We start from the raw sequence: 144,179 nt of genomic DNA on the forward strand, positions 1-144,179 counted from the left end.
AATTAAAACTAAAGTATAGTTAGTCGACAAAATTATAGTTTGAGTTTTTGTAAAGCGAAAAAAGTTGTCAATAAAATACATTAAACAATAATCTTCTTAATTTAGCTATCACTATAATATTTTGTTAAACATGAAATTACTAGATTCTATAATCTGGTCACAAGTATCCGTTTGCGTGTAATCGCCAGAATGAATGTTAAACGTTTATTAAATGGAAATAATTAAATTTAAATTTGTGTGTATTGTGGCATGACGTCAGTTCTTTTGCTCCGTTTAAAAACCCGTAATGGCAAATCTGCATTGCCTTGTCTACAATGCATTCCCCAGACTTTATATTCTGGTTACAAACTAAACTTAAAACACTAATCAATTTCAGGGTTTAATTTTTTTTAATATAAATTTTGTAAATGTAAGCACTTGAAGGAAATAATTAAAGACGTAAGTTTAGAGCAGGGGTCGGCAAACTGCGGCCCGCGGGCCAATTTCGGCCCGCGAACGGTAAATCTGCGGCCCGCGAGCATGTTATTTTTTTGAATGGAATGCGGCCCGCGAAAGAATATTTTGTGGCCCGCGAGTATGTAAATGTGGCCCGCTGAGCAAAATTATATTTTTTAGTTAAAATTTTTTCGGTAATTCGACTTAATTTGATTAGTTTAATTTTAAGTCTCTCTATAACATTTTAAAATAATTTCAAGTAATTACTGCTTTAGTTTAAAAATGTGAAAAAGACAGATTAGCGTTCTAACAGGATATGTTTCTCAGTTTCGTAATTACTTCTATTTTACAACAGCAAGTAATTATCTGAAAAAATTGTGTCAAGAGTGCTGAGATTTAATAAGTAGGTTATATAATACTTATTTATTAAGTAAAATAAATGCAAATATTTTCCATTTTGTACAAAAGTAATGCACAGTAATTAACTAAGTGTAATTTCTTTATAGCTTAGATATTCTTTTTCAATATTTTTATACCTCAGTTTCTTTTATAAGTTTTTTATTTGTAAATGTTATATTTTAGTGTGAATACATTTAAAATAACATAGTAATAAGAAATAAGGTTCATTTGATTTTAATTTTTTTAAGTTTTCTATGCACACCAACTTAAAAAAATGCTCATATTTTAAACCACTTTTTATTTAATACTTAAATTAGTTTAAGTTTAGTTTATGCATTTTTTTATAACATTGTTATTTATACATGTCATATTTAAATTTGAACAGACATATTTAAAACAATATATATGACATAAGTTAATATAGTTTTTGTTAGGTATACATTCCATTTTTCAAACATTGTTTTTTTCAAGCTAAGTTAACTTTTATGCCTCGCATAACAATACACACAATTGCTGTTTTTTTAAGCTACCTATTCAATATAAACTAGATTTAGGCATGGTAAATTTACAAAGTTTGTATATTGTTAATCAATATAGTTCAAATTCTAGCAAATAAACAACTAAACATTGCCACACACTCAGACTATCACTATTTGAAGACTTCAAATCTCAGGCCAACTAAGCCATTTTTGAATTTTTTGGCTAGAATTGCTTTTTGTATACAAAAATATCAGGAATGTTTTTCTTGACTCAGGCTGGCTTTTTTGCTTGAAAGAGTGGCAAATTAAACTTATAATGTATGTTTTGCTCAATCCACAGTGTTAGTTTGAGTTTTAATATATGTTAAATTTTAAGTCTTGCAGCTGATATAATTCAAAATATTATTTATATTATTGTGTACACTAAAGAATGAACAATCAGTGTTGCCAAAAAAGTTGAACCCCGGAAAAGCTTTGAATTTGTGAATTTACGTTTAAAAGTTCTAGAAAAAACTTGAATTTGAGAATTTTTGAAAAAACCTGGAATTTCAAACAATTTTTACATTAAAAGTAATGAACTTTCGATTTGACTCAAAAAAAATTACCAAATAAATTTTTTTTTATCAAAAAATATATTATAGTAACTTAACAGTATTTTTTAAAATTGATATATGTTTTAAGACATTTTTTTAAACTTTATAATAAAAATAAATGAAGGAATTGTACTTCCAAAAACTCCGTATTGGTACATTGCGCCTTTACTTGAAAAATTTCACCGATTGTTGTGCTTCGCGTTGGAACTAAACCAAGAAATTCTACTAAAGTGTCAAAGTTAGTAAAAACATCTTTAATAAAAGTTCTCAGATGAGCATTAGTTTCTCTATCAGTGCTCTCATGTTAACAGTTTGATTAAAGTCCTAATTTGATTTATGCGACTTTATAACCTTAATGCATTTCCTAAACACGACTTCATAATGTCATTAATGAAATAAACAAAATTTTTTATAAAAGTTTTTAATTTTAAACGATGTCTCATTTTAGGTAATAAATTTAGCTACTTTATTACTTGCCTTAACAACTTTTTCTGATTATTCTGTAGTTACTGAAGATAATAATGTGCTTTGTCGGAAATGACTTTGGTGATTTTTTTTTATTGTTTCTCGCAATAACTCCTAACTAACGCTTTTTTTATTCTTGTAGCTCGTCTTATGTTTTACAATTAATATTTTTAAATGCAATATTCTTATTGCAAATAAATAATTACTATCAGGTTGAATAAAAAAAAAATTCTACTTTGCTAGTGACTTAATAAAATTTTATACTTTTGTTAAACTTGTTTAAGAAACTCAATTGTCCATTCCAGCTGACTTATATATTTTTGGCATGTAATTTATTTAGTGTTAATAACCTTTGTTATTTCTTTATGTAGTAAACTTTATATTAACTGGATTGCTACACAAACAGGCTATTTTAAAAGCTTGAAAACTCAGGTGTGTGTGAAGCTTTTATTTCAAACACTTTAAATAAATCTTCCAATTCTCAGAATAGTTTTTATGACTGTTCTGTAGTTTACTAATTGAATTTTTTTCATGTTTTCTTACACTTTGTTTACTTTTTGAAAATGGTGGTATTTTAACTAGGTATTTAAGCTTGATTAACAACTATTTATAAGCTTTTTCAAATTTTAATAAATTTAAGCTGGTTTGATACATCTCAGACATTTTTGCTTTTTAGTGGCAACCATGTAAAAGTCATATTACTAATAAAACATTTTTTAAAGTATTAGAGAATTAATTATTTTAAATCATTTGTTTAAGCTTTCTGGAATACAAACAGGTATTAATTTTATTATGTTAACTAATTACTAAATTTCTTAATGAGTGTAAATTATTTAACTTGCAAAAACTTTTTTCGAAGTAAATATTCTTAGAACTATAAAAAAGTGTTGATGATATAACAAATGTATAAAAGTAACCCATAAATTGTCTTTAAAGTTAGGTTTTTATAGAGAGTTAGGTTGTAAGTAAAATTAAAAAAGTATTAGGTTCAAATTATTAAGTGCTTATGAAAGTAAATATTTTATTAACAATATAAGTACATATTTATAAAAGTATATTAGTCAATGTAAATCATAATCTAATAAATATTAATTTGAATAGGCATTCTATGTATAGCTAAAAGTCATTTTAAATAATAAGTTGAATTAAAGTAAAATTTTTCTCTAGTGTGACTAAAACTAAAACCATAAGATTATTCAAATGTGACTAAAACTAAAACTGCGGCCCGCGAAGACTTTTGAAACTTGAAATTTGGCCCGCGACCACCAACTGCCTGCCGACCCCTGGTTTAGAGTAAAAAAATAAACGTCTATATCCTCAAACTTTTTTTATATATTAAATCTTAATTCAAACAAAATATAATTTTAGAATGATGAAAAGTTTTTTATATGAATTGTATTATCTTTAAATATTACAGCATTACAAAAACAGTAAACATTCTGCATCAACTTGTTACAAACATTTTTTGAGATAGTTTAAACAACAAAAACGCACCTTTATTTTTAACATTATATTTGTAGTTCTCTATGTTGTACTTGTTTTTGTTTAGTTCGTTGAACATTTTTGTTTATAGACATTAATTGAAATTAGTACAAAATTTTTCTTGGCATTTGTTTACAGTTCAAAAGTGCAAACTTTATAAAGATATAAATACGTTAAGAAATTCACTTAATAAAAATAAAATAATTTAGCTTAAATTAAATCAGAAATTTCTTCATTATCATATAAACTTTTTCATTCATTATAAATTTCCTAGTGAATGAATTTGATCACAAATTTTTTATTCAAAACTTTCGTTTGTATTTTCGGTTGGTATTGTACTAAAAAAAATTCGTTACATACTTGTTCATTGAAATGGTTATAAATTGTTTACATTAAATACTCTGCTAAAAACATTTAATTGGCTGTATTATAAAATAAACAAAAACAACAATTTGTGCTCAAACGAAACGACGTCAAAATATAAAAACTACTTCAATTTTTGATATTTAGTTTTCAGATTAGTTTTAACCATCGTACTTATTTGCGTGAATTTACGTTGTTCTGCAATTTAAAAAAAAAATATAGTTTTTTACAGTATTATTTGCGAGTTAATGTACGGCAAGGTTTTAATATTTTAAACATTTCTTTATAACAATCATATAATTGCACAAAATAATAAAACTAAACAAAGCAAAAAAGTGAGACTTTATTATAAATAATCATACTTTATAAATATTACAATTTATAATAATTTTGTAACCTTTTTAAACTAATTTGAGATCGTCATTTGTATACTTTTAATTAAATATTTGGGTCTGATCACATTTTATTTAAAACTATAAAACAAAAATGTCACATTTGTTTATAAAAATTTTTTCTGTATACTTTATAGGAAAAGCATCATTATTAGATATGTTATTTTAGTTTTATTAATATCAAAAGTGCATGAGTTTGTATTTCTTGATGTGTATTTAAAATTTATATTCTTGTTTTACTAGCCAGCTACGAATTTGTACATATACAATTTTATTTATATATTATTTAGCTAAATGCTGTAATTGGTTTTTTTAATGTTTAAATTTTTGCAGTTTTCTACGTTTCCTGATTACAAATTTTTCAAAAACTGTTTACTAGTACTAATGATAATATTTATTTTGCTTTACTTTTTTTGAAATTTTTTAATTAGCTTTTACAAGTTTATAACTGTTATAAACATTTAAGCGAGAAACTTAGACATCTATTTCAAATATTAATGTTTAAACTATTTAAAAAATTGTAGTTTTATTTTTAAAAAGAACACAATAATAAAAAAACTGAAGATTGCCACAAATAGAAGAAAAGTTTTAGTATATTATTTGTTATTAAAAAATAATAAATTGTTCATTTGATTGTGTGTGATTTTGGTTTTAAAATCGACATTAACTGAATTTATTTTTAAAATATAGGAATCATATTATAGCACATTTAAAGTAAAATAATTAATTTAAATAATTTTACTAACTTTGTAATTAATTAATAAATGACGTCATGTAAAGTATCACCATAAACTTAAAATATTGTTTTTTGTATAAACAGAGTCAACTTTAAAAATATTTGGTTTTAGCAAAAATTATCATATTTTTAACCATATATTCTATTCTGGTAACATTTATTTAAAATTCAAGTTAAAATACAAACATTCCTATTGTTACTTTTTAATATTTAAAATACTTGAATTATATTTCTTTTACTTAAACATTATAGAACGTAAACTAGTCTTTATTTTGAAAGATACATATTTAACATATAAAGTTTTAGTTTTATAAGTATATGATTTTAGTTTCTAACAAATTAATTGACAGCTTTTACTATTACTGATGATTAATAAGCTGATGTTGTTTTGGTAAAATACTTTAAAAGAAAAGTTTTAAACTAACTAACAATGAATTAAAAGTTAGAACTATAAACATTTGATATACAATTCTTTTTTTTTTTGTCTAATTTGAAATAAAAATTTAAAAATACATTTAGCAAGTGTACATCGTACATAACTATAACTACGTTTTACTAGATTATGAATACTTAAGAATAAGTTTCATTCTGCTTAAAATATTACAACTCCAGCCTACTTGAGTCAATTTTAAAATTCGTCAACCGAAAAATTTATTGAATAATTGTATAAATCTAATATACAAAGAAAATGTAATATTGACGCAAGATAGTTTCAACACAAACACTGCTATTCAATTTTTTATAAAAGCGTTTATCACACATTTTTAAAAGAAAACAGTTTATAGCCATAAAAAGAATATGGTAGAACATGTGACAGCTAATAATTTAACAATTAAATTAATGTTTTTTATATTAATTAGCTTACTTTAAAGTTTTATTTATACTCTATCCTAATAATAATAAAAATAACTTTTAGTAAGTTTGTTTATAACATTTTATTATACTAAATTTATCCACAGTACATGTTTCAGAGTATTTTATTTAGACAAATAATTTTAAAACTAGTTATTATATAGTACTAGGAAAGTAATGTTTTACTCATCATTCTAAAAGTTATACGCCGTTTTTATTAGTAGTTTTTTAGAAATCTTGTTTGAGGTAGCTTATTAGGTTTATATATCTTTAAAGAAAGTTTTTTCAAAAATGTTTAGGAAACTTTTATCTAAACAAAAACTATTTATTAACGGGCTAAAATTACAAGTTGAACTAGTTACTATAGAAAATATATTTTTTTAAAATTTAGTGTCAGTAAGTTACTTATTACATTTTCAACAAGATTATCAAACTAACTTAAAATTAAATGTTAAACATAAACAAACCTCATCACATCTTAATATCATAATTTATTATAATATCATATTGTTATTGTTTTACTCTTATGACATGAATGCATAACTAAGTTTTAAGTTTCTCACATAATTCAATCAGCTAAAATGTTATTTTTTAATAAACAATTGTGTGTACTAGTTATTTTCTTTGAACCATTATCAGAAATATAATTTGCTCATATTCAACTACATTTAATAACGATATAGTTTAACTTTAGTTTTAAAAAAACGCATTGCGTTAGCTGAGCTGGCAATTTTTTTCATTACTAAGAAATTTATAAAAAAAAGTTGTTAAAAAAGTTTACGAAAAAAGTTAAATGATAAACGTTTTTTAAACAATATTGAAAGAGAATCTTACATAATGTTAGAAAAAATTATAAAACTGATTATAATACTTATGATAACATACCTTATAAAATTTAAGTTTAATTAAGTTTAACAAACTACTGAAACAAAATTGATTTAATATTGATATTTGATATTGATTTAAGTTTTCGTATTTTTTGTAGATAACTCTTAATCTTTGTTTTCTAATACGTAACAATAGTTATTTTGCATAGTCATTTTATATTTAAATTAAACTTTATAAACTTTAAAGATTTTCTTTGTTTCGCTTACCTAAAAATTCAAAGAGAGACAAATAAATATAAGTAAAATAATATTTTTTTTATTGTTAAAATTGTAGCTATAAACTAAAAAAAAATTTAAACTTTTAACAGTTTGAAACTTTTAAATTAGTTTATGATACACCGATCTCATGGAATTTTTATTAAAAACCCTAAATTGATGAATTGACATATAAAGTGAGGATTTTTGTGCAATCGCCTGCAAAATATATTTCATTTTTAACTAGTTTCTCCGAACTGTTGAATCTAAAAAATAAAACACTTATTTAAAAAAAAACGATTATGTTTTGAGTTAAAAAAAATGTGTATATTTCAAAAACTAAAATAAAGTATTTCTTATAGATGCTACTAGTTTTACAAACTTACTTTATGCATTATAAAACACTAATGTTTCTATCATAAAACTCATCTCTTTCTTAGGTTGGGAACGTGTCAAAAATGCACGAAGAGACAGTTTTAAACAAAAGGACATGTTTGCTCGAAAGCATTTTTGTACAAAGACACTTTTGCACCAAGAGTTAATTTGCACCAAAGGTTAATTTGCACAAAATAAGAAAAAAAAAATTAAAGCTAGAAAAAAAAATAAAAATAAAAATTAATAAAAAAGAAAAGTTACCGAGTGAGGATTAGGGAAAACATTTGTATTAAAGAAAATAAACAAAAATAACTGATAAAAAGTAGTGCAAATAAGTACCTTAAATTGTAAAAGTTTAAACGCAAATTTTATTATTGTAAAATTTTACATAATTATGCGTATATCAGTAAGAATTGGTCTAAATTAAACAACAAAGTATTTGTAACAAGTTTAAAGAGTTTGTATATTTTAATAAATTTTAAGAATAACACACTTCAACTGACAATTCAAGATTCACTGTTTTCAGAAAGTAACATAAGTGTGTTAACAGCCAAGGCCCGTCAAATTATTGGTAACTTTTACCATTGTTCTAAAGTTTGCGAGAAACTAAAAAAATCAGGTCACTTTAGGTTCATCAGTATTAATGTAAAATGCCTTGTTACTTGCGCGAAATATTTAAACAAAATTAGAATAATGATTTTAAACGTAGTAGAATAAACTGACTGACGTCATTACTAAACTACTACGAGTTTTAAATTTAATGATTTGTATTTATTAAAGTGTTCGACAGATATGTCTGGCCATTGACAGAAGAGATATTTGTAACCAGATTATCGAATCTGGTGTTTAAAAAATAAATATGAATATATTCAGAAAAAAAAAATTAAATAAGTTTATAGTTTTGTATTTCTAGTAATAAATATAAACACCTTATTAATTCTTTTACAATTGATTGAAAATTGATTTGATTATTAAATATGGCAAATTAAATGTAAACAAAATTATTTTTATGATGTCAATTTTAAAGAGTTAATTTTTTTATTAATTATTTTGTTTTTGACTTTTCTTTTAAGAATATATTTTCTGTTGATTGATTTCATTGATAAATACCCACAGTTTTTAAATTTTACAAACTCTATAAACTACATCATTAAAGTATTTTTTTTAATTTACTTCTATAAGTACTTTTACCAAGATTATAGAATCAGGCAACATAAATGGAAAATCTGATGTAGTGCTAAAAATAATTCAAAAAGTATTAACAATAATTTAACAAACTAGTATGTTAATTTTTAGTACCCGTTAATACTTACTCGTTATATACTTTGTTTTTGAACTTTCTTACAAATCTCTAATAAAATTAACTTCACAGTTTAATTTATAACAAAAAATGTAAAATTTTTTGTTTTTCTTAATATAAGTTATCATTATTTTTTACTGTTTACTACTTATAGAAATAGAAATAATTTATTTCCCTAGTAATCACCGTTAAATTTATGACATTCACTAAGATGTTTATAAAAAACACTGTTTTTGTTAATAAGTTTATAAAACTTAATTAAAGTTCAGTTTTATAAAAAAATTAAAGGAAAACTTTTTTTTTTTGATAATCCTTAAATAGTAAAAAATCATCTTTTGTAATTATACAAATTTAAAACTTCACTACTTAATTCGATTACCAAGTAAGTTGAACGTGGTTTAACTACCTATTTAAACTAAGAAAACATGTTAGTAAATAATTACAAGTGAATTTTAAGACTGACTGATCGTTTTAAAAGGAGTTATAAATTGTTTAAAGTATTTCTAATTAAGTTCAACGAAAACAGTTCTATAATAATTTTTAAGGAATAATATTAATTGCCTGCAGTTAACTGCTTTGATAATTTTTAATTTATTTTAATTAAAAAAGATAGATCTAACTTTAATGACAAACTAAAATTTAAAAAATTGTGATAAAACACACCTGTTAATAAAGTGTAAACGCTATGTTTTGTGTAAGTATTTTAGCTTTTTTAGTGTAACTAAATTTTGTTAGTCTAATTATTTTTTAAGTTTTAATGTAAAAATAAAACATTTATATTTATTCTCATGATTAAAAGTAATTATTTTTAAATTATTTTATAAAAAAAACTTCTTTTTGTTATCTGTTCATTCAAATAATAGTCTTATAAAAAAAACTTATTGATGTCTGATACAATACAAACAAGTTTAATTTTTTAAAACTTACAAATATTTGTATGTTTTTACAAATATTTATACTCAGATTAGTAAAACTAGATATTTTAAATTAGACAAATTTTTTACATGATGACTTACTTAGCAAGTTTTATGTCTATAATTTTAAATATTTTTTTTTGCTTAACTAGTTATCAAGCAATAAGATTCTATGCTAAGTCTTTAAGTAACTTGTGTTGACAGATAGTATTATACAATGCAAAATTTAATTAAGTTTATTTACAATAAAATTTCACGCTTATTATATATAGCATGGTTTAAGTGAGGATTTATTAATTTAAAACTAAAATAGTTTTTACAGTAATTTGAATTGGTCGCGAATTTGGTTATTAAAACGTTAAACAACGTAAGTTTTTAAGAAATATTTTATTTTTTCTGCTTGTACTTCATATACTATGTTTTATTACTCTTAGTATCAAGCTTAAAATTTTATATTTTTACTTTATTTTAAGAACGATAAGTAAACAAAAAATCTTTTGAAAATGACGATCCCATTAGTCTTAACTCTTTACTTAGTAATCATTGCATCATGAATATAATTACATCTAATACAATAAGTATTTACCAAGTTTTTTAGTTTCATTGAAAATTGACTTTGAACAATAAAACCATTTAATTTTAAACAAATTTTATTTATAAAATTATTAAAGGTTAAAGTTTGTTGTAAAGCTATTTTAGTTCAATTTTTATCATCACTTTTTTATACGAGTATATTTCACTTATATTTTAAAACAAAAGTAAATAAAAAATATTTTCATAGCATAAGCTTTAAACATTTTTAGTATTTTGTCTATAATTACAATAAATGGTTCAATTTTAAACTTTAAAAACTATCCATAGTTTACTTACTAACATTATTCACAATAAAACTGATGATGAGCCCTAATAAGGACCAAAACTGGTCGTAGGTTGTCTCGAATGCTGTTGTTGATGGTTGTGTTGTAAAGTTCATATTTATTATAACTGAATACTGGTTAATACATAAAAAATTACTGACAAGTATTGTAATCATAAGACAAAGTTAAAGACATTTACTAAACCTTTAAATAAGGTTCGTAAGTAAAATATAAAACTTGATTAAAACTTGACGTAGTCAATAACTTAGTTTAGTTTACTAAAATATGTATTGTTTTACTTTTTTAATAATCCAATAAAGTTTTTAATAACCTTTGAATAACACTCCTTTATTTGGTTAGCAAGTATGTGAAAGTTCTCACTTCTATGCAGATGTTTATAAACTTAATAAAATATTTAGTTAACTTTAACAAGTTGATTATAGCGCTAATTGAACTTAATCTTAAAATAAATTCTAATATAATGTATGTAACTTAAGTAATTTTGACTAAAATTTTTTGGTACTTTAATATTTTGTTTTTAAGGCAGAACATTTGTTTTCATATACCTCACTTTAGTGAATTTCTAAAATAACTCGGAAAAAAAAAAGTTAGTTCGAACTTAATAACAAACATTAATTTTTTAACAACATACTTAAATTTCAAAAACCATTAAAACTGATTCCTTATGTGTTTAAATCTTTAGCTAATCTTCAAAATTTTTTAAAATCTAAACAACCAATAGTAAAATACGATAAAGTGAACTTTTGTTGATTGAGTTGTAATTAAACACTATAAAATATACTTAATTTTTAAATAAAAAATTTGTATTAAAATAAATTTATTGTCCATAATTTTAAGATAAACTACATTTATTTTTCTCAACGTTGTTGATATAATTAAGTTATATATAAAGTAAAGTAAGCTTAGTGATTTAATTATAAATCACACACAAATCTTATTTATACATAATGAATTCTAAATACTATAATGTTTAAAAGTCAATTTCTCGAAGACCACAAATAAAAAAATGTTTACCCAATTATAGAATCTGTTAATTTAAATTTGACTAAAAGTACTACTATATTAGCTAACCTAGCTGATTTATTGTCTACATTTCCTTTTAAACTTTTTTCTTCGCTTCTAAAATGTTCAGGCAATAGTTTCGTATAAAAGATACTTTGTAAAATTTTAAAATTTAACTTTTCAATAACAACATCAGTTTAGTTAACAAAGTATTTGTTTTAAAGAACTTAGTTAAACAACTACCAAATGTTGTTTCAATCATTAAAAACGTTCAAATTAGTGTATCCTGTAAATTTGCGGCTGATTTAATTAAACTGACGTCGGATATTAACAAATGAAGTACAGCTTGCTAAACTTCAATAAATTAAAAAGTCAACTATGATATTCTACTTAAATTAACTTAAGAAAAGTTTGAAACCAGATCGATTGGTAATACTATGTAGAAACAAAATTGAGCAAAGTAAAATATTTAAAAAAAGGAAGTTTTCAAAAGTTAAATACTTTGATTTTAAAATTTATAATTAAGGTCGATACTTTCTAAATTTAGTATTTTGTATTCTTCTGATACATATAGCTTTGTAATTTTGTTAAATACTTAGTAGTAAGTAAATTTTTAAACAAGCAATTGTATTTCTTGTATCATCAAAGTTGAGAACTTTAATTTCTTTTTGTTCTAGTTTAACAAGAAACATGCTAAGTAAACAAATACTTAAAAAAATTATAGTAACTTGCTAATGTTTTAATAATAAATTAATAAAGCTTTAAATTTAGTTGTCGAATTCAGTCCTACTAATGTTTAAAAACATTATAAAAAATCGCTATATTAGTCTTGTAATAGTTAAAGTTTTTCTGTGACACTTCTATACGTGTCTAAAAATATTAAGGTATGCACTATGCAATTTTTGTAAGGTTCGTACCTTATTGATGTCTTTATTGTTGTTTTCGGTTTTAGCTAGTGTCACATATCTTGATAATACCAGTTATATACAAATAAATCAATAACTAACTAAAGTACAACAATTAAACAACTGTACCTTTAGAACTATCAAAATTTAATATTATAAATTCATAAGAAACAAAACAAAAAAAAGTTCAGATAATATGTAACTGGATATATTTAGACTATAAAAACTGTATAAAACTTAATTATATAAATAAAAATAACTTTGTTTAATTAGTACTATGTTAACTATAACATCTTTTTTTTATATTTCTATATAAAGAAAGATCTATAAATCTAAGGACAGAAAACTAGTGCTTGGATCGGATTAGTGTTATAATTTCTATGTTCATTTTATGGGATTATATCTAAACAAAATTTTTATTTTACTTACTGCTTAATTATTTCAACTAGGAGATCACAAGAACAATGGATTAAAGTAAAAATACTATTTTCACCCAAAAGTACTTGTAATTAACACTTGTTCCAATTATAGCTCGATTGAGTAACTTTTGTAACGATAGTTTTATTAACTGATTTTCTAAAAAAGTAATTTTTTAAACTATTTTATATGAATAGATGTACAAAAAATAGTTCGGCTTTTTATATACTTCATAATTTAATAAGTGTTATTTATTTTAGTAATTTTAACAAAAATAAGATGGTAGTTGTGTGTTTTGAAACTTTGCAAATGAAAAGTATTTTATTTTAAGATCGCATTAAAACAACGTAAAATGGTTTATAATAGAAATTTTTTAATCAGAAATAAAATAATGTATACAAAGTTTTTTTTTAAGTTACATTAATTTACAACTAGAAAATATAAAATTTTAAATATTGCTATTTCGAGTTAGTTTACTATATTTACCATTTACTTCCTCTTATGACAACATGTGAATATTAATCATAACATTACATATAAAATACTTCTTGTTGTTTGGTTTGTATACACTTTTAATTAAGAATAAGTTTTCAGAACTTTTTCTTATGATTTGATTGTTAAACCTTATAACAACCTTTTTAATTTGCAAAACGTTAATTTACATACAAACAATTTTCTTGCATCAACTTTATAAAACAATAGTAAATATAAAATGAATGTCTGTTAGTATCTTAAAAAAGTACGTCATTTAAATACTTAGTTTTAATTAATTGATTTATTGTTAAATATTTTCAAATTTAAAGTACCTTGGGTTTCATAAACATTTTAAATTTATATAAAGGAAGAAACAATCGTTATTTATTGAATAAATTTCATTAAAAAACATTTATGTTGTTCATATTTTTCAATATATATTTATTTTAATTTTGTTATTAAGTTTTATGATGGTGCTATATTTGAGTAAAATAAGATTACTTTTTGAACATTCCAAAGTTATAGTTGAATATCAAAATCTAAAACATTCCTGTTTAATTGTACGTTTTTTTTGAATATTAGTAAATTAAAATTTTAGTTAAAATTGTAGTAAATCATTTTATTATAAAAATTGTCAAAAAACTTACATATTGTTTTTTCTTAAAAATATTAAGACATACAATTTTTTTATGCTTCTAAACACTTTATAAATATAGAACATTTTAAAAATAAAAACAACTCTATTTTTAAATTTTCGATTTTTTTTATGCAAATAGCAAAAGATTCTACTTATTATTTTCATCTCGAATGTTAACTACCTTATTCGAAAAAAATAGATATACACTGTTCTTATTAAAAACTTCTTAAAACATTCAATTGTTATTTATTTTTATAAAACGTGGAAATGTTCAAGACTTGTTGGTAAAAGTTGTCACGTCAAATCATTATGAACTAAATTAATTGTTTTAATCTTGGAGCCCAATTATAAAGAAAATAAAAGAAATTTTCAGCAACTTTGGTTTATTTTTTAATAATATTTTTACAACTTTATAGTTTTATTTTGACTTTAAGTCTTTTTTAGTTTATTTAAAGCATACTTTTTCAATACATTTATTATATACTTATTTATTACTTATATATAACTTTCAACTGGATAAGTTTTGTTATTAAAATAATAAAGTTAAATTTTCTCCTGATGGGGCCAAATCTTTAAAACTTACACATCAGAACTAAATTTAACTTTATTGTTTTAGTAATTATATATTTAAAACACAAATATGTAGATTAGTTTGAAACCAACTTTTATAATAAGTGTTTATGTTGAAAAATTTTGCATGTTTCTTAATTTTTCTAAACTTAAACTAATTAATAAGATCAAACACCATTAAAATTGCATTTGATATTATTTGAAAAAAAACTAAGTTATTCTTAAAAGTCATATAAAGCCTTCTTTGAATAACTTATGTTTTGATGACTGAAAGAAAAACATAACTATATTTAACCTGAAGTATCTTTAGATACAAAAAGATAGCTTTTTTTAGCTTTATTCTTTAGAATTCGGCTTCAAGGTTTAAACAGTTAATTTAGTTTATAATAAGCTGACGTCACAACTTTTTTCCCACAACTCTTGACCGTTTCTACGTTTTATATAAATAAATGACAATCGAAAGCATTATGAGGATTATAATCAAATAGTTTATATCCAGGTTATCGAATCTGGCAGTTAACAAACAAGATAAAAACATTAAGTAGAATCTTTTGCTGTTTGCAAAAACAAAGAATCGGAAATTACAAATTAAACGCTGTTTTAATTTTTTAAATGTTATATATTTATAAAGTGTTTAGAAGCAAAAAAAAATTGTATGACTTTAAATGTTTTAGAAAAAAGTAAATATAGGTTTTTTGACATTTTTTATGATAAAATGATTTTGACAGTCATATCTTAAATTTACTAATGTTAAAAAAATCGCACTGTGTCAAAAGAGGAAATAAATGGTAAATATAGCAAACTAACTCGAATTAGCAGTATTTAGAAATTTTATATTTTCTAGTTCTAAGTTAATGTAATTCAGTTTAAACTTTATATACATTCTTTTATTTTTGATTAAAAAATCAATACTATAAACAATTTTACGTTATTTTAATGCGATCTTAAAATAAAGTGTTTTTCTTATCAAAATTTCAATACACACAGCTATTATCTCATTTTTGTAAAAAGTACTAAAATTAAGAACACTTATTAAATTATGTATTAAACAACGAGCCAAAATATTTTTTTTTACATAATACAAAATATAAAATAATTTAAAATTTTCATTTTTTAGAAAATCAGTTCATAAAACTACGGTTATAAAAATTACTAAAATGAGCTCTAAAGAGTTAATTTATTTAGATGTTTTTGAACCTATACCATAAATTGTTTATCTTTTATTGCAATATTAAATATATTGATAAGTTGTTTTTGTAAAAAAAATTAAAATAAATCATTTATTTCAGTATGTAAAAACACTATACATAACTTTAAACGATTAAAAAATATAGGAAATCAAAGTCGATTATTAAAATTCATCAAAGAATTTTGAAACGAAATTTTGAGTAAAATGTAATTTTAAGGTAATTATGTTCAAAAACATTTTGTTGTTAGTGTTTTAATTCTAGTTTGCAAAGTAAAGTATGGATATGGTTTTAAACTATTAAAATAAAACAATGTTTAATTTATCACCAAATAGGTGAGTAACCAACTTAATATATTTCAATTTGAAAACATATATCAAGTTTTAAATGTATAACAAATGTGTTTTTAATATAAAAACTAGTGATCTACCGAATCCAAAAACTTTGGATTCGGTCCAATCCGAATCTTATTTTTAAATTAGTATTGGGCCTCATATTTGAACAATTGGAATCCGAAAGATTTAAGATGCTTGGTATGTAAATACAATACTTATGTAATTAATTACAATACATTATGTAATTACAATACATTATTACTTATTTCGTGAATAAAAATTGATTTTTTTTAATGTGTTAATAATTGCACTTTTATTTTAGAACAATTTACTTTAAAAGCAAACATAAAGCTAAATGTTCTGCTGAAAAATTAAATCAAGCTACATACAAAAAAACTTATTAACAATATTTTGATGGTCATGCGAGCAACATTAACAATAAAGTTGTAGTTTTTATGCGAAATAGTGAATTATAGGTTTTAATAAATGCCTAAAGCAGAAAACAAATCACATAAAAAGTTAAAAAATTTAACGTTTAACTTAAAAGTTAGTTTTTTATGTGACAATATACGATTTAGAACTTAAATTTTTGCAAGTTTTTATATTTATAAAACAAAGTGCTATTGAAGAATATGCAGCCGTAATAAATTAAAGTATATTACTAACTGTAGTAAAGACCTAAAAACCTAAAGAAAATACAGTTGTTATAAAAATATTTTAAAATCTATTAAGGATTAGACTAAAACAAAAACAAAACACGACAGAAAATAGCGAAAATACTGTTATGTTTTATTTTTAAGATTTTCTTCTGTTTGGTTTATTAAGATTTTAAGCTAACACCATAGAAAAAAATAAACGTAAATTAGCATTTCATAATGGTTAACAATAATATACTCAAACCATAACTTTTTATTTTTTAGTCTAGCATGAGAAAAGATTGTTGTTTTGTTTTAAATATGCAATTTAAATAGGTTAATATTAAAAATAAAGTTACATTTTTTATTTTAAATTTATATTAATAAAATGATTTAATTAAATACAATCCAAACGGTAACATGAAACTTACAGTTAGTTAAGTTTAATAAAAAAAATACGCTGATCTTGTTATTTTATAAATTTATACATTTTGAAAATTTTGTTACAAAAACGTTTTAAAGCTTATCAGAAAAGTTTGTTTAATTATTAGTGTTTGCAACTTAGAAAAGATAGAATTTTATAAATCAGACAAGAACATAACACTAACCAAGAAAAGCGAAATAACTAAAAATACATTTTTAGCAAAAATATAATTAACTTAATATTAAATCAAAGTAAAATTAAGCCGCCAACACAAACATTTTAAAAACATTTTTCTAGTACAATTTAAACTATATTTTAGTACAATCTTTCGAAGCTTTTCAAAATGCATTCTTAGACTAGCAAGACCAGCGTATTTTTTTTAAATTTAACTTACTGTAGTATAACCTTCATCGTTAACATGTCATAATAATTATAAAAATTTGAAATTCTAAATTTATGTTTAACATTGTAAATAAACTTTAGCTTACTGATGACTATATTAGGTTATTTATCTCATATACGAAACGGTCGTATAGGCTATTGTTTTTTATATAATCAAATAAATGTTTTTACTGTATATACATATATAAATATATATATATATATATATATATATATTTATATAAAATTAAAATACACAAAATAAAATTTTGCTTGGGACAGCTGTTTCTGCGTTTAATACGCGTCTTCAGCCAAGTTTTATTCAATGAAAAGCAAACTTGTAAGTACAGCAATAAAATTATACAAAATTAGGTATTACGTAATAATAGATAGTTGATTTTAGACAAATTATTTACATAGTCTTTAGATAAATTGTTTACGATAATGTATGCAGCCAGTTTGTAATTCGTTTCTTTTGTTTAGAGATTCTGATTTGTTAACTTTTAAATTTTCGATTTTTTCCGCATTACACAATTTACATCCGTTTTTTAAACTTTATTTATTTTTCGTTTTTGTTAATATTTCCCACTGAATTTTAAAATTAACTTCGTTATGTTTTAGTTTCCAAATGTACTGCGATAAAGTTGTCGTATTTTTATGTTTTTCGTGTTTGAAGCTGTACTTGTGCTTTGTGTAGCGATTCTTGAACAATAGTCCAGTCGAGCCAACCTAAAACTTGGTCTGGTTTTCAGTTATGACTGTAGCTTTATATATAAAATTTTCCATTAAGCAACTTCCATTTACCGGGCATTCTTGTTTTTTGCAGTCACACTTTCGCCTCTCTTTGTCCTGCGTGTCTAACATCTTTCGATTGTGTGCCATTATAAGTTGTTTCATGTTTGGCATGCAGGAGTAGGACACTTTTAGTGTCTTCCTGTTAAAAACTTTACAATATGGATGGTTTTCAGTAAAGTTGTTGTCCACAATCTCTAGGAAGCGCTTCCCAACCCGTGTTGCCACTCTTTTGCAGAATGGAGCGTTGAAATATAGAATATTTCTTCTCCTTCTTTTCTTGTTCTTACCCTTCTCGCTTTTGTGGTTATAGGCTAACTCGTGATCGTACCCACTTTCTCTTATAGCTTCCTGGTATTGTTGGGTTGTTTCCTTAAAAATGCTTTGACTGCTAGAAATCTTCTGGAGGCGGTTATTCACTGCCACCGGTATGTGTTTTAACACATGCTCTGGATAGTTTTACTTGCTATTCACATAAACCAGGTTTAGGGTTGAAACTAGTGTTTAATTAAACATATGTTTAAAAATAATAAAACAAATTATACAGTAATCTTCCTTTATTGTACCAACATATGTTTCTGTGTGTTAATGAATTAACACACTTTAATTGAGTTTTGTAAAATAATAATTACTGTAATGAAAGAATAGAAGTTAAAGTAGGTGTATACATTTGTATATTAAAAAAAAATAATTTCTACATATTTTACTTAATGTTAAATTCGACTGCTATAAAGCTATATAATTTTTGTAATTATTAAGTCTAAATGAAGTAAAGTAAACTAAAAAACATAATAAAACAAAAAATCATAGCATAAACATACCACTTACTTTAATTGAAAATATAAATCTATATTTAAAATCTATGTTTAGATCTATATTTAAGTATAATTAAATCTATATTTTGAAAAGTTATATTTCCAAACAAAGGCGTTTTTAAGTTGTTTAGGCGGGTTTTGAATTACAAAAATTTTTAGAATTAGTTTTATTAATTTTAGCATATTTTGTTAAAGAACTAATAGCGCTGTATACATTTAAAAAGTAGGTCGAAGAATTATTTTTGATTCAGTAAAATTGTCAAAAATTATCTTTTTAATCTTTACTTTATATAAGTAATTAAAATAAAGCTTTGACTTAAACTTTATTTAAATTTATTATTTTTTAAGGTTAAGCATTAATAAAGTTTTACAAATGAATAACATTTGCATGAGTCAATAAAAGTAACATACTAGTGTTTTTTGTAACAAAAAACATACATAAGTTAGAAAAATATTAATAAAATTTAGTCACAAATTCTACGACTTCTAAAATTTAAAAAAAAGTATAACAATTATTTCTTAGAGTAGGTCCATACAACTTAACTTTTAAATTTTACAAAATTTGCAATCTAGTGTTTGTTTTTTGTTACTTATTACGTCACTTGAACCTTTACTTTTCATAACTTTTATGTCAAAACAATTGCACATACAGTGTAAGTTTACCAATAAGATATTATTATTAATGTACTTTTGTTGTCTTTATGGGTAGCTGTCAAATTTGCATGAGCGTACAAGATTGCACGAAGGAACAAGAATGCACGAGTGCTGAAAGTTGCACGAAGACAGTTTTGCACGAGGGAATAATTGCACTTTTTTTTTTTATTAAATTTATTCATTTATTTTAATTTTTTTACATTTTTTTTTACTATCACGGTTACCCATAACGCTTACCCTCGGTCGGTAGCTTTTTTTGTTTTTTAATTAAGTTATTTTAATTAATTTTTATTAGTTATTTTGTTTTTCTATTTTTCTATCACTGTTAACCATAACCCTTACCCTCGGTCAGTAATATTTTTTTGTTGTTTATTTTAATATTTTTCCGTGATTTTTTACTCTAGTGAAAAAACTTAAATCGTACAAATTTAGCTCCGTTAAATTTTTTCTCGTGCAAATTTGTCTTCGTGCAATTTAAACCCGTTTTAGTCTAAAAAGCTATGATAACAATTTATTTTCATAATAACTAACTAATTTATTGTTAATTTTGCAAGACTTTTACTTTTATTTGCTTATTGACTAATTAAAAAAAAACTATGAGAATGAATCTAATATTCAAGTTAAAACCATCAAACTTTAGTAAACAGAAAAGCCCAGAAAAATACAACTTGTAACCTATCTTATATTTATTTCTTAAATTTATATCAAGTAGTGAGCTGAGCAGTTTTACATTAAAAAATATTAACTAGCAATATAAATCTAAAAGTTAGTTTAATAGACAAATATTTGTGCGAAATAATTAAGAAATAAAAAAAAACAAACAACAGCAAAATTACAATTGCGTGATTTTTATACAATAAAAACATTAAACGTCATTTGCATACATAATACAAAATAAAGCTTCCATTGACGTAATATATAATAAAAAACAAACGTTAGTTAGCAAAATTATTAAATAAACATACATTTGTAATTTCAACTGAATATATAACTATAATAACTTTTTTAATAACATTAAAACAGTGTTAAATTTGTCAATCTACCAATTGTATCGCATAAACTTACTGTTGTACAATCAATTATATGTTTGTTAAAATATTTTCATTTTCATCATCTTTATTTAACTTATTCCTTAGAAAAATTTTAAGTATATAGAGTCTTTTACTTAATAACGAACTAATAATTTATTTCAATAAATTTCCTAAGTAGTTACTGATTTTTACAGTCTTTGTTAAAAAAAACAAAACTAGTCAAAGCCCTAAAATTTTAATTGCAACTCAATTGTTATAAGCATTTCTTTGGATATTTTTTATCAACAAGAACTCAACTATAGTTGAGAAGTCTTACAAAACAAGAAAAAATTCAAAATTAACTTTATTGAAATCACATTTAAAACTCTATTTTTTGCGTTTAAAATAATCCAGTAGTGTATTTAATTTTTGTCTTTCAAACTATGAAAACTCAAATGGTTGTATTAAAATTTGTATTTTTTTTAGAATTTTTTATTAGTTTGTTACATAGTAAATTTAAACAGAACGTAATTTTGAAATCTTAAAACAGATTATTAAAAAATACTTTACATTTTGTTTTATTGATGTTAGAATACATTGTTATATTTTAATAATTTAAGCAGAAACATATTAAGTAAATTATCCATGACGTAAGAATTTTTATAAATTGCACTGTATTAATTAAGAATTGTTCATTTATTAAGTAAAATATTTCATTTCAAAAGCGTTAACTAGTTTTTTTTTTTTCAATTATGTATCAAGTTTGAAAATTTGATCGAAATAACAAACTAAAACTATAACTAATTTTTCATCGAAATAAAATAATCAGTTATAAGAGGCTGATTATTGTTTTTAAATATTTGTTACAACCTTATAACCTTTAAACTTGAATATAAAGTTTATAAACTTTCAGAAACTATCTATCAAAAATGTTGCTAACGTAATTTGATTGAAATCATACATATTTTCAAATATAAAAATTCTAGAGAATAGTAAAATAGTTTTAAAATGTATAAACTAAGTTTTACTTTTATTTAATTTTTATGTTATAAACATAGTTTAAGACGTCGGATCTTAATTAATAATAAAAAGGAAAAATTAGATTTAAGTTAAACTATATTAATGTGATAAGTTTTAAAAAACATACTTTAGGATTGAAACTAATGTTTAAAAAAACGTATATTTAAAAACAATAAAACAAATTATACAGTAATATTCTTTTATTGTACCAATATATGTTTCTGTGTGTTAATGAATTAACACACTTCAACTGGGTTTTGTGAAAAAAAATTACTATAATGAAATAATAGAAGTTAAAGTAGGTATATACATTTGTATATTAAAAAAAATAATTTCTACATATTTTACTTAATGTTAGATTTGACTGCTATAAAACTATGTAATTTTTGAAGTTGTTAAGTCTAAATTAAGTAAAGTAAACTAAAATACACAATATAACAACAAATCATAGTATGAACAAACCACTTACTTTGATGAAAAAATTTAAATCTATATTTAAAATCTATATTTAGATCTATACTTAAATATAATTAAGTCTTTATTTTGAACAGTTGAATTTCCAGACAAAGGCATTTTTAAATTGTTTAGGTGGTTTTGAATAATATAAATTTTTAGAATCAGTTTTATCAATTCAAGCATATTTTGTTAAAGTATTAATAGCGCTGTATACATTTAAAAAGTAGGTCTAAAAATTAATTTTGATTCAGTATAATTATCAAAAATTATGTTTTTAATCTTTACTTAACATAAGTAATTAATATAAAAGTTTTGATTTTAACTTTATTTAATTTTATTATTTTTTAAAGTTAAGCATAAATAAAGTTTTACAATTGAATAACATTTGCATTAGTCAATAAAAGTAACACACTAATGTTTTTTGTGAAAAAAAATTACCAAACATAAGTTAGAAAAATATCAATAAAATTTAGTCGCTAATTCTACGACTTCTAAAAGTTAAAAAAAAAGTATAACAAATAATTCTTAGAAATATTTCCATACAACTTAACGTTTTCCTTATACAAAATTTGCAATCTAGTTTTTGTTTTTTGTTACTTATTACGTAACTTGAATCTTTATTTTTCATAATTTTTATGTCAAAACACTTGCACAAACAGTGTAAATTTTCCAATAAGATCTTTTTATTAATGTACTTTTGTTGTCTTTATGGGTAGCTGTCAAATTTGCATGAGCGTACAAGAATGCACAAGTGCTGAAAGTTGCACGTAGACAGTTTTGCATGAAGGGATAAAATTGCACATTTTATTTTTTAATTTTATTTATTTATCTTATTTTTTGAGTTTTTTTTTACTATCACGGTTACCCATAACGCTTACCCTCGGTTGGTCGCTTTTTTTGTTTTTTGATTAATTTTTTTTTATCAATTTTATTAGTTAATTTATTTTTATAATTTTCTATCACTGTTAACCCTAACCCTTACCATCGGTCAGTAATTTTTTTTTATCAAATTACATTTTATTTTTCTTATCTGTTACTGTTTATTTCATTTTTTTCATGGTTTTTTACTTTCGTGAAAAAACTTAAATCGTGCAAATTTGGCTCCGTTTAATTTTTTCTCGTGCAATTTTGTTTTCATGCAATTTAGACCCGTTTTCGTCAAAAAAGCTATGATAACAATTTATTTTCATAATAAATAACTAATTTTTTTTTGTTCATTTTGCAAGACTTTTACTTTTAGTTGCTTATTGATTGATTAAAAAAAAACTATGACAGTTGAAAATTTTATTGAATTGAAAACCATCAAATTTTAGTAAAGAGAAAAGCCCAGAAAAATACGACTTATAACCTATCTTATATTTATTTCTTAAATTTTTATCAAGTAGTGAGCATCTTTACATTAAAATCTATTAACTAGCAATATAAATCTAAAAGTTAGTTTAACAGACAAAAAATTGTGAGAAATAATAAAGAAATAAAATATAACTTACACTAATACAAACAGCAGCAAAATAATAATTGCGTAGATTTTTATACAAAAAAAACATTAAACGTCATTTCCATACATAATACAAAGGAAAGCTTCCAGTGACGTAATATATAATAAAAACAAACGTTAGCTAGCAAAATTATTGAATAAACGTACATTTGTAATTTCAATTGAATATATAACTATAATAATTTTTTTAATAACATTAAAATTGTGTTAAAATTGTCAATCTACCAATTGTATCGCATAAATTAAATGTTGTACAATCAATTATATGTTTGTTAAATTATTTTCAATTTTACTCATGACACATAAATATTCAGGGGTTAGCCTTTTTAGAACATTTCTAACTAACTCTACAAATAGTATCTTTATTTGGGCAATTATTACAGTATATTGTTTATTGACGACAAATAAAAGTGCTCAAAATGTATTGCCCTAAGACCTAGTGCACAAAAACCCTTTCGGTTATCGAGTCGCACACGACTTGGATACCTTTTAACGTCTTGTCCAGGACCATGTATAAATAATTTGTTATAAAACTAAAGAGTTTTTCTTTACTTAGCTGAAACTTTTAACAATTAATACTTATTAAGAATAAACTAAACTTGTAGAAAATAAATATAAAAGATAATTCAAAAAAAGGTAGCTATCTAGAAAGGTAATTTTTTAAGTATTATAAAAACTAATAATTGTCTTTAATTTATTTTTGCAACTTTTAAATAAATACCTTATTTTTGGAATATTTTATATTAAGTGATCTTTTATATGACGTAATACAAAAAAAAAACAAATCAACAGCGAAGCTCATTAGCAAAAGTAATTATAAAACTAAGTTATGAAATGGACGCTGTTCTGAAAATTTGACGCTGTAGCAGTACAACTAAATTAATTAGTATCATTTTTTCTTTGTTTTAAGTTTTATTTCAAATAACTTTAAGTTTAAAGCTTTTTACGATTACTATTGTTGTTTTTTTTTTTGATTATACATCTACCTTAGAAATTTAAACTAAAAGTTTCTTATTACTTTTAAATAAGTAAAATATTTCTATAGAAAAATAAACAAGACTTAGCAGTTGAATAAACTAATAAAAGCTAATATTTTCAGTAAATAAAGTATTGACTAATTTTTAAGCTAGAGTTTTAAAAGAATTAGGTTTTAGAACGCTATTTCTTGTAAAACTATAATTTAATTGTATTACTAAATATAAAATCTTAATCTATTTGATGTAGTTTTGATTTTTTTGTTTTTTACTTAAACTTGATTAATATCCGGTTTATCTTATTTAATAAAATGCTTTAAAATATAATATTTTATAAAAAAATAACAAAGTAAGTACTTAGACTATTAATATAATAAAAAGTTTGATGTGAAAAAGTAGTTTAACTTAATTTAATTTAAACTTATATAACGTAACTATCTAGTGATTTTTTGAGTGACGTTATAGAAAATATCTCAAATTATTTATACTAAATTTGTTAAACTTATTAATACAAACCTGATTTTTTTGACAAAATTATATTTGACTGTATTTTAAGCGGTTAAAATATGGCTAATAACAGCCAAAATATATATTTTGTTAATTTTAGTCTCTAAAATGCATGTTTTTCATTTTTTATCAATTTATCTTCTTTACTAGTGTTGATTATCAGGCTAAAATTCTAAAACTAAGTTCAAAGTACTTTAAAAATTTTAAGTTAGTTGTTTGAAGAAATATCTGATGATAATAAAAATAAAAACTTTTAAGTCCTACGTTAACTAATTATACAAAGTTTGTTTATTATTTTTCAATAAACTAAGTAAATTTAATTGACAAATATTTAACTTTTAAAGTTATTGACCAAATTTCAAAAACAAAACTCATGTTCTGGTCAAGACATTTAAAGGTATCCATGGTGTAAAAAACGATAACCGATAGGTTCTTCGTGCACCAAGTCTTACTAACTGGCAAAATGTTTTGAGCGTTTTGTTCAATAAACTCTAATAATAAACTACAACTATTTTATTCATTGTTGTTTTTAAATATTAGATTGTTTGGTTTTAATTATTGTGACTAATATTTTAAAATTGTAATTCAAGTAAAATAAAACTCTTCTAACTTTTTGTGATATTAATTTACTTGGTATTTCTCAACATATTGTAAAATCGTAACAAAAAAGTTTCAGAAGAAAGATGTTATGAAACGCAAATAAGCTTACAGTCTTATTTGTATTAAGTTGTCTTACAAGAAATTTGTTTACATTCAAAACAGTATTTGGACTTTATTGATAAGAACTGAGATTTTTCGATTTACATAAACCTTACATATTTGTTTTTTTTTAATTCAATAATGACTAGTCTAGGATTGTACAGCTTACTTCTTCATTAAGTTAATACTTTGGATCAAAGCAACAAGCTATATATTTTATTTTTAATAATTCAATTTAAAAACTCTTAATAACTCGAGTTTTTACAACATTTAGTTTGATAACTAATGGCAGAAAAAACTTTTAGATGTTATTATGTATACGGCTATCATTAAAAAAAAATTTACTCAGTAGGTTTGAACATTTATTTGTTTCATGGAATAAAACTTTTAAAAACAGTATAATAATACTTATTTCTATCGCTTAAAACAGTTATAAATAAACTAGAAAACACTAAAAGCAAAAAAAAATATCACTTGCCTAATGTAATCAATGTGTAATTTGAATTAGATTCTTTTTATTTTCTTACAATTTAAAGTAGTTTAAAATGTTTTGTCATGATTGTTTTTAGCAAGTAGTTATTCTTAACTACTTACACACTTAGTCATCAAAAAATGGCATAAGAAATATAATGATTTAGTTTTTGTTTAAAATTTTAAAATTCTTTTACACTTGTAATAAACAAATTGCTCATAACTTTGAAAAGAAAAAGAAAGGTTAACTTCAATTTTAAGAAATCTAATGAATTGTATATATTAGTCTTGTTAAATATATACTTGATAATGATTATGTCTCTTCATTTTAAGTTACTGATTAAATTTTAAAATTTTTCGATAAAACAGTAAATTATATATTTTAAATAATAAATAATATAACATATTTATATTGAAATCAATAAAACTTGTCAAAAATCTGTTGTCGTATTCTAAGTGTTAATTAAGATATTAATTTATACTCCTCTATTTAAACTTTATTTATCATACTTTTAAAATCTAAAAATCTCTATCATTACATATACCTAAAAAATATGGTTCTGTAAATATAAATTTGTTTAGTCAACATTACTGAGGCAAATAAACAAGTAAAAAGTTTACAACGAAAAGATTAGTTTACTCAATTTTATTCAAATTTATAAAATAATAGTTACTTCTTTTGAGCGACGACACACAAGCTAATAGCAAGTTGTTTATACAATTTTTTTCTAAATATAAAAATATGTTCTTAACTACTAAATAAATCTGTAATTGGGAACTTTATAAGCTGTAAAAGTACGGCTAAGAAGAACAAAAAAATATTTCATGAAGTTATATGTCTTTTTTTTTTGACTGACATTAAAAATTAGCTAAAAGTTTAAAGCAAAGTTCTAAGTAGCTATAAAATAAAGTATAAACAGAAAAAGCTGATAATAAATTCAAAATATAAAAACTTTAAATTCTAAACTCGTCAAGTCGTTCTTATGCAGCTATTATTTGTGACAAAAAAAAAATTAAAATTAAAATTAAAAAGTTTTAAAACTAATACTGAAATAAATACAAAGAATTTTTGTAAAGTACTTAAACAAAACAACAAACCCATCCCCCATTTAATACTATAAATATTTTTCTAAAAGTTAGAATATGCTTTGATTTAAATTTTGAAAATTTTAAGTCGTAATTAACAGCCTATAAAGAAGTTCTAATTAATAAAATATTAATTTCACTGCTCTAAAATTTAAAAAATATGTACCTGACAGTTCGTTTTATTTTATATTATTTCAATTTTATGAAAAAAAATGTTAGTTGTTTTATTTAAGTTAATTTAATAATAAATAAAAAAAGATAAATCAAACATTAAATCAATTTCATAACATTTCAATACAAAAAAAATGTGTGCACACTTACTTTAAAAATAACAAAAGAGTATATTTATCTACAACATCGTTTCTGGTAAAAATTGTTCTAATTTTTTCTTATTCTAAATAGCTTTATATTCTAGATTAGTTAGCTTTAGTTTTAAATATTTTATTTCTTTTGGTAAAATTAGTCATAGTTCGGCTATTTCTAGTTAACTAACTTATTTTTAAAATAATTTACTTTCCATTAAGTTTTATTTTAATTAAGTTTTTATTTTAGATGAACCTTTATGTAAGATGACTTATTATGAAAGGTTTGCAATAATTAAATTATAAAATAGGGTTAAAATATTAAAATTAGCTTTATGTAAATGAATTTATAGTCGCTAGAACAAATTATTTAAAACTAGTTTATATGATATTTTTATAACACTTGTAACTTTTCTCTTGAATTTTATAAATTATTATAAATGCGAAACTGTAACTAAGTAAAATTATAGTGTTTAATAATTATTATGAACTATGGGAGCTAACAATTTTTCGCAACTTAAAATTTTTGAGTAGAAAATTATATATAAATGTTAACTACCTATTTATTTAAATTACTTCGTCAAGTATTAACAACGTTTTAATTACATTTGATAACTTTACAAATTTTATTATTTATTTTAACATATTGTGTATATACTAATAGTAATATTTTAAAAAAGAAATTTTACTTAAATTACGTCTAGTTCTTTTCGTGTGGTCAAATTTGTTATTTATTTGATGAAAGTGATTTTAATCAACTTATGTAAAATCTTTTTTTTTACAAAACTTGTTATCAGGTACAAACATAGCATAGATCAGTTTTATTTATTTTAATATTTTCTTGTAGTGAGTTTAATAACTTTCTAATTAAAGTTTAATTAAATTTCTTTTAGTTTTATATCATCGTAGTAAAACTTAAGTTGTTTTCATATTTTAATAAAAAGTTTTATTATTCTGTATTATATACATAAACATACAAACCAACTTAAACAAGCTAATTAAACAAACGAAGTTCAAAAGTCAACTGAAAACACTTACAAACTAAACACAATAAAAAAAAAGATGTAAAATTTATACAAACATAAAAAAATTCATCAGAACTTTACGTACTATTCATTACAGTATTTCATGAAAGATATGCCAGTCAAATCTTTTAGATCATTAACCTTCTTTTCTGTCCAATGGTTAGTCTGGACTTCATAAGTATACATAGATGTATATCTACAATCTAAGTATAAGTAAATATTTTCATTTATCAAGAAAATAGTGCTACCTATACATACAGCTTGGTATTTAGATAAAAAAACAGAATTATACTTGGGTAACTTTAATTCTATTAATGTAAATTTTCTAGAAAAACTCTCAAATACTTCACAGCTGGAAATATATTGTCCACCAATAACAAACAACTTATTACCCATGCTCACCGAAGCATGGTATCGTCTTTCTTCAATCGTATCAGGTAAATAAGTCCATTTATTTTCATAATAATCATATGCTTCTACTGATTTCGTAACACCTCCAGATATAACAATTTTTCCTTCAAAAACTGTACAAGCTGGATTGTATCTTCTCTGTTTCATTTTAGCCAATGGACTCAATTCGTTTGTTTCAAAATCATATATAAAACATTTACTATCATCCTTTAAAACGTAAATATTTTGCTTGAAAGTGGAAACTGAACAAGAAATAAAAATTTTACTTGAATGCGGCTTCCATGACCAAGTTTTTGATTTGTAACAAAACTTTCTAACACAATAGTTATACCCAACATCTTGCGAGTATCCGCCAAAAACATATAAATCTAAGTTAATAACAGCAGTTTTACAATCACAAAATTCCTTTGGCATTGAAGCATAGTATTCACATTTAAGTTCACAACCATATAGCTTATAAACACTGTTTATCATTTTCTTAGAATCAGCATTAAATCCTCCACAACCTAAAACACTGAAATCATCTTGGTTGCAATATCTATTTTTATACAAAACTTTTGGTGGAAAATCATAACTTTTTCTCTCTTGCACTATTATTAGCTTTGAATTTGACAAAAACGAATCCATCTAGCTTTATAAATAGATAATCGATCTACAAAAACAAATATTCATTGACAAAACACTTGATTAACTCATATAAAATAAACAAATGATTTTTTTTATTAAAACACTATAAAGTATTTCTTTTAACCATAGCAAACATATAAGTTAATCATTTTAGAACCACTAAAAGTTATTATAATATAAATTATTTTATTATACAAAAAAAATTACCATTTTTTTGTGTTGTTAATATGATAAGTTTTAGTAAAATATTGCTAACAGTTATTGAAAATATTTAAATAAAACTACTTGACATAGAATATTTTCTGTACTAAATAAATATACTAGATTGAACAGTAAATATTATTTTATAAATACCTAAAGCCATTTAATTAAGAAGCAAAACTTTATTTATCGCACTGAATGCCGCAGACACTTAATAAATAATTGCTTTATCATTTGTTAAGGTGTTTTATGTTAAAGTGATGATGGCCGAAATAAATACTGACTAAAACTGATCAAACGAGCGCAGACTACAATCTCACAACAGGCTGACAATGTCTGAGACGTTGGGCTGTGATCGATTTAGCTGTGTCATTTTTTCAACTTTACCCACAAACGATCGCTTCAGTACCTCGTACTTAAGCCCGCTTGTTTAAGATCACAATAGCGGTTTCTCGCGACTATTCCTGCCTGATGAGTCCTAATAAGGACGAAACCGGTCGTAGGATTGTCTCGGATGCTGTTGTTGTTGATCTTGCGGTAAAGTTCATTGTTTGGTAAAGTGTTTTAGTAAGTTTTAATCTTTATCAAATGTATAAAATTTCAAAAAAAGAAGCCTCGTTTCTAAGTTTTACTTGGTATTTTTTAAAGTACAGAAAAAGTCAGCTATAACTAGTTTATAGCCTTAGCCTCATTAACAATATACACACATTTTATAAGCACATAATATGAAAATATTTGAAAATTTCTTACTTTGTGGGTTTTACCTAAAATAGATAAAGATTTGACATTACTGTATAATTTTGTTTTATAATTTTCATGTTATTAATAAGTGTTTTAGGCATTCTATCGAAACTATATGTTATCAGCCTTTATAAAATGCTTAAAACGTATAGAAAATAAAAAGTTCAATATAAAACAAAACTTACTTATCTAACATCTCTTAAAACATAAAACTTACTTAAATTATCTTAGTTAAATTTTGTTTACATTTAGTTAATATATCGTAAGTAGACATTAACAACATCTTTATAAGAAACGTTATGCTTATTGATTTTTAGATGTAATTCAGGCAGTACGACTATAAAAGGACTTTTTAATTTTGTATGTATTAACATTTGTTTCTAATTATTTTATATCTAAAATTCTCTATTTACTAGCTTTGATTTGTTTGAAATATTTGGTCAGTTTATTAAGCTTTACTCTTTTATATTACTATTTAACCAAGGTTTTTTTATATTCAATACCAATTTTATCCCTATAGTACAATTAGACATGGTGTAAAAGCTTTGTAAAACACTACTTAAAATGCATTAGGTTTTTAAATAAGTAAAAGTTTATAGACTTTTTAGTTTTAATAATTCAAACAAATAACTAAAAGCTAAAGCAGGGTCAATAGAAATATTAATTCTGAAAAATAAATACTTTATAAACATTGTTTATTTAAACTTTAAATATCATGCTTAAGGAAGTTTTGTTTACCAAATTAACTGAAATTGGCACAACTTTACAAAATTACTTTAATAGTCAATGGGACATTTAGAAAAACATATTTACTAAAAATACTGAAATTTATCCAAATTTTAATCGGCATGTTTAAGTTTTGAAAGTCGAATAGTTTTTGTGCTTTGTTTTATATTTTGTAATAAAATATTAAACATTTGGGTACATTTTAAAGTTTTTTAACAAAATTTTAGCTAAAAAATGCTATTTCTAACCAAAAAGCAGTTTTGTATAAAGAACTTTGAGTTAGTTTATTTATTGATTTTAGTCTTAAAAAGACAAAGTTTTAGTTATATGACTATCAAAAAATGTCGCTTACTGAAGAAAACTAGCTTATATTAAATTAGTATATTTTACACCCATATAAATCATACTTGGAACTGATTGATACTTAAAGCTATTCTATACTACTCATAAAAACAAGAGCATGACAATTATTGGTTAATTTTTATATATAAAAACACACATTATAACAACAATAAAAACATAATCATACTTTAGAAAACATTTTAAAAGGAGTCAAAACCTTTATGTATGTTATAATTTTAAGAAGTGTAGTTTTAATGATGGTTGTTTATTTTAACTTAAAACTTAATTGTTATGTAAGTTTTGTTAACTAATTAAACTAACATTAGCAAAACTATAACTAACACTCTGATTTATTTACTAAACGTGGTATTAAGATAGTCAGTATCAGTTTTTATACATTTAAACAAATAATATATTACTTACTAACTATTACTTAACTAGGAAAAAACAAGAACAATAAATAATAAGGTCGATTACTAGCTTCTACTGATGTATTAAATAAAAATTACAAAATAGATATTGTAAAACTTTTATATTTTAGAATAGTTCAAATCAGTTAGTTAGTATTTTAAGCCGGTTTAACAAGCTGGTATAGTTAAACTTATTAACAAGGTACCAAATTAGTTAACTTACTTTTATGTGAATTTTGACCAAGTTTTTTACTTAAAAAATTACCTGTCGAAACGTGTTTGCATAATTGTTGTAATATTAAAAGTACTTATAAAACGTTGAATTCAAGTAACGACTTTTATTTAGTTAATAACAATGATTTTTATAATACTTTTTTAAGCTTTGAATATAAATAGTTGCAGTTTAAATTAAGTCTGAATATTTTTAGGCAGTACAAGCAAAATGACAATCAATTTTATTAAAATAAATTACACTGTCTCTGTTTTAGTTTAAGAATTCTGGGTAAAAATAGCTATAACTGAACTATTAGTAAAAGTATATTTAGATGATGTTATTTAGAAAAATTGAAAAGTTTATAACTTTTAAGTATTGAATATCAAAGTTAAACAATACATTATAAATAGAATACTTTTCGACAAAATGATTATTAAAATATTAGTAAAGCGGAAAATTAAACATTTATTAAACATAATATACAATAAACTTATTAAAGTAGGTCTAGTAAAAACATCATTTAAGTTAAACTATACTCATAAAACATGACAAAAAACAAAAGCGAGTTGTTTTCTTTTTGTATTTACGGTAAATATTCAACACACCCTAGTAAAGTTTTTGCAACTAATTTTTCTAACTTAATAAATTGTTTAATAGTTTTAAGTGTCTTTTTTATTTACTTTTATAATTTAGAAGCAAACTATCAAGCATTTTCTGTTATGAATAATAATAATAATAAGTAATAGAAAATCATACTACTTAAAAACAACAATTACACTATCAAATTATAAAATAAATTTTTTTGATAAACAATACTTTTAACTAAATAAAATATCAATAAACTGTTTAAACTAACTAACAGACGATAGTTAAGCTATGTGATATATGTATTTTAGTTTATCCATATTTACGGTAATAAGTACTTGTATTAAAAAGTTTCCATAACTTCTATGAGTAAAAAAAATAAAATATAAAAAAGTAAAACTTCCATTTAAATAGCAGTCAGAATAGAGATAGTTATATTTTTACTTAAGCAGGTATCTTAGATTAGTCAATAAAAGTTAATAAGATAAATAGAACAGTTTAATTCAGTTATTATCGATAATTTGTAAAATTACAAAATTAAAATAAGATACAGTTTTTTCAGACATTAATAAAAAAAAATTTGTAATATTTACACTTTTACGATTAATACTTATTGACGTCAACAGATAACCCAAAAACTTGAATATCTTTTTTTGTTCTAAATAATATATTTATTAATACACTTAGCCTCTATTCTGGATAACATTTTGTAACCAGTTTTTAAATCTGATGATAAATCATTAAAACTAATTTTTACTAAACATTTATTTTAAGCAAAACTTTTTTCAATTTTTATTAACTTTATAATTTCAAAACTAATGGAAACAAAAGTCTTTGTCTGTACACTTTTGTTTAACCTTTTTTTTTTAATTTTTTATTTTAAAATTGAATTAAAAAAATATATTTTTATTTATAAAAATTTATTTCAGTAATTTTTGTTTTCTTCAAAACCTTATTTTCTTCTTTTAGGTAAAAATTAGTTTAATGTTTATTAATTGTTCAAAATATTTTATTACAACCAGACATGAGTTATATAATGTTTAGTTTAATAAACTTTATTGTATACAATATATTGTTTAAATATGCAATAAGCAATGTCTATATTAAACTGCTTTAGTAGAAATTAGTTAATGTTTATAGCTAGCGTTTAAAACGAGATCAAATAAACACAATCAATAACAGTTTTTGTTGCTGTTAATGTTTTAAATTTCATTACTATTTCTAACAACAATGAAATTGACACTACATTTTCAATAAAACTAAATGGTGTCTAGTTCGGTTTTTAAAACGTTTAAACCATTTAACATAATAACATTGAACTTTAACATTGAATATTTTGCTTTTAAGTTGTTCTTTGTTTATTGCCTTTATAACTTTGTGTTTAATGTGGTTCAAATTTATACGAACTTGCACTGAGGTCATATAACTTGAGCTAGAAGTTTAATTATTAAAAAAAAAAGTAAATTAATTTTAATTTAGTAAATCTAGCCAGTTCAATAAAAGAGTATTCTATAACTAGTTTGAAAAAATAGTAAATTTGACAAAAAATATCAGTAAGTTTAATTATGAGTCAGGTTAGACTAGTGATAATGAAACAGCTCTCTGAAGTTCCCACAATTCTTTAGTTGAAAGTTTTTTTATAATAAGTAAGATAAATTTTACCATATAATATGCTTAATTTCCAACTCTTTTACATTCAATTATCTCTTTTTTATGTTTTGAGTAAAAAAAGAAATGTATTTTAGTTATATAAGGAAAAGTTTAAGTATGTATAAATAGTTAGGTTTATTATTGTTTAACTTATTTTGATTAAAAAATTACAACAGTCATAGTTTAAATTAAAAATTCTAGCTTTAATCCACAAGCTCTTGAATTTAAGATATGCTACAATTACAACTCCTATTTATATTTTTAGCAGTAAATAATAAAAGAGTTTTTAATAAGTTAAAAGAACTAGTAGTTTAATAAATTACTATTTACAAACTTTCAAGATTTTATGTTTTTGAAAATAAAGTATTTTTCCTTGTATTTTATTTCAGTCGTTTATTTTAGTATCTGTTTATTAATATTATATTAAATCTTTTAAATTGTATCACTTGTAAAAACAAACTGTGTTTATTTAAAATCCTATGAAAAAAAAGTATACTTCATTAAAGTGTCGTAAAATTAATTGTTTTAGCTAATTTGATAATAAAATTTAAGAGTGTAAATATAGTTTAAATCAATAAAACTTATACATTTTAGTAACTAAAAACAACTAATTTATATAAAATGTTTTATCACTATTGATAACAAATAGTTTACTACATATTACTTTTTTGTTTTGTTGACACCATGAAAAAATGTACCACAACACATAATACATTTAAAACTTCACCATAATTTTTTTTACGTAAACTTCTAATTATTTAGTTAAGCCTTTTGAGTTTTCAGACATTAACACAAAAATGTAATCGAAAAATTTACAACTTTTAAACAACTCAGTGAACATACTTTTGGATTTAATTAAATCTTACTAAAAAAATAATAAGTTGTCATTTGTTCAGTAACTATAACAAACATTAGTTTAAAAAACTATCTTGTTTTGCTACAAACTTTAGGAAAAATTAACATTTGAATTTAGTCTTTTGCAAATAAATATTTAAAAATGTCATGGTTATATAAAACTCTTATTACAAGATAGATTTTAAAATTGCCTACTTTTGTAGTTATTTTTATTATTTTCAAGCTATACTAAAACGAAATTTGTTTCATTATAGTTAAACGATATCAAACCTAATGAGTTTTCTTAGATTTCTGTTCATTAAATTGGTTAGTGTTTGTTTCAAGTTATCTTTTAATTTTTTTTATTAGACAACTTAACATAAAATATCAATGAATATTTTACCTGGTGTCAGAAAATATATTGAAAACAATTTTTTTAAAATCTTTAAATCTCCGAAAAATGTATGGATGTAAAAATTACCTACTAAGTGATAAAAATATCCTAAGTATAAGTATATTAGCAATGAATGTAAAACTTTTAACAGTATACAAGTTACGTCAAAAACAACTAATTTAGTTTTAAAGTTTTAAATAATCTGAAGTTTTATTCACTACTTTATAATTTTGATGTAACTTGCGAAGCGTAGAAATAGTATTTGTTTTACATATTCAGCGCAAAACATTAATTTCATATTCAGCGCAAAAAAAAGCATTATACAACATTTGTTCATTATGTTTATGTGAATTCCCGGTTGCGATTATCTGTTACAAATAATTCCAACTTTTTTTATAACAATATTTTTCATAATATTTTTTTAATAAAAATAGTAAACTAAAAAACTGTAGAAAATGTAAAATGACGTCAACAATTAGACAATTATTTTATACTACCGAAAACATAAATGAATATAATGTTATCTTTTATTAGAAATTTTTTTTTAATGGTAGAAAATCATTTTATTTTAAAACACCTAAAGAAGTTGATCGTTTTTCAGTCTAAGGGAGTTTCAGCTCTAAACTTTTAAGAAAAAGCCATAAAAATTTTTACGATAAACTGACATCATTTAACGTTTCCGAAAAGTCTTTACAAGGTGCATAAATTAAAAAAAAGATTGTGAATTTGGTTTACCACTTTATTTAACTTAATTTAAAATTTGTACTCACATTTTAGCCTACAAAATAGAAAATACATGCATGAAATACCTGTCGAGTAATTTTACTACATTTTACTATTAGTTTGCATAACCATCTTTTTTCAAAACAAATCAAAAATATGTTTAAGCCTTATATAAAGACATTAGAAACCAATAACGAGTTTAAAGAGTAGATGATTCAAAGACTAAAGAAAAAACAGTTTTTATATTATTTTAAAACTTTTTTAGTTAAAATTTTACATTATAATTATTTACCTTGTTAGATTTGACTATGTTTGAGCGTTTAGCAGAGATTTTTTAAAGAGTTTTTAAAACTAATTAAAACAAATTTTAAACTTTGAAATAGCTTATATTAAGTTAAACAGCAGTGATATAAAACTAAATGTTTACTAAAAGTTTTGGAAAGGTTTTAAAAACAAAATAGAGTTGTTATAAAAAAAATAGAGTTTTTAATAAAAATAAAAATTAAATTAGTGCATATTAATTTTATAACTCATTTTAATGAAAATTAAGTTAGAAAAACGATAACAATGTTTAAATCATTAAAAATACTCAAAATTAATTTTTTTAAAATTATTTAATGATAGTAATAGTACATAATTTAACTTAGTTTAATATTACTGCACTTCTGGAATGGATCAAAATTGCACCAAAACAAATTGCACATAGGGACTAATTTTGCACGAATTACAATATTATAAGAAGGCCGAATTTACACGAGAGTAAAAAACAAACAGAACAAAAAAAACATAAATAAATGTAATATAAACAAAAAAACAAACTGATAAGAAAAACAAAATGAAAAATAGTTACTGACCGAGGGTAAGGGTTGGGGGGTAACAGTGATAGTAAAAAAGAATAACAACCTGAAAAATAATACTAAAAAACAAGAAAAATTAATAAATAACGATAAATTAATTAATTTAAAAGCTACCGATCGAGAGTAAGGTTAGGGCTAATAGTAATAGTGAAATAAATAATTAAACTACAAAAAAATATACAACAAAAAAATAAATAAACGAAAATTCAACCCGTGGAAAGTATCTTCCTGAAAAAGTGTCTTCGTGTAATTTAGTCTGATCGTGCAAACTTGACAGCTACCCGCATTTTTCATTTGTACTTCTAAACTAGGATTTTCTAGGCCAAATGGCCACCATTTCAGAAATGTTGAGGATGAAATCTGCAAAGGGGCCAAATAGAGGGAAGTAACTAATAATGAGCATTAGTGCAGCCATAATGTCAGTAATTTAAACTTAAACTATATGTAAAATATTCTTGTGTGAATAATAAATTTAAAAACATTAAATAAAGCGCTCTAAAAGTTTATTTTTAAAAACTTAAAATTTTTACTGTGACCGCAATTAATTTTAATACTTAATTATCTTTTTGTTAAGTGCTGCTCATACTATTGTCAAAGTTTACAAAAAAGGAGTTTTATTTAAAAATAATAATAAAGTCAAACCGTAAAGAGCTCGAGTCGACTGGCAAAAAAAATTTAACGATTTCACAGTTTTGAAGAAATAGTCAAAATGTTTTGATAACAATAACACAATTGTTTTATGAGAACATTTTGTTTTTTAACAACTATCAACTGTGTATGAAATGATTTAAGTTGTTTTAGTAATTAAATGTGCTAATTTGACCTTTCAAAGTTCTATAAGCTTATATGATAATGTGTAATCAGAATTCTTTTTAATTTTCTTATTACTAAATTAAATTGAGAAACTATTTAAAATATACCAGTTCGTTGAACCGGTTACAAATAAGTATTTCAGAGCGAATAATATTGTTACTTTAATACGTAAAAAAGTATAGTGATTTAGAATAATAGAGTTTGTGTTTACTCTTAAATGATGAATGAACTTACTTTCATTTTGAATAAATAAAATGATTCCAAAAACTAAAAACAAGTTGAAAAACGTTTAACAAAAAATGTTATTGTAAATTCTATTTTAACTATTAGTAATGATATCAATCTTAGTTAGTTTTAGAAAATTAAATGCACCAAAACTTAGTTTAAATAAGTAAATAAAAAAATTATTTTAAACAAATAAGCTCTATAGATTATATTATTTTTTTTTAGATATTGTTAAGTTTTAACCTGCGGTGTTTGTAAGATTTTATACATTTGCTTTAATATGATTGGTCAAGAAAAATAAGTAGTAAGTATGACCTAAGTAGCAGAAAATATTTTGCTTAACCTGTTTATATTGGTAAGTGACTTCTGTGTAACATAAACACTTGACCAAAGTTTTTCTATAATATTTTAATACACATTCGGAATACATAGGATGAAATCAACTTTAAATTTTATAAAGCTTTTGGTGTTAGAAAAAAGGAAATAAAAAGAAGATTAGGGTATTTTAATTGTTAGATTTCAGAATTCACATAGTATCAGTTGTAATTGTTAACTAAATTAAAATTAAATGGAGTTATTTATTAATTTTTTTTAAATTGAGAAACTTGGGTTCAATAAGTATTGTACAATGACATAAAGTTAACACAAAATATGAAGAGAATTTTATATATTTAAAAAAAAAATATTGAATTTATTTTATTTGTGCACGGATTTAAAAAACCAATTAAAATCTTTGGACTAAACAGTATTTTCTCTCTTGGTTCTTAACTACCAGATTACGTTTATATTGTATTCTTAATTTCGATATAGTCATCAATAATATTTATCCGAATCATGAAACTAACACTTAATGGGAATTTTAATTACGTCAGTCTATCTAAATAGTATTATACGAATAGCAATGAGCCTTAAGTATTTTACCATGCAATAAAAAAGTAAAATAATTAATTAAAACCTCTTTTTTGTAAAACCATTCTAATAATTAATAATAACAAATTAGTAATTTCTGAATATAGTTATATTTTATTCTAACTTTCTGCTATACTTTATGCCAATAAGTAAAAAAAAAAAAATTACTTATTTGAGATACATTAATGTTTTTTTGAAAGTAATAAATACATCTTAATTGTTATTGTTTGTATTTACTTAGTCTAAATTTCTCACAATTTTATTTGTACATAAAATGATTATTCAATAACCTTTTATCCTATGAAAACGCTAAAACATTAAACTGTTTAAACTATTTGTAAAAAAGGTAGACGAAAAAAGTTCTAAAAATAAAATAACTCCGTGTAAACAAAATAAACAAAAAAAATTGTTTGAATAAAACTATTAAAGTATGTATATAATACTAATACTGAAAAATTTTAAATAAAAACGTACTAAAACTATAGTAAAAAATCGTACTTACGTCATTAATTTTAAATTACGAATGGTATCAGATTGATTTTGAATTTATAAAAACGTGCTTTGTTTATGTTTAAGTGTACCAATATCATTTTTATTTTAACTAGTTGAACTAGTAGTTTAATATATATGAGTTCAATAAAAAGTTAGTCATGAATAATATTTCATTTATTTCATGTTAATTATTAACCACTATTTGATAGTGATAAACAAACAATGAAATATTTTTATTGTTTTAAAATTCCTTTAGTCTTCATAAGCTTAAAGTAAAAGTTTTATTGTTTATAAACATAAAAACAATTGTGTAATTCTGATAAAACAAATTACTAAAACATGTTTATCTAGGTGCCTATTAGTTAGGCAATTATTTAGTTTTTTACTCAAAAAATTGACTATTTGGCAAAAATCACAAACAAACCATGTTTAAAATATTAGATATTTTGAAAAAGCATTTGTCTAAGCAAATTTTTATTATCTAAAAACTATCCAAGTTCAAACTGAATAGGACCTAAAAAAGTACAGCTTGAAAGTTTCAAGTTTTAAATACTTTTACATGTAGTATTTATCACAAAAACATGTTATGCACAACTTTCGACAATTTAAAAAATATTGTTAACATAGACACTTATTGATTTAATGTAATTATTTTCACTTTTTGTAATTTTTCATACTTAACACATTTATTTAAACATCCAAATAAACATGGTATTTTTAATCTAAAAAATGTTATAATATCTTTTATTTAGGTAAAAACCATAATGTTTGCTTCAAAACTGCAATGTTCGCATTAAAGCTCAATTTTTACATGAGCTCAAGATCCGTTTTAATTAGTGTTTACTGTAACCTATACAAATAAAATAAAAAGTATTTATAATTGTTATACTAAAAAAATTATTGACATAAATGTTGAAGCTGTTGTGCTTTCTTTTTATAGAAATGACATATCTATTTATAATGCTTCCATTTAAAAGTGTACTGGAAAAATGTGATGAGAAAAAAATTGGTCCATTTTGTTTTATAGTGTCAATAAACAGTTTCCAGATTCAAATAAGTGGTTGCAAATAAGATTAACGACTAATTATGAAAGATTTTGTTTAATACAAGTTGTAATGTATCGATAAATATTTAGTTACATTATTACGTCACTTTTACACTTAAATATTTTTGTTACTTTGTTTAAATCGTTTTTACGAAGATATGATTAAAAAATATGTCTAAGATTCAAATTTCCGTATAATAATTGACAAACGTCACTGTAAGAATTATAAAGTTGTATTTGCTAAGTTTCAGAACAACTTAAACTCTCGGAAATTAGATACAATATTTATACATGATCGAATAATTATTAAACTAAATTATTTGAAACTGATCGAAGAATTACTAAATTACAAGTTATATTTAAGGCTGAGGTCGTTGTGTTTGATTACAAACTGTTGTTAACAATTCATGCTTGTAACGTACTACTTCAATAATTTTTTTAGCAGTATTTTATAAGTTATATTAGTAATTTTAAAGTTGAATGTTGTTGGAATTTAGTGAACGACAAGTATTATGTTAAACATTTATAATTGTCCAAACTATGTCTCTCGATCAACAAGCTATTAATTACAACTGATTTCAAATTTAGTATTAGTCAGTTATTTGCTACGTTTATTACCAGTTTATCAAACTGGCTAAAAATTGAATTTGTTAATAATGTTTGTAACTTTATTTCTCGTCACAATTAAATATTAAAATGTACGTATAAGGTTTATCGTTTTACTCATATGACGTATATATGAAATAACTTTTATGTTTCTCATTTAATGCAATCACCTTAAATGTTTTTTAATGAAGGTTTTTATGTGTTGATTATTTTGTTTAAACAGTTTTTTAACTACAGTTTGCTTATATTTAACTACATTTTAGTAACATTATAGTTTAAATTTAGTTTAAAAGAAAGCTAGTCGTTAGCAGAGCTTTATTTTCATTTCTAAAGCATGTACAAAAAAAATATCTATTGAAAAAGTATATCAAAAAAAGTTACATAGTAAACGTAATAAATACTATTTAAAGAAAATTTTAAATATTCTAAAATGAATAAAACTAATAAATAGTAATAAAATTTTCAAACTGACTTGATACACTAGTAATAGTATAACCTTAATTAAAATTAAGTTTAATTAAGTTTAATGAATTACTGAAATAATTTCAGGTAATGATTATCTAAAGTCATTTGTTTATTTTTCTTCTTAAAACAGATGACGACTTAATCTTTGTTTACTGAAACATAACAATAGTTATAATTCTCAGTAATCTTAAATTTTAATATAACATTTTTAAGTTTAAAGGTTTTCTTCGTTTTGCTTTCCTATGAGTTCAATGAAAGTCAAAAACTTTTTTTTGGTAAAAACTTCTCTAAAATTTTTAAAATAGTTCTAAACTTAAAAGAGTTTTAATTTATGATATACCGACGTCATAATTTTTTTTAATAAATTGTATACTGCTGAACTTATATATAGAGAAAGGTGTAATAGATAATCGTCTGTAAAGTATAGATTTTATTTTCAAACTATTTTTTAAACGAACTCGTGAATCTAAAAATATACTTTGATCAGAAAAAGCGACTACCTCTTAACTTATAAGTAAAACTAAAACTACCTCTCAACTTTAAAAACTAAAACTTAGTATCTCTTATAGATGCTACTAGTTTTACAAACTTATTTTATGCATTACAAAACACTAACTTTTATGTCGTAAAACTCAAGACCGGGTCAAATATGAACGAAAATACATGTACGCACGCAGACATTTTGCACAAAAACACTTTTGCACGAGGGGTCATTTTTGCATGCAAGTAAAAATTAGTTAATAGACAAAGTATGAAATAAAACAAAAAAAAAAACAAAAAGATAAATTATTGAAAAAGAAAAAGAAAAAATAAGTTACCGAGCAAGGGTTAGAGGAAATAGTAACAGTAAAAAATAAAGGATAAAAAATAACTAATGAAAATTATTAAAAAAAAAAAGCTAGTTAATAGAAAAACAAAAAACGAAGAAAAAAATTACTGACTTAGAGTATGGTTTAGGGAAAGAGTGATAGTAAAACTGACATAATTAAAAAAAAAATTCTTATTATGTGCAAAAGTGATCCATCGTTCAAAAGTATTTTTTTGGTAAAAGTGACACCTCTTGCAAAATTGACGCCATGCAAAAGTTTTCTCGCAAAAAAATATGTTTTCGTGCAAAAGTTTCCCTTTGTTGATATTTGGCATCTACCCCTTAAGTTAGCTCTAATTCTAAAAACTAATTTCTAAGTTCATTTAAGCAGTGCTCAACCCTAATTTAAATTTATTTTTAGATTAACTTAATGAGTAACAAGACCTATCCGTTTTTTGGCAACTACATAAGTTTTATTTTAGTCAATAACCAAACGCAAAAATCTATAAAAAAAATAAAGTAGTTTTCTAGTCGCCATTTTTATTAAATCTCGATGGAGTAAAAAAAATTTTGCCTATAAACTTATACTAAAACTATTATATTGTCTTCGGATTACTTTGTTTTTAACTAAGTCTTTTGTCTAGTTTTTATAATTTTTTTTTACTATGATAATAAACTATAGTAAAGCAGTTAAAAAAGACTAAAATTAATAATAAACTTGTAAATTATACTACATTGTATTGTTTAAATATTACAAAATTTTAGGCTTTTACTAATCCTTTATTTTTATAACAAATTTTAAGTAGAAGCAACGGCAAAAACAAAAATAACTTATTTTAAATTTTATTTTGTCTTAACTTAATTAAGACTATACATGAAAAGCTTGTTTTTTTAAAAAAAATATAGTTACAGTTGTATTTTGACTTTTTTAAATACTCCGTTTAATTTGACAACTTCCTATCTAAATATCAAAAATGTTTTATAGTTTACAAAAAACAAACAAAAAAAAAGTTTACAATAAGATTAAGAAACGATTTTTTTTTTAAACTTTATTGATTAAAAAGTTTTAACTTAATTATCAAAAGTTTGAAAAGAGAAACTATCTACAGTACAGTATAATGTTGTACTTACGTAATTAAGTTTCAATTACAAGCAGTATCTTTTAAAACCTAAATATATATTCTTGAATCATTAGAAAAAAATAAATCGCTATATTTATGTTTTTAGAGAACTTATATTTTGATACAACTATCGTAAGAACAAAAAGTTTGTTTTAAATAAGTGAATATTTTTTTTCCTAGTACTAATAATGAATTTTGTCCTAAAAGCATTTTTTATTACTTAGCAAAATAAGTTGTGTATAAAAAAAAGTTTAACTTTATTATTTGTTATAAACTTAATTTCCAACAGAACTATAAATAATTAACTGAGCTACTAAAATTTGATAAGTTTTTACATTTTGAATAATGTACAAATAAACAGGTAACAAAACGTTGTATAGCAAAGGCAGCTGAAAATATATTCATATAAACCGTTTGTAAATTGACGACTGCAAGTTCTTCGGTTGTGACTGACTGATGAGTCCTAATAAGGACGAAATCGGTCCGAGTCTACCGAAGGCTTATGGTCTAATGATCAAATAAATCGGTATGATAAACCTTGTTAACTTGATCCTGTCTAACAGCAGATAAAAGTCCAGGCTTCGGCTTTATAGACTTTTGCCGATGTTTTTGTTGATTATAAACTAACAGATATCAATTTTCCACAACTTAAATATATCAACACTGCTAAAAACATAGATCAAAATAAAAAGTACTTCAAACGAAAAAGTTTTCACTAACTGTTAAATATAAGCACGCACATTGTTTTATTTAAATTTTTTTAATTTGATTTATTTTCAAAATTACTTTGATGACCTAACAAAATGTTTCAACTGTCATTAAAGCTATCAAAATTGTAAAAACAAAACGCACTAAGTTGAGTTTTTTGTTTTAAAACAGTTTAGATAAATTGGTTACTTAAAAATTTAAACCATTGTAATCTTGGTTTAAAAAATAAAACTTACATTATGTAAATTATCTATTTTTTTATAAGCTGTTCTGAATTCTAAGGAAATTTCCTAAACTTGTTAAACTTAATTAAACTTAATAAACTATATTTTTAAATTTTTATTTTTTAATTATAAATAAGGTAACGGTTTGGTTTTGTACAAGCGTCACTGTTGCACGAGGTTAGGACGAGGATTAATTTTGGGTTCGGGGTTAAAATTAAGGTCAAAATTTTCAAAGCGACGAAAAGTGTCTTCATGCAAAAATGACCGGTCGTGCAAAAGTTATAAATTCTATAGTAACTATTTAATGAAGTAACATATGATTTTTTGATGTGTGATAAAATATTTTGCTTAAGTTTATGTAGATATATATTTATATTTCTGTTTTTTTTTTTTGACTAATCATTTAAATTATGAATAGAATGTTGTATAATGTATTACACTTTTTCTTATATTCTTAAGAAAAGATTGTAATTATTCAAATAGAATTTTTAAATAGTTGAATTGTTTGTTGTAGTACATGTTTCATACCCATGTAACAAAAATAATCTAATTAAACACTTAACCAATTAAAATATTTATAGCATTAAATTCTTTGGATAGTGAATAGTAATTACATATAAGTTTAAATTGTGGCTTCAAAAAAAGGAATTAGGTAAAAAATATAAAAAACATTAGATACTAAATAAGTATGTGTTTTAATAATACTAGTTGTATCACATTTTGAGAACAATTGTTTTAATGAAAGGTTTGAATTCACTAAAGTTTCGATGAAATAGACAACCAAAACTTTTGATTGTTGTTAACTGTTAAGCTTTTGAGTATTTATCAATTAAAACTTTAAGTTGTATACAGGTTGTCCATTAGGGTGTATCTGTTGCCTCGACATTGGAATTTCTCAAATTTTAATCTTTAGACTTTGGGAAATCACATAAATAGAAAGCAAAAAAAAATAGCTTCCTAGCTTTAAGCCTGTTGGTGCGAATTACTTTTGAAAATTTTGCTTTATACCTATATATTGTATAGGGAACGGGTCTAAATTGCACGAAGACGAAAATGCACGAGGTTACTAAATTGCACGAGGCGACTAAATTAAAGAGAAGAAAATTGCACGAATACAAAAATGCACGAGGCTACTAAATTGCACGAGTGTACAAAATTGCACTAAGCCAAAATTGCACGAGTGCACAAAATTACACGTAGACGATTTTGCACGAGTTGCATTTTTGCACGTTGGTAAAAAAATAAAGAAAAAATTTAAATTGAACACTAAAAAATATATTATTTGAAAAAAAATTTACTGACTGAGGGTAAGGGTTAGGGGAAATAGTGACAGTAAAAATAAAAAATAGCTAATAAAATTATAATAAAAAAAATTAAAAAAGTTATTTAAAATTAAAGAGCTAACGACCGAGGGTAAGTGTTAGGGGTAAGATTGATAGTAAAAATAAAAAATAGCTAATAAAAACTATTTAAACAAATAACTAAAAAAAAAATTAATTAAAAAAAAAGCTACCGACCGAGGGTAAGGGGTAACAGTGATAGTAAAAAAATAAATAAAATAAAAACAATAATTTTAAAAAAAAGAAAAAAAAACTTGAGGGTTAGAGTTAGGGTTTACAGTGATAGTAAAAAAAATAAAAATAACAAAAAAAATATTATGTTTGTGATCTTTTTTGACTAATTTATCAAATATTTTAGTAAGTGGGCTGGATTTACCAGGAAATATCCTTCGCAGACCGCAGAAATTTAAAAAGTTGTAATTTTAAGTTGAAATATAAAACTATAACAGGTTATTTTGATAATAAGCACAAATGTTTACTAAATATAAAACTAGGAGTACATTTCAAAGGTTTTGGTGTTGAAATTTATTGGATTTGTACATTTTGTTTTTCAAAGTAAAAGTTACATTGCAGGATTTATGTTGGTAGAATGTACGTTGCCCACCACTATTTAAGCAAATACTACGAACACAAAATTAATATGATTTTTTATGTAATCTTGATTAACTTTGTATACAACTTTTTTCTAATAAAAAATTAACATAAGCTTTTGCATACTTTAGCACAAAACGTGGCCAGCAGATAAAAAGGTTAGAATAAGAAATATTGCAGTATTTCAAACTGTTATATCCAAATAAAAAAAATGTAAAATTGACAAAGAAAAGTTTAAACATTTTCCAAAAACTTTTAAATTATTAATTTCAGGAACTTATAAATGTTAAATCTAAATTGGTTAAACCAGCCAACAAGATTATACTTCAGAGCAGGATTTCCTTTAGTGTCTAAAATTCCTTTGGGGCCAAGACAGAAATTTAGGGGCCATTAGGTCATAATTTAGAAACTCCCATGAGGTCATGATGTACTGGAGTTGATGATGAAGAGCAAAAAAAAGGTCGTAGGTGCTCTTAATGGTAGTTTTTGAGTGATCTTGTTGAAGGCGGCCATTGCTTTTTCATATTCTTTAAAGGGAGGAAAAAGTTTGGGAAACTCTGCTTTACAGTAATAAACTTAAAACACTTTAAAAAGATTAAAGCCTAAATCTTAGTAAAAATTAAGTTCTTCGGATACTTTGTTAAAAGCTATATATATATACATAGACACTGTCAATAAATAATGAATTTTCAATAACTAAACCCAAATGTTAATTGCATTTAAGAGCATCTAATAAATAAGTCTTATAGTAACTCTGTTTTAAGATGAGATTTAAAATAAGTAATATAAAAATGATATACACCAAAATTTTTGAAGCAATTTAATTAAATTGAGCTAAGAAACAAAAAACTAATTACCATTGAAACTATTACGCAATAATTAGTGTAAAAGACCATAAAATATCAGAAAAAAAAATTAATTTAAAAAAATAATCTATTCAGATCAAAAAATTTTCAATTATTAATTTTATTTGTTTTTCACTTCTTTTTTAATTCAACTTTAAATTGAGGTACTACTATTAATAAAAATAAACAAAATAAATTTGTTCTATATAATAAACAACGATCATTGTAACCAGAAAACAATCAAATGAATAAAAAGGTATTATTTTAACAACATCAAAATACTTAAACATTAAAAACTATATGTATGTATAGATTCGAAAAATAAATTTTACCTAAAAAGATGTTAATGGCAGACAGTCTACAGTACAATACACTGATTGTGACGTAATAAAACAGTATGCAATTTTCGGGTAAAAATAAAAAGATTAAAATTTAATAAATGTTTTCTAGAAAATGATATTGTTTGAGTTGTTAGCATTAAAGTTGTTAAAGCTGTTTAAAAAAGTGTTTTGTGGGGATTTTTACAATCTTTGGTTTATAACTAACTATAAAATTTTATATACATTTTATTTTAAATATATACTTTAAATTGTTTAAAATTTAAATATATAAAATTTAAAACAACAAGCTTTATTGTTACTATATACAAAAATTATCTAGTTATTTTTGCATAGAAAGTTTTTTTTTTCAAATTTCCAAAGTCCTTCTTACAAAATGGTAAACCTAATTTAACAAAAACCATAGTAAATTCTTGTGTGTAAAATTTCAAAACTTTTACAAATTCACGTTGTCAAGAGTTTGGACGTGAAAGCAATATAGACAATAAAATAATCAATTTATCTAAAATAGTCGAAAAAAAATATTTAAAAGCACCATTATTGTTGTAAGATCACTTAACAAAATATTAGTATTTAGCTAAGTCTGTTAGTAATAATTTAGCAAAGTTTTTTAATAACAGGCTCTTAACATGCAAAAGTATATACTTATTAAGCATAAATTCATTCGAAAACTTAAACTAATTTTTAATACTCTTAAACAACAAGCCTTAAATTGAAAAAACATCAATTAATAAATACAAAAAGACATTTAGGCCTGTAGAGTAGTTAATTAAAAGTCTTATAGTTTTTACTACTAAACTTAAACTTTCCTATTCAAATACGAATTATTTGCAAAAAAACCAAATGAACCATAAGACTATTCCAATTAATATTTTCTAAACCCTCATAAGTTAACTTCAAGGCTTTTATAGTTGCGAAAAAAAGGTACTTGACAATTCAAATATTTCACAAAACTATTTAAATTAAATAATTCTCGCTCAACACATCAAATTTTCAAAAAATCTTTAAAAATTATATATAAATTCTACCTAATATTTCAGATAACTGTTGTTTGATGAAACAAAAACAATCCTTGTAAAACATTCTTTTTTTTACCTATACTAAGTACCCGAATCGAAACCTATATAAAATCACAAACAAAACAAAATGTCTTTTTTTTTTTATTCGTCGTGACCCTTGTTCAACAAATTCCTCTTGAACAGCTCGTACACGGACCAGCTCAGAGCGGTGGCGGGGGACTGGTACAACACCCTGGCCAGAGCGCCACGGAAGAACGTCTTCAGCCCGTTGACCTTGTACACGGTGGCCACGGCGTTGGGAAGTCCCCTGACCAGAGAATCCTGGTGCTGGGTGTTGAGCAGGGTTTTGCACACGTCCAGCGGGCATGTCACGAATGATGCTACTCCGCCTGTGAAAAAAAAAAAAAAGAAACTGAAAACATAATAATATTAAAGCTATAATTAGTATATCAATTGTTTTTAGTTGGGGATTTTCTGTAAATATATTGTGAAGTCTTAAAGCTTTTTAAACTGCTATACATATTTTACATGTAATACAAAAGTAGTATAGTAAATAGTGTATGTAGTAGCTAAAAAAAACTAAGGTTTAATTTATACATTGTTCTCTTGGACGATTCAAGAACTCAATTCTTATACGTTTTAACTTATTTTTAATTATTTTTCAAAATGTGAAATGTTTGAAGTAGGTTTTTAATTTTTTAATTTTGGAAATTGTTATTAAAAACTATATACGAACAAGTTATGCAATAAATAAAACTAACATATAAAAAAAACATATAAACCATAAACTGTTAATATATATACTTAACGAAAAATACAATAAATTGTATAGTTAACTGAAGTAAGATGGCTAAATGGCTGAAGTTAGAGACAATCTTTTTTGTCTTTATGAAACATATGTTCCAGCATTTTTTAAATCGTCATTTCATTAAATTATATATATATATACTTAACAAAAAATTAATAAATTGTACAATTAATCAATACACCTAAATAAGTACTTACCTGCAAGCATCCCGCTGACCATGTGCGTTTTAGGATCGTATTTGCGAGTCGGATTGAGTTTTTCTTGAGCTTTTTCGTATACCACGAAGTGAATCATCTGTTAAATGATATTATATGGTTAGATCTCACAATAAAGCTTTTTACTTAACATTACTGTTTGATTATTTAAAAAGACATTGTTTTTGAAAATATTTATTTAGACAAAAAATTGTCAAAGTTTTCTAACAACAACTACAAGTGAAAAAACTCTAAAAAACTCTCTGCTACAATATTTATCCTTATTTGTATTTTTGACTTAGGTAAAACTGCGAATAGTAGTTCAAACACAATTTTAAAGCAACTAATAATTTAAACACACAGTTTTAATGTACAACATCATCATCGACCTGTTAGCGTACTAAGTAGCTTATGACTCAGAATAATACACAACCTTACAACCTTTTAACCTAAACATAAGTGTATAAAACATACATAACTCAAGATTCAAAACTATTGTGAAATTTAGCATATGTACATAAATATAATTCAGTAAATTTATCAACTTGGAATTGTGGTATGGAATTTAAGAGAAAAATTTATTTACACCAATATATTTTAGTAAAAACAACAGAAACCAACTTGGAAAGGAGCATTCATAAGGTACTGTGTGGTGAAAGATCTGTAGAAGCTCCTGACTCCTTCTTTTTTGTACATGTTCTTGATACACTCAGTGCAAGACTTGTACTTTGAGTTGTGCATTTGCATGCGTTGCTTGATTGCTGTTAAAAATAATATTACTTAAATATATTGAATGTTTTTACAAGTTCTTGATATTTACTTACTTTAAATTTACTTAAATTGTTTGATTGCTGATGAAATTGTTTAATTGAATATATTCTTTATGCATTTTATAAGTTGTTTAATTTATTAAATATATTTCAGTTATTTTAATACATGTTCTGAATACACTATAAAAATGCTACTTCATAACGTTTTCAAATTCTAGTGAAGTATATTAATTAGTTTAAGGCAAATATACTTTTATTCTATTATTATAACAAGTTTTTAATTGTACATTGAAGTAAAAACATGTATAGTTTATAATTAACTTGTGATCAAAACATCGTTTAAGATCAATACAATTAAAGCTTTATATTTAATTAATATTTTTTAGTATGAAAATAACACTTTAAGTTGTGCCCATAAAATAATTGTTGTTATTTAATTTTATATATGCATGTGAGAACTTTATTTGTTATAATATTTGATATATTAAGAAAAAAACTAACTTTTTTGTAAAAAACCACAAATAAACAAACAATTATAAATTATAAGTACTCATAGAAAACTATTTTGTTGAAATGAACAAAATGCGACAATTTAATAGAATACTTATATAAAACAATAACATAAGCTAATTTTAATTGACCGAAACTAATGTATTTTTTGAAGTAAAACGTTTTTTTATTTACAACCATTACTAATAATAGCCTACCAAACATATAACATATCATTATTAGTGTTTATTTTTTTAATAAAAGTAAACACGTTTTGATTTCAAAAGTTATTTTTTTAATAGTTAATTAAGTTTTTAAACGTTATTTAACTTAAGCATGAACATTAATTAAATTCTCGAAGGATCTTTAAATTTTTTCTATCAACCATTTAACATCTAAAAACACTTAAAAATACAAAAGTATTTTACAATAGGGCTACTACCCATTAGAATATATTTATTTCAAGTTGGAAATTATATAATTTAATTTCAAGTAAAAGATAAAATATATAAAATTTAAATGATATTTCACAATATTTGTACAAAGTTAAGTCTGTTTAAACTATAATTAAAGTTTTTTTTAGTATTTCTAAACAAATGTTTCACAGTTAGTGCAAGATTTTAAATGCTCAATTTATCTTAATATAGCAATACATCTTACTTAAAAACAACTTAGTTCTTTTAGGTATTAAATATACATTTGATTTTCTCAGAAAGTGTAACAAAAAATGAAAATGAAAGTAATTCCGAAATAATACATCAAATTTGCACGTAAAAATAATGTTCAACGCTTGAATAAATTTCTTAGAAAGTTAAACAAACAAGTTTCTGTTTTTATAACTGATTTTTTTAAGTATGTATATTTAAAAACAAAAAATAATAAATTTCTAGTACAGGAAAATGACAACATTGTTATGCAAATTTTAATGGCTTTTTTAGTAGGTTAGTTTTAATTTTTTTTCTAATTTTATTATTTTAAATTTTCCCAAAATATAAATGACAAGTATTTAGTTTTTACTTTTGTTATATAACAGTAGAAACTGGTAAATTTCTTATTTTTTTCTATAATTTAAGTAAAAAAATGATAAAAAAGGCTTGGTACGTTTAGCCAAAGTTGTATTAGTTAAATGTACATTTGAATTTTGGTATTAATGTAAAAATTAAAGCAGTAAAGGTATATTGTTTCAAAAGGGTAGTAAAGATAAAAGATAAATATTCTTATATAAAATTGGAAAATAAACTTAACATAAATAAAAAGTATAAAAAACAAAAGAATGTGCATTAGATTTAGTTACGCAAAAGAGGAACTAAAATTTTTGCTGGAAAGAGGAGCTAAAGTATTCATCAAATTTTTAAACACTATAACTTGTAAACTTTAAGTCACATATTTTCTCTTTACAAAAATATAAAGTTGTTTATTTTCTAATTTATTATTTTGAACTAAATTTTATCAATTTATAGCCAAAACAAATTTGACTAGCATATTTATAATAGTATAATACTTTTTAAAATAGATTAAACATTTAACTTTTAGATGAACCGCAATATAATTTACAGTTTTAAGTTCAACAAATTAATAAAGTGACTTAAATATTTTCCGTTGACCTTGTATTTAACAACTTTAAAATTAAAAAACATTTAATTAAAATTTTAAGATTTTGATTTATTAAAACGACTTTAAATATGTTTAGGACTTTTTAAACAGTTGTCATTATGAACCAACTTTTTCGTCCACATTTTTAACTATAAAACATATTTAATAACTAAACTTTGAAGATTTAAAGTTGAACAACTAATTTAACTAAAGATTACAATTGTTTTTATTTCGGCTTATATCATAACAGTTACTTGGCAGACTGCTTTATGTAAGCTTGATGAGTATTTAATAATTATGAGTAATGTCATTTTAACTTAACGTAGCATTTTGGTTAAATTAATTTCTTTTAGATGTTTTTATCAACTAATTTCTGTACTTATTCTTGGAACTCCAATACTATTTTTTTAATGTTAATTAAAACTTACAACAATAATTTATTTATAACTTAAATAATTTCATCAATAAACAGTTCTAGACATTTACAAAAACTCATTTCGTACAAATTAATTTATTTTCTTATAGCTTTAGAAATACCCAATGAATACTACTTACAATGCTAGTTAAAAATTAAAATTGACAGCTTTAACCTATTTATAGCTAAGTAGATACTACTGAAAATACTACTGATGAATAATTTATTTTTCATGTGTTTGTTTATTTATTTTAGTTTAATTTAATTTAAAATTAAAAGAACTACTAAAGACTATTTTAATGAGTGAATTACATTCTACTAATATAACATTTTACTATGTTTTACAATATATTTTAAAAATAAATAACTTATGTATCAACTACAAAAATGTTTCCAATAAAAACATTAAATTTAATAAACACCAAAAAAATATATTTTAATGTTTTTTACTTATATCATGGGTTTTTTAATTGTTATCATTTCAATTTTTCATTATGCATCATACTTACAAACACTGTCAAAAAAAAATAATTAAGCTTGAATAAACGGAGTAAGTTTTTTTAATATTTTGTCTAAAAACGTTACACCAGACAAAGTGAATGTTTTTAACTGACGCGAAACTATAAATAATTAATTGTCTGTTGAAGAAAAATTTTAATGTTTTTAATGCAGCTGTAGTAGATGTTTAAAATGAAGTGTCTGATATATAAAACAAAAAAATGTTTATTTAATGCTTATCAAAAATTATATACTTGGTAAACTTGCTAGCTGTAAATTAGAAAAAATCTTTTTAGGTATATCTTTTTCATTTAATGAAAATTATTTATAACAATTTTATTCTAAATGATATACGAATTGTATCTAGTATAATTTTTAATTAAGTGTTTAAGAGAATTTTATTAGAATTATTAAACCTAATAAATTTTAAGCTGATTCTTAAACGTTGAAGGTAATGGGAATTGATTGTATGATCAATAAAATAGCTTGAAAATAAATTGATATGCAAATATTACCTTATAAAATTTTCATTTATAAAACTATGTTAGCTGGTTCATACTTATATATCTATATTTATTTAGATTTGGTTACAATATTATTATAACTATTACTAATAAATAATTTTCAAAGTTGAACAAAATATATTGGAAAACAAACACAAAATTGTGCATAAAAAAGTAATTATACTGTTATTTAATATTATTAATAACAGTTAATACTTTAATTAACCTTCAGCAAGAGTCATAAATTCATAATTATTGTTATGAAATAACATAACTAATACGAAGCTATAAACAATTAATGTTGTATTAAAAATCTAATTAATACAAGGTTGCCAAATGTTTTGAGCTAATTTTCTCCATGATTTCAAATTTCTTCCAGGTATTCAAAAGTAATTTTTGGTTCTATTTTAAGTTTAAACTTAAGTTTAAAGTAAGAAACAGTGTTAAATAGTATAAAAACATTGAAAACATACTATTAAGATACTTGAAATGTGAATTTTAACAAAAAATTTTTAATGATGGCAAAAAAAAATATCTATGCAATAGATTTTTTGTGTCTAATCGAAATTTTACTACTTTAGATGTTAAAATTATTAAAAACTCTAGTTTTTTTTCAAAATTTCTCAAATTAAGTCTAAATTTTCAAATTCTAGGTTTTCTGGCAACCCTGTTAATATATAAATAATTTTATTTGTTAATTATGCTTATCAATATATTATATTTATCAAACCTTCAGCTGGGGTCATGACTGCATCGTGGAACGAGAAAATAATAACAAATAATAAATAATAATTAACATTCATAGCAGAATATATTAAAACATCTAATGAATACTAAATAGTAAAATAGTAAGTAATTACAAACCTTCTGCTGGGGTCATGACTGCATCGTGAAAGAAAGTTGCAGAAGCTCCGGCTAATCCTGAATAAATGAATAAATATTAGATTAAATGTGTAAAATAAATTAAATACTATTAGTTAAGGGCATAGGAGGAAATAACAAACTTTCCTGTTTATCCTGTAAAAATAAATACTAGTTTAAATCTAACAACAAACTTTGCAATAAAGGGTTTTTGATAAAAAATCATACCTGAAAGTAGATTACATACAAATAGATTTACAAAATATAATTTTACTTATTGTTATTGGTGAAATACAAATAATGTTAAACAAATAAAAATATAAGTATTTTTATTATTAACGTACAAATATTTAAAACCATGTTGCAAGATAATTTTAATTGCATATTCAACTTAAAAGGAAGTTCAATCGTCTAATTTATTTTTTTTTAATTGTATTAAAAAATTGTGTTTTTTACATTTTCAAGTTCAACTGCGTGCTAAAATATTTTAATTTATAGTATAAAAATATGACTGTAATTGACTATTGAATTTATTTTTTTGTAGTAATAAAACAAAAACATAGTTGACTACTATAAAAAATATATTTACAATTAAAAAGATATTACCAAAAGTGATTTTTATTTTTAGCAACTGCGTGCTAAGTTTTTCGGCTTAATATATTTGAATATTGAAAAACTAAAATGTACAACAAAAATACTAACACAACTTGTTTTAATTACTTGTCACAATTCTATGAGTTTTCAGGTTGCTAATAATTTTTCAGTATATACTTATGCTAGATATTTATAAGTTTTTTGTCCACTTAAATGTTATACTTGTATGTAATAATAATAGAACTTGTTTTAATTAATTATAACAATTACTGCTAGCATTTAACTTATCGAAAACTAAAGAAGTATATTTATGCTAAACAACTAATTAACATATTATTTTTACTTGTTATTGTAATTAAATATAATAATCATAATAATTAAATATTACTTATTATTTACAATAATCCGGTTATCTACCTGATAAAATTGATTTTATTACTTATAATACATTCCTTTCGTTTACAATTAGTTTAATATCTTTAAAAAAATATTAACTAATTGTTTTAACATTTTATTCCCACTTGTAAAAGCCAGTAGACTACTTGGGAACATTCTATTGGATGATAATCTAGCAAGTACAAACTCATTTGGAAAAAACAAGCGTTTGCCAATAAAAACAAAGTGATTAGAGCGGTTCAGTTAAAATAATAGTTTGTTTAATTGCTCTTTTTCGCAATATATATGTGCGAAGCTTGTAAAGTTTCAAAATATTGCACAAACTTATGTAACACTTCTGTATTTCTTTTTAAATTTCCTAATTTTTTTATTAATACACGAAATAATAATAAAACATGCATCAATACTTAAACTGCATGCATTTAAAACTAAAACATTTGTTTAAGAAAATATCTGCAAAACTTAAAACTGCATTTCAACTGTTCTTAAATTTACAAAGTTTAAAATGCCACCAGAATGATCTAAAGCCAAAAAATATTATGTAAAACTTCAACTGAAAACATTATTGTTATTTTATTGGGGATGCAAGAACATTAATTATAAAGCATAAAATCATAAAAATAAATCAAAGTACTTAATTACTTACCATTAACTTGAATAGCTCATTAAAAAAGCAGAAACATTAATGTATTAAAATTCTAACATCATAAAAATTTCATTACTCATGTGTTATATGTTTAGATTTATTGAAAACAATATACAAAGACCCCTGCTTATAGAGGAGACAAAATATAGCTTATTCTTTCAAGCTTTTTGTTTGTATACTCAGTTACGTTCAAAGACCAGTACTTATATAAAACCTTATCAATAATGAATATTTATATTTATTTAAATCAGAATATTAATTACTTGTGTATATTAGTCATCAGACATTTAATATGGTACTTAAGTTCCGTTGCAGTTTTAAGTAGTCTGAAGTTTACTTTAGCTGTAGATCTTACATAATTTTATAGTTTTGAACTTAAAGTATCTATTTGATTTATGTAGCTGTATTTGTTTATTTGAATTAATTTTTCAAATCTCGTTAAAAGTTGGCTTTTTTTTTAAGTGTTATATCTATCTTAAAATAAAAGAAAAATAATAATTTTTGAGGAAATAGAAATAAAAGACTTATTAGCTGAGAAAAAAACTTGGAATCACAACCTATAAAACACACAACATTAAATACCTCTTTCATTAAATACTGCCTTTTTACTGTTTAGTTACTTTTTTGCTTTGCCCCAAAGGTTTATATTTCCAACTGTGGAAAATTGCTATTAAATATATCAATACTTACCATTAGCAAGATCTATGTGAAACCTTTACCGAAACTATTTAATAACCAACCATTAGCAAGATCAGAGTTCTTTTTACTCTTTCCACCGTTGAAGTACTTTGTGAGTTTGTCTTTATTCCATTCGTAAGACGCGAAATACATGGCGTGGGCCGGTCCTGCGCCTACTATCATGGCTGGCATGCCTCTCCAGAGTCTATAGTAAATTGTTATTTAAGTTTTATTAAGTACAAATCCTTCTTTGGAAGCTGCCATTTTGATCATATTTAAAAAATAAAAAATGAATTAATATAATATAATTAAAAACCTGGTATATCCTTCTTTAGATGTAGCCATCTTAATCATACCATCAGTTATTGACTTGTACGGCCTCGACTTCAGCATTTGGAGATTCGTCTGTTAAATTATATATACATCTAATATCTAATATAATTTAATTATAAATATATAAGATGTAACGTTATAAGGCGTTAAATCCTGGAGATCCTGATAAGCTAAGCTTATCGGAATGTATATCACAGATGTTCTTGTGCTAAAACTTTATTTCAACTAACGGCGTTTCACTGCTCTCAAATAAATTTAAGAACAGATCTACGGAGTCTATAAAATGTTAACACACATTAGAAAAAAAGCAGAAAAAAGCATGTATAATTATGTATAGTATTTATCTAGGTAGTAACTATAAATGGACTTTATGGTTTAAAAACAAAGTTTGGGATAAAAGCATAAAATTATAAAATTGTCTACAAAAAAACAAATTTAATAAAAGTAGGAACTAACCTCAAAAAGCTCTAAGAATAGGCAAGTTTTAAAAATGCTTGCTTTGTTTTTTATTTATATTTTTAAAAGTATGCTAGTCATAAACATACTTTTAAAAATATAAATAAAAAACAAAGCACGCGTTTATCGGATTATGTCTGGAGCTTTTTTCACAGGTACGGTAAAAGGCCAAACATGGAGTGGAGTATTGTTTCAAAGATCAAACATGCATCCAACGGAGTAAGTAGAATTTGCCCAACTTGCAATACAGAAAGAGCAGTAATTGCAGCAGAAGATAAAGACCTACTTCTGAATAAGCGGCAAGATTTATCGAATATCTGTCCCCATAACCGACGATTCTACTTTAAATAACTCTGTCTATTTATGTACTAATTTATTTCACAAAACTCACATATACTTGCAAGTTTAATACTTCATGTTTTTAAGCTGTATAAATTATTGAACAATTTGTTAAAATTATTATGACGTAACATTTCTGCACAACTCAATTTAATTTTCATTTTTAAAACTTGCCTATTCTTAGAGCTTTTTGAGGTTAGTGCCTACTTTTATTAAATTTGTTTTTTTGTAGACAATTTTATAACTTTATGCTTTTATCCCAAACTTTGTTTTTAAACCATAAAGTCCATTTATAGTTACTACCTAGATAAATACTATACATAATTATACATGCTTTTTTCTGCTTTTTTTCTAATGTGTGTTAACATTTTATAGACTCCGTAGATCTGTTCTTAAATTTATTTGACAGCAGTGAAACACCGTTAGTTGAAATAAAGTTTTAGCACAAGAACATCTGTGATAATTATAAATATATATATATATATATATATCTAATTACACATTTATAACTTCTTATATATTTAAAGGTAACAATTAAAAATATGGATTTGTAAGGTTTCATGAACTTCAGAATTTGAAAGTCTGTTTGTACTTTAAGTAGTTAAATAAAGTAATATTAATATTTAATATCTACAGTAACTTAAGGTATTATTTCTAAAGGATGCTGTAACTTTCAAGTTATTCTACATCAAAGGTAAAATTTAAAGTTTGTATTTTTTTCCTTTATACGTCATTTTCATATACAGTTTATGAGTTTACTTTATAAGACAAAATATGCGTGGGTGGGTAAATGATACATAAATAACTGAGTTTACTTTTTTTGTCACTTTATAGTAGTAATATACATAATTTAATTTCATCATTAGTTAAACTAAAACATATACAAAAGTGTTTTGTCAAAAACAACAATTGAAGTAAGTTAAAATTGCTTTAAAATATTTTCAGGTAGCAATTTAAAAATATTTTTTGTATTAAGTTTTCCTAGTTTTTTCCGCGCAATTTTAACTAATTTTTAGGTTTACATTATTCAAATGAATGAATAATACCTTATTTAATTTCTACTTGCTTTTAGTTGGCTAAAAAAAAAGCTAAATTTGCAAAAACTTTATAGTTAATCATTAGTTGATCATTAGCGATGAGTTAAGATTAAAACAAAACTCAAAATAAACTTTCAAATATTGATGTATATTTTATTTAAATATATAATACTTGTGATGCTACTATACATCACAAGACTTTATAAAAAATTAAATTATCATAAAAGTCAATATGTAATTAAAATCATTTAAAATACATAAAATACATCAAAATCTACACGAGCACAATATTTTAAACATATTCATCTTATTTATACAAGATGTCGTTAATCGCCGGGTTTTAGCCACAAATTACACAAAACTTAGATACACTGATATTATTTGGCAAATAAACAAACAATGTACCACCTCAACAAACAATAAGTGACAACTCTATGGTGTATGATTAGTATAAAGGTTAACGTGTAAGATAGCATTAAAGAAAATAATATACTTCAAAGTTTATAAACTGTTAGAAATCATTACAAGACCTATTGTTATCTCTTGCTAGGTTATAAGTAGCTAACTGCAGTAAAATGACTTAAAAAGAGTACATATACATTGTTTTATTACATTAAATGCTGACAATTTATTAATTATTTTAATGTACTATAAAGCGTTTTCTTTACTTTTCTAGCTATTTTTACACTTGAAAAAAATATTCTAAAAAGCAATTATGTACAATAATAATTAAAAACTGACTGTGGCTTCTAGTGTATTTTACTTTAAATTAATTTTGTAATTATACATTTTATTTATTTATATTACTTTTTAAACTTTACAAAAAACATACACGTAAAAGAAAAGTTACAACTAAACACTTAAAGTTGCAAGTGCTTAAGAAATACTAAACACAAGAGATTACAATATAATCTCAAGTTGGCAGACAAAATTAAGTAATATATGATAGTTGCACAACGCTCAGTTCATTTCTTATAATAATTGTTAAGTTTGTAGAGTTGTACTACACTATATTCACTTGAGTTCAAATTTTAAACTCAGATTTAAAACTGTTTTCTTTGTTTTCTATAAAACTTCATACTTAATTAATAAGTTTATGAGTAACATTATATCATAACATAATTTTTTTCTTTTGTTTTATATTCTTTTACGTATTTTATTTTTTGAAATACAATATGAAATAAAAAGTTAGACTTAAAAAGATTTAATTTTGATGAAATGTATTAAAACTTTTTTTTTGGCAACTAACCAAAACTTTAACTTAATTTAATTATAAAAAGTTAAGCAGTAAAGTTTAATTAAAAAGAAAATTTGCTCATAATATGTCTTTATTAATAATATAAAGTATTACTTATTATACCTGACTTTAACGGACAAAAAACTAAAAACTTATGAGTGTCTTTAATATCAAAACTGTAATAGTAACTTAAAAAATTCATAATTTATGATAACTTTTTATAGTGCAATATTTTACTCTTCTTTATTTGGATAATTTTAACAACATAAAGTAAATTACAAAGAAATATTTACAAGTTAAAATATGGGCTAGAAATAAATAGTGATATGTTACAAACTAAAAATAACTCAAAATTAATTGGTAAGTTATTATTAAAAATAAGAATTATACTTTAAACAAAGATACATTATAAGGTGAAGTAAGCTATATCAACTTTAAAAATTTCATTTAAAATTAAAAATATGTTTTAAAAGAACAAATTAAACAGTATATGCAAGAATGACATGACAAAATTTTCAAAACAAATGTTTTTTTTTTGTTTTAGTAAAATAATCTCAATTTGGCATGAAGTATTCTACAGATGCTTGAAAACACAAAAACAATGAATTATATTTATATCTGACATATTTTAAATTAAAAAAAATTATGTTTAAGTTAAAAACTTTAATGATAAAAGTAACTAGTTCGTAAATGAACTTCAATGTATACCATATTACAATAAAAAATAATATAAAAGTACAAACATTATAATTTGATAATTCAATCAATGTATACAATTTTACAATAAAAAATAATTAAAAAGTACAAACATTACAATTTGATAATTCAATCAATGCATACAATTTTACAATAAAAAATAATTAAAAGTACAAACTTTACAATTGGATAATTCAATAACAGCACATGTATTTTGCTTTACAAAAGAAAAACTTGGGTCTTCACTTTACACAATATGTTCTTAATTCGTTTAAAATTAAATTTGAACGAAAAAGAGTAAAATAAAATACGTTATTTGTGCAACAATAACATTTTAACTGTTAAATTAACAACAAATGCAAAATGGTATTATTCACAAATAAATTTTCAAATAATTATTAAAAACTACAGAAAGAAAAATAAAATAATTTAAACAAACAATGACAAAATACTTGTAAATTAACAAAAAAAACAACAAATTAAATAACACAAGACTTTACCTTGTTAACAATGACAACAATATTTTTACATTAAAATAAATACACATACAACAGTCCAAGCCCAAAATTATTATTAACAGTGATCGTAATTTCCGCAACTAAGTTTCGAGTAAAACCAGAATTATAGTAAAAAGGCACACAAAACACAATAACATATTAAATATTAACCGGTCATCCTAAACAAACATAGTGACGTAACAATTTCAGCAAACAAAAAAGTTTTAACTGCCCAGCACTGGTCACTAATGTTTGCTTGATTAAAATGTGTATTACAAAATGATTATGATACAAATATTCTCACAAGGTTCTTAAAGATGTTAAACCAATATAAGTAGTAATTTGACAAACAAAAAAAACTGATCTATTCTGGTCATTTTTGTTTGCTTAAACAAAAATAGTGTAACTTAGCATGCTATCATAGGATTGACTCTAAAAACTTTTTAACAAATACTCTTGGTAAAAACTTTAGTTTTTACTGTCTATATCAGTAAGAAAATCAGTAAGAAAAAATTGTTATATCAATTTAGGCACTTTGTAAAGTATTTTTGGTATTGATGACTAATTAACAATAAACAACTGTATAATGTATTGAGTTTTTTCTTGGTAAATAGTACTACTGACTTTTGATGAAAAACATTTTCAATTAAGTTTGAACAAAACTAAATAGTCATCAATGTTTGTTTAGTCGAAGCATATTTAAACAGCGTATTTTATTTACTCATGATTTTTACAATACAATTTCCAGTTAACAGTAGCACGATAATATACTACATTTGTATCAAATACATTGGTCATCTTTGTTTACTTAGTTGAGTGTTTGGTCTATGTATCTTATTAACATGCAACATTATTATAAAAACTATATTTTTTATGTTTGACATTTGTTTGTTAAATTTCAATAGTTTGTTTGTGACAATAAGTAACTTTAAAGTTTTTATTAAAACAAATAATATTTTGATATTTTAGAAACAGAAATGCAAACACAAAAATCAGGTCAATATTATTTGCTTTATGTTCTATTTATCTTTTCTCCACCCAATATTATAATGTATTGACCAAAAAGCACATTTGGTAATTTTTTTCTGCAGGTAAAAAATTACTTGGACAGAAAAATTAATTTAAAATTAGCATGAAATTATAACAGTTTGATGGTATTCCATATCAATTATTTATAATTTAAACAAACAAGATACACTGGTCAGTAAATGTTTGCTGATGATTGCAATGTTTTTGTTAAACAATAATGTACAAAGATGAAAATATTTAGTATGTTTTTCCACAATTCAAAACATAACAAAATTTACAGTATGAATAAACAATATGTATTAGAATGATATTGTCTCGGAAATAAATTTAACTGCATTGTATAACTTAAACAATAGAAACCTAAATAATTTATTGTAATTTAAAACTTTGCAGAACTAATTAATAATTTGTAAGATTATTCTACAAGTACGACATCCTTTTTGATAATATAATTAACAATATAACATACAGTATTATATATAACAGTTTTACAGTTGTTATTTATAGTTTATATAACAGCAAATTTTTCATTAGATTACATGTAATTGAAGCAACAAAATAAGTGGATGATCATAAGCTTGAATTACATATATTATAAAAAGATATAAAATATTTTTGAAAACATTTTATTAAAACAACAAACTTTTAACCTAAAAAAAATCAACTATTTACACACTAGACGGTCATAAACATTCATGGTATATATAAATATAAGTTTTTAAAACATATTAAAACTTGGCTGCATTAAAAGAAAGTAAACTTTTATAAGACTGCAAAAATGCATTTAAGCTACAAGTTTGAAACATAACATAAATTAGAGGAACTAAAACATAAATTAACCAATGAAAATTAGAATAACTAAAAACATACACACACCTACTGCTATGCTGTTTACATAACCATTAAATTAGTCAAAACGTTTTTTGTTAAACATTTAGTCACAATAGTTAATTATTAGAAAAAAAACTTCGATTTATAAAAGTATAAAATAAATAAAGAGTCAATCATACATAAGTCGGTTATTAAGTATGTAATAAGTAAGTAAGCATTGTTTTTAAAATTTCATAGGAGTAAAAATGCTAAACATGTATTGCAGCACCAGAAAAATGCAAACAAATTTTGATGCATTTCTAAATACTTAAATATAGAAATTTGCTTTGAAAAATGCTTTGACGTTAATTAGAATAAAGCAGTATTTTTATACTTTTTTCAACAGCCTAATTTACATTTGTCTAAGGATAATGAAAAATTATGCCAAACGTTTATTGATTAACATAATTATTTACCTTTTAAACACTAATAGTTTACAAACCATTATATCATCAACAGGTAACGCTATTTGAATATTTTAATTTAACTAATATTTCAGAAAAAACAATTAATAAGGTGAAACTCTTTACGAACATAAAATAACTTTAAGTTTTTTAATACTACCAACATACTTTTATTCAACTAATAGGAGACATATGGTATAATAAGAATAGAAACAATAATTTTCAATACTGTAATACTAAGTATGGTATATGACATACTTAAATATACAAATTAGTGAATCTTATTTTAGTAGAAAGTAATAATTTAGGAAGAAACTGTATAATCAATTACCAACCTTAACAAAAATCAGCATGATACATAGCAACAGGCTTAACAACATAAGTAAATTAGTAAGTTTAAGGAAAATAACATATCAAATGTTTACACCTGGCAGCCCAGAGAAAAGTAAACATAAAGTCTATATGATTTTATTTGTAAACCTATAAATCAGTAATTCTTAACCTGGCGTAAATTACCTTGTTTTAGGGTTAAATTATTTTTATTATAATTATGTAAGCTAATTTTTATTAATTGTCTTTTTAGTTTACAAGTTGTATTTAAATGTTTTTTTTTTGATTAAACAAACTCTTTAAATTTTACAGTTTTTTATAATGAATAAGCTTGAACTTCAGAAAAAAAATTAAATAAAAATTAAACAATTTTTTTGTATATTGGGGGTAAATTTTCTAATTATCTTCCAAAAAGAGGTAAGTTTTGTAACAAAATTCCAAAAAAAGGTAAAAAATGAAAAAAAAAGTTTAAGAATCACTGCTATAAACTATCACAAACCTTCACGCAATCAACATGACAAAGAAGTTTATAACATTGCTCATGAAGTTCATACATGAATTATTGTTTCAGTCACAAATATATAAAAACAAACAAAAAAAAAACCAAATGAAAACAAATATATATTGAAACAACCAAGAGAATACATGAAAAACATGACCAACCAAATATTTTTCAATTATTGTAGTATATATATATTTGAAGATAATTTAGTATGTAATATTCTTTACTGCATTTCGCAAGGTTGATTACAAGTCAAACTTAACAATAAAATCAAACAAACCTTAACGCAGTCCACAGGGTACATGGCAACATGCTCAACAAAATAAATTATTAATACAAAATTGTGTTAAAAATAATTTAGCAATACAATCATTTAATAACATTCAAAACTATTATATCATAACAATAAATAAACGCAAACCTTAACGCAATTAAGAGGATTATAAAGTCTGTAAGGTTTATATAAAATATATAACATAGTAAGTAAACATCGACTTCAAATAAACAAACCATAACACAATCTACAGGATACTTGCTAAACAAACAATAAGAATCAATTTAAAAATTTAAGAAAAACTGTCTTGCTAAATGTTTAAACACTGAATTGTTTTACTTTATTAATAAATAAAGGAAAAGTCAAACAAACCTTAACGCAGTCCACAGGGTACATGGCAACATGCTCAACGACGCCAGCGATTGAACCTGCAGTCATGTGGACTGACAACGGGTAATTGTCAGGAATGGCCTCGTAATCATGTTCACTATCCATTTGTACGGTGGTGGCGCTAGTGGGAAGTAAACTGGATTCTTCAAAGTTGGGCAAGGCAGGTAGTTGGGAGGTGACAATGTTGGCGGGGATGTTTGTGGGGTGGGAAGCGACTTGGGCGGGCGTTTTCCTGGTGAAGTGACTCATAATTGTGTTTTATTTAAATTGATTCTGAAATGAAATGTGAAGTTTTATATAAGTCTGAATTATCTTTTTTTTATTTGAGTTGCTGCAATTTATTTACAGCTAAATTGATTTTGGAATAATTAAAATTAAAATAACTATGTTAGAAACTTTTTTTACTATAAGTTATTATGTTTACATAGTATTTTTTTGATAAAATTTGTATTATTTTTGAAGTATGTTTTGTATATTTACAACAAAACTGATTCTTTTAAAAATCTCAAATATTTTTCTTATTTTGCAAACTTATGGATTAGTGACTTAATTTTTGTGAAATTTTTTATTTAATTAGTACTTAAATGATGTTTATAAAAATAGAGTTTTTAAATACATTTTAGTTTTTTCTCATAATAAAACAATTGTCAGGGTTGCTAAAGTTTTTTGAAAATTTTCTTCCAGGTTTTAAGAGTACCTATTTTTAGGTCTATTTTTAGTTAAAAGCTTTACAGCAGTTTAATGTTGAAACTGTGTTGAGTAGTATAACAACATTGAAAAGATACTGTAAAGCTATGTTAAATGTGCTTATTAATAAAAATATTTTGATGATGACAAATAAATTTATATATTTGGTAACATGAAAAAATTGTCAAAAATTCCAGGTTTTTCAGCTATTTTTGTTCAATATTCCTGGATTTTGGCAACCCTGTGCTATGTAGCAAAAGTGCAAACTTATTGAATGTTTAAAAACTATACACTTACTCTATACCAGTACCAGCCTAAGTTTGTAAAAAGAGCAAAAGTATTAATTGGAATTAAAAACTAAATAAAATTACTGTAAATATACTTTAAACTAAAAATCATATTAAATAAACATAAGAACTAAATATCTAAAGAAAAAATTTTTAGGAAAAAAATTATTAGAAGTCATAAAAACTAACCTCAAACTTAAAAAAAAACAAATTTAAACTTGCTGATTTTTAAAAAAAACTGCAATTATGCATATAGTTTGAGTTTTTCTAAACATTAGTAGCTTAAGTGCGTAGCAACTCTGCTATTTACTAATAGTGTTATACTATTGTTATATTAGATAATGTGCAAGTAAACAAATAAATTTAACAATTATGGCTCAAAATTAGTTTAGGTATTTGTGAGTTTAGTTGGATAGAAATGTCAACATTGATCATAGTTGCAAGCTTAATGGTAAATACTTGTGTTGACTGTTTGTTAAGCAGCTTTTGTTGAAGTTTATGGTGCTTATTTAAAGCTAGCTAAAAAGTTAAGTCAACTATCATTAGATTGAAAAAAAACTTGAAAGATATCATTCTTTCTTCAAGTACAAAACTTGGAAAAAAGATTCATTTTTTAAACAGTAAACAGTAAAAAAAACTAAAACTAAACTAACTCTTTTATACACTTTTTATATCTTTCTCAAAACTAGCTGGTACTTCAATACTACTTTTTCAAACTTGATCTTTGTAGTACAACATAACTAACAATGAACACTTTAAATTTTTAGAACTTGACAAACTTTTTTTCTGAAAAAACATTTCATCTAATTTAAAAAATAATAAAAACTAAAACTTGCTTACTTAATTGCAGATATTTTAATTTTATTGTTAAAAATATCAAAACAATTACATATTTTTTTTATATAACTATTAAACAAAAAATCAGATTTCATATTCTACAAAGATACTTTTAAACTCAACACAAACATGTTTAAATTAAGTAAATAAAAACCTAAATTTATTTTTAAGTATTTAACTTCAAATAAAAATTTCTTTTCAAAATAGCTAAACATAAACTTTTATTTCAAATCAGATAAAATATCATACAAAAAGAATTTATTAAAACTAAACAATATAAGACTTACCAGTTGCAAGAACAGTTATCAATAAACCAATTAAAGTAAAACACACATGAACTCAACTTTAATAACAACTACTTTATCAAAAATTACTAAAACAATAATTTAAAACAGCTTAATTTTGTTTCCTAGCAACAAGAGTTTGTGTAAAAACTAACTTTTTGAAACAAAAATTATTAACTGGTTGTAATTGCATATTTATTGGTTGCTAATTGTACTTTTTTAAATTGCTTACTGGTTTAAAAATTACTTGGCATGAGAAATTTTTAGCTACTTGATTGAAATTTTATACATAATAATTATACATATTTTTAATTTGAATTATTTATTGTTTTATAAGTGCTAAAAATTAATAAAAGCAAATTTTTTTTGTAACTGAACTTGATAACCAGCCAAAATTTTATGAAAAAAGAATAAAAAAATTTATTTAATAAAAAAATCTTTTTTTATCATTATGTAAAGATATACTTCTTTTTTCACATTATTTTACAATTTGATATTAGTTAAAATTGTTTACTTGTAAGCACTATAGAAATCTATCTATAGAAACATTTATAGAAATTAAATTTATTTTCTACTTCACTAGTTTTTAGAGATTAGTTTTTACAAATGATGCTTGTTAACAAACTTAAAACAGTTTTGGAAAATTAAAACACATTTTTATATGAAAATATAACTCTATGTATACATAGCTAAGTAACATTATATTAGTCATAGTAAAATAAAAGGAATTATAAAATATGTAATAACATATTTTGTTTATGTTTGTAGTTGTCCTACTATACATAGTAATATTTAAATATTTCAATTTAATTTTTTTGCTGATGTATGCAAAAAATATACTTGTTAATTTACTGAAGCTTCAGCTATAAGCTTCTGAAGTTTTCAAGTTATCAATTTTACTTTTTTAGAAAGCTAAGTTGATAACTTTTTTTTTTCTTTACTTTAACAAATTGAAATAATTTATTTTAATGATTAAATGTTTCAGAGTCTTAAAATGTTGTGCTAAAAAATTTGAGGACCACAACTTAAGTTCAATTTGTTTATAATGTGATTAATATATGGTATTTTGTTTTAGAGCTTTAGCATACACTTTTTAAAACTGTTATAAATAGCTGTCAATTTTTACTTTATTATAACTTATCACAACTACATTTATCAACATTAAGTTTATTTTTATTTTAAACATTAAGTAATTTTTAAAGATAATACAAAATTTCTAGCAACTTTCCAAAGAAACTATATTAAATTTATTTAATTGAAATTTTGAATGCAGCTAAAAAACACAGTTTGCTGACCCCTGCTATGTAAAAAACTTTATTGCTAATGTTGTAACTGTACAAATTTGTGTGACCAAAAGTGATAAAACTACTAAAAAATTACATTTGAACTATAATAAAGAAAACAATATTAAAGAAAATAATAATAATAGAGCACATATTAATATTTTAATATCATAAAATTTTAGAATGAAATAACCAGTTATTTAGAGTATTTTAACAAAATGTGCTTTAAAATATAATATATATGTTCCTGTGAAGAAATATCTAGAAAATAAAATTATTTTAAAAAATCAAGAAACTGGATTACCATTCTATTCGAAAAATACTTGTTAGAAACCTTACTAACTTTCTCTTTTAACGTAAGTAATTTTTTTGTTCAACAAGAATTAGTTACTCAAGTGGACAAACATTTTACAAACTTGAAAAAAAAAGTTATGCTTGTACTTTAGCTGGCTTCAACATATTTATCTGTGTGTTAACTTTGATAAAAATATGAATTTTTAAACACTTCAAAGTTCTCAATGTTTAAATCTCATTATATAAAAAACTGCCATTCAAACTCTTAACATTTTGTTATTTAGCACAAGATTACTGTAATGTCAAACATTGAATGTTAAAAAAATAATTGAGTAAAAAGTTTAGTTGACACTATAAAACTATAATTACTATGGCCATTTTCACAGCTTAAACTATATCAAATAAATAAAAATGTTTCATATAAGTAACAATTAAATTAAGACATGTAAGTATTGATTTTACTATACTAAAAAGCAGAGTAGACAAAATTTTATAATAAAGACTTATGGTAACTGAGTAAACTTTTGTTTGACTTAAATTCAAATGTAATGCTTCAATAACTGAGTAGCTAGTATAACTTCAGCAAGTATGACAGAAAGTAATTCCAAAATTTAAATTTTAAAGTTATATACAAGGTGGAAACTAGTTTTTAAGAAATTTCTTAAAGGTTTTCTGTTTATTTTACCAAGATGTTTTTCATAGTACAAGTTTCTTGTTTTTTTTTTTTTAACTTTAAATTTGAGCTAAAAAATGGTTTAAACTGTTTTGATTTACTTTTGTCTTAGTTTACTTAACTCTCTCTAAAATTCTGATCCTTTTTGAACAAGTTTTTTTTTTCCTAAAATTTTTAATCTGGATTTATAAAGTTTTCCCTATGATTTAAAATGACCACTCTGTAAGTAAACAAAATAAAATTGATGGCCCATCAATTCAATTGACAGGTGTTTTTCAAGAAGATTAATTTATTCATTATTCAAACATCATTATTTTTTAAGAGTTTTGGGTTAATTTAGCAAGTTACCCACAAACTTAATTTAAAAATAAATAAAATAATGAAATAAACTATTTATTGAAAAAAAATTATATTTTTTATACATTTGTCTCGTCCTAATTTTATAAGCTTAAACACCTTGACTTTTTTTAAGTATAGCCCAATTCTTATTGCTTGCTTCTTATTTTAGTATAGTTTCCAAAGTTCTATAAAAATTGCCACACGACTACTGGAGCATAGCATTTTATGTGAAAAATAGTTATGTAACCAGTATTCAGAACTCTTAGCTCAGGAAACTATCAGAGTGGCAACAGATTGAGCAGAAAAAGTCCTTACTTTTCTAGACAAAAAGTTTTAATTAAAACATTTACAAAAATTCATAACCAAAGACTTAAAAAACAAAAAATAAAAATAATAGATTTTAAGTTATTCCAAAATTTCAATTCCACCCTGAAAAAAATTTGAATTGCAAAAGCAAAACTTTTTATAAAATAAATTTAGTAAAACGCAGTTTTTAGTGATACAAAACTTTCTTATTCAGCGCATGTTTATATCAAATTTCCTTTCTGACTTTTCTTTTTTTTTCAAACCCTAATTTTTTCCTGACTTGTGACTTTTTTTTTTGTTTTTCCTAACTTTTTCCGATTTACCTAACTTTGTGGCAATCCTGAACTATACTTGCTAGTCTTCTTACTTGACTGGAAGTATATAGTTAGATCAAACAAATGTACATGCAACCTTTAGTTTGGTAATTAAAAACTAAATGTATAATTTGTTGTTGGAAGGTAAGAAGTTAAACTTGGTTAAGTTGCCTACTTTTTTTGTAACATTCAAAGCAAAAGATTACAAATTTAAAGGGTACTACTCGTTAAATTGGTTTGCCATAGCTTTTTGAAAAAAATTCCAAGTTTTCTAAATCTCTAAATTAATTTTAAAAAAATGTTGTCCCTTAATTATTATAAAACTAAATTTAAGGTTATATTTAGTTATAAGGAACTATACTGTTATGCCACTTAAAATGCATTTTATAACAAAATAAAAATTAATATAATAGTTTTTCATATCTTGTCCAGTTTTATAATTTTACAGGTATAAGTTATATAAATACTAGGTTTTTCTAGGTTTTCAGTAACTTTTTTCAAAATTACAGAATTTTCTTTGTTTTTTTTTCCTAAATTGTCAAAATCCTGAATTTTTGGGCAACCTTGTTTTAAGCCAAAAAGAAGTCCTGAATCGTCAAATCTAGCCAAAGTAAGCATTTATTTAAAGTTAATTAAAAAATTATTTAAATGGCAAAAACTGAATATCTATTTTTCTTGAATAGCTATAAATGTCATCATTACATTTTTAAGAAAAAAGTTTTCATTTATTTATAAAAAGTCATCATTACATTAACTTAGTTGAAAACTAGCCTGAGATTTAAGAAAAAATTCTCAACCTGAGCTTTACAAAAAACTTCATAAAGGCCTGAATTTTTCAAAATACCTTAAAAACCTCATTTTGTCCTGGAGGAGTAGAAACCATGCAAAAAAACATTTTTGTAAACTTTATTGAGTTTCCATATATTGAAACCAAAAAAGAATATTTTCTAAACAACAGCCTCAAACTCTTACTTTGCATTGCAACAACAAGCTCAAAACCAAGATATAAATGGCCAGTGGTTATTTTAAAATGCATACTCAAGTAACCATGTGATTTTTCCTATTTTTGTTATGTGTCCACCATGGATTTTGATCGCAACTCAGAGTTTTGTAAAGATAAATTATTTCTTTATGGTTGAAATAACTATAATACTAATTATATTTCATAGTTAAAACACAATATTACATCATAAACTGCTTCACATAAATTTTATCCAGGATTTTTTGTAAAATATTTAACTATTGTAACTAAAATATATAAAAATGACATAAATGATCTGATCAGTGATATATATCTTTAATTTTTTTTCTACTATGGTCTTCTTATGAAGGTTTTTTGTTTGCATATGTGTTGGCCATGACTTTTGATGTTGCAAAGTTCCCCTCAGAAACTTGAAATTTTCAAAATTAATTATAAAACCAGCAATTAATCAAATTAACAAGTTTTAAACTTTATTTCATTAAACCTTTCATTCAGAAATAATTACCAACTAGATATGTAAAATTCTTTGAATTGAATATTCTAAGGTCAATGACCTTATAATTATAATATCTAAAAGTTATTAAATAAGTCTTTTTGTACTTCCTAGTACACTATTTCGTAATTTTAATTGATTTTTCCAATTAATATTACCATCTAAATTCACTATTTAACCTCAAAATGAAATATTAGAAAACACCATTAAACCATTAACATATGAATATCAAGTGTATATTGGTCAATATATTGTCAGGGTTGTATTGTAAACTTGTAAATTTAGAATTTGAGTCATAATGTACTTTTTCACACTTGGAACAATGTATGGCATTCAAGTTTTTCAAGTTTAAATTTTGAATATCTATTTATCAACAGTTTTTAACCTACGAATTAAATTTACTCTTGTTTTATTTTTTACATTTCTTTTGTTGTTAAACTGAAAGTTAGCTTATAATTAGTAAAAAGCTTTAACAAAAATGAGTTGTTTTTTAAAATTGATCAACTTATAGGTCTATTGTAGTGTTTTTTACACAATAAAATTACTTCGATAATATATTTTGAAAACCTTTAATTCAAAACTAACTTTAACAATGTTAAATTAAAGAATTTCGACACTTAAACAAATATATCACATTCTTTGCTTTTTTTTACCTTAAATTAATCAATAAATTAAAAGTATATTTTTGATAAAGTAAAGCTAATAATTTAAAGAGCTTAAGATATAAATAATCAGTAGTGGATTCAAAATCAAATAAATTATTAAACAATAAATAACTTAATTTATAAAATCTAATATTGTTTTTTTGAACATTCAGGTTAGACCGTGCAAAGGAATTTGTATGTGGTAGGAATTTTTTTCAATAATTTAAGGTTCCATTATTAGTTTAGTTTTAGAAGATATTTTTTCATGAGTTTTACTACTTCATTTTATAAAAATATATAGAAGGTATTTGTATATCATTTAAGTTTCACATATTGACTAGTAATTAGTTTCACCTTAAGATAGTTCACGCTTTTTTTTATTTAAAGATATGCAACTTTCATAAAATGTGGTAGAACCATAATGGTTCTACCACATTTTATGTTCAATTTAATAATGGTTCAACCATTACAAAATTTTTTATTATTGTTTAGTTTCATTCTTAAACTTGATTTAATTAAAACTGTAATCAGGAATATTTATGAAAAAATTAAATTTGTTTAATCATAATGCAAATAATAAAATCAGTCGTTGTTAACAAACTAGGAGTAACAGCTAAGTGTGTCAAACTGGTTTAAGATAGAACAAGTTGTATAAAAGTTATGTTTTTTTTCTGAATAAGTTATTGTAGGTGTGAAAAGTTTATTTGTTAGTGTTATACGTATTTGAGTATGTTAAGATAAATAAACCTTTAGTGTTTAGTACTACTATTTTTAATAATAGAAGGTAACATTACTTTTTAACCAAAACTAATAGATTCGTAACATATAAGATACTTAAATTGTTTAAAAACACTTTGTTTTACCATTAAAGTTTTATTTAAAGTCACTTAATAAACAACAGCACTAGTTACTATAAAGAAACGTTTAGTAACATAAATTATTTACTTTTAAGAAGCAATTTATAATGGGCGGAGTAAATAGCACATAATATTATGTTAATTTACTTGTTTAAAAATTAGTATATATCAAAAAAACAAAAGTTCATTTATACTTAATTGTTCTTTTTTCTTTTAAAAGTTTATAATAACTAATAAGATATTCTTAATTACTTGGAAACACAAAAATATGTTAATCTTCTTTAATTATAAAATTAAAAGTTAAATCTACAACTTCTAAATATTTCAATTGTTTTTTTTTTAATTTTATTAATGAATGTTGTAAAAACTATGGTCTATAAGAAATAACTAAAAAAAAACTTATTTATAATTATAAGGTTTAATTAATTGTGATATGGTTTAAAGTTTATAAATAAGTTAGTCTCTATGCTATATTATTACAACAAAAAAAAACTATTTCTTTTTATTTAAGAAATAAACTGTTTTTTTTTGGTATGTATTTATTTTAGTTTTTGTTTAATGTTCGTTTCAGTCAAAATAAACTTTCAGATATACTTTTGGTGTTTTTGAACTTTTGCTGCTGCTTGGTTATTAGTAAGGATTTTAGAGATTAAAAAATGGTTACAATTAAATATGTATCATTTATATATATTAGTTCGGTTCTGCTTCTGTTTTTGTAGTTTACTAGTAAAATTGCTCGTTAATTTATCAGTGTTGTTTTTAATTTGTATTTACGAAACTCAATAAGCTTAGTGCTTTAACTAAAAATGATCATATCAAACTCTTTAAAATTTTAAAGTTTTCTATGTACCCTATAACTTTATATAAAAAGATATAACAAAATGTAATTTTTACCGTAATTGATTAATCGTAGAAAAGCATAACGCAAAAGCATTTTTGCTTAATCTATTTGAGGAAACTGCCACACAATCACTCAAGCATTACATTTTAGGTAAAAAAAAAATGTTTATTTAGTATCAAGTAAATACTATCAACTACTAATTATTGTTGTAACACTGCCAAGTGCCAACTTAGCTGGAAGTCTTAAAAAAAAAAATGTAAAAGTTTATTAGTTAACACATATAAGTATAATACGTGTAGTTGCTCAACAATATGTTACTTTTAAATTTTAAGATATTCTTGACTGTTAACAGTTTATTAAATGATAATTTAATTTAAAGGATTAACTTTTACAAATCTAGTAATGTTTTTGCCTAATTACTTTAATTTTAATGTTAAACATGTATTTAGTTTTTGCGAAAATTTCGGGGTTAAAAAAACTCTTTACTGTTGTATTTAGCTCTCTTATTACTTTATCCTTTTTGATCAGCTTTACTTGTTAAGTAAAATATTTATATGATGTACTCCGAACTACTGCGGTCTCTAGCTTTGTGGGAAACCGCCTCTGTAACAGGTTCGGCAGTTTCGACAGGAGCCAGATTAACAGTAGCTTCAGGGCCATCTTTATCTTTAGTTGCTACCTCGGTCTGCGACCGAGTGCAAGAGTGTGTAAGAGCTAATACCCTTCTCATTCTACTTATAGTTTAAGTTTAAATATAGACTAACAAGTATCTATATGCTTTATTATACAATACAATCAAAGAACGATAATAAAAGTTATTATATGAGAAGGCTTCTTGCAGTTCACAATTCTAGTTGAGCTGTAACAAATGGTTGCTCGTATAGTTTACTGGTTCAGAAAGTAAAGACTTATACTTCCTAGTTGACACTGGATGTAGAGCACGCAAGATAAAAAGATATAATATTCAAATAAAGAAAATTAGAAATAAAGTAATAAGTTTATGCCACCGAATGCGTGGGCTTATGGGTCGAGTTTAATGTTCAAAATGATCCAAACTGGAAGTTGTTGCTGCTTGTCTGCTGCAGTATGCGTAGGCTTATGAGTATGGCACGTTAACAACTTAAATCAAGTTGTACGCCCCGTCGACGTTGCTAAAGTAGTTATACAAAATGTATATAGAACAAGATATAAAAACTACGAAGTTATGAAGTTAAGTACAAAGTAAATGTTTCAGACAAACAAACAAATACTTGAGTAAGAATGTTTCACCAGAAATCATCTAGATTTTCCAAGATGGCGACTTACACTCACAACGCCAAGAGAAAGTTTTCCATGAGTTCAGCTATTTTTCCAAGATGGCGGCTTACGCTTCGGACTGGAAACTGGCGTAGTGGTGCTTCTTGTTAACGTCGAAATCCAAATGATCTGCCTTCTCGTTCGCTCGGCTCTTTTTATACGCTTTTCTTACATGACATCACCTGGTCAAGACATGATTGTATGATGTAACATGCTGATTAAGGCATGAAAACCCGGCGTGATCGGTAGTTAATTCTACATGGCAAAAATGCGTCAACTAGCGGTTGTTATTATTTTTCGAAACAATGTTTTTAAAAACCAAAGTGTTTTTATCATTTAAAAAATTAGAAGTACAGAAAAGGATTTTAATATCATATTACTTATAAACTCGACTTTTGGACTATCGAAGCGAAAATAATAAAACTTTCACGTCGATGTCCAACATCGACCCTGTTAAATTTTTTTTTTTCTTTTTTTTTCTGAATAAGTAAATTTTCAAAAGCAAAAAAAAAAAAATCCTACTTGTCAAAAAGTTGTTCTATATATAATATACAACTTTTAAAATGAAATTTAAGTACAATTGGTGACAGAAGAGTAAAAAGAAGGATGTAAAATCCAGAAAATAAACTGTACGCATACTAACAAAAAGTGAAATATAAAATGCATTATATGACAAAATAAATTTGTTTTCCTAGTTGCATAAAAGTTTGTATTGTTATTTAATATTTTTTAAATTTTGAAATATGTATATATGTTTTTTTTTTTAGATTTAGTCAGAAAAAAAAAAGTATTAACAAAAAAAATACTTTAGCAAAGTAACTTACAAGAAAATTTAATAAGACATGTTTATATTTAAAATTTATATATGTAAAATTATTTTTGTTAAAGTTTTATATAAAAAGAATACCTGTGCAGTTTTTAAGTAAAGCATTTAACATTTAAAAATAGTGAAGATAAAATATGAAGCAATGCATAAGAATGTGTTAAAAATTTTTAATCGAATTATTAAAGTAATATCAGTTTAGTTAAGAAAAAAAAATCTTTTTTTAATGAAAGTATATATAATTTATAACTGTAAAGTACCTTACTTTTTAAGAAAAACTAATGTCAGCACACATAAACTAAAAATTTTAACCTTCTCTGGCATAAATTCTATAAAAATCTGAGTGTTGCTGCCTTAATACCAAATACAATGCAACTGTATTTAATAAAACTAACGATCAAAAAACTCACTTTATTAAGCATAGTTTTTTTTTGGGTTTGGTTTATATATTTTAAATAAGTTAAGCAAGTTAAAAACGATTTTATCATGTAACTGTTAATGTTTTCAAAAGGCAAAAGTAATAATAAAAGTAAAGGTTTTTTTTTTCTTTTTAACAAAATAACAAAATTAATTTATTACATAGAGTAAACAATTTGTTATTTAACTTGTTGATACCATAAGCTTATAAACTTGACGTTGTTAATTTAATTACTAGTTTGAAATATTTGCACTACAACCACTCAACTCATGCAGTAAAAAAAAAGAAGATTAAAAACTTAATTGACAATTTCAATAAAACCACTTAAGTAGTGTAAAATGTTGAAACAAATTAACGAAGAGTCATTTCTTTAAAAAAAAATTATTATACAGTAAAGAAAAATTTATAAAATTTTTAGTTTTGTTTATTATGAATATTAACAAAAGAGTTTTTCTTTAATTAATAAAAAAGTTAAACTTTCCTTTTGTGTTACTGTAGACTTTTATATTTGACTTAAGTTGTTTTGAAAGCTATTAGTAATTGACTTTACCGGATTAATTTTAATGGTTCTTCTACTTCTATTCGAGATGATCAAAAAACAGATCCATGAAATATGCCATAAACTCATTTTCACACTGTCAGTGAATAACTTAAAATTAGAGATAGATGAAAAAGCGACATTCCAAATCCTTTAGATTAAGCAATTTGATTGACGGAACCTTTTGATAAGATTCTTTAGTGGAAAAAAAAAATTTCGCTTAACAGCTGGAAGTTATTTAAACTTTAAGTTTCTTTTCGAACTGCAAAAGTGATGAAACAAAACACGGGAAATTAACTTGATTGACAGAAGCTTCTGGTTAAGTTATTAAAGTGAGCTTAGCGCAATAACTAAACTCTAGGGAGTTAATTTTGATTGCACGTGTTTTGTATTTTAAGAAAGGATTGTGTCGTAAAATGTGATAATGGAAACAAAAACACATGTTAATGTTTAAGAGTTGCGGCGATAACAATTATTTATAAAACAATTTGTTGTGTCTTTTTAATTTATTTCGGATATACATGCCACTTGTTAATGTTTAAGAATTTCGGTGAGAACATTCATTTATAAAGTAGTGTTTTGTGTCCTTTTAATATATTTTTGGAATACATCTTATTGCTGCAGCTGCTACGTGCATAAAAGGAGGAGAGAGTAAGTAAACTTGTAAAAAAGGAAAATCAGCTTTATATTTGTGTTAATTAAATTAGTATGCCGGATTCAATTTTGCGAGTTTTTAAGAAATTTATTAAATGTCATCTTTTTTGTTTTTTTATGCACAAGCAAAAAAAAAATTGTTTGCTTTTTTAATTAATTTACTTTAGGACAGATCGAGATTTGGTTTAAAAACACTTAGTTGTTCATGATTTAAGTGGTTTAATTTATTGAACAGATATTCCAGAAAAACAATGTTTTTTTTACAAAAATGTTTACTTTAAAATAGACCAACTTTAAAGTTAAAAAATATTTTTTCTTGCTTTTAACAAAAAAGTTCGACAAGTACATATTTATTTATTTTTGGTTTTAGATTAGTGTGTTTGCGCACTCTTAATAGAGCACGATCGGAGTAATTAGATACTTAAAATTATAAACAGAGAAAGACCAAACGCTTATTAATAATTTAATGCTTATTAAAAAGGGATTAAGTTCATACTGGAAAAACAACATCTATGATTTTGAAACATTATTGTGAACGCTTCCGACATTTAATTTAAAATGAACTGAATAATCATTAATTCTCTTTTTTTTATCGTGGAGCTGTGCGAGAAAAATATAAATTAGTAAAATTGCAAGAACAGATACTTAATTATTAACTTTGTAAACTTGAGTATTAGGTTTAGTTATTGTGTGAGCGCAAAAAATTGTTAGAAAGGGGAAAAAAATGTGTGTTTTTTTTATGTCATGTTTCATGTTATGAAAAGTATGAAATTAATATATATACATATATATATACATATACAAAAGTATAAGAGTAATGTATCTGAGTTTAAAACTTATATCTCCTTATTTACTGACAAAAGAAACTTGAAAAATGAACGTAAATGTCACAGGATTAAGAGTTTTCGTTAGTCCGGTTGACAGAACTCATGTTGTCTTATCATCGTTAAGTGACTAGATGCGTGTAGTCTTTAAGGTCGTTTTTTTGTTGAAGATAAAAGTTGTCTCTTGTAATTTTCTTTGTTTCTATTAGGCAACTAAGAGATTGATTACTATGTAACGAAATTACTTTCTGAATACTGTTCCACTTTTTAGAAAAGAAATTCACAGCTTTATATAATATATTTGTTTTGTTTGCATAATTTTCGACCGTTGATAAAAATGGTATTGGGAGGTTCTTGTTATCGTTTCTAAAATTTTTTGGAACGCTTCCTTTTGATAACTTGTTGAAGCTGTTTTTTATTTCTTTTGATGCTATTGCATTTGTTATGAAATCTTTTTGACAACGAGGCACGCTTTTATTTTTAAGTTTAATATCAAGAACATGCTTATGCTTAAGTTTTTCTTTAATTTGATTCTTTTACAATTTCTTTCAGCTTTTTCATTTCACTTTTTATGGTTGTTTTACAAAAAGTATTTGTTAGTTCGAGGTTAACTTCTGTTTCTGTTTTGGTTATTATTTTTTCTTTTGCATTGTTTATTAAATTTCTTTTTACGATAAAATATATGCCAAGAATAGCAAAAGAATTGTTTGAATCTATTACATAAAAATTGTGAGATAAATCTTGTTGTAAACCAATTTTAACATTCAGAGCTGTATATCCTAAAACTTTTAATTTATTTCCCCTCACGTCACAAATTTCAGGTGCTAATTCATGTTCTTTATATGAACTAATTATTGCCTTAGAAATAATTGAATGTTGTGCATTGATATCAAATAAATAAGGTACTTTACTATCTTTATCAGTAATAACTAGTAGTTTGGTACTTATTGACTTTGTGTCACAAATTACTTTATTTTCTCGAAATTTGCTATATGTTCTTTTTCGTTCAGTTGACTTTTGTTTAAGTTTTTCGTTAAGTGTTTTATAGGTTGAGCCCGAATTTGCTTCTTCGATTCTCATTGATTTATCTTCACATGTGCACTTCAATTTTTCCTTTTCCAACGTTTCTTCTAGAAATAGTGCTTGTTTTACCATTGCTGGTTTTTGTTTAACATATTTTATTTTATTTTCTACAAACTTTTTGTAGATTTTACATTGCGGGCCTTTACAATTTTTAGCTTTCTCACCAAAACGAACATGATAGCAGCATCTGTTAAGGTTCTTACTAAATTTACTTTGATATTGTCTATAGTCTTTTGAGTAGTTGTTTATGTTTTGATTAAGTTGCGAACAATTTTTATTTTGATTTTGGTTAAATGTCCTTCTAAACTTATTATTTGACTTATATTGGTTATTTGATTTTTTACTACTATAACTTATTTTCAAATTAGTTGGGCCTTGTTCAAGAACCCACTTAAGGCGGTTCTTAAACTTTCTAATAGGAAATTCAAGGTCTTTTTTTAGAATTTTACTCGCCCATTTGGGACTATAATTAATAGTAAGATGTTTATAGAGGTCATCTGGTGAGCAAGTAAGACTTTTCGATACCAACTGATGAATGTCTTTAAAAGTTGGGTAATGACTCCAAATAGGTGGAGGTTTATGTATATCCGGTAAGCATGGTGTCATGCTTAAGATTTCTTGTTTGAAACAGACATAGCTAGATGGTTTATCAACTTTTACATAGTAAAGTACATCATCAATTGGCCATATTCGGATTATAATTTCAAACAGAGTTATATCATCGAAAATGCCCTGGCTTTTACACTGAAGCTCAAAGAGTTTGAACTCTTCTCTAGGGTTTTTCCCTTTAATTTTTCTAAACATTCGCTCTGGAAAACGAATTAATTGTCTTGAACTTATTGTTTGGTGGAAGTTTTGATTCTCGGGCGAATATTCTTGATTGAAAGAAATATAATTGCCATTAGTTTGATTCGAATTTCTAAAATCTTCAGGATTTTTGTTTACCTTATTTTTGAGAATGTCGATCTGTCGTTTAAGCTGCTCAATAGTTAAGTTATTGTCGTAAATATGATTTGATATTCTGTAATTTGTTTGATCAGAGTTTAAGTGAGAATTTGGATTTTGTTGATGACAATATGGTTGTGAAAAGTTGTCCAACGGTGTACTAATTGGGCTCATATTTGTAGTAAGGAATGTTTCTGTTTCAGATGTTACTGGGTAGCTGGATATATGCGATGTTCTTATATTTAGGGAATCTTGAAAGTGCGTAGGATTGTTGGCAGCCGTTGTTTTGGTCATCATGTATTTACTGGCTGAGGGCGAATCTGTCAAGTTTATTTGTAAATTAAAATCATTAACTGAACTTACCACACTTCTTGCAGGGGTATTGATTGGTTGACTGTTCTGTAAAGAGAGTGCTTTTAAAATTTCATCAAATTTATTTTCTACTACTTTAGTTAGCTCATTTATTCTTTTAGTGTTGTCTTCAATGGTTGGTGTGAAAGAGCTGGAGAGGACGCCATTGATGTACTCCGAACTACTGCGGTCTCTAGCTTTGTGGGAAACCGCCTCTGTAACAGGTTCGGCAGTTTCGACAGGAGCCAGATTAACAGTAGCTTCAGGGCCATCTTTATCTTTAGTTGCTACCTCGGTCTGCGACCGAGTGCAAGAGTGTGTAAGAGCTAATACCCTTCTCATTCTACTTATAGTTTAAGTTTAAATATAGACTAACAAGTATCTATATGCTTTATTATACAATACAATCAAAGAACGATAATAAAAGTTATTATATGAGAAGGCTTCTTGCAGTTCACAATTCTAGTTGAGCTGTAACAAATGGTTGCTCGTATAGTTTACTGGTTCAGAAAGTAAGGACTTATACTTCCTCGTTGACACTGGATGTAGAGCGCGCAAGATAAAAAGATATAATATTCAAATAAAGAAAATTAGAAATAAAGTAATAAGTTTATGCCACCGAATGCGTGGGCTTATGGGTCGAGTTTAATGTTCAAAATGATCCAAACTGGAAGTTGTTGCTGCTTGTCTGCTGCAGTATGCGTAGGCTTATGAGTATGGCACGTTAACAACTTAAATCAAGTTGTACGCCCCGTCGACGTTGCTAAAGTAGTTATACAAAATGTATATAGAACAAGATATAAAAACTACGAAGTTATGAAGTTAAGTACAAAGTAAATGTTTCAGACAAACAAACAAATACTTGAGTAAGAATGTTTCACCAGAAATCATCTAGATTTTCAAAGATGGCGACTTACACTCACAACGCCAAGAGAAAGTTTTCCATGAGTTCAGCTATTTTTCCAAGATGGCGGCTTACGCTTCGGACTGGAAACTGGCGTAGTGGTGCTTCTTGTTAACGTCGAAATCCAAATGATCTGCCTTCTCGTTCGCTCGGCTCTTTTTATACGCTTTTCTTACATAACATCACCTGGTCAAGACATGATTGTATGATGTAACATGCTGATTAAGGCATGAAAACCCGGCGTGATCGGTAGTTAATTCTACATGGCAAAAATGCGTCAACTAGCGGTTGTTATTATTTTTCGAAACAATGTTTTTAAAAACCAAAGTGTTTTTATCATTTAAAAAATTAGAAGTACAGAAAAGGATTTTAATATCAAATTACTTATAAACTCGACTTTTGGACTATCGAAGCGAAAATAATAAAACTTTCACGTCGATGTCCAACATATATACAGGCGGCTTCAGACTGTTTTTAAAAAGATTAGTTTTTGTAAAGATTACCCCTGATACAAAAAAGTAAAAACTAGTAAACTGAAAACGTTATTTAATTAGATGTTTTACATATGCTTATAAACTTGCTCTTTTACTAGTTTTTGAATGTTGGATTAACAAGATGTAAAGTTCACTTAAATAAGACCTCAAAAACCAAATAAACTCTTTGAATGATTTTGTATCACAAGCTTGCTATGATAAGCTTTTTTATTAATGACATCCTACTTAAAAAAAGGAAACTTTAATTTACATTAGTTTTTCAGTTTAACGAGCTACAAAAAATAAGATGATGAACTGTTTTTCAAATGTTAAGTTTTCTTATAATATATAATGTTTTATTAATAAAGTTGAATTACAATTATTTACTTGTAGAAAACAAAGTTATACGCACTAAACTGTTATATATATAACAAGCAATTATAAACTTGGTTGTAGATTCCCTCAAGACTTTAAGCACAATATACAAAATTAATTTTATTTTTGATAAAAATATGTATATACCTACTTTAGCTTATATTCATTCTTTACAGTATTTATTAATACATAGCTCCGTTGAAGATTGTTAATCTGTTAACACACACAGAGTATGTGTAATTGTAATAAAATAAGGATACTGTATAATTAGTCATTATTATATATTCAAGTGAACTTGTTTCGCTAGGGTCTTTTGTTAACAAACAATTAAATTTGTATTTTAAATATTTTTAAACAGTATATTATTTTTTAAGCATTTGTTTTTATAATTTAATAAAATTTGCCAACAACATTTCAACTACTCGACAATAAAATTACTTTTATTAACATTCAATATTTTTTTAATTTGACATCTCATTAAAACTAAATCTACTTTGCATTCAAAAAAAACGTTAATACTATAAATAATAAATTATTATCTTTTTCATTTTAGAATAACTTTATTTTCTATATATAATAAAAATATTTATAATAAAACCTAAATAAAATTTTATCGAAAGTCTTTAAACATGAAGAAACTCAAACTTTAGATTAAAAGTAAAGTTAAAATTTCACTATGGATAGTAACAGTTTTTATTTAAACTTGAATAATGCAGGTTTTAGCTATTTACTAGTTTTTATTAAAATAATTTCTACATGTAGTTGTTATTTATACAGATTTATGACAAAACTTTTATAACGCTTTATGATACTAAGTAACTTATAAAAACATTGTAAGTTCAAACTAATTTGAAACTTTAATCAAGAATTTATTAAAACCATAGTGTATTACAACAGAAGGGTATTATAGAAAACCAGTTGCAGCTAAAAGATTAATCGGTAAAATCTGAAAAACATATTATACAAGTCAAGAACATTTTACTCTACCAAATAAGTTGTTTTGATGACACAAGTATTGGTAGTATGGGTGTGCTAGTATTTTAACTGGAGTTTGATGCATCTGATTTTCAATTTTTATATTTTATTAATACATTAAGTATAACAACTCTTATTTTATTTTTTTCCTAAGTTTTATAAATTTTCTCTACTTTTATTATAAAAAGGTATGGCAGACTTAAAGGTATAAAAAGTAAATGAGTATCATTAGCTTTGTTATTTATTTTTAAAAGTTCACTTGTGTATATGTTTTGTGGCTTATAAATCTTAGAAAGGAATGTTTTTTTGGTTTACATGTCGATAAAAATAAAACTTGTTAACTTTGCGGACCAACTAAATAGCTTAAACTCAGGTTTAATCAGGCTTGTTTGCTAAAAGAGCAAACATTTTTTCTAGATTATTTGTTGGATATTAGATAAATACTTTATCAGATACTAAATAAAACTTATATAACTTAATAAATTTAAAATTTTTAGCGAAATCCAAATTAACTAAGACTTTTTTACAGTGTTTTGCAAAACTTAGGTTAATTTAGATATTGTTGTAAAACCTTTTTATGACTTAAAAACAATTAGGTATTTTTGGTTATTAGGTTTTTAATTTCTTATTACTAGTCTTTTGTTAATTATTTTAGTTTGAATAACGTAAACGTTTAAAGTATTAGTCTTAATTAATAAATACCTTATCAGAATCTGCTGGACATGTATGCAGAAACTGGTTCAAAATTATTAAATTTTGCAAAATAAAATTTCGTAAACCAAAAACAATTACAAACATGATTCACATTATTTTCGTAGATTTTTAAGTTATTTATTTATATCGAAGTATTTATTCACTTCTAAACTGTTTTCTTTAAATTAGTTTTCTAGATAATAAGGTAAAGATTAAATAATTTTATTATTTTTAATGCTTAGTAACACTTATAAATAAGTACAAAAGTTTTGAAATATAAACCTATCATATCATATGTTGAACTTTTGCATAAACTTATCTTAATTAAAAATAAACAAAAATTAAGTTCTTTCTAAAAACTAGCAAGATTTAGATGCAAAAAAAAGGATGTCGTTTTGTTTGTGTAATTAAAGGTTAAATACTTTAAAGTTTAGAGAAATTTTTAAAAGCTAAAGTTTTAAGTAAACTATTTATAAACACCTAGTAATTTATTATACTGTAATCTAACTGAAAAATTTATTTTACTTCTTTTACAGTTTAAAATTAGTTTCTACTTTAAATATTAATTAAAACAAATTCTGTAGACAGATATTTATGCTTCGTTGACTGGATCCGGCTCGATGGCTAGAAGGTTTCTACCGTTTTGCTAAATAATAATGATGTTGTGTACTAGTCAGTATATATTTATTTATAAATAATACACGGTTAATCTTTCATTAAAAATTAATTTAAAACACTATTTTATATAAGAAAAACATTCTTAAAAAAAAAGTTTAACTCAATAAATTTTTATTAATATGTAAATTCTACACAAGAATATGTTATTTAATGACTTAAAAACTGAACGTAATCTTCGTACAAAGTTTTTTTATTTTTCATGAAATAAGTGAATTTTTAGCATTAAACTTCAGTTTTATAAAGTTTTTGCTTGATAACATTTGTATAATTTTATAAATACTTTGTATATGAAAAACACAATACAAAAGAAAAAAAAAGAAAACAAGTTTAAAAATTAGCATATATCAAAAACTAATTAACATAAAACTATCATATAATCGAATGAGAATTAATGTACCATGCATTTGGATTATGATAAAAAAAGTTTAAAAAAAAAGTCTCATAAATACAATTTAAAATTGAGCAAAAAGAATACATATTGTCAAGAATTCCGTAGTTTAACATTAAAATAAAGAAAGTAGTAGAAAAACTTGTTTTTAATTAGCTCTAAATTTATCAATTAAACAAAGTTTTAAAATAAGGTGCTTACCTTTCAAAAAGTTAAACTGCTTTAATACTAAAAGCTAAATACTAAACGGTTTAATTAATACTAAGTTTGACAAATACACAAGAAGACAACTTAAACATAAGAGTAGGCAGAACTTTTGATTTTAAAATAAGTATGCATAAAACACGAATACAGTCCATCTTAGTTTTTAGGTTAGATACTTAATTACCGATAACACAAAGACAAAAAACAATTTGTGAGAAATTATATAACTTAACTTTTGTAGGTCTCATAAAATTATAATTTATTAAAAAAAATTTACTTAGAAATATACTTGAAAAATTAACTTTGTAATATATATAGGAATCTAATAATTTTTTTTTTAAAGCTACAAAACCTAAAAAATAGCAAAAATTAACTTGTAATAAAACATATGTATTTAGTTGTAAAATAAATTCTGCTAAGCTACTAAAAAAACAATAAGAAAGTTTTGAAAATAAAAATTAACATTTAACTGTCAACTTAACCAACTTTGAAAACTTTAACAGCGGAGCTTAAGTTTAATAAACGGCAATTATAAAAGCTATGTATCTTATTAAAACTTAAAATAAAAAACTTTTAAAAGTTGGTACAATTTCATTACATTTGCATTTTCGTATGTGGTTGACTACGATCAAAACAAAACAAGTAAGTTTTACAGTAAGTTGTTAAGACTAGGAAACTAAACTATTAAAGTACACGAAAATATAGTATTCAAAACAGTTAGTTATAGACTTAAGTTTTGGAAAATTTAGCTGATTATTGCCACCATGATCGAAGCAATCACTTTAAACCGAAGAAAAGCAGTCTTTACTTTATTACATTTGCTTTTTTGTATAAGTTTAAATATGATCAAAACAAAAATTTAGGTTTTTTACTCAAATTATTACGACTAGGAAAAGAACTACCAAAGTACATGAAAACATGTTAGATTTACATAAACTTAAGTTATAGAAATTTAGAGCTAATTGTGAAAACCATAATCAAGTAGTTACAGACTTAAGTTTTGGAAAATTTAGCTGATTATTGCCACCATGATCGAAGCAATCACTTTAAACCGAAGAAAAGCAGTCTTTACTTTATTACATTTGCTTTTTTGTATAAGTTTAAATATGATCAAAACAAAAATTTAGGTTTTTTACTCAAATTATTACGACTAGGAAAAGAACTACCAAAGTACATGAAAACATGTTAGATTTACATAAACTTAAGTTATAGAAATTTAAAGCTAATTGTGGAAACCATGATCGAAGCAATCACTTTAAACCGAAAAATAGCAGTTTTTCTTTCAACTCATTGGTAACCGTGTACAAATCGTCAAAACTGGCTTTACTGATGACGAAGCACGCAAACAAGTCCCCGCTGAAGAATGCCAATCTGAAACGTTAATAAAAAATTGTTTCACACTATAAGCTTTAATATTTTTGCTGGTAAAAGTTCTGTAGTAGTACTGCCAGTCTAAAAAGTTAAAAAAATGTTTTACACTATAAGCTTTAATATTTTCGCTGGTAAAAGTTCTATGGTAGTACTGTTTAAACTATTGTTTTTAAAGTTTAATAAGATGATTTTCACAATAAGCAGTATAGTAATACATAAATAGCACTATTCAGATATAAATATAACAAAAAAATCATTATGTTTAGAATAATACTTTTACTTGTATTAAGAAGATAACTTAGTAGCAACGTATATTTATATTACACTGTAAACCATGGACATGTATAACAACTTTAACCTAGTATATTCCATACTTGGTGGCAGGAAAGGCTCTTGTACTCTAGATGGTCTGTAAAATAAAAAGTTTTTGGACTAAAGAACTACATAAATTTAATCATTCTATATTAATCCTGTATTTACTTCATAAAAACATAAAAATTAAAAAGGCATAAAATAAGTTAGTTTAGTTTCTTGTTATTTTGACAAAACACTTGCTTTTAAATAAATACCATTAAACCATGCAGATATTTACACTTACAAAAAACTAACATAAAACGTTTTCAGTACAAGTCAAAATGATTTTATCAAAAGTAAATTTCTACTTAAACATGTAACTACAGAATAATAAACACACTAAACACAAATTACAAATTCGAATAATTGATTAAGTTCAAGCCAAACAAAGTATGCAAATAGTACACAAAATAAAACAAATTTAAAAAACTATAGCAATTAAAGCAATTCCTACCTCCTCTCAGGCCAATCAGGTCTTATTATCATCGTCGGGTTCATCTCATCGTCGTGAACAACGACCTCGTTAGTACTCTGACCTCCCAACTGCGTTCTGAAGTACTCGTTTTCAATATCCCTTATGTTAAAGTTAGCCCTGGTTATTTGTATTATTTGTTTTTGTTAGTTGTTTTTCCTTAGAATATAAGTCGTGCAAGTTAAAATTGGTCCAAGCCGTTTTTAATATTCTAGTATTATGTAGGAATAATATTAATACAATATTCTAATATAATTCTATTATTTTTAGGTGAACCTGGATTATAACTAAAATTTTAAGCTTAATAGTTAAGAATATAGGGCAATTTACTGAACTGTTTTGTTTATTTATTTTGTAATACTTTTATAAAGTTAATAACTCGGACCTAAGCATCTCGTTTTCGAGGTTCATATCTGAAACAATCTGGTTCTGAAGATTCATCTCGTTTCTTAGTTCTTCTTCTAAATCCTCTCCTTCGGACACAAAAGAATCGAACATTCCGAGGCTCAACCTAAAAATATTGAGTAAAAAAATGCTGATAAAAATTTTTAATATCAACAAATCTTTACTTCTTTAGAAGTTATTAAACTTTAACAACTATTTAATAATTTAAATTAAATTAAAAAAAGCTACTAGTTCTGACTTAGCGTACTGCTGGTTTAGATATTAGTTATTTGTTAATTTCCCTAAAAACCCTAAAACACGCCTTGTTACCTACTTTAACTACAAAACATTGTAAAATGTTGCATTTATTTGTTAGAATTTATAAATGCATATACTGAAAAACACACACCAACCTTAAATAATTTCCTTTCTAAGCTACTGAAACCTTGTAACTATTTTTTTTTAAATACAACATACACAAAAACATATGTCTACCCACTTCAAAATTATAAGTTCTAAGAAAAAAGCTAAAATTTTATTTTTAATTTTTAAAGTTTTACAAAACACATAATCACCTCAAGTCATCGCCCTCTTGAGAAGGTAGATTCACTGGAGGGGAATTTTCTTGGGGAGGTCGATTGAACCCTTCCTCCACAACCTGTATGCCTTCTACATGGATGCCTTGACGAATATCTGCAGCGTTTCCAGTTGTCGGGGTGGTATCTAGGCTACCACCTGATATGGTTGCTACGTGGCTCCTGGTTACTTGGTTACCACCTGATTGGTTACCACTTTCTTGGGTTATTGGTTGGTAGTTGCGGTTTTCGGGGTTGAAGTACCTTGCTAAATTAGTTTAAGACTTACACTTTTGTCAGAAGCGAATGTAAAGTAAGTATAGTAAGCTTAAAAAGTATCTTTTAAATAAATCTGGCAAAAATTTAATATTTTATAATCTTTTAATTATAAATTATACCGAGTTCATTGACTTATTTTCTTGCTCATAAACACGAAATATTTTACAATTAAACTCAAAAAATAACCTATGGTTTCATTTTAGCGTAGAAAGTTTGCTAAATAGTAAAATAATACGAAGTAGTATAAGCAATAATCAATATACATAATTAATTATCTAATTTATTCAAATGGCGATTTTAAAAATTCTGGAACATATGTTTCACAAAGCTTTAATTTTTCATAAAGCTTTGATCATCAGCCAGTTAAATTCAAAATACAAAGCACTGTACTAAACAAAGATACAAAAGTTATGCAAAAAAACAAAAAACAGTATGACGTAATATTGTACATTACAAATATTCAGTACAAAAATCGATCTACCTTCTAAATCGATTTTTGTACTGAATATTTGTAATGTACAATATTACGTCATACTGTTTTTTGTTTTTTTGCATAACTTTTGTATCTTTGTTTAGTACAGTGCTTTGTATTTTGAATTTAACTGGCTGATGATCAAAGCTTTATGAAAAATTAAAGCTTTGTGAAACATATGTTCCAGAATTTTTAAAATCGCCATTTGAATAAATTATTTAAAAGCCCTTCAAGTGGGCTCAGTTGAAAGTGTTTACGTTTAAACATTAACCTTATTTTATAATTAATTATCTATATATATATATATAATGAATATATATAAATATACAACTTATTAGTACATCTTACTAACCTGGGTCAATCGTTACAACTCTCCTATGGTCAGGAGAATTTCCTGGGTGGCTTGTTTGATTTGTTCCTTGGATAATAGAAAAGTATATAAAACAGTAATTAAACATAAGTAAATAAAAACTACAACTTCGATTAGTCCTTAGATTTAGTTTAACTTGTGTATAACTCATACAAGTAAAGTTATATATTGTAAGATAGTTAGGATATATACTATTTCTGAGGATTTCATCATAATTGTACCTAGGATGGTTGGTTCGTACCTAGGATATTTTATACGGATGTAAATAGTTTTACATGGTGAATAAAAATTTAAGCTTGGTTTTAACTTTGTATATAAGTTAACTTACCTATATAACACCAATATTTTAATGGACATGTATACATAAAATTTACATACTGAACAAAATTTTTAATCTGAAACTTGGTTTAAGTTTAACATATTATTTACTCACCTGTGTCGAGCTGCACAACTCTTCTGTGGTTGGGAGAATTTCTCGGGCGGCTCGTTTGCGTTCCTGATCAAGAAAAAATAAATGGAGATCAAAAAAATGAAATTTTATTTTTCAAATATGGTCTGTAACAAGGTTTAGGGTGTATTACTGGATCCCAATTAAGTTTAATATTTGATAATGATAAAAGTAATAGTAATCATATTAGTTTACTATTTTACTCTACAATAAGTTAAAATTTTCCATTCCAAATATGGCCAAAAACCTTGTTTGAGAGTGTATTACCAGATCTCGCTTAAAAATTCAATTCTTTTTTTCTTCACAAACAACTTTACACAGAAACATAATGTGATCAGAAAGACTATGTAGCTTAGAAATAATAACTGTCAAACAAAACATAAACCAAAATATTTATTCACAAAGCATTTATTTGACATTATCAATGTAATAAACGGCTTATTCAAATAGAACTTAACCAAATAAAATTGGTCGAAGAGAATCTGATTTACGGCTTACTTGATTTCCGATTAAAACACAAAGTGAAACTTAGTTTTAAATATAACATTTGATCTCACCTTGATTAATATGCACTACTCTTCTGTGGTTCGGCGAATTGCTCGGGTGACTGGTTTGACTAACACCTTGAGTTGTACCTCCACTAATATTTAGTGTTGCTTGCAACCTTGGAGTGAAGTTGACGTTGTGTGTTGCAGAACCATCTGGCATTGTTCTGTATTGCATTTGTTACAAATTATATGGCAACTTAATGCTAACATTGAAAAGATGTTAAACTTTTGTTAAGTGTGTGTTAAACGAACCGCACATTAATTTATTAGCTGAGTGCTGTTAAAATAACTTTTTTTTGTGATATATAATAAGTTTGAGCTGGGTTCAGTTTGTTACAGAAATGTTCAAACTAATTTTGTTGGTTTCAGTCTGTTATCTCTTGAAAAAAAAGAAAACTTATTATCACCATTAGATAAACCAACAGTTAAAACCGTTATAAAATACCTCATGCTTTCTTACTTTATAGTGACAACAAACCTGTTAACATTGATATTTCTCGCTGGTAAAATTCTAATTGGCGATCTGACTGGGGAATTACTCACACTCAGCCTTGGGCCAAAAGGTGAGCTGTTAATATATAACAACTGTCAAAACCAGCAAAGTTCTGGTAATTAGCTGTATATGTATTTAAATTATACAACACTAAACTATAATCAGTTTTATTTCAGTTATCAAATCGGTTAACTTTTCAGTTAGTTTTTATATTTCTTTTATTTACTGATGATACATTTATTATATAGTACATTTAGTATTATACATATACTAATTATTTATCATAAAATTCAAATCAACCTGTTAACACTCAAACTCGGAGCGGCTAGCAGAGGATCAATGTTATTTCTCCTCACCGGAGGACTGTTATTTCTCCTCACCGCCGCCTCAGCCGCGTCGATCCTCGCTTGTGACGTAACAACGCTTTCCGTCTGTGACGTAACAATGTTTTCTCCTGATGACGTCAGAATCTCACCCTCTAGGAACGAAAGCCTCCTCTCCTGATTGGCTCCTTCAGAAACCCTTCTGACGTCACGAGTATTTATGACGTCACGCGTCTGCGTTGTCACGTGGTTGGCGGTTGCCATGCCCGATTGGTTACCGGTTGCCATGGTAACCAGCGGTCTGGGGTTGCTGGGGCGTCGTCTGTTGGCTGAGGGGTTGGTGAACCTGCGACCCCCTTTGCGGAAGTAGTAGATCCTGTTCTCCTCGCACGTGAATCTGTGAAGTAATATCTAAGATTAAAAAATAAAAATATTTCTAATTTAAATGAAATGCTTATCACTTTAATTTCAGCAAAAAAGACCTTTTTAAAAGACCTGATGTACTTTGTTAGTTTTGTAAAAAGCTATTTAAAAACATTTGGTGATAATCGTGCTTCTTTAAACTAATTGCAATAATGTTAGCTTTGCTCAACAAACACTTTTATCTACCGTAATATGTTTGGCAATGATAGAACAACAGTTTCATAAATTTTTAACCTGAAACTGATCCCTGCTATATAAGCCCTGGACAACAAGTAATCTTCGCTTCCGATCAGCTTTGTGAGCTGTTTCACGTCACTTGAAGTTACTTGCTCCTTGTGCTTGCCGATGAAAGCTCTGTGTTTGAAAAGTATAAGAAATATACTTTTACAATTTTTGCTAAATTCAATTTAAAACAAAGTAAATTTAACATGTGAAATGTATGTCCCGTAAAACTAGTTGAACTAAGTTGACAATCAACGATATACAGCTGTGTTTTGTTTTGTTTGTATTTGTATTTTTCACATCAAATAGTTCAAAACTTTATAAGTTTTACTTGAGTATTGTATGTAGCTGCATGTTCTCATAGAACGACATAACATTTGATATATAAATGCAGGTATAATTATAACTTCATTATACCTGCATTTTCCTTCAGTGTTACATAAAACAGCATGCTAACATTGTAATATAAAACATTTGATATATATATATAAATAAAAACTTAATTATACCTGCATTTTCCTTCAGTGTTATAAATAGCAGCGTGCTCACATTGAATTCTTCCTATGTGAAACTCTAACACGTCTTGTAGAATCATGAAGACGGTTTAACCAAATAATAGTAGATTTTATAAATTTGTTGTAAAAGGTTAAAAGTCTGTAGAAAAAATAAACAAAGTGGTCAATAACTGATCAATAATCGTTAAAATTATTTATAAATCGTACAAATATAGTTTGATATAGTTTTAAATATCATATTTCAAAAATTTTAACTCAAAAAAAAGTATAAAGGTTAGATGCTTACAAATATAGAAGTTTACAAATTTAGGAAAAAAATAAAACAAGACGGTACAATAGTGTTTTAACATATTAAGATAACATCGGAATATATCTAAGTTGTGAGAGAGACACTAAAGTATCAGAAAATTACAATAAGCAAACATAATAGTTTTAAAATTAATAGTACTTTAGATATTTCACAAGAGTTTTTTTAGTAATGTGTTTTGGTAGAATAACTTATATTTAGAGCGTTTGATTTAAAAGTTATAAAATAAATAGTATAATGCACCAGTATTTTTATGAATCAGTTGGACAAACAATCAAAAGATTTAAAAAAATAAGTTAAATGGTATTTATAAAATATATCTTGAAAGCTTAAAAAAGAACCAAATTAAAACAGTTATAAAAATAAAAAAGAAACTATTAACAAAAGAGAATTAGACATTTAAAACTCTTGCATGAAAAAATTACTAGTTATAACCAAAAGTCACTAGCTTTTGGTTTAATTAAAAAGACAAAAAAATGGTACAAAAATGTTTTAGTGCTTAATTACCATAAAAGTGTGAAAAGAATAAGTTTAGCATACTAAATCCAAAGTATACTCAATAACGTAATACAAAGTCAAAAAGATGAATATATTCGTATGTTCGTTTTGTAAGACTCGCTGAATCCAGTAATATATTATATCTTTTAAATTTATCTTTGTACTTAACCCAAATTATACAGACAAGTTTTTATTAACGTTGATTTATCATATTAATTTAACTTAAAAGTTATGAAGAGCAATATTAAACTATTTAAATAGTTAAAGGTTCAAAGTTTCTGTATAGGTTTAATATAATGAGTTTTAATATTTAAAAAAAAATTATCTAACTTAAGTCAAGATTTTCTAAATTAAAAACTATTTGCAAATAACTTGTGTTACCAAAAAAAATACTGTAGCTAATAAACTCAAAACAAAATTGTATTTGATAACAAACTTGTTAAAAAAAATCTAAATAAAACTGCCATTGTCTTGACAACTTTGTTCTGTAACATAAAATAACAAAAAGTTTATAAAATTTCTAACTTCACAAAAAAAATTTGAAAAATAGAAGCTACAAAACTTACTTGGTATCATGTAGTTTTAAAAAATTAAAATAAGTTTAAGAAGTTTACTTTAGAAGAACTTAAGAAAGTTTACTTTAAAGCATTATGCAGTATTGTTCTTACGAAATATACTTTAAAACTATTAAAAAATAACTGTGTTTTCTTAAGATAGTAGTTTTGATTATAAAATAAGCAAAAAACCGTTTTAGAAAAGTATTAATTTATTGTTTTATTTCTTTTATTAGCTCTTTTAGATTTTGAATGTTTAGAAAAAAAAATTATTTGATATTAGAAAAAAGTACTTAAGGTGAACTTTAGATATAAAACAGCTTAAAATATAATTCTTATTTTATATTTCATATGACCTGTACTCACTAAAACTTTTTTATAATATGCAAACAAAAATTTTTATAAACAATAAATTTTCTTGTAAAACATCTTACTTATACATCATCTATGTAATATTGAATAATAGAGGTAGCTTTTAATTTTATTATGTAGATTTAGTTAGTTTGATTAAGTTAAGATTGCAAATAAAAAAGTTTCAAAAATATGTATTACTAAAAACCTTAAAAATCTATTTTATAATGAACTTATTATTAGAAAAAACCTTAAGTAAACAAAATCTGAAAAACAAATGTATGATCAAATTATTCATTAGCAAATAGCAACTAATGCAAACTAAACAAAGCTAATAAAAAGATGAACAAAATAATAAATAATAAACGTTAATAATAAAATATAAAAAATGTTCACCTGAAATAAACCACAAATTATTTTTAAATAATAGGTGATAGAATAGAACATATCAGTTGAACTTGTTATACGTAACAATATGCGTCATTTAGTTACGTAACTCAGAAGAAAATAAACTCAAAATAAATTTAACCTTTTTTTAGCTTTTGATGAAGCTGTCATGATTAATTAATTAGCTTATTTTCTATAAGTTTAATACAACATTATTTTACACGTTTCAAAATTTGCCAATTTCTATAAAAAACTATATATACTAAGTATGTTCAATATTAAAATAAAACTAAAACAAAATACAATAGAGCAAATTTATTGAACTATATTGGTCTATGAAGCAATTTTTATAAAGTAGTTATTCAAAAATACATTTATAAATGAACTAAATCTGCAAACATATAGTAAACACGCTCTTTTTTATTTACAGTCTAAAATAAAACAAATGTTAAATAAAAGTAATAAATCATATAATAAATTTTTATAACAAATTTACATTTTTGTATAGCTTTATCAATAAAAAACTTTCGAGAATTTGAAAATACAACGATAAAACTAATGAAAAAAAAGTTGCTAGTAATCAACTGCAACAAGAAACTTCTAATTCACGTTTGTTTGATAAAATTGATTCGAATTAAAAAGAAATTAAAAAAGGATAAAAGTATCTATTAGTCTAAACGTTGTATACTTATTTCAATAGATATAACTAAATAAAAACAAATGCGACCAGCTTTTGTTTGTTTATATACGTAACAAACAGTGAAAAAAAGTCTTTTTTTTTCATTATTTTTAAATGCAGGCACAAACGACTTAAATATTTTTATTAGATAATTGTTTAAATAATTCAAAAACTTTAATTTGATAAAGCTGATTAAATTTCTTATAAAGGTTTGCAGATTTTAAAGTTTTTAGTTAAACCTCTAAACAAACTGTCTAAACAATTTAAAATTTATTTCTTATTGAAAAGTATAAGTCAAAACGTGTTCAAAAAATTATAACATGTTTTATGCCACAAATAATGTAAAAGATTAACAAGAAAACAAATTTTACTAAAAACGATATTACACTGTAATTTGGTGAACAATTAAATTCTAAAATTAAAAAACCAGCTAAACTTTTAGAAATTTTCAGAATATGTAAACTAAAGAATGTAGTCAAAATCTTTATGTACTTAATTATAAGTGTAAAAAATAAAATTTAGTTTTCAAAAGTAAAAGTTGTTACAATTGATTCTTATTAAAAACATCATTAGTTTTCATAGATTGAGTACTTTCAAATATTTTTGTTAGTATATAATCTATTAATTTTTATGTCAAGTACATAAAAATGTTAGCTTTGTTCATGAAGTTATATACTTTAAAATGTTTTTTATCACAAAAAAGGTAAATAAGTTCCAAGTAAAAACACATTCATTTAAAACGATATCACACCATGATTTTTTAAAACGGATGTTACGTCACGATATACTTGAAGCTGATTCTATAGCAACGGTAAAAAACATTTTGTAGAAAAAATTTCATTTAGCGTTTATACTTTACTAGGCGTGTGTAGATTTTTGTTTTCCAACTTGTAAAGAAAAGTCACATAGCGCTAATATTTTGTGGTTTTAGTGTAATTGAGCTTTTAAAAGTAAAAATTACAGGTCGTAAAACGATTTAAATATTTTTTTATAAAGTGTGTTATTTTCAAATAGAACTCTTTTTTTTACATAAACTATAGTTTTACTTTTGTAAAAAATGAGGTTTATATTTTGTATTTTTAAATCTATTTACGTTGTTTGTTTATTAATACTCGACTATTTACTTACATAAAGTCGTTAAAGAACATGTTATAAACAAATACTTTTTACTAACAAAAAAAAAGTTGAATTAGTCATTCAAAGTGATAATTGGGATGGAAATACTTTTGTTATGAACTAGCTTAGACCTTAATTAAGTAAATCAGTTTTCTTCAACCTTTTCAAAAGCCGTGCACACTAAATTACTGAAAAATAAGTTCTGTGAAAACTAGAAACATATCTAATTGTTACTAAGGATTTTTTTTTAATATTTTATGTGCTTTTGTATTTAAATAGCGGTTTAAAAACTGTTGTTGTACGTTATAGTTTTCTTTTTCTCATAGAATGGACAAAAAAAGCGTCATATAAAAAAAATACCTTACCAAGTTTTCTATGCGAAGTATAAAAACTTTCATTCACACTATTGTGCACAAGCGCACACTATTGTGCACACGTGCAAACTTTCACGACCACTGAAGTAAAAAGTGCACCACTTAAATGATATATAAGTTTACTACTCCTTATTAAAAAAAATGTTTCTTTAGAAAGCTAAAACAACTAAACAAATAAACAGTAGTTAGATTTAGTTTTTTTTTATTATAGAAACAAAAGTAAATAAATTAGTATTATACACGCTGTGTTATGGTTTTCTTACAGATATTTAATGATAACGTTTACATTTAATTTAGTTAAAATTACTAGCTAGTAATATACGTTCAATTTAAGAAATTTTCCTTAAAAAAGCGTTTGTTTATTTAAGTGATTTAACGTTTTGTTATATGTTTTAGCTGTAATTGCATTTCAAGGTTTGTTTTTTTTAATTTTAGTGGTAGTTTAATGTTAACAATAACAAGCTAATTAAGCTTACATTCCTTACTTAAGGCTTGTACTAATCAAAGATAGTTAATTCTTTTCTTTTAAATACTATTAATTTTGAAATATGTTTCAAAATCATATAACAGCACCATCTTTTAAAATAAAAAATTTAATACAGTATAAAAATATCTGATGTAAAGTAAGACGGAAACACTTTTCATCATTAACTCCATTACAAACTTATTAAGTGAAAATAGCTTCGCTAAATTTAGTTAATCGAATATTTTATATAATAGCAAATGTAAATTGGCTAAATTAAGCGAGCTTCTTTGATTTATTACATGAATGAAATTAAATGCATAGTAAAGTGTTTCCTTATAGAAATAATATTGAGAATGTTTTTATTTTTTCTTGCTATATAATTCATATTAGCTCAGAATATGCTTTTAATAGCCAATAGGCACTTCAATAGTCTTTTATCACTATGAACTTGTCTTTATTTCAAAACCAGTAAAGTATTATTTTTTTTCGATGCTGTTTGTTTCAATTTGTTAAAGTTTTTATTCATTGGAATTTAGTAAAAACTGTTTTTTTTTTGTATTTAAGCTATGGTAATATTTAAACTTAGATAATTTAAATAAATCTAGGTAAATTTGCTATGATTTTATTTTACTTTATTTAAATCAAAGTTTTGTTTAGTAAATATTTATTTGTTTATACTTCAAAGAGTAAAAATATGTTTATTAATCTTACTTGTTGTTATGATCTACTTTTAAGTAAAAAAAATGCCACTTATTTTATTGCAGTATTGCACAGTTTTTTCCTTAATTTATTTGTTATATAATCGTATCAAAAATATTTAATATTAATTTATATCTCTGCAAACATAAAATAATTATGTTTTTAAAACTTGTTTTCAAAAAATTTATGTTGCACTTTTTTGCATTGTTGTCAAAACTGTGCTTTGAATGTTATAATTTCGCGAGAATGTTATGGTCAAAGTTAGTTTTTATAAAAAATAAAATATTTTTTTATTGTATCTCAATGTAATTTTTAGTTTTTTTTTGTAAATACCAAACAGTTCAGTTATACAGCTCATAGTTTAAAGTACTTATTTTTAAATATAAACATAAAATATGCAATTATACAATAATCAAGACGTAATAGTTTTTTTACAGATCAGTTTTATTTTATTATGACGTCACATTGGAACCAGTGGACCGGAGCAGCTTTGCAGTGTTAGTAGAGTTGTGTAAAAAAATAGTTCCAGCAAAATAAAATACTTCATTGTAAGAAATATTCATTCGTGTGTTCATGAATGTTATACTAACTAGCTTTTAAATACGGTTGGACTATTTTAAATGATCTGAATTAAACTTCATGCTATATGAGATTTAATTTAAAATGAACTAATACACAAGTAATTATATAAGTAAATATTTTGTAGTGATTACCTTATTAGATTGTTATTAATGTAATTAGCTAATTAAGAAGTTAAGAGAAAAATAAATAATTTGGACGTAAGCCTAATGTTTTTTATTAATGTTTTATAATGATGCTTAAAAGAACAACAAATAAGAAAATCGTTTATGTTGATCGTTGGTATGTTCAGTCTATTTAAAAACTGATTTTATACTGCAAGCAAAAGTGGTTAAAGAATATTATTTACCTAAGCTGTATCCAAAACTCACTAAAATGCAAGTTTAAAAATACAAAACTAGTAATTTGTGTTATAAGCTTTATATATGGAACAACTAAATAAACTATGATATTAGGAAACGAATCGTTCTAAATAGTTTTGTAAACTATCAAACATTCATAACTACAAGATGTAAAATTTTGTATATGTACCGTTTTTTTGGTTACCAGATATAAACACGAGTTTAAAATTTATAAGAAGTATATTGTTGTACGATTGTTTAATAGCTTAAGTTTAGACAAAAGCAATTAAAGATAGAAATAAAGATAAAAGATAGAAAGGAAAGTAAACTACTTTTTTTCCTCATAAGAGGTAAACTGCTTAAATTATATCATAAACTTTATAAATAAATTGTCAAAGCTAATTTTAGTAACATTTTTATTATTAAAATCATATTTTCTCTCAGTAAAACAAAATAAAACTAACTAATTATTTTTTACTTCCGATGCTGTGTATATATTACAATTTATTACAAGACGTAGACAAATCACAACGAGAGGAAGATAAATAACTTTATATAAGATAAAATACAGTTTATTGAACAATAAAAAAAACCGCTCAAGATATTTGCTCGTAAGACCTGGTGCACAAAAAACCTTTTGGTTATCGGGTCGCACAGCAATACCTTTTAACGTCATGTCTAGAATAGGAATAAAATACATTTTCTTACATGCTAAAAAGTGTAAATTTTAAAATATTTTACATTTAACTTGTAAATAAAAATGGGCAAACTAAATATCTTGTATGCTACTAAGTTTCGGTTAAATTGTTATTGTAATATATATTTCAGTTTTGCTCTGATCTTTGTTAACAAACGCTGAAATTTATAGTTTCGAATAGTAATATTGTTTTTATAATTTTCCAGTGCAAGATGTCGACTCATCGCAACGAGTGGAAGATTTCAACGAGGATCAGACAGACGACTACAATCTGGCCGACTTTGTTCTGGAGGAGGGAGAGGAGAAAAGATTCGTCGACAAGCAGGGGTTGAGACATCCGAGTGTAATCGAACTTAAAGAAGTTTGTCGAAACTTATTTTATTACGAAATATTTTATTTATTTACAGACAGAGATTGAGAAACCCAGTTTAATTGAACTTAAAGAAGTTTGTTGAAACTTGTTTTATTATGAAATATTTTATTTATTTACAGACAGGAATTGATGCACGTCAGTGTAATTGAACTTAAAGAAGTTTGTTGAAACTTATTTTATTATGAAATATTTTATTTATTTACAGACAGGAATTGATGCACGTCAGTGTAATTGAACTTAAAGAAGTTTGTTGAAACTTATTTTATTATGAAATATTTTATTTATTTACAAACAGGAATTGATGCACGTCAGTGTAATTGAACTTAAAGAAGTTTGTTGAAACTTATTTTATTATGAAATATTTTATTTATTTACAGACAGGAATTGATGCACGTCAGTGTAATTGAACTTAAAGAAGTTTGTTGAAACTTATTTTATTATGAAATATTTTATTTATTTACAAACAGGAATTGATGCACGTCAGTGTAATTGAACTTAAAGAAGTTTGTTGAAACGTATTTTATTATGAAATATTTTATTTATTTACAGACAGGAATTGATGCACGTCAGTGTAATTGAACTTAAAGAAGTTTGTTGAAACTTATTTTATTATGAAATATTTTATTTATTTACAGACAGGAATTGATGCACGCCAGTGTATTTGAACTTAAAGAAGTTTGTTGAAACTTATTTTATTATGAAATATTTTATTTATTTACAAACAGAAATTGATGCACGTCAGTGTAATTGAACTTAAAGAAGTTTGTTGAAACTTATTTTATTATGAAATATTTTATTTATTTACAAACAGGAATTGATGCACGTCAGTGTAATTGAACTTAAAGAAGTTTGTTGAAACGTATTTTATTATGAAATATTTTATTTATTTACAGACAGGAATTGATGCACGTCAGTGTAATTGAACTTAAAGAAGTTTGTTGAAAAGTGTTTTATTATGAAATATTTTATTTATTTACAGACAGGAATTGATGCACGTCAGTGTAATTGAACTTAAAGAAGTTTGTTGAAAAGTGTTTTATTATGAAATATTTTATTTATTTACAGACAGGAATTGATGCACGTCAGTGTAATTGAACTTAAAGAAGTTTGTTGAAACTTATTTTATTATGAAATATTTTATTTATTTACAGACAGGAATTGATGCACGTCAGTGTAATTGAACTTAAAGAAGTTAGTTGAAACATATTTTATTATGAAATATTTTATTTATTTACAGACAGGAATTGATGCACGTCAGTGTAATTGAACTTAAAGAAGTTTGTTGAAACTTATTTTATTATGAAATATTTTATTTATTTACAGACAGGAATTGATGCACGTCAGTGTAATTGAACTTAAAGAAGTTTGTTGAAACTTGTTTTATTATGAAATATTTTATTTATTTACAGACAGGAATTGATGCACGTCAGTGTAATTGAACTTAAAGAAGTTTGTTGAAACTTATTTTATTATGAAATATTTTATTTATTTACAGACAGGAATTGATGCACGTCAGTGTAATTGAACTTAAAGAAGTTTGTTGAAACTTATTTTATTATGAAATATTTTATTTATTTACAGACAGGAATTGATGCACGTCAGTGTAATTGAACTTAAAGAAGTTTGTTGAAACTTATTTTATTATGAAATATTTTATTTATTTACAAACAGGAATTGATGCACGTCAGTGTAATTGAACTTAAAGAAGTTTGTTGAAACGTATTTTATTATGAAATATTTTATTTATTTACAGACAGGAATTGATGCACGTCAGTGTAATTGAACTTAAAGAAGTTTGTTGAAACTTGTTTTATTATGAAATATTTTATTTATTTACAAACAGGAATTGATGCACGTCAGTGTAATTGAACTTAAAGAAGTTTGTTGAAACTTATTTTATTATGAAATATTTTATTTATTTACAGACAGGAATTGATGCACGTCAGTGTAATTGAAATTAAAGAAGTTTGTTGAAACTTATTTTATTATGAAATATTTTATTTATTTACAGACAGGAATTGATGCACGTCAGTGTAATTGAACTTAAAGAAGTTAGTTGAAACATATTTTATTATGAAATATTTTATTTATTTACAAACAGGAATTGATGCACGTCAGTGTAATTGAACTTAAAGAAGTTTGTTGAAAAGTATTTTATTATGAAATATTTTATTTATTTACAGACAGGAATTGATGCACGTCAGTGTAATTGAACTTAAAGAAGTTTGTTGAAACGTATTTTATTATAAAATATTTTATTTATTTACAAACAGGAATTGATGCACGTCAGTGTAATTGAACTTAAAGAAGTTTGTTGAAACTTATTTTATTATGAAATATTTTATTTATTTACAAACAGGAATTGATGCACGTCAGTGTAATTGAACTTAAAGAAGTTTGTTGAAACGCATTTTATTGTGAAATATTTTATTTATTTACAGACAGGAACTGAGGCACCCTAGTGTAATTGAACTTAAAGAAGTTTGTTGAAACTTATTTTTTTATGAAATATTTTATTTATTTACAAACAGAAATTGAGAGATTTAAGGGTAACTGAACTAAAAGAAGTTTGTTGAAACGTATTTTATTATGAAATATTTTATTTATTTACAGACAGGAATTGAGGCATCCCAGTGTAATTGAACTAAAAGAAGTTTGTTGAAACGTATTTTATTATGAAATAGTTTCTTTATTTATGAAGAGTTGTTGAGGCATCTAATTGTTTAAGAGCTTAAAAATGTATTTACAAACAAAATTAATAAAAACAAAGAATTTTAAGCATGGATTAGGCCACCTCAGTGTTATTGAACTTAAAAAAGTTTATTAAACAGTTTTAGTATGTTGTTTGTTGATAAGCAGGTTTATAATGCAACAAAATTTAAAGATCACTACTTTTATTAACACTTAAACTGTGTCACAAGACTTCAATTTTAACATTTTATTTTAAAGGTTTTAGCAAACTGGATCACAACAACGTTGGAGCACCAGAGAATAATTGTGAAAAATTTACAAGAAGACTTGTTTGACGGGCAAGTTTTGCAGAAGCTGATTGAACACTATGCTAAAATTGTATTGAAAGTTAGAATATTTAAGTAATAGAGTTAAACAAGATACAATAGCTCCATATAATAAGATGTTCAAAGTTATATTTTACAGTTATGTGTTAATACTCAGTAAAAACTTTGCAATAAAACAAAGTTTCGGTCTTGAATTTAAGATTGTATGAAAACAACTTATGTTTTTTAAAAGCATAACTTAGCAAGTATTGCAACAATTAATAACTAAAAAGTATGTTTTATTCATAATAACTTAACTATTACAAAAATATACTTTGATAAACTCCCAAAACTTATTAACACGTCTTCTATGTTTACTCATAAATTTTCTAAATTAGAATTTATTTTATTTTTTTTTTGTGAAAACATTTTGTAAATTTTTCTGTTACTTCAAACACTAAATTGTAGGTATCAGAAGTAACAATGACTGCAGCAAAACAGAAAGAAAAACTATCTGCCGTGTTAACCGCTATAAACCAACAATTAGATTTCAGTAAGCTTGACGATATAAAATGGACCGTAGATTGTTAGTATACTTTATACATCTTTTATTTAAACATTTTCGCTAACATGACTTGTACTGTTTAAAGGTTTACCGAAATATAATATTTTCTAATGCGTGTTAAACGTAACAATTTGGTATTTTAAAAACCGAAAAATAAAACATTGGTAGAGAAAAAACTTATTAGTTATTCATTTGAGTGTTTATCTTACCAGTGGGTTAATGTTAGAATTTATGCTTACACATTATAGCATGGTTAAAAAGTTTTTAAGGGGTAAATATTTTTTTGTAATTCAAAATAGTTTTCAGTAATCCACGCAAACGTATAATAGATATATTGCACTTATTTGTTACAATTGGTAAATATTTATAATATTGCTAACGATAAAAGTTCTCAGAATTTAATACCTAAGAAAAATATAAAAATTATTTTATAAATTTATTTCAATATATAATTCATATTTATAGTACTCCAAGCAAAATACATGGTAAAAATTTTACGTTTATTTGTTTCAATTATTAAATATTCAGAATTTTTAAAACATATAAACTATGTCTTTGCTTAGCATGCTATCTTTAAAATATACATTATATGTATATTTTTTAAATAAAATTCATATTTTTCAGTGATCCACGCAAAAGACATGGTAGCAATCTTACATTTGCTTGTTTCCATTGCCAAACACTACAGAGCTCCCATTAGACTACCTGAAAATGTTACTCTTAGGGTTTGAAGTTTTATTAGAATATCATTATCACTTTATATACAACTTTTAATGCATTTTCTACTTGAAAGCTAAACCATTTGAGTGTAATGTTACAAGCTTCAAAAATGTTTTAAACCGTTATAAAAAAAAATTAACAAAAGAAAACGCAAAAAGTTCATTTGTTTTTTTTTTCGTGAACTTGATGACTGATAGAAAATTGGAGTTTAATAAAAAGTATTTTGTTTAATACTCTAAAGAAATTTTTTAAACATGTCATAAGCAATCGTTTCTTACACAAAATATACTTGTTATAAATAAACTTAAAGACACTAACAGTTTATTTGATTTCTAGTTTGATACAAAAAATATTAAGCACCTTTTTATTGACGGTAGTAACGCTAGATACACGTTGCAAAAACTAACTGTTTAAAAAAAATTGAAACTTAAAAAAATTGAGATCTTAACAGCTTTCCTTAACTTAAACAATCAATTAACGAATTTGCTCACTAACAGCGTTTAATATTATAATGTTATAGTAAACTATTAACTGTTAAAGGTAACGCTTAATGGTAGTAACACTAACAATAAGTTTTTAAGAAATGTACTATTTATAAAATAAGCTTAAAGACGTCCAAAAATTAAAAAAAAAATAGTCACTACATTTATTTTACTAGCTTGTATCATTAACAGCGAATGTTGATATATTTTTCGAGTATATTACTAATTTTTGGAGACAATACTACTTAAAACTTTTATTTTTAAAGGTGGTTACAGTTCGCAAAATACACGGACAGTTAGAGCACAATTCATTGGAAGAACAAATCACTTCAAACAGAGAGTAAGTTAAAACAAACCTATTAGCTCAAACATTACTATCACAAACTGAAGTATACACATTGGTTTATTCATTGTAAAATTCATTCCCTTTTTTTTAAAAAAGTAAAAACATAAAACATCTTCAACCTAAAAGTTAACTCAAAAATTTTAAAGTTAAACACTTTTGCTTATTATTATACTAATTCTTATTATATTTTTATAAAAAAAATAATTATTTCAGAGATATGGTTCGTGGAGCAAATGGTAAGTTTATTTGATTTCTTTTTTGAATAAATTTAATTAAAATTAGTTTCAAACAATAATATTCATTTTAATTTTCTTATGAAATTAGATATCTAAAACAGAAAAAGAACCATTTGACGCTTTGTTTTTGTTTTTTTAGAAAGTTTATATTAAAAGTTAGTCTAGTTATTATTTGTAACATTTTACATTTTTAAGAGTATAAAAAAAAGCTTACGATTAATAACATAGTAAACTCTAAAGTATAATTTAGTATATTAAGTATAATTTACATTATATTTCTATTTACAGAAGAAGATGCTTTCGACGCCTTGTTCAGACTCAAGCCCGAGAAACTGGAAGTTGTGAAAAAATCTTTAATTGATTTCGCCAACAGACATTTAACATTGGTGCAAGTTAAATGTACCGACATAAACACACAGGTACATAATAAATATAATATATTTATATAAAAATTAATTTTTGAATTTTGTGCAAATTAAATGTACTTACATAAGCATATAAGTTTTATTTATCATTTGTACTTACTTTATTTAAAATAGAAATAAATACTTGACTTTAGTGCAAGTTAAATGTACAGACATAAACACACAGGTTTGTTATATTTCGAACATGCTTATATTAGAATAAATATTTGAATTTGGTCAAGTTAAATGTACAGATATAAGCACACATGTCTGTTATATTTCGAATATTTTCTTCAAAAGAAAGATAAACATTTAACTGAATTACAAATTTAATATATGCGAATTTAGATACACAAGTTTGTTGTTTTTAAATCTGTCAGCTAAGAAATTTAGACGCTTATAATTCTAATTCTTAGGCTTCAACAATTTAATTACTTTTATCTTAAGTTTAATTTTGCAGGATAAAAAGGGTCAGGAATAAGGGTATAGACTAAAAATTTTAGTTAAAAATAGTTTTTGACAAGTTATTATTGGCAAATGATATACTTATTTGTTTACCTTATTTGAATAATGAATGAATGAAAAAATTTCTAAAACCTAACAACTGCAGCCGATCCTTCTTTAATTTCTTTATGTGAAGTAAAACTGGAAATATCAACTCTTTTAGTTTTGAAACTACAGTTTTGTTTGATTACAAGTTTTGAGATTATTTACAAATATAAAACTCAAGTACATCAAGTGATAGCTTGGTAAAATACTTTAGAGTCATTAAAAAAAAATTTTATTCAACTACGTCTTTCAAACGTTTTGCAGAAAAGCAAAACCATACTACGTCAAGGCTGAAGCGTTATGACATCATAGAGCAGTGCTTAATCTGGGGTATATTTATCCCTTGGGGTAAATTCTTTTGTATCAAAGGGTAAATTTTCTTGATTACAATTTATGTAAATTTATGTTTATCAATTGTCTCTTTTATTTATAGGTAAGTATTTAAATGTGTTTTTTATCAAATAAAAACCAAATACAGTAAGCTTAGTATTCATAAAACTTTTTTTTTCTCCTTAAAACTAGTAAAGATATTTTTATGGGGGTAGATTTGGTAACTTACTTCTATAAGGGGTAAAATGTAAGAAAAGGATTAAGAGCTCTTGTCAAAGAGGGTAGAAAACGTGATTAGAACTCAACTTTTTCTTTAAAAAAGTATGCACTGTACGGTGCATCTGTTGCCCCTCAAAAATGATAATTTCAGAACTTCGCTTAGTAAAGTTTTTGACGTTGGATCATAATACAAATAGACAGCACAAAAAAATTAGCTTCCTAGCTTTAAGCCTGCTGAAGCAAATTAATTTTGAAAATTTTTCCTTATATCGGTATATTTAATAAGAGTAAAAAACTATTTCATTAACAATTCATTTTTTCCTACGTTTTTTGAGATAATTACCGAATACTGTTAGGAAATGTTTCTTGCCATATTTAGAACATTGTATATAAACAGAGTTTGAAAACATGAAAAATAAAAATTTTATGCAAAAATAACAAAAAAAATAAATTTTATTTTTTTATTATTATTTATTTCGTTTGTACAGAATGTTCTAAATATGGCAAGGAACATTTCTTAACCGTTTCAGGTAATTATCTAAAAAAACGTAGGAAAAAATAAATTGCTAATGAAATAGTTTTTTACTCTTATTAAATATACCGGTATAAAGCAAAATTTTTATAAATCATTTTCTCCAGCAGGCTTAAAGCTAGGAAGCTAATTTTTTTTTTGTGCTGTCTGTTTATGGGATTTTCCAACGTCAAAAAATTTACTAAGCGAAATTTTACGGCCGAGGCAAAAGATGCACCTAAATATGCAGTCATGTTGAAATTCACAAATAAAAGTCGAACATTTTAGCTAGATTCAACTGTTATATAATGTATGTTAGTTATTAACCCTATAAAGTATTTAATTTAACCATATAATATTTCACACTTCTAACTAAAATGATTGAACACAAAAAAGTGTAAACGAAAACTGAAAAAAAAACAAAAACTTTTAAGTTTACAGATTTCGTATATTTATATATATTTACAGTTTTCAGACGTTGTTTTTCTGATATTCCTGATGGGAATGCTTGAAGACTACTTCGTTCCGTTGTACTTAAAAAAAGACAACTTAAACCAAAAATTGAAAACTTTACAGATTTCTTAAAATTTCAAACCCTGTTTTTTTACAGTTTTCTGACGGTGTTTTCCTGATATTCCTGATGGGATTGCTTGAAGACTACTTCGTACCCTTGTACCTGTACGACGCCTCGCCGGAAACTTTCGAGGGTAAAGTTAAGAACATTAAGCTTGCTTTCGACTTGATGGTTGACGCTGGAATGCCTGCACCGAGTTCCATTCCTGAAGGTAATTGTTTATTTGTTACGCAACATTAATTATGTAAGTAATCAAATGTAGTAATGTAAAGATTTGTAAATAATAAATGTAGTGTAAATAATATTATTATTAATATTAAAATTTTGAAATGATGATTGATGCTGGAATGACCCACTTTCTATTCCCGAAGTCTTTTTGTAGAAACTCACTTAAATATTAAAAAAGTCTTTTGGTGAGATCTTTGTGAGCTTTATAAAACTGGGTTGGTCCTTTAAGTTGTTTGAAATTTTTTTAAATGCAAATTTACGCCGATTGTACCAAGCGAGAAAATATCATTTAAGCATCTTTAGCACGGTTTACAAGTTTATGTAACATTAACTAGTTTAACATTACTAGTTTATTTATTTTATTTAAATTTAATTGTTTAAATGCTATTTTCCATGACTGTCACATATCTTTTTTTAGATTTATTTAAGCACTGACGAGGTCTTTGACCGAAACTTAGTTTGTAAAATAATTTTGAAAGAATAAATATGTTACAAGTTTATGTAACATTTAGTTTCATAAAATTTTAAACTAAATCTGACGTCAAGACATCAACATCTTTAAGTATATGATCTAATAAATGTACGTTAAAACTACAACTATTAGTAGCTGATTAGCACATATTTCAAAAATATTCTATTTCACCTTTTTCTCCTAGTCAAGTTTTATGCTTTTGAACAAACAGTATTGTTGTAAAAGAAAACAACTCATATTATGTTATAAATTTGCAAATTAAGTTATGGCGTTTTAGAGCTCACAACAAAATAATACTAAGAATGAATAATTATTTACCCTAACAAATTTTTTTTATAGCTAAAATGCAGTCAAAAAGTGTAAGTGCTAAAAAAGTTAATTTAAAGCTTGCCTTGTTGTTTCTTTTAACCAGTTTCCTTATTAACAAAACGTTAAGCGTAGTTTGACTTAATATTTGTTGATATATAGTTAACAACAGTGGCGTAGCGTGGTATTTTGGTCAGGGGGTGCTCAAATTTTTTTCTCAAAAAATCCTCATAATTAAAACTTTTGTAATAAGCTATAAAAAAACTTTTTATAAGTAATATAATTGAAAAAAATTTAATAAGTAAAATAAGTTCGTTAACTGTTTTAAAAAATATTTGTATATTACAAAATTAAACAATTAAATAAAAGTACAAATTTCATTAAAATTACTTATACTTGCAAAAATGTAAACTTACTAAATAAAAATTGTTTTAATTACTCATAGTAAACTTTATATCTTTAAAAATTAATATATTCAATAAAACGAAAGTACCTGTTTTATTTACAAAAAAAAATATCAATCTCTTTAATATACAATACAACAGTGATAACAACACCTCATTGCACATAATTTTAATAAAGTTACACAGAATTAAAATATACCAACTTTATAACTGCTATTACAGTTTATTACAACTTTGTAAAATAGTTAAAAGTATATTTTTTAAATTTAATTCATTTGATTGTATTTGTTTAAAATAAAAATCACAAACAAAGTTTATTTCTCATTGGCCGACACGCTCATCTTGTATGTTTACAAAAATAAAGTTCAAAAAACTAGCAGTAGTATTAACAATGTAGCATAAAAAAAAAATTGTAAAATTGTTTAATTTTTCTTTAAGCGTGACGTATTTTTGTAAACTTTTTGTAGAAAAATAAACTGCCATAAGGTTATACTCCAGCGGTGCGCTACATTAATTGCGTACTTTTAGGTATAAATTCTTATGAAGTTAATGAACTTATAAAATTTTTCCTAATGGAGTTTTTCATCAACATCGGTGCGCGTTTGCAATTACGCACCGAATCAGTACATTGAGTAATAAAATGTACTTTCCTAACTTGTCACTAATTGGGATTCAAAATTTCGTTTAACTTTTTGAATACTTGATAAACATAGTTGAAAAAAGGCAAATTAAGCAGAAAAAATAAACTATAAAGGATAAAGATATTACATTCTTTTTTTTACATTTTTCTTTTTTTTGGGTGGCACGCATGCGCCAGTGTCCCTCCCCACGCTACCCCCCTGGTTAACAATCTAAATGTTTTTTACAGACATAGCAAAATGTGAACTGAAAGCAACTTTGAGGGTTTTGTACAGCTTGTTTACAAAGTACAAGCACAAACAAGCTAAACAAAGAGTAGTACAGGCTTGACTCGAAAGTATACTGTTAGTAAAACATTCTGCGTAATTTAAACAAGTTGTTTTAAATTTTGTAAAACTTAAGTGCAACCTAAGCACTAAAATTTGTGGTTGAATGTTATTTAAACACTTAGTTTTTTAAACTGTTTAAACTTTTGTACTGAACTTTTAAAAAAAGACTGAATTTTATATATCTTCCTAGAGACGAAATGTTTAAATGTTGCTTTTATATCTGTTATCTTATTTATCATTTGTTGCATTTTTTATTTATTTAATAAAGAATAAAAATAAAACATAAAACAGTCAATAGTTGTAAAAAGGTTTTAGCTTTCTCAAAGTATCATTGAACTCATAATTTTTAAGAGTTCTCAGTACTTTATATTTTTAAAACATTTAAAAGGCAAGATATAAAACTTTGTTATTTTATATTTATTAAATAAAAATAAATTTGAGCAAAATTTCAAAAATATTCTCTAACTGTATTGTTGTGTATTTATAGTTATTTATCAGCAAGCATTTGTATTAAAACACAAGTTACGTTGTTTTTTTGTTTACTGCACACTTATTTTTTGCCTAATATACCTTCTATTAAATAGAAACTATTTACGTTAAAATATTAAACATAGTTTGCAATATCATACGTGGTGAGCTATTCTTAATTGTTGATGCTAACCGGTTTAAAAAACGTCGGTTTTGAAAAACCTTTAATAAAAAAAATTAGTTTTACTCCTCTTCTAGAGTGTTTTTAACTGAAAATATTAGTAGTAAAATAAGTCTTCGTTTTAAAGTTTTAATTTTTTTTAATTAATACTGTTAAGTTTAAAACTCAGATTTATTAAAATTTATATTATTAAAACGGTTTATTAAACTTTATAAAACTAAAACAAAATTTAATAAAAATTTTTTGTGCAAATGTTTTGATACTTTTTGTTTACTTACTATGCTATTTCAATACTCGTATAAATTCTAAATTCGATTCAATAAAACAAATTGAGTTTATCGTGGTTTAAATTATCGTTTGAAATATCATGTAAAGTTTTATAAAACCTTCACAACTACAAATTATTTTTGCATTAAATTTATAAAAAAATGCAACTTTAACATTTTTCACAACCCACATAAACCAAATATTGTTTGAACAGTATTGAATATAATTAAATTAAAAAATAACAATACTTAAAATTAAATAAGCTCAATAACAATCAGTTTGTTTTTTTATTAAAATATATAAATTTTGCACACAAATTAAATGTATTTTTATTATCTTTTTATTCATGAATTTAATATATGAACAATTATACAGTTTTAAATAAAGTTTAAAATATAAAAAAGTAAATTTTCTGAAATACCTTAATTAAGCTTCTTAAAGCAAACAAGTAAACTAAAAAGTTGTATTAAAATCTACTTTTACAACTTTAAAATAACATAAATATCAGTATTTAAAGTTGAGTATTTATATTTTTGTATTATCAAAACACTCATAAGTTACTTTTCAAAACAAAATGTATGCAAATTTAAGTTAAGAATAACTTATTTTAAAATTTTTAGTTGTAGTCCATTCATTATTTTAATCATAGCTAAAACTTTATAAATTTATGACTTTTAAAACGTTTTAAATAAAAAAAAAAGTTAAGAAAATATTTGGATTTATGCACTAACTAACTACGTAATTACGTATAAGACAATAAATTCCAACGTTTATTTTGTTTTATTAAAATGTATTTATTACGAAATAATTATAGACTACGTCAGAGAAGAAATTTTCTGTAAACAGTATTAATTCACTTCTTACCTATTTAAAATATTTATTTAAAACGTTTTTGTTTTTATGACCTTTAGCTATTTCCTTCTATCAATGTTCGTATGTATTGCTTATACAAAATTTAAATTCTAATTAATAATTCAAAAGTATTTCTTGGTTACCAAATAATTTTGAATACACATTGCTTACAAACCATTTGTAAAACTACAAAAAATAAAAAAACATTATCAAAGGTTGATTGTTTTTATTTTTGTATACTACAAAACACTCATAAGTTACTTTTCAAAAACAAAGTATATGCAAATTTGAGTTAAGAATAATCTATTTTAAAGTTTTTGGATGTAGAGTATTCATTATTTTTATTTTAGCTAAGAATTTACAAATTTCTGACTCTTAAAACAGTTTAAAATAAAAAAGTAAATGTGAAACATCATTTAGATTTATGTAATAGATTAACTACGTAGAAGTCAAGCGTTGATTTTGTTTGATAAAAATGCATCTATTACGAAATAAGTTGTAACTACGTCAGAGAAGAAACTTTCTGTAAACAGTATAAATTTAATTCCTACTTACTCAAAATATTTACTTAAAACGTTTTTGTTTTTATGACAATTAGCTATTTCCTTCTATCAATGTTCGTATGTATTGCTTTTACAAAACTAAAATTCTAATTAATAATTCAAAAGTATTTCTTGGTTACCTAGCAATTTTTAATACACATTACGTATTTGAAAACTAAACAACATAAACTTGATATTTAAACCAGAAATAAAAAAAATTAACAGCTTTCATATATTAATACTATAAACATTGAAAATATGAGTTTAATAAAACCCGATAAAATTCAATGTTTTATTAGTTCATAAAGGAATTTTATATAGTAATTACTATAATAAACTCAAAATAAAAAACAAAATGTGCTTATATTTAAAATAATCTAAATAACAAAGCTACCTAAAAAGGTATCCTACTGAATTTTTGATGGTTTATTTTAAAAGGGATTATTTATTTAACTATTCGGGGAATATATTTAGGTACCTAATTTTTCAAATTTACACATAAAGTTTTATTTGCTCAATTATGTAAATTTAAGCGTTTCTTAACAAAAAATCCAAGCAATCTAAGTTTACTGGAATATGTAACAATAACAAATTGTACAAGAAAGGATACTGTATAAATTGTTTCATTTAGATTTATCTTTTTATAACTTTTCAAATTATAAAGACACTTGTAAGTTTTACGATTTTAGTAGGTAAAACTAAACAATCTATACACGAATTTTTTAGGGTTTTATGAGTATAAAGTTTTTAAATTTTATATACTAATTAGTCACATATCATGTCAATCAGTGTTTTTTAATTGACTTTGTGTTGCTCTGAAAAAAAAAGAAAACGCCTTAAATTTCGTGATTCTGAATAATTTTATTCTTAAACCTATTTAGTCTTTTTCTTTATTTGTATTTTAGTCACAGTATTTTTATTTGTTAAAATATGACAACAACTCTTTTCAGAAATTTGACAATATTGACATAAAATATGACAAAATTTTTCATAAATATTGTCCTGGACATGACTTTAAACTGTATCTTGGTGTATTAATCGATAACCGAAAGGTTTTTTCGTACACCATGTCCTTTGACCAAATATTTGAGCGCTTTTTTTCGTGCAATAAACGACAAAACATAAAGCATTGCGAAAAATTAATTAGGCTGAAGTTTACGTTAACTGAATTTTTTTACTAGTTTTTTTAAATAATTTTTGTATAAATAAATTTTCATGTTAATTGATTTTGCAACGATCAAATACGAAAACTAATACAAAAATCTCAAAAATCTTACGTAAGTTCTGCTTTATTTTAGACTTTCGATAATTTTCAACTTTCCACAGCAGTATAATATAGCATTGAAAACTGTTACATAAGAAAACAAATTATTATTCTACCAAAAATCAATTTCAATCAAATTCATGTTTATTGCATATTTTATATTAAATAACGTTTTACGAAGAGTATTATCAACTAATACGTACAAATAATAACATAACTGATTGATTTAGATGTTTTGACGTTATTGTAACTAAAAAGTAGTTATGTTCTTTGTACTGTCTTAACTAAGATTTATAGTTTATTATTGTCTCTTTAATATTATAAATTTATAATAATTTTATTACTTTAAAATTCAACATCTGATAAAATAGTCTTACGAAAATTAATTAAAGCAATTTACATGCGAATTAATAAAATATATACCTTTTTATTAAATGCTTTAAATTATAAACATTAAAAAACTATTTGTTTAATGAAAAGTTTAACTTTTAATACAGATGACTGATTAAGAAAAAAAAATTATATGTACAACAGTGTGTAGATGTATTATGATTTCTTTATTAATTGTAAACAGTTTAAAAGCATTGTTCACCTGTGGATTAAAGTTGCGTCAAAGGTTTTTTTAATGCGTTTTATAACTTAAAATTAAAGTATTGAATAACATACAATAGCCTAGTTTATTAGTCACTAGAATAAAATAATAGTTTTAATTGTAGTTTTCAAACTTAATTATTTACAGCAAGTGTTAAACATTAAACTTGGAAGTTTTAAAAAACCTTAAACGGCAAGTTTTAAAAATAAAACAAGATTTTTTATAAACACGTTAAACAAGTTTTCAAAATTAAACTTAACAGATTTATAAATATTTAGACTACTATATATTAAAAATGTCATAGACCTTGTCAAACACATAAATGTTTTTTGTATCATAGTAAAGAAATACTAACTACCATTAACATTTATTATTTCTTAATTTTATTTTATTTTTTATGATTATTATAAAAATCCTTCAAAAATTTTGTACTTAGATTAATTAAGTTATAAAGTTATACGAGTAAGTTAATATCAATAAATAAATGGATAATTTAAAAAAAGTTTTAGTTGTATTTACACCTAAATCATTTAAAGTTTGATACAAAGTTTTTTGTTATTCAAAAATTTTAATATTTACTTAAGGTCAATATTTATTTATAAATTGAAAACTTTTTTTTTTATTAATTCAAGATTTTATCAAAAGGTTTATACTAAAAATATTGGAAGGTGGATCAAAATTATTTTTGTTTAAACATAAAACAAAATTTCTAAAATAAACGTGTCTAGGTTTTAAAAAGTCAAATTCGAAAATAGCTGTCTACAAAAAGCAATGAGAGTTTTTTTAGCAAGAGAAAAAATATCGTTTGAACATTTTGAGAAAAAGATTCTCTAGATTTTTTATATATAAACACTAACTGTAGTATAAAGTTTATTATTTGAATCTTAAGTCAGTAGTCAAGAGCTTTAGAAAACTTCGTTCTTTATTGGTAAGAAAAATGACTTCAGATGATTTGGTTTTTAATGTCTCTAAGATCAAAATAATCATTTCGAAAATCAATGATAAAAGTGCTGTTCTTGGTATGCCAACAAGTAAGTATAAATATTTATGGATTAGTTTTAATTTTAAAAAATATATATAAAAGTTTATTAAACTAACTAAGTTGCATTTACTAGACAATGAAGAAAGAAACATGAAAACTGTAGAAGAAAAAATTCTGAAGCTAAAAGTAAGTTTGCTATTAAAACTGTTTTACACTTTTACTTCTTTTTTAATCAGAGTTAAATACTTGATAATACAAAACTAAAAAAACACTTTTTGAATATTTATCTACTTTAAGCTAATTTGATTAGCAATTTATAGTTGTTTGTATAGGTGAACATTTCCTAGGTAACTTTAATATTTTTTACAGGTTCTAGGCTTACTGAAACAAAATGAACTGAGAAATTTGATTATTGAACATCAACAAATTGTGAACAACATTCAAAAAATTGAACTTTATAATAAAATATTTCAAAGAGACTAACAACAAAGACTAATATTCTTTTACATAAATTTTTATAAAGGACAATAGTAGTTGTAAAAATTAACAGTGAATTTATTTTGACAGTCATTGTTGTAAAAAACTTGAAGTTCAATAGTGACTTTTAATTTTATTAAAGTTTATTTTGTAAGACTCTGTTTGCTTTGAAATAATAAACTATTAGAAACCTTTAGTATCAAGTTAAAATTGAATACACAAATTATCATCAAATAAGACTAAAATAATAGAATATAAATATTTTAATTAAAAAAAAACTTTCTTAATTTAAACATATTTTCATTAGAAGTTCAACAAACTATTTTGATATTGAAAAATAATTTTTTAAGATGTTAGATTTCTTTAAAAAAGTTCTACTTTTAGTAATTTAATAATTTTTTGTTAACTTACGTAATAAACGAAACTGTTTATTATTTGTATTCTATGCGTTTTTGCAATAACCTTTAAAGTCGCTTATATAAATGATAAAAAAAACACTTAAAGTTTTTTACGTTAAAATTCTGTAACTTTTATCATTATCTAGTAATTTAATGTAATATATAATTATGAAATAAGAAAATATTACTTAAGTAGATACTTACTTTGTTCTGCACATTTTACAAGTAAAAAAAAAACTAATGTCATTCTGCACTGAGAAATGAGCTATCATTTTTACTAAAATTATATATAACAAAAACATAAGCGTTACTTGAATATGTGTTATCAAAATATGTTATTTTAAAAATTTGATATAATCTAGGTTAGTAATGACACCATATGATAGAAACAAAACAAAAACTTAGCACAAATGTAAGAAACTTATTGAAACATACTTTAAAAATGTTGTATTTTTATTTAAACTATAAGTTGTTTTTCATTATTCATACGTGATCTAAATTTATAAAAAAACTACAAGCTGTTTTATCCCAAAGTAAAATAAGATTTTTGTAATTACAATAGCTTTATTACATGTACTGCCATATGTAACCCACATTCAACAAAAAGTAATAATTGTTCTATTTCGATAACGTTATTTTAGTTCTATTCAAAAAAATTGTCTGCTTAGTATCAAAGTACTAGCTAAAACATACACATGTTTTTGTTTAATTTGCTGAAATTACTCGTAATAAGCAATTGAAAAATAAACAAGTGAGTGAAATAATCAAAATAATTGTTTTTTTCATAAAATTTAATTCGACAAAACTTTTAACATTAAATTTTAAACAAAAATTTTAAAGAATGAAAAATATCCTGAAAAAATGTTTACCTGTTATCATTCGCTTAAAACATAATTTATTTATTGTTTTTGCCTCTAACATAAACATCTTTTGAAAAATTGTTTTCTAATAGAATTTTAATGATATAAAATAAAGTTAACAGTAATGTGCTTCTGAATCAATACTTCTAACAATAATAAAAAAAAATAACTGCATTCCATAAGTGAATAAATATCTTGATTGATTAATATTTAATTTTAATTTTACTTATTCATATAGAAATATTTCGTAAGAAACAAAATATTCATTTTATATGTTTGTTACAGCGTAACCATAGCAACTCAGCTAAAATATTTAAAAAATAATTTAACAAACTTATTTACTAAACAATTTTCTTAATAACTGAACAAATAAGAAGTATTTGATATAATATATTCATATGCCATTTGCAACTTAATATCAATAGATTATTCATTTTGTTTTTTATATTTTATTACACAAAGATTTTCAAAACCATACAAGTTTCTTTGTCAGGTGATAAATTTTAAATGAAATTTGAAAAAAAATTGTTAAGTGAATAGCTTAAAAAAAAACTTTAAATTATGACGTATGAACAAATTAAAATAAATACAAAATTAGAGATTCGGTAATTAAAACTAAATGTATGTTTATTAGTAGATTGTTGATAATTTTGTTTTACCATTTAAAGCTACTTGCGTATTTAAGTTAGGTTGCTCTTCCTCAAGCAATATTGATTCCAGGCTGTAGAGTTTGCTTTTCTTACATCGTTTTAAAACTTTAGAATTTTGAACAATGTCACAGTTTTGACAGGATGTGCAATTAAAAAGTTTTATATTATAAATATTGCGCTGTTTTTATCTGATCAAAGTAATCTGTAATTCGTCGGAATATTTGCCGTGCTGTTTCTCTAATGTAAGAGATGCTCTGATCTGCAGAGCAGGTATAATAATATTTGCGTCAAATACTTCCGAGCATTTACTTTTGTTGCTGAAGTAGTCAGAAACTTTTTTGCTGGTGTAGGCCGGTTTAATATCAATGTTGTGTTTTTGAAATATGGATGCTATTCGTTTTTGGAATCTTATTGAACAACTACCAACGTAAACTGTTGTGAAATAAGCGTAGTTTTCAATTTCTGTTTTCTTTTCATTTTTTGTGTTAGTATTTTCATTTTGTTTAAATGTTGAATTTTCGATTTTGTGAGCTTCAAGAAATTTGTTGATTTTGGACTCTATAAGGTTTATTGGATACTGATTCTTGTGTAACAAGTTTCTAATTTTTGTAAGTTCATATTTAAAAGCGGTAAAATTTGAGCATATATTAAGCGCTCTGTTTAGATAAAAGTTTATTAAACCGAGTTTCAAAGATTTAGGACAAATACTAGTATATTGCACTATTAGACCTGTGTCTGTTGGTTTTCTGTACACATTTGTGTGTAGTTGGTTTGATATTTGTTTTACTTCAGTGTCGAGAAACGGTAGTTTTCCGTCAACGGATCTTTCTAAGTTTGGGTTTGAATACCATAGTTTGGTAATCATTTTTTATAATTTTTAAAGGAGTTTTTGTATTGAAAATATTTCAAAGCTTAACTTTTTTTAAACATAGCATAAAACTTTTAAAAATAAGTTGATTTTAAACATAAACATTACAAAACAGACTTTATGTTTATTTGCTAAAATTGTTTGTTTTTTTCTATAAAATTTTACATGAGGCACAGTAAATTTTTTTTTATAACTAAACTAGTTGTTTATCTTTTTTGTTTAAACTCATCAAAGCTAAAAAAAAAAAGCATTCTTCTAAACTTAAAAAAAATAATTGCGTTTGAAATGCACGTTTTAGACTTACTTTGTTATTGTCTAATTTCAGTTTAGTTACATAACGTTTAAAATTTTTTATCATTTTAAGTTTCTCTGACCTCGTTTTTTCTTTGTTTTGCTATTCTTAACTTTAAAAATTTCATGTACGTTTTTCGTTGTATATTTAGAAAAATGGCATTTGCTTAATTATAACAAACGCACACTATGAACCCATGATTTTGTTAAGTAACACAATGTCTTAACTTTTTATATAAGACTTTGAAGGATGCTAGCTCATTTAAGTTGTACTTTTCATTCTTTGATTATATTTCTATCGGTTTGATATAGAGTTAATGTTTTTTTCACATCAATCAAATAAGTATATATTTAAATTTTAATGCAAACACTAATAATTTAAAATTTTAACTTTGGATCACTAATAAAATTTTTTAGATTCTTTAAATAATTACTTTTTTTTAAATAAACAAGTTTTAAACAATCGTATGAAAGTCTGTTCCTACCTTTTAATGAAATTTAAAGTAAAAAGTATTTATTATTATTTGTTACTTATGTAATCAAATACATATATAATTTTTAAAAATACTCCAAAAAGTCTAAATTTGTATAATAATGTTTTATTGCAACAAAGTTTACAATACTTTATAAAACTAAACTAATATTTTAAAATAAAATTCATTAAAACATGTTTACAGACTACATGTTAAATAACTAAACAGAAATTTTACAATTAGTACTTTAAACAGTTATACCAGCAGTTTTTTTACGACTAAAAATAGTTTATTTTAATTTAAAATAAGAATTACGATACATTGTAAATATTAAAAAAAAATTTTTACAGTATTTTTGGTTGTGCTAGTTTAACATTAATGAATAACACTTCAACTCATTAGTTAAAAATTTGTTTATAAGAAAATTCTAGCTTTAAAACTTGAATAATTTTTTAGATTAGTTTTTAGGATATGTTTTTTTTCAAAAATTGTTTTACTTAGGACAAAGTGCTTTATTATTATACTTAAGTATATCAAAAACATTAGTATCTATTTAGTCTTACTATCTATAATGAACATCGTAAAATATTTCGCTTATCTTTAGTATTTCTATTTGGTAAAGTGTTTTTTTTTAATTAACAATACATAAAACTACAGAAACTAAAAAATTACAATATGAGTAAAATCTTACTCCTTAAATTTGTTAGTGAAACTTGTAAACAACGCTTAATAAACCGAGAAAATATAAACTTATAATTTTAATCAGGTAGCTAATATGAGCTGAATATTTCATTATAAAATATTGTAAAACACTTGTATAAAATTTATAAAAATATTCAAAGGTTAAATCATTACTTACGTACACACATCATGAATATTTTTATTTACATAACTATTTATTTTACAACATGGATTCGACTCTAGCATATGAGAAATTAAGTTAGTAGACGTCATTAGTATTGTTTCTCGTTGTTTTTAATAGAATTAAACCTTTTTTCCAAATTTTTTTCATTCGTGATTACGTTTAGTAGGTACATTTATGTCAAAATAAAGCATTTAAAGATTTATGAACACTTTAAAAATTAAAACAGTACAGTAAAAATATTTCAAAATTCGAGGTGTTTTGAATGGAAACGGGTCTAAATTCCACAAAGACAAAATTGCCAGAGGTTACTAAATTGCACGAAGGTACTAAACACAAGAAAAAAATTGCACGAGTGCACAAAATTGCACGGAGCTAAATTTGCACGAAGCCATATGTGCACGAACTATTTGCACGAACACGGGATTAAAAAAATACAGAAAAAAATAACAGTAAGTTTAAAAAAAGAGAAACTAAATATGATTTTATAAATTTAAAAAATATACTGAAAGAGCGTAAAGGTTAGGGGTAACAGTAATAATAAAAAAATAATAAGAATTTATAAGAAAAAAAAAATAATAAAAAAGAAATTAATAAATACCGACCAAGAGTAAGGGTTAGGGGTAATAGTGATATTAAAAAAAAAACATAAAAAAAAACTTACTAATCGAGGGTATTGGATAAGGAAAACAGTAACAGTAAAAAATAAAATTAAAAAAATAGTAATAAAAAAACGAGAAACAAAAAGTAAATATTTAACTCGTGCAAAAATTTCTTAGTCCAATATTATTTTCGTGCAATTTTATCCCCTCGTGGAAAAGTGTCATAGTGCAAAAGTATAATTGTGCAATTTTGTGCACTCGTGCAATTTTGTCCCCTCGTGCAATTTTGACAGCTACCCGTTTTGAATACATAAAGATTTATATAATTAATTAGCCAAAATTATTACTAGAAATACTTTTCACTAAAGTGAACTACAAAATATCTATAGCTATACTTGTTAAACTATCTAAAAAAAGACAGTTTTCTTCTTTAGAACTTTAGTTTTTGCTAGTTTCTTATAAAAATCCTACGTAGCTTAAAAAAGTTCAAAAAAAAATATTTAAACAGTTTGAAATTTATTGTATTTCGGAAAAAATGTATCAAATAAAAAGTATAATATTTTCATTCATGTCCTTGAAAATAGCTTCAACTTGTTTTCATCCCATTATAAATCAATCGCGTAGAAAAAAGTAAGTCCTCAATAAATAGCGGAAGTATATGTATAGAATTTCAAACACATTTTTTTAGAGGCAGTTTTTTAACCATAAAAAATAAATAGAAAAATCGTGTTTGATCTGTTATTAGCTGGTTTCGAGGTTTAAACTATAACAAATCATTTCAAAACTGTTTACATGAAATCCAAAAACAAAAAAAAAAAAAAAACCTGTTTGAATATCAAATTTTAAATGAGGAATTTTAGATTGAGGCTAAACATTAAGTTGATTATATTTTATGATTAGATTTACTAATTATTGTCTTTTTTTTGTTTATGGGATAGAAGTCGTAAAAAAAAGATTTTCACCTTAAAGTAGGGTTTTTATAGTTTAGTTCTAGTTTAGTTTTTTATAAGGGCTTTTTTCTTAATTGAGAAATTTATAGTTAAATAATAGTTACCACTGTATAAAAGACATTGAATTATAATATAAAAATTTAAATTACTAAAAACTAAAAATAATTGAAATAGTTAATATCATTAAAAAACATGGTTGTTTACCGTAAAGCTTTTAAAATAAAAAAAGTCGGTAAATTAAACTTGGTTAATGTTTTACTAAGTTACTTTATTGTTAAGCTTTTTACTTTTACTAATAGGCTTTATTAGAACTTACTAAAAAATAAAAGCTTTAGTGGCTCAGAAAGTACGTTACTAATTGTCGTCATAGTAAGTTTTAAAAAGTCCGCTATGCAGCAGTAAATATTATAAAATTTTATAACATAAACACTTTGATATTTTAATAATAAAGTCTTTGCTGAGATAAACCGTTTATTCGTATGTATGATGTAAAAATTAAATTAATTATTTATCTAAGCTGTTAACTCAAAAGAGAAAAATATATAAAAAAAGGCAAACTTACGTAAATAAAAATTTAGAGAGAAATAAATTTTTCCTTTTTTGAAATGTAAGTAAACGAAAATTCTGACTCTTATTACGTTATTTGAACACTACTGTTTTTTGCAATACACCAAAAAATATTTTTAATTTGAAGTGAAAAGAAATTGATTGCCAAAAGTCACCGTGTAATTTGATGAAACGCGAAATGATCAAAAATGTAATTTCAACGTAGATGATGCCACTTATATGTGTGAGTTTTTAATTTTTTGAAACTTAAGTTTAAAGCTGTAAATGCTAAAAAATTAACAAATGTTTTAACTAATTTCATATCAAGGAAACTTTTCAAGATTTTTCAAGTATTTTAGTTGAGTAGTTAACTTACAAACCTTTTATGTACATTCAACAGGTGGTAAAGCGTCACTTGAAACTCAACCTGGCTAGGAAGAAATGCTGTTCAAGTACAAGGTATCAATTTGTTTAACTTCATAAAAGATTCTAAAAGTTAATTTCAAGAAACAAAAATCGAATTTACAACAGTAGGGTATGATAAATTATCAATTTTTTACCAAAAGTTAGTTTATTGTTAACGTAAAAGCTTGCTTGTTTATTTAGTTAAATAACATATTTACTTATGACGAAATATTTTTAACATAAAAGGTTCTTTTTATATTAAATTTAATTTTATAATTATATATATATAATTATATAAAATTTATAATTATTTTTGTAGGTAATAGCATAAGAAAAGCAAAATGTACTTAGGAGCTTGATTATTGATCACCAATTAATCGTAAACAATATTCGACGAATGGAGTTACTTTACAAAATCAGCAAAAATCATTAATTATCGTAGTAACAAAAATAACACATACTATTAAGTATACTACGTTAATAAAACTCGAACATTTTTTGATTTAAAATTATTCTATCAATCATACACTTGTAAGCGTATAAGAACTTTAATATTAAATCCTCTTTTTTAAACGATCACTCAAAACAACTTAACTTATATAAAGCTAATATGTTGCAATAAAACTGTATTAATTTTTCTTATTATTCCATTCTTTTTTATTTAGTTTCAAGCTTTTTTAATTTTCGTAATGTGTTTACTTTATTTTATATTGTTTGTTTTTGATGATTTTTTTTATAAAAGTAGTATATGAAAAGACAGTCCTATTGTGTGTCGAAATAAATAACTTTCAAAACCAAAAACTTTCTAAAATTTTACACGATGTAAAAAATATCACGATGAAACAGTTTTATTTTTAATAAAAAACTTTAAACTACAGATAAACGTTTTTTATATTAGAAAGTTGCTTTAATATTAAAGCCATGTTTATTTAAAAATTAAACTTTGTATTACTGCAAATTTCAACATGTGATTCGATTTAAAAAAATTTATTTTTATAGACATAAACATTAACAAAAGACGGTTACTTAACCTAAAATTTTTATAGGTTTGTTTTTATCCCTATAAAAGACGCTTCTTTGTTCCTTTTAGTAACGGTCTTTTTATGACTTGTGCTATATATCTTTCAAATAGTTTTTTTACAATAAAGGGATTGCGCTAAGTTTTTCAAGGGTTACATATAAAGAACTCTTTATGTGACAAAATTTACACCAACGTCGATTTTATTCTCACGTACGTTAAATGTTCTCGTAAATAAGCGTTCATGTGTCTGACACATCGCAGGCATTCATGTGAGTGTTTTTATTTCGTTAAAAATATTATTGCTTTTCTTGAATCGCCTACGAATAAAAATAACCAAAGTTACTTTAAACTTAAATACACATGCCTTTTTTTTCACAATAATGTTCAATTGTATAGTTGTTTATACTTTTTTTAATACACCAAATAAGCAATAAAAAATTATAATAATAGAAAGTTGTTGTCTTTTTATCTAAATTCGAAACTAATGAAAAATTACAACTTAATTTACATACTTACTAGTTTGTGTGCACTTATAAGATATTGAACATCGAATAAAACGTTCTAACGTATTGCTAAAGTAAACTTTTATATTACAACTTAACTTAAAATATAAAAGTTTTTTTTACGTTTAAACTAAAAAGGAATTTACTGAATTTATGAATTCAGTATTTTTAATGTATATTTATTTGTTGTTTCTGTTGTATATTAACAGCTTATTCATACTTATTAAAACTATTAGCTTAAACAAAAAAATTTAGCAAAAAAACTGAGACAAAAAATCAAACTTTATGTGCAACATAAAACAATTTTCTATAAAAAGGCTTAGTGAACAGGTTATGTTAAAATGTCTAACTGTTTTAAATTAATAACAGCAACTGTGTGTATTAGTATGCAAAGCATTAAAAATTAACTTAATTTGCCAGAAAACATTGTTTGGAAAATGAAAATGTATACCAAAACTAATTTAATTTATGTCATTTATTGTTTTATATATGTCGTTAAATAAAGGAACAATAATGTTACAAAATTGAAAGATAGAAATTTAATCAAGTTAGTAAATAACAAATGTTAAAAAAATTCTGAATTTAATAAATTTTAAAGTTTTTAGCAGATTTAATTGCAACAATGTTATGTAAACTAGAAGTCTTCATAAAAATCGATTTTAAAGAAATCGAATTGTTTTGTTTATGTGTTTTATCGAATATAATATAAATACTATCTTTTATATTTATACGTAAAAATTATAAATTATTTCGGATTGTTTTTTAAACAATGTATGTTAGCTATGAAACTGAGTTTTTTACTGACTAGCCAATTGCTATTTTTGTGTATAATACGTAATTTCGCTTATTAAGTAAACTTATGTAAACTTAGGATGCAGCTTTAACAAAAACAGCATATCATAGTTTGTTTAACTTTTTTATTACTTTAACATTTCTAATGCGGATTTGTATAAAAATTTGCATAAATAAAGTTTATTATTTTAATACTTGAATCTATTTTCATATGACATTTTATTTGGAATAAATTTTAGTTGATGATTTATTTATTTTCAAATGTAAAGCTTAAGTAAAAAAATAACTTATTTTTATGCTGACATAAAAAAAAATTAAAAATTATGAATAAATAAAGATATTGTAAACAGACGTCTTGAAAATGAACTAAAAATTTACAATAAAGTATTATTGTAGAAGCTTATGAATGTTTTTGCTTACATAATGGTATGAGGCAAAGAAAGGTTTAAACGAACTTTTTGAATATATAAAACACATGCAAATAAATATATAGTATGAATAAAACGATTTTTTTTTAATTACTAAGGTTAAATTTATTAATAAGCTAAAAACTTACTTTGAAAACCAAAAAATTTATAGTTTTTTAATTTTTATAGGTATAGTTGTTAAATTGAAAACAAAAATTTTAAATATTAGGGTCGTTTTTCGAATTTTGGTTTTAAAAAAGGCATTTTAAAAACAAAAGTTATGTTTTTCTTGATATACAGTCGCAGAAGTTTATTTTTGTACCGCACGTCATAATTTTTTTTAATATACTTTTGTGCGTAGAATGACCACGTAAAACTTTGTTTATGCGTACAAATCATGATACGACTCGCGATAATTAATTTAATAAGTTTCACGGTGTACAGACAAGTTTATCTCAGTGATTTTTGCTTAAAGACTAAAGAAAGACGAATTTTAGAAAATAGTTTAATTTAAAATACAATACACTTTATTTTTCTACAGTTTATTTTAAACAAAACTAAGATAAAAGTTATAGAGACGAAAAAGAATTAAAGAAAACATAAAAAAATATAAAATTTAGTTAACCATACTAAGAAAAAGATTACTAAATGTAAATTATAGTTTAGAAATTAAATTGTTAACTCTAAGTGTTTCTAACAAGTTTGTTAAATTGAAAGATTTTTTTTGTCAATTTTCAAAGTTTACTTGATTAAAATTTTAATGTTTTTTATGATTGACATTAAAATAATTAAATACCCTTAATTAAAACAAAATAAAAGTACAAAAAAATCAGCTTGTTTTTACAATACGATTTAGCTCGTACACAATCTAGCTTCTGTTCACTTTTACAAGCAACTCCATTCGACGAATATTATTCACGATAAGCTGATGGTCAATAATCAAGCTTCTTAGTTTGTTTTGTTTTTCTAGTGCTTGAATCTATAAAAAACCAGTTAATTTAATAATATTTCAAATATTTTCTTTTAGTGTATGTATAGAAAAAAAAAACAAATTAACTAGAAAAAAAAGCAAGTTTATTTTGTTCGACAATTTATTTTTTTAAAAATATTTTACTTAGAACAAATTCAACTACCATTAATACCTACAAAAACATTTAATAAAATTTTTGTACCTGATAATTCAATAATTTTTCTTCTAAGGTGGTAGAACTTTTCATTACATCATCACCTGTTTAAAACAACAGAGAGGATATAAACAATACATTTTTTTTACTAAAAATCAAGGTATAGCAATAGCTTGCCTATTAAGTTAATAAAAAACTTTTATGCTTTAAAACTTGTTATTTTTACAATAAACAACTTACAAATTTGTGTAGTTTCTTGTTTATTTTCTCCTGAGATTACAATTTTAATTGTTTCGCTTTTTATCAAGCTACATGGTGATTTTTTAATATCCATTTCTTTTGAGTTCAAATTCAAAATATTTTTGCAAGAACCGTAGACGTGTTTGAATAATGTAAAGAGAGTCAAAAACTCACCTTTATATACCATACAAGCAAAAGAAGTTTATTTCTTTCCAGATTTTCAGATTTACGTAAGTCTGCCTCTTTTTTTCTATACTTTTCTCTTCTAAGTGAATTGCTAACGTAGGTGATTGTTTTTATGTTTACCATATGATTATAAATATACGGTTTATCTAAGCTTTGTCATTAAAACAGTTTATATTTTACACAGAATTTTCTAATGGTCACTGTTACGTAGTAGGCTATTTTGAAATTGCTAAGGCATCATTTACAAACGTATTTTCAAATCAGCTTAAGTTTTCAAGTTTTTCGTTTTTCAAAATTATAATAATATCTAAAAAAATAAGTTATTTATTATTTGCATATTTAAACACTATAGATAAAGTAACCTAGTAAAACGTATAGCAAATTTTATTCAAGAATATTCTAGACTTTTTTTTACCATACGACAACCAATCTTGGTTTTAAAATAAATTGCATTATTTAAATGTTTATATTTTCGACGCTTAACTTTCTAGTTGTGTTAGTATACTTAAACGATGCTTAAATTAGTTTTTTAATCTTATCAATTGATACTTCATACAAATTTATTTAAAAAAAAACACTATTTTACCTTACAGCGAAAAGCTTTTTAATTTATAAATACTATAAAGTAAAAAAAAAACATTTTCATATATGATAATTAAAAATAGATAATGTGCAACAACAAATAAAACCTTAGAAAATATCTAAAATTTAGTATACAAGCAATATTTTTGGAATCTAGATAGTTAATTGTGCATTTATTTTCATATATTTTAAATTTAAAAATAAAAGTATTCTTGAGTTTTTAAACATAACTAAAACAAAAATTGTTAAAAAAAAGTTTTTTGAAGCTTGTATTCATATTATTGCTATATTTGTTACGAAAAGAACTTTTCTACGACATTAATTTATAATGGGTTGAAATTAACTTGTAGCTATTTTAAGCGACATAAATTATATTAATTTACCTTGCTTTATGTAAATACTTATTTAAAATACATTTATTTTTGTTCCATTTTTATTTCTCTAAACTTTTCGGAATTCTACCATAACATGCAAAAAAAAAAAATTAAACAAAAATTAGAGATTTAAAGCTGAAATTGTTTTTTTTTAGCTAACTAGACTACTATGATGCTGTTAATGATCTTAAGTTTATCTAATGGCAATTTCTAATAATTAGTTTTAAAAGTTTATATATATTTTAAAACATGTTACTCAAAAGCTCTTTACCGTACTGTTTTAATTTCAAAAACATTTAAAGGCTTCTGAAAGCTTTATTTTTAAATAATGTACCAACTAAAGTTAAACACGGATTAAAGCAGATATGAAAAAAAAGTTTAAATATATAAAAAAACAACGAGAAATAATATTAACCACGAAGTAAAATTATAAAAAAAAAAAAAAAATTTTTAAAACAAGGAGAAGAAATAGTAATGACGTCTACTAACTCAATTTCTCATATGCTAGATTTGAATCATTGTTGTTAAACAAATAATTATTTAAATAGAAATACTCATGATGTGTGTACTTAAGTAATGGTTCAATCTTTAAATATTAATATAAATTTCACACAGTTGTTTTACAATATGTAGCTTAACTTTAGCTTAACTTTGAAACTTAACTGAATTTAAAAGTTTATTTTTATAGTTTTGGTTTAATCAGCGCTATTTATAAGTTTTAGTAAAAAATAGACTAAGAAAATAATTTGTTTATTTTAACTATTGTTCTTTTTCAATAATTTGTGCTAATAATTAAGAAAACAGTTTTTTAAAACGAATTAAAAACAAATATAAAATATTTGATGTTTATTATTGATTGTAAAAACAGATTAACACAAATATTTTAAGTCTACTTATATTTGTTTTTTTATTAATGAAAAAAAAACACTTTGTACTAACCTAAAAGCTTTTTTTTAGCTGAAAAATAAAACATTAGGTTAACTTATTTCAAATTTTTTTTATGTAAGTTATACCTAAAATTTTGTTAAAAACATTTTTGTAGACAACTAAGTTCAAACATTTGTCTCTAATTAAAATTAACACAACATAAACTACTGTAGGTGTTAGTTTTAATATTTCTACTGCTCTGTAATTTATGTTTTATCAAATTTAATTGTAAATTTCAGCTATAGCAGCTTGTATAACGGTTTAAAATGTAAAATGTTTCTATTTAATTATATAGCTAGAATTCGTAGAATTTAAGTTTTTGATTTTGATGTCATTTTAATTCAATTTTTTATTTTATGTAGTATTAGAAACTTTATTGCAATAAAACATTATTATACAACTTTAGTCCTTTTGGATACTTTTAAAAGTTTTTATAGGTATTTAATTGCATTATTAACAATAAAAGATAAATGGTTTTTACTGTAAATTTCAATTAAACGGTAAGCACAAACTAAATAAAATATAACAAATACTTATCATTAAAAGTAAAAAAGTTTATTTGTTATTTCAATATTTAGTTTTAAAGTAAAAAGTGTTTGCATCAAAAATTTAAATCTATACTTGATTTTTTATACTACGGTAGAACTTTATTTAAAGAATAGTTACTTTACTTTCTTAGTTAATTCTCTTACTTGTGTAATTGTAGTTTTAAGTAGGAAATAACATCTAATAGTGGTGTAAATTACTTGAAAAACAAAAAACACATTAATGAAGTAGTTTCGGTAAATTGAAAATAACAAGTACTGGTGTTTTGTTTGTACAGTTAAAAATAAAAAATATTGAAATACGTATATTGGCTTCATAAATGTCAATAAATGATTTTTTAAGTAATTTTATTTAGTTTTAATCTTATACTTTTTCAATAATTTAAATGGGATAATAATGCTTCGCATCGCATTGTGTTTAAATTAATTTTTTAAGAAAAAATTATTTAATCAAAATTAAAGCTTTACTTTTACCTAATCTTCGTTCAAAAATTAACGCTGGTAAAATGAATTTAAGTCTAATGATTTTACGTTTGTTGTATTCGCAGACTGTCATCGTAATGTTTTTTCTGTTGGTCAAAAAAATCTTGAGGAAAGTTTTAAACGGTAAAAGTTTATTTTTTATGAATTTCTACTCTTAGGTCGAGTTTTACAAATAAAACAAATTTAATGTAATTCGTTGTTATAAATTTTATCAATTTTAATTTGTGAAAGTAAGAGATAAAAAATTTTTATGTCAAACTTTATATTTAAAGTTAAACATTTTTGACGTTGTCAACTGTTTTTTTTTTAATTCTAATTTTACTGTAACCATCAAAGACTAAACAAATGAAAATATTATACTTTATCTGTTGATCAAAAATTCTTATGAAAGCAATACTGTGACATAAAGCAAGCAACACTGTTATCGTAATGCTTTTCCTTTGCTCAAAAGATCTTGAGGAAAATTCTAAACGGTAAAAGTATACTCTTGTGTCAATCTCTACTTCTTGAGTTTTACGAATAAATGTTACTCGGTTTTTTTTTCAGTCATGACATGCATAATATCTATCGATGTCTCGTTACAATGTCTGTAGGTCTTTTTTTATTTTAGATTAAAAAAAATTTTAATGTAAAAGCTAAGAAAATATCTGGTTTACTTTTCTAACAGACAAATTGCCAAATTATTTTTTTAAACTGTCTAATTTCACTCATACATAGCACTTATAATTCAACAAAATCTCAAAAAAAAAACAAATATCTCAATTGATAAATGTAATGATTGAGAAATTTATTCAAAATTATAAATCAAGCAATACTGTACATATATAACTTTTAAAAATTTTAGCTAGTTGCAATCTAAGTCGTTATTTTATAACTCTATAAATTAAAACGTTTTATAAAGATTTTAATTTGATGTATTATAACAACAAAAAATTTCAGAATATCTATTATAATGTTTCAATAAATTTTCAAATAAATTATCAAAAAAACCTAATATATTTTACTTACTTATCATAATGATTAGAACTTTTATTCTTATATTAATAAGTAAGAAAAATTGTTGCATATGAAAAATTTATTTTTTCAGCAAATAACAATACAAATATTTTCTAAATTGTGACAATATTATATAACAATATTAACAATGTAATATTTCTAAATTAAAATGTTCTGTAATAATTTTAATTTGATCTATTGAAACAACAAAGATTTCAAAAAAGCTTGTTTGACATTTTAATGATATATTAAACAAAGATTTAATATTAAAAAGTATAATTAATTACAAAATTAATTATATTCTCAATATAAAATATAATGTCAATGTAAATTTTAATTAGTTATTGTGAGTGTAATGTGTTTCACATCTAATACTTATAAATAAATTTTAAATCTTAAAATTTATTAGTGTTTTGTTTTACTTCAATTTCTATTTTCAATTTTGTCTTTCTTAAAATTTTGTTTAAGAAATAAATAAAAAAGAAAAAACAAGTATATCATAGTATTAAAAAGTGCAACCATTAACATTTTTGTTTTACTTTTAAGAATACTAAATAAATTATTACCTAATGCTTTTATGACGACGTTAAAATGCTTAATTTAGTATTCTGTAATAATTTTTGTTAATAGACTTTAAAAATAAAATCAATATAGTTTTACTAGATCAAAACACTTTATTTAAACTTTCTGATCGTTATTTAAAATTGTTTTAATCCTTAAATCATAACTTGTGATTTAAGTGCATGTGATCTAGTAGTTATTACGTATCTTCTTCATTCTAACTGACCAATGAAAATAGAAACTTAATATTTTATAGTAAAAAACACGTAACATGTGATAATTTAATGTTGGCATAATAGTTTTCTTAACAAGTTTAACTTTTTATATAAAAATTAGATTAGTATACCGAGCAAAAAAAAAACATGTAATGTAGAAGTTATTGCGTCATACTTGTCTTATTGTAACCAAAATTGTTTACTATGACAAAAAAAAATCGTACCATGTGATAAAGTAGTAAACAAGTCTAACTGTTTTATAAAAAACAAATTAATTTATTAAGAAAAGAAAAAGATAACATGTGATATACTAGTTATTACGTCATAGTTGTCTTATTGAAATCTAACAGTTTGATAAAAAGATATTCTATTTTACTATGAAAAAACGTTACATACTAATGCAAGAGTTATTGCGTAACAGTTGTCTTAACAAATCTAACTGTTGGATATAAAAGAAAATTTATTTAACTGTAAAGAAATGAATCGATTAGTTATTTGCGTTAGAATGTTGCAGGTATGTCGTCTACGAGAATTATTTGCAACAATAAAAACGAGACGCATCTACTAAGAGATATATAATCACTGACGCATTCTACAAACTGTAAATCGGAATTTTTTTCTAAACGTTTCTGGTATAAAATCTCATTTCGATTCGGTACTTTATTGTTGAGAAGGTTTTATTGTTGCCTCAAGACTCAACTACCCGACTACTACAAGTAAAAGTTGATAATTACTTACAGTAAGTTTGCCAGTAAAACTATTTTTGCGCATTCAGCTACAATTCCTGGTAAGAAACTGTTTGACGAAATTAAAAATTGTCACTACTGTTGATGAAAAGTTATTCCAGTAGACGATTTAAAATGCTAATTATAAAAAATTGTTAAAGAAAATGTTGAAGACTAGTTATATAAATAAGTATCTTATTTTTACTCAAGTAATTTATTATTTTAGGTGAAATAAAAACTAAAAACGAAGAAATTTTAAGGCAAAAATGCAAAGTCGAGAGGTTAAAGTTTACAATTTTTCAGCAAAAAACTAAGAGTCTTATTACGTTTATAAATGTTTCTAATAGCCTTTTACACTTTATTTACATTTAAAAACAAGAAATTCTCGGAAGTCCTCATTGTTATTCATATTGTTAGATCATAGCATTTCTAAAGCAAAACAAACTGAAAGATTGAACGTCAATGAATTGTCAATACCATTAACAAAATTAAGACTTAGAAAAAAATATGTGAATCGTTAACTATTTATTTGTTTAAAAATATTATACATATAATATATATATATATATATATATAAAATAGGGTTAATGTTTAAACTTAAACACTTTCAACTGAGCCCACTTGAAGGGCTTTTAAATAATTTATTCAAATGGCGATTTTAAAAATTCTGGAACATATGTTTCACAAAGCTTTAATTTTTCATAAAGCTTTGATCATCAGCCAGTTAAATTCAAAATACAAAGCACTGTACTAAACAAAGATACAAAAGTTATGCAAAAAAACAAAAAACAGTATGACGTAATATTGTACATTACAAATATTCAGTACAAAAATCGATCTACCTTCTAACTAATTAAACAACTAAAATTAACGAAAACAACAGTTAATTGACTATAAAATGCTTCAAAATTTGTTGTGTTTTAAGAGAAGCTTTTTTATATGTCGACAAGACGATATAAATTCGCTTCTCTTATTTAAACAACCTTCCTTTTTTAACGCATACATAACGGCTGTTGATTCTTTTAAGCACAGCCTACAAACAGGGTTGTTACCATCTGCTATTGGCTGTGCTCTTTTTATCACCTCCCAAGTTAATTTAAAATCAATTTTTTTGCGCTTAAGGCCGCAAACATACTTCGAAAGCTCAGTTTCATTTTCGTATACACCACCTTTAAAGGATTTTTTATGGTTGGCATACCGAAATCTGAATTGAGTGGAGCATAGGCCGATGTAGAACTTCTTTTCAAGGTCAGAGTTAACTGTTGCCTTGTAAATAGTGTTCTCTGACCGGCAATTGCCCCCTTTCAAATTGTATTTACAGCCACCGGCGCAATTACATTGATTTTTGATTGAATTACTTTTGTTTAAAATCCTTTGATTATGTGACTTGATTAATCTCTCCAAATTGCCATACATGAATAACTGATTCGCATATTATGTTTGTTAAATATCTTTGATAATGGGTTATTTTTGTTGAAATGTTTTTTTACTAGATTTATAAATTCTCTGCCGATGTTTGTTTTAACTGAAGTACAGAATGGGGGATTATACCAAATTATATTTCGCTTTCTTTTACTTTTATTGGTCGTTTTGTTTTTTTGCTCCGTTGTTTCAAAATTAAGTTTATCATTGTAACCGCATTTTTTCATTATTAGTTCGTAATCTTGTTTAGTCTTTAAAAAGTTTTTTTCGTTGCTTGATCTTTTATTTAAACGTTTATTAACTATTTTTGGTATTTGGTTTATAATATTTTTTGGGTGGCTAGAATATTTATTTATATACATAATTTTTGCGTTTTGCTTTTTATAAGGCATATAGGAGAGATCATGCAAGTTGAGCTTCACATCCAGGTAGTCAGTCGTCAACACTGGTGATTCAATAGTGACTCTTAACCCCATAGACTTGAAGAAGGCGTGCGTTTGTTTTTTTAGCCTTTCAACTATAAAGCCAGAAGAATTGGGCAGTACAGCTAGACCATCGTCCCTGTACAACCCAACTCTTTCTAAACCAAAGATATTCTTCAACCCATCTAACAAAAAAAGACCTACTAATTCACATAACTCTGCACCCATGAACGATCCCTGCGCTACATCAAAAAGAGAGCTGGTGTTATTTGCTCTCTTCTTTTGCCACAGGTTTCCTTGTTCATAAAGTACTGATTTACATGCGTTTTTTATTATACCTAAATCTTCAGTAGGTACGCTAGTATAAATACCAGCAAATTTTAGTGATTTTGTTACCAATTCTTCGCTGATAGAAGGATAAAAATCGACTACATCAAAATTAAAAAAGCTGTACGTTTGTTTTTCCAAACCAGTGAACCAATTTAAGACTTGGTCTGTATCAGTCCACTGCATAAGTTTAGATTTTAAACGCACAGCCTTATTAATACAGTCAATCTTAACCTTAACTATACGACCTACATCGGACTTAGAAGTATTAATCAATCTACATTTTGGATGTGTCAAAAAGTTATCTTTATGGTCTTTGACCGTTATGTATGCGTTTTTTAAAGGCAATTTTTTAATCCTATCGTGTATTTTTAAGTTTTTAGTTAAATTTTAGCTTCTACATTAATATCATTTAAAGTTTTATCAGTACATTTTTCGTAATTTTTAGTAATATTGTCTTTTAATAATTTTTTATAGTCATTTACTGAAATTTCGTAAAAATTAGAAGTTTTATCAGAAGGCACAATCAAATTTTTGCACTTACTTATGTCCTGTACAATCTTTGAAAGTTAATTTTGGAAACGGCTTCTACTTGTTCTGAACTCCACGTCTTGCACCATTTTTATTAGGTCTTCTTCAAATGCCTGTAGATGTTGTATTGGCTTAGGTGTGCGTGTTGTTTTGAACCCGTATGTTTCGTGTTCTTCTGCAGCCACTTGATCTTCTTCTTCGAAGAACTTTGCTTTCCACCGCATCCGTCTTACTAAGTGTTGAGTCTTCTGTATTAATGCTTCCTTATACACATCTTGTTTACCACATGGAATATTCTTAATCGAGTGCTTGATATCAAACTTTTTAAAATCTGACATTTTTTATATGAACGTGTTTTTGTTTACTGTGCTCGACAAAAATTTGGAGCATAAATATAAAATAAGGTTAATGTTTAAACTTAAACACTTTCAACTGAGCCCACTTGAAGGGCTTTTAAATAATTTATTGAAATGGCGATTTTTAAAATTCTGGAACATATGTTTCACAAAGCTTTAATTTTTCATAAAGCTTTGATCATCAGTCAGTTAAATTCAAAATACAAAGCACTGTACTAAACAAAGATACAAAAGTTATGCAAAAAAACAAAAAACAGTATGACGTAATATTGTACATTACAAATATTCAGTACAAAAATCGATCTACCTATAATAATAATATAATAAATCGAATATATCATATATATATATATTCATATATATATATATATATATATATATATATATATAAATAATATTATAAAAATATATTGAATTTTAAGATTAAATGAGTTTTTTCCAAGTATAATATTCAAACAGTTTATGTTAACTTTATGGTTCTTTTTTAAACTTTAAATTATTTTTAATTGGAAAGTCTATTGATTAATACTTCTAAACTTTTTTAAGTTGACACAAATATTATTTATAGTTGTTCACATTGTATGTTTTAATTTTTTTTACATTACTCTTACAGCACTATTTTCACTAAAGTGTCAGTATTGATAATAACATGGTTGAAACTGACTTGTTAAAAATAAAACTATATTCGAATTTATTAATAGCATTATTTTGATTATTACCCAAATAAACTTAAAAAAAAGGTTTAGACTGTTTTACTTTAATTTTTACACAACTTTTAACTAAACATAAATATTTATATAATTTATTAAAATAAATACTTTATTAAAATTTTTTTTATATGCTAATTTTAAAATTTGTGTTAATGTTAACAAAAACAATAATGCAGTTACTTGGTAGATAATTATTTTTTAGTACAGAATTTAAACTGTAACTTTTGTTGTGAAATTAAAAAAAAAAGTTTTTAATAACAAACAGATTTATAACTTTACATTTTGTTTCAAAAATAAATAAAAGAAAAGGAGTAACAAACAGATTTATAACTGTATACTTGGTTAAAAAAATAAATAAAACAGTTTTTAAAATTGAAAAAAAGTCAAACTGTACATTATGTTATCAAACTAAATAAAACAGTTATTAGTAACAAACAGATTTTTACTGTAGATTTTGTAGAATACTAAATCAAACTGTTTCATTAATATTTTTAAAGTAACACTATACCAAAATGAAAATATTTTTAAATTCTATAACTTTTTATTAATATAAAAAAACGTTTTAAAAAACTATCATATATAATTTTTAATGTTTTTATAAAGAGTTAAAGTTTAAAAGCTATACTTCAAAACATTTTAATTCTTATACTTCAAGTTAAAAAAATATTAAATGCTTTAGTTAACCATTTTTCACTATACTATGTATAAGTTACAAAGTCAAAAAGTATAGTTTTTAACATGTTTTTAATTTTACTTCACTTAAATTGTATACAACAAAAACATTAATATAAAAAATAACATTGTTTACACTATTTATGCAATTCAGTTTTGCATATGTAGCGAAGAAAACAATAAGTTAGTTTTATGTATTTTTTCTATTTGTTTTCACTTTATTTTAATAAGTTTTATACTACCTTTATAAATAATTAAGTTCAAAAGGGCTTACATTACAATTTATTTTTATAACAAAAGCAGCTTACTTTTGTAACGTTTCTACTTTAATTTAAAGTAATAAACTATAAATTTGAATGAAATAATTATCAATTAAAAAGTTACATCAGTAGCTGCTGTTGTTTATTTACATTAACCGTTCTACTCTTAGTTTAAGTGACATAAAACAACATACTAAAACTAGTAACTGATTCTAATTATTTTAAACTGAAGTAAAAATATAACCAGTTTATGAATAGATTTAACGTTAATATATATTTTTCAATTTTATTATGTTATCATAGTAATAATTTCAAAGAACGTTTAATTTCAAAATCATCGTAACGAATTGTGAAAAATACAAGAACTGTATATCAAACCGATAAAAATATACTCAAAGAATGAAAAGTACAATTAAATTAATCCTTCAAAGTCTTATATAAAAAGTTAAGACATTATGTTACTTAACAAAATCATGAGTTCATATTGTGCGTTTGTTTTAATTAAGTAACTGCCATTTTTTCTAAATATACAACAAAGATCGTACATTGAAAATTTTCTAATTAAAAGTAGTAAATTAAAGTAAAAAACCAGGACGGGTGAACTTAAAAATGATGAAAATAAAATATTCAAACGTTATGCAACATCTTAGTATTAAAAGAATTAAAGTTAGGCTTTAACGAAGAAAGTCTAAAACATGCATTTTAAACGTAATCAAATTAAAAAAAACAAGACTGCATTCATTTTTTGTTTTGATAAGTTTAAACATATAAGATAAACAACTAGTTTGATTATAAATAAATTTACTGTGCCTCATGTTAAATTGTCTAGAAAAAAAAAACTTTAGCAAAAAACATATAGTTTGTTTTGTAATGTTTTCTGTTTAAAATCAAGTTATTTAAAAAAGTTTTTACTACGTTTAAAAGTAGTTAAGATTAAGAGGTTTTCATTAAAACACCTCATTTTAAAAGTTTAATTTTAAAATTGAAACAGTTTTATACTGATCTATCAAAATACTACTACGATATAGTTTAGTGTTTTGGCTATGCTTATATATAAAGCATGTTTTACTTTTCATTTTTAAAAGTGCATATACAACAACTTTTTTAACTTGTTTTATTAAAAATATAAAAAATAATAAAACTTTTGTTATATTGTTAAAACAGGTTAGAAATATCGTTATAACTATTAATTATATTCTATAACTGTACTTTGTTGTATGAAATACGATTTAAACTTGAGTATCATAATTACTTTTCAAAACTATCTTATATTAGAAATTTCTTATTTGTTCAGTCATATAAAAAAAAACGGTTTAGTAATTTCACTAGCTTGTAAAAAAATATTATTAAATTTTTTAGCTTAACTGCTATGCTTAAGATTTGTTATATATTATTACTAAATATTTTTATTTCAATATATAAAATTAAAAAAAAAAAATTATAAATTTACTTGTTTGTTTACTTACCCAATGCAGTTAATTGTTTTTTTTTTTCATGTTTTAAAATTAAGTTAAATTTAAAAAAACATATTACTGTTTATTTTAATAAAAGTCTTTATGAAAATAATTTTTTAAAAGGGATTTATGTTACAGGCATAAACAATAAATACATTATTTTTTAAGAGATTTATAGCAGGTAAACATTTTTTCAGTAAAATTATTTTTTATTTATTTAATCATTGTTTTAGACGGGATGTAAAAGTTTTAATAAAACAAAAGTTATATAAATCAAAAACAGTTATTTTAAATATTACTTTTCATTATTTTTTTTCAATTATTTGTTACGATTTATTTCAATAAATTGGTATGTTTTTATTAACTTTTTTTTTAATCATAAAGCTCGAAGTACTATTGTTATCGTAAGGAGCAAACATTCAAAATAGTAAAAACATGTATTTGTTTTAACTAGTACTTTTATACTAAGCAGATAATATTATTGAAGTGAACTAAAATAACTTTTTAAGATAAAATAATAACTATATAAAGTTAAAGGGAGGGTTGCATAACGCGTGAATAACACATTTAAGAAAGCTTTACATGTTTGTGAGATGTAAAGTTAAGAAACTAATGTAGTTAGAAAAACTGGTATTTACTTTAGATATCACTGTAGTTTTATATAAACTTAGACCACGTATAAATAACAAAAATTAACTTATAATTTTAATAAAAATACATCAATTTACATCATATTTTTAAAAGTGTTTTTTGACAAGTTGTCTGCTTTTTGAACAGTTTTTGTTTTGGTTTTGTTTCGATCAGAATGTATTATCACTTACCTAGTTTATATAAGGTTTTTAACCTTATATGATTACATTTATTAAAGTAACGCTTAAGTTTTTCATCAAACTAATTTTAGTATTATCAAAAGTTTTTTTTTTGTTAATGCAAGATGACATTATGTTTTTTTACCTGTAGTATGCGCAAAACATAGTTTTTGCTTTAATTAATTTTCTTACTTAATGTACATAACTTAAATTACTAGTTAATGATAAAAGTTTAATATTCTTAATTTATCTATCTTTGTTAAATAATCTCAATCACTTTAAGTTAATGTTTTTATATCTTTTATGTTAATGACTTTAAGTTTAATTGTAAAACAGCATAGAATACAAAAAAAAAACAAATTAGTTTATTACAACAGTTAACAAAAATATATTATGTTACTTTAAAAAGAAGAAGCTTTTTTAAAGAAAATTAAACATTTCAAATACCTGTTCACAAAGTATTCATTAAATCGTTGCTTACAGACTTGCAATGAAAATATGTTTAAACTAAGACATTTAGTACTTTTTTAATTTTAAATATTTGAACTCTGTTATTAAAGTTTTATTTGAAGGTATTTGTTTTGTTCAATTTAAACTTGTAATTAAAGATTTGTTTAACATTATTAATTTAAAGCTCTTATGTGACAGAGTCTTACAAAATAAATTTCAATAAAATAAAGTGTTACTATTCAAATACAGTTACTTTACAACATTGATTACAAAAATATATTTACTGTTAAATTTCAACTTTTAACTACTACTATCATTTACAACAAAAAAATAAAGAATAAAAGTCTTTTTTTTTAGTCTCTTTGAAATATTTTACCAAAAAGTTCAATTTTTTGAATGTTGTTCACAATTTGTTGATGTTCTATAACCAATTTTCTTAATTCATTTTGTTTCAGTAAGCCTAGAATCTGTTAAATAAATTAAAATTACTTAAAAAATTTTAAGCTACACGAACAACTATAAACTGTTAATTAAGTTAGTTTAAATCTACTCAATGTGTTTTAAATTCTGTAATTTTACAGTATTTAATTCTGATTAAAAAAGATGTAAGTATGTAATATAATTTTATTAATTTTAGAAATAACTAACAAATAGCAAACTTACTTTTAGCTTCAACATTTTTTCTTCTACAATTTTTATATTTCTTTTTTCACTGTCTAGTGAAACCAATTAAGTTAGTTTAAATTGTAGAACATATTACGAGGTTTTATTTAATTTCATTTATTTTAAGCGAAACAAAACTTTTATATTTTTTTTATGATAAAAATATCCATAAATATTTAGACTTACTTGTTGGCATATCAAGAACAGAACTTTTATCATTGATTTTCGAAATGATTATTTTGATCTTACAGACATTTTTAAAAACCAAAGCATCCGAAGTCATTTTTTGTACCAATAACGAACGAAGTTTTCTGAAGCTCTTAACTACTGACTTAAGATTCAAATAATAAACTTTTTACTACAGTTAGTGTTTATATATAAAAAATCTAGAGATTTTTTCTAAAAATGTATATCGATTTTTTTTTTTTTGTCAAAAAATCTCTCATTGCTTTTTTGGAAAAAAATATTAGACAACTTTTATCGAATTTGACTTTTTAAAACCTAGACACGATTAATTTAGGAATAGAATTTAGATTTATATTTAAACAAAAATAATTTTGATCAACCTTCCCGTATTTTTAGTAAAAACTTTTTAATAAAATCTTCAAATATTTTCAATATTCTCTAAATAAAAATAAATAGATTTTGACCTTGAGTAATTATTAAAATTATTTATTAACAAAAAAATGTGTATAAAATTTTAAATTGTTTACGTAATTTATTTATTTGTTAATTCACTAACAAAACGTCACAATTTAATTAATATAAATACAAAAGTTGTTTAATGATTATATTTAAAAGTCATTGAAAATTAAAAATAAAATTGAAATATTTAGTATTTACAGTAGTAATTAGTTGTTTACTATGATACACAAAAACATTATTTGTTTTAAAGGGTCAACGACATTTTTGATATATAGTCGTTTAAGGTTTGTTAAATTTTTTATGTTCAATTTTGAAAACTTGTTAAACGTGTTGGTAAAAAAAATTCAAATTTGCCAAATGGGTTAATTTAAACTTTAAAGTTTAATTTTCAAAACTTCCTGTAAATAACTAAGTTTGAAAACTAAATATTAAAAATATTATTTTATTCTTGTGACTAAAACACGAGGCTATTTAAAAGTTTCTCTGTTTTTAATAATAAGTTAAATAGCTTTGTAATATACTAAAAAACCTTTGACACAAGCTTAATCCACAGACGATAAATGCTTTTAAACTGTTAATGATTAAAAAATCAAATCATAGTTTATTTACGTATTATTTGGAATTAAAAGTTTAACAGTTTTTATTAATTAGTAAATTTAGTGAAAGTTAAACTTTTCTTAAACACTAGTTTTACGTCGTTATGAACAATTTATTTAGTAGTTATGAAATAAAAGTATTTATGGACTAGCCTTTAGTTTTATTTATTCAAAAGTAAATTTATTTTATCAATTTTTGTAAAAATATTTTATAAATTTTTCTTTTTATAGTAAAAAAAATAATGCAAATTGAAATTATTTAAGAAAAGAATAAAAACTATAAATAATTATTTAGAAAAACCAAAAAAAAAAGTCAATTATTAGTAACAGTAACGTCTTAACATCTAAATCAAATAGTTATGTCATTATTTGACGTATTAGTAGCTAATATTCTTCAAAAAACGTTATTTGATATAAAATATGCAATAAAAATGAGTTTGATTGAAATTGATTTTTGTTAGACTAATAAATTGTTGTCTTATGTAACAGTTTTTCTTGCTATATTATACTTTTTTATAACGTTCAAAATTTTTGGTATCTTGTTTAAATATCTAGTTTGTTTTGTTTAGTTTTACAAACGGTTTTCTACGTAATGTGTTTATAAAATTGCTAGGTAACCAAGAAATACGTTAGAATAATTAATTAGAATTTAAATTTTGTAAAAGCAATATATACGAACATTGATGGAAGGAAATAGCTAAAGGTCATAAAAACAAAAACGTTTTAAATAAGTATTTTGAGTAAGTAGGAATTGAATTAATACTGTTTACAGAAAATTTCTTCTCTGACGTAGTTTATAACTAT

At 23.9% G+C, this 144,179-nt stretch overlaps 2 protein-coding genes across 3 annotated transcripts; one reads left to right on the top strand and one right to left on the bottom strand.

Moving 5' to 3' along the window:
* Window positions 1-48,133: 48,133 nt before the first annotated feature.
* Window positions 48,134-66,391, bottom strand: LOC145831295 (mitoferrin-1-like). 2 transcript variants are annotated; one of them, XM_082938491.1, is made up of 7 exons: window positions 66,107-66,391; window positions 58,047-58,135; window positions 57,793-57,935; window positions 55,420-55,476; window positions 50,909-51,048; window positions 50,291-50,387; window positions 48,134-49,674 (listed from the first exon to the last, which is right to left on the bottom strand). In XM_082938491.1, the coding sequence occupies exons 1-7, from the start codon at window positions 66,371-66,373 to the stop codon at window positions 49,427-49,429; spliced, it is 1,041 nt and encodes a 346-aa protein (XP_082794617.1). In that variant the 5' UTR covers window positions 66,374-66,391; the 3' UTR covers window positions 48,134-49,426. The 2 variants fall into 2 exon arrangements, with proteins under 2 accessions (XP_082794617.1, XP_082794618.1); XM_082938492.1 differs by lacking the exon at window positions 66,107-66,391 and adding an exon at window positions 65,741-65,771.
* A 33,588-nt stretch (window positions 66,392-99,979) lies between these two features.
* LOC145831499 (beta-parvin-like) lies at window positions 99,980-112,806 on the top strand. Its single transcript, XM_082938775.1, has 10 exons — window positions 99,980-100,044; window positions 101,371-101,525; window positions 104,487-104,615; window positions 105,002-105,119; window positions 105,723-105,823; window positions 106,567-106,640; window positions 106,860-106,882; window positions 107,171-107,301; window positions 109,506-109,680; window positions 111,748-112,806. Exons 1-10 carry the CDS (start codon window positions 100,002-100,004, stop codon window positions 111,846-111,848), a joined length of 1,050 nt encoding a protein of 349 aa, XP_082794901.1. The 5' UTR covers window positions 99,980-100,001; the 3' UTR covers window positions 111,849-112,806.
* The last annotated feature ends 31,373 nt before the right edge of the window (window positions 112,807-144,179 follow it).

This window comes from Thalia democratica, chromosome 3 (assembly GCF_965202585.1).
Source record: "Thalia democratica chromosome 3, ktThaDemo2.hap1.1, whole genome shotgun sequence".
NCBI classification, from domain to species: Eukaryota; Metazoa; Chordata; class Thaliacea; order Salpida; family Salpidae; genus Thalia; species Thalia democratica.

Excerpts from the sequence above, each read along its gene's own strand:
- LOC145831499 (XM_082938775.1), top strand. The coding sequence starts at position 100,002 with ATGACGTCACATTGGAACCAGTGGACCGGAGCAGCTTTGCAGT. Across the intron at positions 104,616-105,001 it reads ATGCTAAAATTGTATTGAAA|GTATCAGAAGTAACAATGAC; the intron begins GTTAGAATATTT and ends ACTAAATTGTAG. Across the intron at positions 106,641-106,859 it reads CAAATCACTTCAAACAGAGA|AGATATGGTTCGTGGAGCAA; the intron begins GTAAGTTAAAAC and ends TAATTATTTCAG.
- LOC145831295 (XM_082938491.1), bottom strand. The coding sequence starts at position 66,373 with ATGAGTCACTTCACCAGGAAAACGCCCGCCCAAGTCGCTTCCCACCCC. Across the intron at positions 51,049-55,419 it reads AGTCATGACCCCAGCAGAAG|CAATCAAGCAACGCATGCAA; the intron begins GTTTGTAATTAC and ends TATTTTTAACAG. Across the intron at positions 50,388-50,908 it reads TTATGAATGCTCCTTTCCAA|ATGATTCACTTCGTGGTATA; the intron begins GTTGGTTTCTGT and ends ATCATTTAACAG.